At 41.7% G+C, this 116,721-nt stretch overlaps 5 protein-coding genes across 11 annotated transcripts; 3 read left to right on the top strand and 2 right to left on the bottom strand.

The window, feature by feature from the left end:
- Positions 1 to 7,652: 7,652 nt before the first annotated feature.
- LOC131997733 (cyclin-H-like) lies at positions 7,653 to 9,693 on the bottom strand. Its single transcript, XM_059369173.1, has 6 exons — positions 9,007 to 9,693; positions 8,691 to 8,887; positions 8,404 to 8,605; positions 8,107 to 8,335; positions 7,935 to 8,046; positions 7,653 to 7,857 (listed from the first exon to the last, which is right to left on the bottom strand). Exons 1-6 carry the CDS (start codon positions 9,121 to 9,123, stop codon positions 7,740 to 7,742), a joined length of 975 nt encoding a protein of 324 aa, XP_059225156.1. The 5' UTR covers positions 9,124 to 9,693; the 3' UTR covers positions 7,653 to 7,739.
- A 10,390-nt stretch (positions 9,694 to 20,083) lies between these two features.
- On the top strand, positions 20,084 to 23,279 carry LOC131997730 (uncharacterized). 7 transcript variants are annotated; one of them, XM_059369168.1, is made up of 2 exons: positions 20,084 to 20,098; positions 20,974 to 23,279. In XM_059369168.1, exon 2 carries the CDS (start codon positions 21,574 to 21,576, stop codon positions 22,813 to 22,815), a length of 1,242 nt encoding a protein of 413 aa, XP_059225151.1. In that variant the 5' UTR covers positions 20,084 to 20,098; positions 20,974 to 21,573; the 3' UTR covers positions 22,816 to 23,279. The 7 variants fall into 7 exon arrangements, with proteins under 7 accessions (XP_059225151.1, XP_059225150.1, XP_059225148.1 ...); XM_059369167.1 differs by having other exon boundaries at positions 20,084 to 20,102; XM_059369165.1 differs by lacking the exon at positions 20,084 to 20,098 and adding an exon at positions 20,319 to 20,409.
- A 3,646-nt stretch (positions 23,280 to 26,925) lies between these two features.
- Positions 26,926 to 30,340, top strand: LOC131997732 (uncharacterized). The gene is made up of 2 exons (XM_059369172.1): positions 26,926 to 27,037; positions 27,123 to 30,340. Exon 2 carries the CDS (start codon positions 27,810 to 27,812, stop codon positions 28,983 to 28,985), a length of 1,176 nt encoding a protein of 391 aa, XP_059225155.1. The 5' UTR covers positions 26,926 to 27,037; positions 27,123 to 27,809; the 3' UTR covers positions 28,986 to 30,340.
- A 1,154-nt stretch (positions 30,341 to 31,494) lies between these two features.
- On the top strand, positions 31,495 to 103,038 carry LOC131997987 (uncharacterized). The gene is made up of 5 exons (XM_059369937.1): positions 31,495 to 32,943; positions 33,029 to 33,190; positions 96,628 to 96,774; positions 100,166 to 100,533; positions 102,871 to 103,038. Exons 1-5 carry the CDS (start codon positions 32,736 to 32,738, stop codon positions 103,036 to 103,038), a joined length of 1,053 nt encoding a protein of 350 aa, XP_059225920.1. The 5' UTR covers positions 31,495 to 32,735.
- Positions 44,404 to 46,012, bottom strand: LOC131997734 (cyclin-H-like). The gene is made up of 6 exons (XM_059369174.1): positions 45,777 to 46,012; positions 45,461 to 45,657; positions 45,174 to 45,375; positions 44,874 to 45,102; positions 44,702 to 44,813; positions 44,404 to 44,608 (listed from the first exon to the last, which is right to left on the bottom strand). Exons 1-6 carry the CDS (start codon positions 45,891 to 45,893, stop codon positions 44,491 to 44,493), a joined length of 975 nt encoding a protein of 324 aa, XP_059225157.1. The 5' UTR covers positions 45,894 to 46,012; the 3' UTR covers positions 44,404 to 44,490.
- Positions 103,039 to 116,721: the final 13,683 nt, after the last annotated feature.

Below are 116,721 nucleotides of genomic sequence, written 5' to 3'. Positions count from 1 at the left end.
TTGGTTTTTCTATTCGCTTGCTTGGGAAAAAAATAAACGCGTTTAGCGTGCTAAGTTCGGCCGGGCTGAATCGTTGAAACCCACCACCATGGATTCTGCAAAAATGTATGCTTGGCACAGTTGTTGGAAGTCGCCAGCGAACACCGCATGCCAAATCGGACAAAAATTGCAGCTAGTAAGGCCTCAAGAAGTAAAACCAGGAGATTGGTTTATATGGGAGCTATATTAGGTTATCGACCGATTTGAATCGTACTTGACACCGTTGTTGGAAACCATGACAGAACACTGCGTGAAAATTTTCAGTATAATCGGACAAAATTGCGGCTTGTAAGGACTCAAGAAATAAAATAGGGTGATCGGTTTATATGGGAGTTATATCAACCGTATTTGACACAGTTGTTGGAAGTCACAAGAAAACACCAGCTGATTTGAAACGTACTTCGCACATTTGTTGAAAGTCATAACAGAACACCATCCTCAAAATTTCAGCCAAATCGGACAAAAATTGTGGCTTTCAGAGGCTCAAGATGTCAAATCGGGAGATCGGTTTATATGGGAGCTATATCTAAATCTGAACCGATATGGGGATACTTTATGGTTCTTAGATAAATATTTCTAGGTGTTACAAACGGAAAGACTAGATGAGGAGGAGTATGCTTATCTAGTCATTCCGTGGTGGTGGGTATAAAATAGAGATATTGAGCTGAAACTTCGCATAGGCTGGTTAGGATCGAAGATGGCTACGTCGCATTATATCTTGATATAGCCCCCATATAGACCGATCTACCGATTTTAGGTCGAACGCCCATAAAAGCCACATTTATTATCCAATTCGGCCCAAATCGGTCCAGATTTGGATATAGCGGCCATATAAACCAGTCTCCCCATTTAAGGTATCGGGCCCATAAAAAGCGTATTTATGGTCCGATTTCGTCGAAATTTGTTGTAGATTTGTGAATAATGCCGTTGATCTATACAAAATGGTTCTTTATTTAATTTGCAAGAAACCTAAATTTATTATTAACAATTTTAAACTACCTAAAAGGTTTGCATGTGATACATATCACCACTGATGTTAAAAAGTCAACAGCATTGCATATTCGAAAAAACTTCCTTAAGTTCGAATTTTTGAATTGAAACTAATGGACGGCAATTCATATTCGAAAAAATTTCCTTAGGTTCGAATATTTGAAATGAAGTCAATGGGAACACTTTTTTAATTTGTTCCCCTTTGCTTTATTTTTGATAACTGCGTTGCAATGTACCATGTACCAACCTTTCTGGTTTTCTTTTCTAATTTTTGCTTGTAAATTATTTCAAAAAATTAAAATTATCAAAGTTTTTCAACATATTAACCTTCGAAAGCAAAGAAATTTATGTACGTCGCACAGTGGGAGAAAATAAAAAAAAAATTAAAAAATATGTCGTGTGAGTAATGATGGAGATATCTCTTTATATTTGGAATGGTTAGAGCTGAGGTGCTACCAAGATCGTGTGCAATTTCAAGACTCTAGGTTGTTCGGGCTCCTTTCGGCAGACCTCTAAATTTGGTCATTTCGGTATTTCGAACATTTGTTGGGTCTGCCAAATCTCCGTTTGTAGTCCGATTTCCATTTTTTTTGCTATATAGTGCTGAAAAATCCCTACAAAAAAGACCACTTGAGGTCGGGGATATACGACCTTTTTTTTATACGTATCGCCCAAGGAAGGGGGTATATTAATTTTGTCTTTCCTTTTGCAACACATCGAAATACCCATTTCTGACTCTATAAAGCATATATATTCTTGATCGTCATGAAAATCTAAGACGATCTAGCCATGTCCGATCGTCTGTCCGTCTATCTGTTCCTCTGCCTGCGATTTCAACAGCCAGACAGAAAGGCGGACGGACGGCTAGTTTTTAACAAGTAAAAGCGTTTTAAAAATTCGGCCGGGCCGAATCTTGGAAACCTACCACCATGGATTCTGCAAAAAATTTATACAAAAATTAGAGCTTGTAAGGGCTTAAGAAGTCAAATCGGGAGATCGGTTAATATGGGGGCTATATCAGGTTATAGACCTATTTTAACCGTACTTAACACAGTTGTTGGAAGTCGTAACAGAACACCTCATCCAAAATTTCATCCAAATCGGACAAAAATTGCGGCTTCCAGAGGCTCAAGATGTCAAATCGGGAGATCGGTTTATATGGAAGCTATATCAGGTTATAGACCGATTCGGAACGTACTGGGCACAGTTATTTTAAGTTATAACAGAACACCGCATGCAAAATTTCATCCAAATAGGACAAAAATTGCGACTTGTAAGGGCTAAAAGAAGTCAAATCGGGAGATCGGTTTATATGGGGGCTTTATCAGGTTATAGGCCGATTTGAACCGTACTAGGCACAGTTGTTGGAAGTCATAGCAAAGTACCGCATGTTAAATTTCAGCCAAGTCGGACAAAAATTGCGACTTATAAGAGCTAAAGAAGTAAAATCCGGAGATCGGTTTATATGGGGGCTTTATCAGGTTATAGACCGATTTGAACCGTACTAGAAGAATACCTCAAGGGAGTGTACTGTCTTCTCTACTTTGAAATATAGCCATTCACAATATATTATTGTCTCTGGAAGAAGGTGTAAAAATGTTGTTTTTGGCAAGTTTCTCATCGCTCTTGGGGATATACATCAGGGAAACCCACGAACGACAGCGAAGTGGGGTACCAAAAGTGGTGAAGGTGTTAATCCGTCTATAACGGGAATGAAATTAGGAATTGGAAGGGGGAAAAAGGATGTAGTGCTTATTGACATTTGTCTTAAATTTTTTAATGTCAAAGTGGGTGGGAAAAACATTAGCCGGAAGTCAATTCCACATGCGAACGGTTCGGGCGAAATAGGAATTCTCTCTATAATGCATTACGCGGCCCGCTGGCCAATCAATTACAAACGGGTATGAGTTTCTGGAATGTCTAGTCATTCCAGTAGGAATGCCTGAAATACATCCTTACATCAGGAATAAGAAGACGAATATCAGATGAACACACAACCCACATTGCGACGATGATGAAGGGAGGCAACAGAGTTGGATACCCTACTGTCCCCAATCAACGCCATCGCTCTCCCCTGTACACGGTCCAGTAGCTCCAGGGATGATTTTGAAGCTTCAGTCCATACATGGGAGTTGTACTCCATTTTCGGCCTTATGAAAGTGGTGTAGATGTTAGGAAGATCAGACGGAGTGAAGTCTTTAACGTTAAGAAAGCCTAAACACTTGAATGCTTCTTTCAGCACTCCAAATACATGTTTAGCCCAAAGGACATCACTTTGTATTTTCATGCCCAGAACATCAAGAGCTTCTGATTGCTCAACATCTACGCTGTTGATAGACAAAGATGATCGTAATGATGATCAGCGAATCGTTTGTGTGACAACAAGCAACACTGAGTCTTCCGTGCATTAAAAACTACTTGATTCATTCGACCCCACTCAGAAATGGCCGGCAAAACCTGGCAGAGTGTATCGTCTATAACCGGCCTCTTGTCCTAGTGCACTTTGCCAGACCCTATCAAAGATATCCAAAGCCACAACCTTACTCTCACCAAACTGGTGGATTGAGCGACTCGAACGTTCCGACAGAAGTGCCATGAGGTCGCCCGTAGAGCGATATCTGCGGAACCCATACCGTTGGTCGCTTAGAAGGCCACTAGACTCTAAATACCTCACAAGATGGTGATTAACTAAATCCTCACGGTGGCCATATATGGTAAATTTGCCATGCTATATGACGGTCCCCGTGGCACTGGACTTATCGAAGGCACTCGACACTGGGTCGGTCATGCCAAACCATTTGAAGACATCGCCAACACATCCCTCCAGCCATGCCTGAAACGCAGGGTCGCGAATTATCTGTGTGGTCGCTAGTCATTTTGGAGTTTAGGGATAGGAAATCGAGGCACCGTAGAGTGAAACAGGAATTTCCCCAAGGCGGGGTGATATCTCCGGTACTGTTTAACCTCTACCTATCCTCTATTCTGCTACCGTGTCTGCATGAATTCTTTCTAGTTGAAAGCCTATCCAGATGGTGATGAAGATAGTCTCTGGGATAGCAGCCTAGTAGATATTGGTAAGACAGCATATAGTTGTGCCTTCGGATGGGAAGGAACTTTTTATCCATGTGGGCCACCTATGGTCCACAGGAGGATAGAGGATACAGCCCGTCTCAGTACTGCTGATGATTGCTGTCTGTACTGCCTTGTTCCCCCTGGGTGGCCCACCTGGGACTTGACCCCAAATTTTTATATAATTTTCGTATTCTACTGCCAATTACCTTTCATTTGATACCCATATTGCCCCAATCGGTAAACATGTCATTTTTGGACAGTTTTTAGGGGTGGACAGGCCCCTGATGCTTGCGCCAAATTGTTATATCAAATTCGTACTCTACTCTTAAATACGTTTCATACCCATTTGAGTGGGTTTTGGGGTAGGGTGTCCTCCACGGACCCCAAAGTTTTATACCAATTTCCTAATTTTGCTTAAATCGGTGCGGTGTTTCATGAAAATCGGTTCAGTCGTTTTTGGGGTAAGGGCCTCCACCGCACCCTCGCCGACATCATAAATTGGATTAGCACCCTATGTTCAACAGGAGTCATCCTCTAGCATCTGTGAACATTTCATGAAAATCGGTTCAGCCGTATTTGAGTCTACACGGAACAGACAAACAAGCAAAGCGCAACAATTTCATTTTTATATAGTAGATGCATTATGAATAAAACTGCCTATATACGGCGCACCACCGATTTCGCTGAAATTTGATTTTTTGAAATTTGGAATTTTTTTTTTCAAAAAAATGGTTTATTCTCCTTTTTGAATGTGTTGACCCTTATTCGATCTTTGATGCTATTGGTGCTAATGCTAAATGCTCCTTGATTTCTTCGCTATTTGATAGATTATTTACGTTTGTTCCAATAGTCAGGAAGAGGAATTACGGATTACGTTGTCGAGGTCTTTAATGAGTTTTTATCCCATAGGTCGGAGGAGAGTTGGAAGACTTATTGCCAATATCGTAATAAAGCTAAATCAGTAATACGGAGAGTTAGGAGAAATCATTATTCCAAATTGTTTTGGAGACTGAGTTCGGCGGGCATGTGGAGGGTGCTTAAGAAAACTGGTTATGTCGGGGATGATTTGGTTTGATTTTGGATTCCAACCAAATTAACCAGTTTTTTGTTGACATTGACAGTTCAGGCAGTGATGACTTTGATTTTTCAAGTGCAAATGACTCTATATCTTCTTTTTCATTCCGTTGTGTTAACAAAGTAGAAGTTATTGAGGTGAGCTAAATAAGGTCAAATGCGTATCTATTGGCATAGATGGAATTCAGGTCGTTTTATTAAAACTGTCTTCCCATATATGGCTGCTGTTATTATTGTTTATATTTTGATGTCTTCATCATTTCCTCTCGTCTGGAAAAAAGCTCGGGTCATACCAATTCCAACATCTATTGTTGTCGAAGATAGTAGAACATATAATGAATGATCAGATTTTGCAATGTCCGCTGCTTCATGTAGATGATATGCAATATGCATTTCATCAAGGACTTAATACCACACATTTAGTATTGAAACTAACAGGCTGCATACGGGAGAACGTTGATAATGGACGACTTAGCGTAATGGTCTCGCTTGATTTATCTCAATCATTCAATTCTATAAACTTTGTTCGTTTACTTACTTAAGTTACAGGTGTATGTTTGTTGTTTCAAATGGCGTTGAATCGAATGTGCTCCCACTACTTTGAGGACCACTCTTTTTATTCTACATGTTAATGATAGTAGGAGTTGTAGGATAGTAGGAGACATTCATGTTTGACTGACGACATCTTTCTACTTTTTAATGGCAGTTCCACTACACCTTTAATACTAGAGAGTAATATTAATGTGGTGCTAGATAGAGTACTAAACTGGGCTTCAGCCAATTAATTGAAAATAATTCCAACTAAGTCTAAGGCTCTGTTTTTTGGCAGGAATGTGGCACCCTTAGACATATTCGTTGGTAACTCTATGATTGAGTTTGTTGATTGGCATAGGTGTTTGGAGACTCCGAGTTATCCTTTAAATCTCATATTGACGCCTTGTCTGGAAGGGTTTGAGGCTGTCTCCGTAAGATGTATGTTTCATTTTTCTACCTTTCCGAGTAAGACGAACTCTTGCCCATTCTTTATTAATGTCTCAAGGGCTTTGTGGTTTGGAGGTTTTCTCAGGAACATTGTGAGATTTGTCTATAAGTTTCGACGAAGGGATCGCTTCACATAATCCATCGCTTTCGATGGATTATGTGAACTACAGGAATTTTATACTATTTTACAACGCTTTTTCCAATATTACGCAGTTGCCAATAGAAAGTATGTTTACTTTTTCTCGGTCCACTAGAAATCCACAGTTGTTTATTCCAATAGCAATATAAGCAATATAATGACAAGATCGTACTTGCTGAGAATAGCACGACTTTGGAATAGGCTTCCTCATGAATTACGCATTATTTCTCATTCTAACAACATTTTTCGTCTAAAATTGCTTAAGTTGGTTTGCGTCCGATGGCTAAATTAAATATTTGGTTCCTCTTGCATTGCTTTTCCACCGTGACTATGTCTATATCTAAAGATACGGAGGCCACCGTAGCGCAGAGGTTAGCATGTCCGCCTATGACGCTGAACGCCTGAGTTCGAATCCTGGCTAATGCTGGCAACATTTGTGAGGTACTATGCCATGTAAAATTTCTCTCCAAAGAGGTGTCGCACTGCGGCACGCCGTTCGGACCCGGCTATAAAAAGGAGGCCCCTTATCATTGCTCTTAAACTTGAACCGGACTTTACTCATTGATATGTGGGAAGTTTGCCCCTGTTCCTTAGTGGAATGTTCGTGGGCAAAATTTGTATTTGTATATCTATATCTTGACCTTTTGTGCACTGGGACCAATATTGTAACTCTCAATTTTTCGGCGTATTTAACTTGTTGTCTTTCTCTTGAAATTTTATGGCTGGTGAGCCAAAGGCTATAGGCAACTTTATTATATATTTTTTTTTTATTTTAGATTTAATTGGAACCTAAGAATTACTCAGGTTGTGTTATCAATGTAATATTTTTAAAGACCTTATAGGACTCTTATTACAAAGAAGGGTTAATAAATGAACTGAAAAAAAATCATAAGATCTCTAAAGAAAAATATTTCGCCTGACGCGATATGTAGCCAAAAATTAAAGAAATCGGGGTTGCAGCCTATAAAGTGAATTTTTCCGCATTGTATTACTGCTAAATAGGCCAGATGGCTTTACATTTCATGTGTTGAAATAAATGAAATGAAAATAGAAAACGTTTCGATCTGTTTCAAACTTGCGTTTCATTAGGATAACTCTATGGGTGAAGATATGCCAAAGCTACTTCACTGGGATTCAATTATTTCTAAATAAATTCACTACAGTACTAATTGTTTGCCAATTGCAAACTTTTTTTCTCACCTTGCTTGTTTACTGTAAATTTGAAAGCACTGTCGGTTTTGAGTTGAGTCTCTTCTCTGAAGGAATATCTGTTATGGCTTGCATATTGAAGTAGTCGGCATTTCCTTATTCTTCAAATAATTCAGTGCTTAAGAGAAGCAAAGTTTTCGAAAATCCATACATTTTTGTTTGTCAACATATTTATTGCCTTCATAAAAATTGGATGTAAAAAAAAAACAAAACTAGGCAAACACATTCTCCACAACTATTGGCTCATATTCAAAGCAGACATGTCCGCACTGGAATCTGCTAAATAATAGGATGTGTCTTCAGCTACTTCCAGTTCATCATCGCAATACATTTTACGCATTCGCTCTTTGTAACTGTGAAAAACAGAAATAAACCCATTAGATGGTTTTCAAGACCATCAAAAAGATGTTTTTTATAAAAAAAAACTAACATTTCACTATCTGGATTGTTTTCTTGATTTCGGCATTTTTCCAATTTCTTTTCGATTAATTTAACTCTATCCCTAAGAGGTAGCTCATACTGCTTGACCATTATACGGATTTCTAAAAATAAAATTTATTAATGCAAACAACTATGTATACAAATTTAGGAGACCAACTCACTTCTTATAGCTTCTATCAGAGCCGGTAACTTTTCTCTGGCACCATTCAGTAAATTGTCTGTAACATAACTATCAAGATTTTCTTGTTCTCTACCGGCAGCGTGTAATACGGCCGCCAATGCTATCTGCGAGGGTGCATACAAAAGGCAGGCATCTGTGAAGAACGTCTTCTCGATGAAGCTGTCTATGTGAGGACGTAGACGTTCAGGATTTATCATAGAACTGCGAGTCTGTCAAAAAAAAATAGTTTACTACTCAAGAGGATATGAGATATGACAAAAATGCAATATTTACCTACCTTTATATCTATTAAAAATCCTTCTACAGGTCTATATGGATTGTGAATGGTTAAATAATAGTTCAGATGTTGCATTAGCAGCAACTCATTTGATAAAATAATGTCCATAGCTTTGTTGCGATCTCCTTTGATATTGCCCACAAATTGACCAATAGACACATTGAATTCCTCAACTTTACAAGCCAAATAAACACAAGTGGCCCTAAAAAGCAAAGTAAAAGAACGCAGATAGATAGTATTATATATGGCCACAGGTAGTATATAACAAGGACTATGACAGAACATACAATATTTCCTTGGGATGGTAATCCATGGCAGAATTGTGTAAAAAGAATCTTTTGAAGTAATGAATGGCAGTCCCCACCACACATTTAGGCATGGCCGGCTCAAACCTTCGGCAAAAATCATTTAAATAAATTTCATATTGTTTAAGCAGTAAATGTTCCTCTGTTGCATCGAGAAATAGTTCCTGGCGCTGTTGCTCCTGAAATCACAAAGTAGTTTATTTAGTAGCTGCACTATTTCAATTTTCCACCAATAGTAGTACAAAAATGCTATCCGTAAAATGCGAATGGTAAGTTTCTCTACCAGTTGCTTACTTACATTCAATTGTGCTCCATGAGTTTCAATGAATTTTTGGTTCCGTTTCAATCGCAAGTCATTTAACTGATCCAGATTAGAGAATGTCCAATACTTTTTCTGAGAACTTAAAGGATACATCTTTCTGTCGGCTGGAACATTAAACTTTGCAAAAGTCGTTGGGTGGCAGGGGAAATTGTTTTGTTTATTTTTTTGTCCAGTTACTTCAGCTCCCCTACGCTATGGACTACGCTGGGTTAAAGCGGTCGCCGGTATCCGAAAAACGGTTATTCGATTTGATATGCATAAATTGCATGGGACTTTGGCACTCAAAGATTAGCTGTACTATTCCTATTAGAACGCAGGGTTCATTGAATAAGGTTAAAGGCCTGGTTATGCTCTCGTCAGGATTCACTGAATAAGGTTAAGCCAAGCGATCAGCCGACATACAATTTTTTAATTTTTGGCAGTACTTGGCATTAAGGATGTCTTTTTTCACGTTTTCTTCTATTTGATGACACTTTCAATCGGCAGATTTGACTTCCTTAATGATGATCATGGGGCCTATCCACTTAATGTTTTCGCAAGTGACCTAAACATCTATTAGTCAATCCTGTGCTCTCGTCAATGTACTGTAAATTTAGCTGTATTCGAGCTGTCTTTCCAACCGAAACGGGAGAGAATGATATATCGGTTGTTGTTGTTGTTGTTGTTGTAGCAGTTTATTGTGTACTATCTTTCGTCTGCTTGATTCTGTTGAGTGTCAAGACCCAGGAACTCCGCGACTAAGATGGGGTGCGTCCACAGGGATCTGGGTCTGAGTCGAGTGGGTCTGGCCGGGCAGTTAAACAGGTGACGTGTATCGTGCGGTCCCTGGTTACAATCGGGACATACATCTTGCACGTCGGCATCAATCCTAGCTCTGTGGGAATTGAGGCGGCTGCATCTGCCGGAACGTAATTGAGCCAGAACCACTCTGGTTTGCCGGGGGAGGTCGATTTCTTCGGGTGCAATGGGTGGCGGTCGTTCTCCAAGGACTACATTCACCCGGTAGCCAATTAACGCGTCTGCTACCGTGTCTGCATGAATGTTGTTCAGACCCGCTTGATATGCCGCTTGATCTAGAGGTTCTCTCTTGTAGCGCTGGACCTCACGCTCTAGATCGTGTAGATCAACCTTAAGGCTTTTGGGCGGTGGGTATCTATCCACAAGATGATGATTTGGATGATTTCTGCGATAACAGCCCAGAAGGTATTGCTTAGACTGCATGTAGTTATGTCTTCGCACTGGTAGGATCTTTGTCTCCTGATGGAGGTGGTCCACATGAGAACTAAGGAGACAGCCCGTCGCAGTTCGGAGGGCGGCATTCTGACAGATCTGAATATTATTCCACTGCGTGTCACAAAGTTGACGTGACCACACTGGCGCTGCATAACTTACCACAGACCGGCCAATTGCTTTGTACGTGGTCAACAAGGTTTCTTTGTCTGCACCCCAAGTGCTGCCAGCGAGTGACTTGAGGACCTTGTTTCTACTTTTGACTTTATTGCAGATTGCTGTGGCATGTGGGGAGAAAGTGTAGGAGCTGTCAAATGTGACGCCAAGTATTTTGGGACACTTGATGGTCGGAATCATTTCTCCATCGACCATCACAGTCAGCTCAGAATTCACCTCACGCGTATTTGTAGTGAACAGTGTGGCTGAAGATTTGGTGGCGGATATCTTCAGATTTCTTGCAGCGAAATATGAGGCAAGCTCGTTGAGGTAGACGTTCAACCTATCGCAGATGTCATCAATGGGTGGGGGGCCTGATGCCATGATCGTAGAGTCGTCCGCATATGATACGATCTCTATGCCGTCTGGAGGAGGTGGGATGGAGGATAGGTAGAGGTTAAACAGAGCCGGAGATATCACCCCACCTTGGGGAGCTCCCTGTTTCACTCTACGGTGTTTTGACTTCTTATCCCTAAATTCCACAAATGACTGGCGGCCACACAGATAATTCGCGACCCAACGTTTCAGGCCTGGCTGGAGGGACGTGTTGGCGATGTCCTCAAATAATTTGGCATGGCTGACCGTGTCGAATGCCTTCCATAGGTCCAGTGCCACGAGGACCGTCCTATCACATGGCCTGGGTTGATTGAAGCCACCGCAAATGTGTGTGGTGATGGCATGCAAAGCTGTTGTTGTGCTGTGCAGTCTCCGAAATCCGTGTTGATGCTCGGCGAATGGAAATTCTCCTACGAGGCTCGGGAGGAATGCCTCAAGCGTCTTAGCCACTGGTGAGAGAAGGGAGATCGGTCTGTACGACTCCCCCAAACTCGGGTCCTTACCAGGCTTCAGTAGCGGGATCACTCTGCCCATTTTCCAGACATCGGGAACTATAAGAGTGTTCAATGACAGGTTAAGGACTGTGGTAAGGTACTCAACTCCAGGTAAATCCAGATTCTTCAGCATCAATGTAGAGATTCCGTCGGGGCCCAACGCCTTGGAAGGTTTGGCGCCACGGATGACATTCGTAACTTCGCCCACGGTAAATTGTGATGGCTGTTCATCGGCTCGGAGACCACGAATACGGCGAATGGCTCTCCTCCTTGCCCTGTCTCTCTCGGGATGCACAATAAATTGACGGTTGAACAACCTGGCGCATCTCTTCGGATCAGTCACGGTTAACTCGCCAAAAGTGACTGAGGTCCTGTCGTCCCGTCTACCGGGGTTCGAGAGAGATTTAACAGTGGCCCACAATTTGCCTGCACCGGTGCCTAAGTTACATTGCTCCAAGTGTTCCAGCCACAAATTCCGCTTATGTTCGTTGACTACCCTGTTTATTTCCAGATTCAGCTCGCTGATTCTGGGGTTAGCGGGGTCCATAGCACGAATCCCATCACGCTAGTCTGCGAGTACCACTGCTTGCGCCGGGAAATTGGGTCGCACTTGCGGTATTCGACCGGCTGGTATAAAGCGAGCGGCTGCTGCGTTGATGATGTCTCGGAATTTCCTCTCGGCCACAAGCACATCAGAGGGGGGTGGCAGTTCATTGAAGCGGCGATTGGTATACTCTCTGAAGCTAGTCCACTTGGCCTTCTTGTAATTGATGAACGTCCGGCGCTCAGAGGTTATGAAGTCGGGTGGTCGGTCGATGGTGAGGATTATGGGGAGGTGGTCTGACCTCAAAGAGATGACGGCTTGCCAGGATACGTCACTCAGGAGATCAGGGGATGCGATTGAGATGTCTGGCGAGCTGCTGCACCTCCTCATAATCCTAGTGGGGGCATCCTCATTCACCGTGCAAAACGTGGAGCTATCTATCTGCTCTGCCAAAGCTATGCCACGCTGGTCGTTACCTAGGGGAGAATGCCATGACGAGTGATGTGCATTAAAATCCCCCAGAACCAGACGACAATGGCCAGATAGCAACCCACTAATGTCGGGGCTGTAGGCCTGGCCATTAATCGGCACACAGCTACCAACCGGCGGTATATACACGTTGTATACCTCTATCTCGGCAGTACCAGACCTGACTGCTACCCCCATACATTCCATGTCACTAGCGTCAAGCGCAGGCGAGATAGGTCTATACTGCACGGAATGGTGTATAACGAAGGCCAATCCCCCACCTCCATTCCTTGAGCGATCCTTACGTAGAACATTGTAGCCGTGACAACTGTGCAAGCTGCAGGTGTTAGTCAGCTTTGTCTCCTGGATCGCTGCGACCGATATGCTCTTCCGACTCATGAAATCTACAATCTCATCAATTTTGCCTCGCAGTCCATTGCAGTTTAACTGCAAGAACGATACATTTCCTGACACTGGCCTGGCAATAGTAGGGCTAGGGTGCTGTCGTTGCATAAATTGCCGTACGGGAGAGGTCGGGGGGGTCACATAGTCCGACGACGAGGACGCCGAAGGCGACGACGGCGACGCTTGTGACCCACTGGTGGCTATGTTCGCACAGCACCTAGCGACATAGCCAGTATGACTATACTCCCGTAGCGAGGTTAGGCCAGAGCAAGAACGGAAATGTACCCACTCCAAGCACCGGTTACACCTCACCGACACTGACCGATGATGAAGGCGGTTCTGGCAAACGGAACAGAACCAGGGTCCGGGGTTCTTTTCAATCCCGGCACGGACCAGAAGCATACGGAGAAGGCACTCCGGGATGTGCCTCTCCCATGACGAAAAAAGACGAACACGTACACTGAGGCGGCAGCCCTTGCCGATGAAGATTCCATCGGGTCAATCCGATGCGTACAACCGGCTGCCATGGGATTGTATATATCGGTCCTTTTAGTTAGCTCCAAGATGGGGATATGGACTGTATTTGGATCTATGCGTATGTTCTTTCAGGCAGAGCTCTGTGTCATAACGATAGCCGCAAAAGAAATTCTGGGAAGGGATTTAGAGTGTTCGAAATCAGGATATATGCCGGCCCTGTAGGCCGCGGGTTCTAGAAACGTGAGATCAAAGTTTGTGGAATCCCTCAATAGACTGTGGTTTCACGACATACATATATAATCATAATATGGTTTATCAGATACGATGGCGCCGTATTTACCCTCGACCCCAACACTCAATTTGTAATTTCTCCTACTATCGACAGTAAATTTTAATAAATTGCACTGAGAAACGATAATTTTAGGCAGTACTTGGCATTTAGGATGTGAACTTGTTCTCTTTTTACATTCATTCTTTGTTTACATGTTCTCCTATTTGATTGGAACGCAAGGCGGATTTAAAAAGGAGGTCCCACGCGAACTGCTGTTAACATTCGGCCAGGTTTGACGGTATTAAGATGTCAGATTTTCTCTTGTTGTCATCTTCTTTCTCGCAAATTCTCTGCTCATGTACGCACACGTAAACACACACGCACACAAATTTTTACTTTGTGTGTTGGCAAAACGTCTATCAGCTTGATGGTGGATTGCACCATATGATTTGTGGTTGTTGTACAAATGAGACCACCTTTAATTATTTCACCACACAAACAGAAGGTGTTTTATAGTCTTCTTTTCTTCGATGTCCTCACAGCTTCTGCAAAAGACGTTACTGGCAATCTTCAGTCTGTCAGCATGTTTTCCGATTAGACCTGTGACCTGTCATAACGGACACAATGACTGAGATGTCTACTGTAGCCAATGACAGCAGAGCAGTCGATCTCTTCAAGCCTAGATTAGGCCACATAGTTTTGGAATGCTCACAGCCTCCTCTTTGTGACCATCTATCAAACGTTGCCCTTCGGACAGATAGTACACTTCACGAGAAAACATTTTACTCTGCTGTTTACGGTACACTACCTGGTAATTATGTCATGGTTATACCAATGTACAGTTCAGCAGAGAAAGATCAGCTTTACAAAAAAAAATTAGTTGTTCACAAAACGAGGCTCTAACAGCGAAAATGTATTATATTGCCACTTGACGCATAATCGAGTTGCTGCTTATTTTTTTTTTTTTTTTTTTGGCAGTACTTGGCATTAAGGATGTCTTTTTTCACGTTTTCTTCTATTTGATGACACTTTCAATCGGCAGATTTGACATTCTTAATGATGATCATGGGGCCTATCCACTTAATGTTTTCGCAAGTGACCTAAACATCTATTAGTCAATCCTGTGCTCTCGTCAATGTACTGTAAATTTAGCTGTATTCGAGCTGTCTTTCCAACCGAAACGGGAGAGAATGATATATCGGTTGTTGTTGTTGTTGTTGTTGTAGCAGTTTATTGTGTACTATCTTTCGTCTGCTTGATTCTGTTGAGTGTCAAGATCCAGGAACTCCGCGACTAAGATGGGGTGCGTCCACAGGGATCTGGGTCTGAGTCGAGTGGGTCTGGCCGGGCAGTTAAACAGGTGACGTGTATCGTGCGGTCCCTGGTTACAATCGGGACATACATCTTGCACGTCGGCATCAATCCTAGCTCTGTGGGAATTGAGGCGGCTGCATCTGCCGGAACGTAATTGAGCCAGAACCACTCTGGTTTGCCGGGGGAGGTCGATTTCTTCGGGTGCAATGGGTGGCGGTCGTTCTCCAAGGACTACATTCACCCGGTAGCCAATTAACGCGTCTGCTACCGTGTCTGCATGAATGTTGGTCAGACCCGCTTGATATGCCGCTTGATCTAGAGGTTCTCTCTTGTAGCGCTGGACCTCACGCTCTAAATCGTGTAGATCAACCTTAAGGCTTCTGGGCGGTGGGTATCTATCCACAAGATGATGATTTGGATGATTTCTGCGATAACAGCCCAGAAGGTATTGCTTAGACAGCATGTAGTTATGTCTTCGCACTGGTAGGATCTTTGTCTCCTGATGGAGGTGGTCCACATGAGAACTAAGGAGACAGCCCGTCGCAGTTCGGAGGGCGGCATTCTGACAGATCTGAATATTATTCCACTGCGTGTCACAAAGTTGACGTGACCACACTGGCGCTGCATAACTTACCACAGACCGGCCAATTGCTTTGTACGTGGTCAACAAGGTTTCTTTGTCTGCACCCCAAGTGCTGCCAGCGAGTGACTTGAGGACCTTGTTTCTACTTTTGACTTTATTGCAGATTGCTGTGGCATGTGGGGAGAAAGTGTAGGAGCTGTCAAATGTGACGCCAAGTATTTTGGGACACTTGATGGTCGGAATCATTTCTCCATCGACCATCACAGTCAGCTCAGAATTCACCTCACGCGTATTTGTAGTGAATAGTGTGGCTGAAGATTTGGTGGCTGATATCTTCAGATTTCTTGCAGCGAAATATGAGGCAAGCTCGTTGAGGTAGACGTTCAACCTATCGCAGATGTCATCAATGGGTGGGGGGCCTGATGCCATGATCGTACAGTCGTCCGCATATGATACGATCTCTATGCCGTCTGGAGGAGGTGGGATGGAGGATAGGTAGAGGTTAAACAGAGCCGGAGATATCACCCCACCTTGGGGAGCTCCCTGTTTCACTCTACGGTGTTTTGACTTCTTATCCCTAAATTCCACAAATGACTGGCGGCCACACAGATAATTCGCGACCCAACGTTTCAGGCCTGGCTGTAGGAACGTGTTGGCGATGTCCTCAAATAATTTGGCATGTCCTATCACCGTCCTATCACATGGCCTGGGTTGATTGAAGCCACGGCAAATGTGTGTGGTGATGGCATGCAAAGCTGTTGTTGTGCTGTGCAGTCTCCGAAATCCGTGTTGATGCTCGGCGAATGGAAATTCTCCTACGAGGCTCGGGAGGAGTAATGCCTCAAGCGTCTTAGCCACTGGTGAGAGAAGGGAGATCGGTCTGTACGACTCCCCCAAACTCGGGTCCTTACCAGGCTTCAGTAGCGGGATCACTCTGCCCATTTTCCAGACATCGGGAACTATAAGAGTGTTCAATGACAGGTTAAGGACTGTGGTAAGGTACTCAACTCCAGGTAAATCCAGATTCTTCAGCATCAATGTAGAGATTCCGTCGGGGCCCAACGCCTTGGAAGGTTTGGCGCCACGGATGACATTCGTAACTTCGCCCACGGTAAATTGTGATGGTTGTTCATCGGCTCGGAGACCACGAATACGGCGAATGGCTCTCCTCCTTGCCCTGTCTCTCTCGGGATGCACAATAAATTGACGGTTGAACAACCTGGCGCATCTCTTCGGATCAGTCACGGTTAACTCGCCAAAATCGACTGAGGTCCTGTCGTCCCGTCTACCGGGGTTCGAGAGAGATTTAACAGTGGCCCACAATTTGCCTGCACCGGTGCCTAAGTTACATTGCTCCAAGTGTTCCAGCCACAAATTCCGCTTATGTTCGTTGACTACCCTGTTTATTTCCCGATTCAGCTCGCTGATTCTGGGGTTAGCGGGGTCCATAGCACGAATCCCATCACGCTAGTCTGCGAGTACCACTGCTTGCGCCGGGAAATTGGGTCGCACTTGCGGTATTCGACCGGCTGGTATAAAGCGAGCGGCTGCTGCGTTGATGATGTCTCGGAATTTCCTCTCGGCCACAAGCACATCAGAGGGGGGTGGCAGTTCATTGAAGCGGCGATTGGTATACTCTCTGAAGCCAGTCCAATTGGCCTTCTTGTAATTGATGAACGTCCGGCGCTCAGAGGTTATGAAGTCGGGTGGTCGGTCGATGGTGAGGATTATGGGGAGGTGGTCTGACCCCAAAGAGATGACGGCTTGCCAGGATACGTCACTCAGGAGATCAGGGGATGCGATTGAGATGTCTGGCGAGCTGCTGCACCTCCTCGTAATCCTAGTGGGGGCATCCTCATTCACCGTGCAAAACGTGGAGCTATCTATCTGCTCTGCCAAAGCTATGCCACGCTGGTCGTTACCTAGGGGAGAATGCCACGACGAGTGATGTGCATTAAAATCCACCAGAACCAGACGACTATGGCCAGATAGCAACCCACTAATGTCGGGGCTGTAGGCCTGGCCATTAATCGGGACACAGCTACCAACCGGCGGTATATACACGTTGTATATCTCTATCTCGGCAGTACCAGACCTGACTGCTACCCCCATACATTCCATGTGTGGGTCACTAGCGTCAAGCGCAGGCGAGATAGGTCTATACTGCACGGAATGGTGTATAACGAAGGCCAATCCCCCACCTCCATTCCTTGAGCGATCCTTACGTAGCACATTGTAGCCGTGACAACTGTGCAAGCTGCAGGTGTTAGTCAGCTTTGTCTCCTGGATCGCTGCGACCGATATGCTCTTCCGACTCATGAAATCTACAATCTCATCAATCTTGCCTCGCAGTCTATTGCAGTTTAACTGCAAGAACGATACATTTCCTGACACTGGCCTGGCAATAGTAGGGCTAGGGTGCTGTCGTTGCATAAATTGCCGTACGGGAGAGGTCGGGGGGGTCACATAGTCCGACGACGAGGACGCCGAAGGCGACGCTTGTGACCCACTGCTGGCTATGTTCGCACAACACCTAGCGACATAGCCAGTATGACTATACTCCCGTAGCGAGGTTAGGCCAGAGCAAGAACGGAAATGTACCCACTCCAAGCACCGGTTACACCTCACCGACACTGACCGATGATGAAGGCGGTTCTGGCAAACGGAACAGAACCAGGGTCCGGGGTTCTTTTCAATCCCGGCACGGACCAGAAGCATACGGAGAAGGCACTCCGGGATGTGCCTCTCCCATGACGAAAAAAGACGAACACGTACACTGAGGCGGCAGCCCTTGCCCATGAAGATTCCATCGGGTCAATCCGGTGCGTACAACCGGCTGCCATGGGATTGTATATATCGGTCCTTTTAGTTAGCTCCAAGATGGGGATATGGACTGTATTTGGATCTATGCGTATGTTCTTTCAGGCAGAGCTCTGTGTCATAACGATAGCCGCAAAAGAAATTCTGGGAAGGGATTTAGAGTGTTCGAAATCAGGATATATGCCGGCCCTGTAGGCCGCGGGTTCTAGAAACGTGAGATCAAAGTTTGTGGAATCCCTCAATAGACTGTGGTTTCACGACATACATATATAATCATAATATGGTTTATCAGATACGATGGCGCCGTATTTACCCTCGACCCCAACACTCAATTTGTAATTTCTCCTACTATCGACAGTAAATTTTAATAAATTGCACTGAGAAACGATAATTTTAGGCAGTACTTGGCATTTAGGATGTGAACTTGTTCTCTTTTTACATTCATTCTTTGTTTACATGTTCTCCTATTTGATTGGAACGCAAGGCGGATTTAAAAAGGAGGTCCCACGCGAACTGCTGTTAACATTCGGCCAGGTTTGACGGTATTAAGATGTCAGATTTTCTCTTGTTGTCATCTTCTTTCTCGCAAATTCTCTGCTCATGTACGCACACGTAAACACACACGCACACAAATTTTTACTTTGTGTGTTGGCAAAACGTCTATCAGCTTGATGGTGGATTGCACCATATGATTTGTGGTTGTTGTACAAATGAGACCACCTTTAATTCACCACACAAACAGAAGGTGTTTTATAGTCTTCTTTTCTTCGATGTCCTCACAGCTTCTGCAAAAGACGTTACTGGCAATCTTCAGTCTGTCAGCATGTTTTCCGATTAGACCTGTGACCTGTCATAACGGACACAATGACTGAGATGTCTATTGTAGCCAATGACAGCAGAGCAGTAGATCTCTTCAAGCCTAGATTAGGCCACATAGTTTTGGAATGCTCACAGCCTCCACTTTGTGACCATCTATCAATCGTTGCCCTTCGGACAGATAGTACACTTCACGAGAAAACATTTTACTCTGCTGTTTACGGTACACTATCTGGTAATTATGTCATGGTTATACCAATGTACAGTTCAGCAGAGAAAGATCAGCTTTACAAAAAAAAATTAGTTGTTCACACAACGAGGCTCTAACAGCGAAAATGTATTATATTGCCACTTGACGCATAATCGAGTTGCTGCTTAAATTTAGGACGGTCTATTTTATGAGCCGTGACTACACTGCAGAAAGAGGAGAACAGACCATGATCCCAATTAGCTGTAGGCAACAATAACACCAACTCTTTGTTTATGAAATGAAATTTCTTTATAATTTTCGATATTATTTGAATTTTTGCAATTTTCGATATTTTAAATGGTTTTGTATGGTTATTCAGAACATTTCCCTAGCTGCGGGTGAAAAATCATAGCATTTTTTCACTAGTATGGGGTGTCATAACAATTTCTAATCATTTATGGTGTTTTGCTTGACTCCGAAAAATATTTTTGTCATTCCGATTCGTTGGTACGATTCACGTCACATTACAAAACGTGTCCCTAAAACTCGTGTTGTTGCACAATAAAATAACGAAAATCAAGGCAAAAATTGCAAAAAAAATCTTAAGGAATTTACACGGTGGATAATCATGAAGCATTTGTAGTAAATTTCGTCGTTTTGTCGAATGAAATAGTAGTGATTTAAAAAGGCAAAAATGTGAAATTTTTCTCCATGAGGAACAATTGATTTTTTTGGGGTGCAAGAAAAATTTTCCTTCTCCCTTGCTCATTCGAAGTGGAATTAAGCGAAAGGGAGACAAGTGTATGTGATGAAAATAAAAATGCGCGCGCAAATGTGTGTGTAAGCGAGAAAATTCGGAGTTATTTGTTTGCTTGGTCACGGGCATATCTAGCACGCTTTTCTTGTTGGTATGACAGCGGAATGCTCCGCAAGGGGAGTTTGTAGTAGGTTCGAGAGAGACAGACGGTAGTGTTTCGGAGTGATTCGGATAAAAATGGCATCAACCATGCGGTTGATCTACTTTAATGTATGTGCCCTTTGCCTTTGTTTTCCCAGTCTAAGCGAGACGGTCATTGTCGAGTTGCGTGTATCTTCTGTCTTTGTTGTTTTTTCGTTGTCCCTCGAAGTGAGCTATGCTATATTGCTATAAACCAAACCACGCTACTATCTCGACCAAAAATTTTGGTTTAATTAATTTATTTTTGACGTGAATCGGTAAATAATAGTGAAAATCGATGGAAATTTTTATTCGCCCATCAATGTGTGTGATTTGTCTTTAAAATGCAGGTCGAGAAGAGCCATAACGAGCTTTGAAAATTTCGTTTTTGCATTGTGTTTTTCCATTTTGTCCTCCATGCAAAAAAAAAACGACCCGAGAAAAAATCGTGTGAATACGCCGTAGAGAATGTTTGTGTATGAAGTGTAATTCGCCGCATCGCTTTCAACTTGGGAAAACGAATAATACATATTTTGTTTACTTGAGCGCGAACGGGCATTTCTGGCGTTTTTCAGTGAAACATGTAGGGAAATTAAAATAAATCTTTAATGAAATTAAAAAGTTTCAATATTATATTTTTATTCAAAAATAAATAAACCGCGCCATTTCTTGGGTTTCTTTTGTGTTTTGCAGTCCTCTCTGTCTCTCCTCACTCTCCCTTAATGTTGTGTTTTGTTTTAGTGGTCAATTCGGTCTCCCCCTTAAAAGTGCATTTTCGCAGTGCTAAGCCTGGTCGTTTTGTTGTAATTGTACTGTGCATTTTTTTTCTTCACTTTTGACAGATAAAGTAGCGTGGCTGTCATCAAACGAACAACAACAACAACAATCCTTCAAAAGAAAAAAACAAATGAATTCGCCCTAAAAAAATTAATAAAAAAGAAAGGCAAACAACACAACACCAAGAAAAAAATTAAGAAATTATACACCGTCATTACTACATTGCTGAGGCAACAATAGCAGCAACAAAAATAATTGAAAACAAAAGAATTTTGGTGTAAAGCAAACAAAAATAAAAAGAAACAGTGAGGCAAAGACCATCAATTTCCTGGAAGCAGCAGTAAGCAAGTAAACGACGTACGACGATCAAACTGTGACCAGAAAACAACAAAAACATACAACCATACACATCCATCCAAGGGACAACAGCAGTAATAACAACAACAAACATTGTCGGTATCATGTTTTGCATAAAAAATGCAGTTTAATATTTGTACGGTCGATGTCGCTGTCGCCTTGGCTGCTGTTGCTGCATCGACTTTGCTGCTGCTACTAAATGTTGCTGGTGTTTTTGTAAATGGAATATGAAATGTATACAAATGTTAACGTTTATTATTGTTGTAATTATGCAAATTTATTTAAGTTTTTCGATTTCAATTTGAAAAATGTCGTCGACTCATAGCCCACACGATTTGTTATTGTTGCTTCCATTGCAAAAAAGTCTAAGTTGTCAAATCAATCAAACAAACAGCAACAAACTGCAGCCGCAGCACGCAGAAACAACGCAGCATCATCGTCACTTGTCAAAATCGTGCAGCGTCAATAGCAATCTTCCCAAAAATAACAACAAGCTACAACAACAACTAATACAAGAACATCATTATCAACAACAACAACAACAGCAAATATTACTGTTGTCGTTCTTTGTGGTACCATTGCTGATCACCTCTGCCATAGCAGCAACGATAGTGGTGGCGCAAGCAGAAGAAACCCAAAACCTCACAAATACAGCAAGTCAGAAGAAGAAAAAATCCAATAAATCAACCGCAACATCATCGCCACCCCTGCTATCCGCAAGTAATACAGCTGTTGTCGAAGGGGAAACAGCACAAGAAGACCCGGTATTTGGAGTGCTGCACAAAATAACGACAGCAAAAACTACAATAACAAAGAAAGAGGCAAAGACGACGAAACCACAAGAACAAAACGTCCACATACATCCCAGCATACCAAGCAGCAACAGCATCTCCTTGTTAACACAAACAGCAGAAGGAGATCTCAAAAGACCGTACCTATTTTTCGAGAAAAAGGGAGCAGCAGCGGCAGCATATCCCTTCCCCTCGCAAAGAGTTGGTCAAAAACTACGTTCATATATTTTTGTATATATATTATACCTCTACATAAGGGTTTCACTTTATAGAAGTGGAACACCCAAATCATCGCCACTGCTGGATCGATCATATTATTACTTTTCTTCATTACCACTCTACATAATTATTTCACTTTATAGAAGTGTAACACCAAAATCCTCGTCACTGCTGGATCGATCTTATTTCTCTTCTTCTTCACCATCGTCGTCAATATTGCATACAGCAGCAAGTCCTTGTAATAATTTTGAGCTTAAGCCCTCAATAAGCAGCAGTGCTGCTTCTATAACGCCAAGCTCCACGGAGAAAGCTTTAAAATATATTATTAGCTTAGCTTATCCGCATCATCCTATAGCAGCACCGGCATCAGCGGGGACGAAAACGACAAAAACCTTATTTTGTAATTCTTTGCATTGCGCCAAAGCACTTCATTTTTGTGGTAGTGGTGGTGATTATTGTAAGGGCAATTACAATAATCACCACCACTACCAGCACCTTCATTATTACCAAGGCTCCTTACGTTTAATACACCGGGAATAAAGAGTAAATTGTTTTAGTTCCCTCCCTAAACTGCTACTACAACTACACTACTCATCATCTCATTAGTTACCTACCCCTGTCTCGTGGCGTAATATATATATATACATATATAGAATATACTACCTACAGCAGCGCTATAGAAAACGAAATAGTTTCTTCTGATCTGATTTTTATAAAATTCACAACTTTATCAAGAGCCAAATTTATTTTGTTGCCAGCAAAAGAAGGGGGAAACAAGGAAAGAAGAACAAGAAACGAAGCAAAACGTTAATTCCGACACTAACATCCATTTATCCAGCTTCATCATCATCATGTCGAAATTATCATTTAGGGCTCGTGCCCTTGACCCATCCAAGCAGATGCTCATTTATTTGGCTGAGGAGCTACCAGATTTGCCGGAATATTCAGCGATCAATCGTGCGGTACCACAAATGCCCAGCGGCATGGAAAAAGAGGAAGAGTCGGTGAGTTTTTGTATTTTCGCTTTAAGATTGAAAATAAAGGTCTATGTGGATGAATTCATTTATTTGGGTATTAATTAGACCAGGTATATCAAAAGGGAAATGGCCACTTGTTAAGCTGACGTTTGCTTATTTTAACTTCACAAAATTCTCAATTCTTAACGGTGGTATTCGTTGTTGAATATCGAGTGTCCTAAAAGTCCATAAACACTTTTTAGAAACCTCAATGCGTGTATAAGAAGGGAAAATTAAAGACTAAGCAAAGTTGACATCCCGTGATGTCCTTAAGTTAGGTTGGAAGGCAAGCGACTAGCAACCTCGGTAAGTGGTCACTTCACTCGGAGAACTTGGGGCCATTGTGTTCGCCCTAGAAGAAGGTAAAAGGGCCCTTGGGTCCATTATGTTCGCCCTAGAAGAATGTAGAGGAGAAAAAGAACAGTGCAAGACACCAAAATGGAAAAAAAACAAACACAAGACTGGAAGAAGTAAAAGTTGTCACCGGCGAGAATATAAATGGGCGCAGGGATGGTGTGCAAATATTTCGTGGTGGTTGCTGATGCTTTGCGAATGAAAATTCTTCAACGGGACTAGAACGGCTTTGATTTTTACGACAATGAAGGGCGAATTTATAAAAAATTGATTATAAAATTAAACTCAGGATAAATTCTTTGTTTAATTAGTAGTTATATTAACGTTGTTGGTTTTTGAATAACAATTAAATTGAAATGATAATATTGTACTCTAGTTCGTTAAGTATAAGACTCTACTCTGTTAAGTATAAAATTAAATAATAATTTAATACTTTCGTTGGTCGCTCCTTGCGTAGTTACAATCTTCTTTTAATAGTGCTTTCATCTATTCGTCTGTGGAAGGCGGAATAGAGGATAGGTTGGGTTTGAACTATGCTAGAGATATAACCTTGCCTTGGAAAACTTCCTTGTATCTCTTTACGGACTTTCGAATTATTCTCTCTATAGTTCACACATGAGTGGCGACCACAAAAATAATTCGTGATCCAACGTTTTAGGCCCGGATGGAGGGATAGAGGTCTTCGTTTGGTCCAGAGCCATGGCCTGATATGATTGAGACAATGCCTAATAGGCGCAGGTTTGACGTGCAAAGATGTCGTGGTGGCTGATGCTCTACGATTGGAAATTGATCAACTCGGGAGGAGTAGTCCTTCAAGTGTCTAGGCTACTGCTGAGCGTATGATCGGTCTGAGTCTTCGAGTCTTTCGGGCTTCAGTAGCATTATTACTCTGCCCATTTTCCAGCCATCGGGAACTCTAAAAGTCAAAGACGAGCTGAGGACCTTTGTCCGATACTCGACACCCGGTTCATTCAGATTCTTCAGCATCAGTGTAGAGGAGAGGATTCGGCCGTGGCCCAGAGCCTAGAATAACTTGGATCTGCAGATGACATTTGCAACTTCGACTACCGTTACGAAGAATGGATCTCCCCTTGTCATGCCACTCACGAGATGCTTATTCAATTTAAGATTCAACAGTCGCCAACTTTCTTTTGTTATTTACTGTGCTCTGTCTCAGATTCAAGTTCACTAAAAAGACCATTACCCCCTGCTCAGGCTATACCTCGGCTAAGTATTTCTAATTATTCATTTCTCTTACCAAGCTTCCTAACTTGATTCTGGCTGGGGCTAAGATTTCTAAAATCGGCCTCTTAACTTCCGAGTGATATGAAGAAACATTTCTATTACCCCTACCCATACCTCAATTCCTCGCAAGTTTGTAATCCTATTGCCAAAAGTCCCAAAAGTCAAAATTGCAAAAACTTTCTACATTAGATCCTTCCTATAGTTTTTCTACGCACAATTCAGAAGTTGTCTTCATCATCACTTTCTTCAATATCGCCATCATAATCACATTCAAGACGGCTATCATTGTTGGAATCTGATTCCGATTCCATTCCGATTTGAAAGCGTTGTTCGTTTGTGAGACGATTCATGGTTAAGTTATAGACCAAACTGAAGATGTTTGACAGTGAAATTTGTCACACAAAACGTGCGCGAACTTTTTAAACCAGTGTTGCCAAAAGATAATAGCTAAAAATTCACCCTTTAGAAAATGATTTGCTTTTGTGTTGATAGCAAATATTAGTTGCTGTTGTAGCTACATTTTCATGTGGAGATGGGGATTCTCGCCAAGCATCCGATCGCAATGTTCCAGGCTGTGTTGTGCCTACAGCTATTCCGTGCCGGGAAAATAATGTCAGACCCAAAGATTAGTTGTTGTTTTTGTAGCAGTTTGTTGTGTTCTATCGCTCGACTATTTGATTCTGTTGAGTGCCCATATCCAGGAACTCTGCGAATCACATGGGGTGCGTCCAGAGGGATCTGGGCTAGAGTCGAGTGGGTATGACTGGGCAGTTAAACAGGTGACGTGTGTCGCGTGGTCCCTGGTCACAATAGGGACATACCGGCAATTGGCCGGTCTGTGGTAAGTTATGCAGCGCCAGTGTGGTTTCAACAGCTCTGTGACACGCAGTGGAATAATTTTCAGATTTATCAGAACACCACCCTTCGAACTGTGACGGGCTGTCTCCTCAGTTCTCATGTGGACCAACTCCATCAAGAGACAAAGATCTGACCAGTATGAAGACTTAACTACATGCTGTCTAAGCAATACCTTTTGGGCTGTTATCGCAGACCATCTAAATCATCTAATCTCATCATCCCCCGCACAGAAGCCTTAAGGTAGATCTACATGATCTATAGCGCCACGTTCACCGCTACAAGAGGGAACCTTTAGATCAAGCCACATTCATGCAGACACGGTAACAGATGAGGAAAATAGCTACCGGCTGAACGTATAAATTGAATAAATTGACCTCCCCCGGCAAGCCAGAGTAGGTCTGGCTCAATTACGATCCCGCAGATGCACCCGCCTCAACTCCTACAGAGCAAGGATTCATAGCGATTGTGACAAGGAACACAAGACACACGTCACCTTTTTAACTGCCCAGCCAGTCCCACACGACTCAGACCCTGATCCCTCTGAAGGCACCCCATCTTAGTCGCAGAGGTCCTCGATCTGGATACTCAACATAATCAAGTAAACGAAAGATAGAACACAACAAACTGCTACAACAACAACAAGCACTTGGTAGAAAGGTTCTAACATGGCAGGATACCTCGCAAGCAGCATTAGTAAGAGGATAACCACCGCTAAAAATTTTTCTAATGTTCAAGCCGGGGTTTGGGCCTAGGCATTCGGCATATAGGCGGAAATGATAACCTCTGCGTCACGGTAGCCACCGAAGAAAAAATAACAGTTATCAATTATTTCAAGATCGGAATTACTGAATATGGAAAGGACGCAATGCATCGCCGAGTATAAATATCTTTTTGCAATATGCTTGACAAAATGGTAGCAGAGATAGAAAAGAACGTATTCCTTTTGCAAACCACTCGTAATTAAAGAAGTTCGATCTTCCAAAACAAAGATGTTTAATGTTATGCATTTTTTTTCAATGTATTTTGTGTTGACAAGAGCTATGAATGAAGTTCGTATTTTAAAGATTCTACCTACCTACCTATGTTTTATAGTTCAGTTGTCAAACTTTTGAATTCAAGAAAGAACACAAAATTTTTTTCAAAAAAGGAAAGAACAAAAGAATTAAATCAAAAACTGAAAAGAAACTCAACAAACAAACAATCAAATATGGATACATTCAACCAATTCGTGGAGTCCGAATTTGGAGCAACCGAGGAACATGGAATTCGTGCAAATAACAACATTGACGGTAAGTTTTGCAAAAATGAATTTCATCACAAAAAAAATGTTTATATTAAAACATTATTTTGCTTTTTATTACAAAAACATTTCAGATTCTTGTTCTGCGAATGAGGCCCATCAAGAACGGCACGGAAGAGAGTCGTCAAAACGTTTTCCTGACCATCCCGCGGCAAGAAACGAAAATGAAGTCTTTGATTGTGATTGCGGGGCGAATGGGGACAATGGTGGATTGGGAGGAACTAGTTGCGTTGAGGGTAAGTATTGCAAAATGTGTTCATTTCAATTGTGTTTAAATATGTATCTCGTTTGTAAAAAAAAATAAGGAACATTTTGTTAATTTAAAATAAAATGTCATTCTAGAATATTTGGGAAACGAGGCTTCTGAGGTTCAGGAACATAATGCAGTTGGGGGTCAGTTTTGTAATATAGCAGGGAAATTTGGCAATCCGAAAAGGGATTTCAGAGATTGGCAGCAGAGTTTGAACAATTTTCAATTAGAAGGCTATAGAACTGCCGATGCCTTAGTGGACGGCTCTAATAACATTGACTTGGAATTTAGCTCCGGATTCGATACGGATGAAGAACCAGGGGTTATTAGTTTTAGACAATCTCAATATTGGAAGCACATAGTAAGTTCGCGAAGAAGGTTGTATAACCACTATAAAGAGATAAAAAGAATCCGCATCGCATATGAGGCATACGAGGATAATGATTTCAAGGGACTGAAACTAGAAAATGTTGATCAGCAAAGCAACAATGTTGAGCGTGATGGTTCCTTCATGAATTCCGAACACGATTCCGAGTCTGAATATGAATCGGCTATTGATATCTCTGAAGACAATGCTAACGATTCTTGCTCCCAATTCGAGACATTTCGAACATGTGAACGAACCACCAGCAATGCAGATGATGATTGCTTGGAATTGGTGTACAATTCGCATTTTCCTAATGATCTGCTGGAATTAGAGAGCCGAACATACAACCAACACTTGGAAGTCCAAAGCAACAGTGTTGGACATGATAATTCCTCCATGGAATTATCAGAGTCGGAATACGAATCGGCAATCGACGTTCCGGAAGATTATGTCAATAATTGTTGCTGCCAATCCGAGACCTATAGGATAGGTGACCAAACCACCAAAACGTATAATGATGAGTTGCAATTGGATAACAATGGAGATGTCCCAATGAAATCAATATATCAAATTACTTCATATGAGGATTTAGACAATTGTTCTATCTTTGAATATAAAAATTATGCGCTGGAAGATTTTTACAGTGATCTTTTGGAATTAGAGAGTTTTAGACAAAGATGGTACCATCACATCAATGAACAAAGCAATAGCATTGGATATGATGATTCTTCCGTGGAATACGAATCCGAAACCGAACTAGCAAACGACATAAATACAAATGGTGCTAATAATTGTTGTTCCCAGTTCGAGACATATCGCAAATGTGATATGTCTCGAACATTAGCTTATGATGAAGATGTTCCAATGTTACCGGAATCGGAATTCGGAAATATTTCATGTGAGAATATGGAAAATCTGTCCCTCTTTCAAATCGAAAATTATTCGCCAGAAGATTTTCGCACTGATCTTTTAGAATTCGAAAACTCTGGGCGGCAAAGATTGTACCGATACTTTGAAGACAAAACAAGTTTCTCTGGACAAGATGATTCAGAACCAGAGAAAGATTTTCCAGAAAATTTAGCTAGCTGCTCTCAATTTGAAACATTTCGAAAATATGACCAAACCAGTACTAGTTATGATGCCATCGTATCAGCATCTATGAATGCTTCCAATATTGACCACAAAATGCATTATTATAGCGATGTCACAGACAATGGTGATGATACCATGCAATCGGAATCAGATTCCAACAATGATAGCCGTCTTGAATGTGATTATGATGGCGATATTGAAGAAAGTGATGATGAAGACAACTTCTGAATTGTGCGTAGAAAAACTATAGGAAGGATCTAATGTAGAAAGTTTTTGCAATTTTGACATTTTGGGACTTTTGGCAATAGGATTACAAACTTGCGAGGAATTGAGGTATGGGTAGGGGTAATAGAAATGTTTCTTCATATCACTCGGAAGTTAAGAGGCCGATTTTAGAAATCTTGGCCCCAGCCAGAATCAAGTTAGGAAGCTTGGTAAGAGAAATGAATAATTAGAAATACTTAGCCGAGGTATAGCCTGAGCAGGGGGAGTAATGGTCTTTTTAGTGAACTTGAATCTGAGACAGAGCACAGTAAATAACAAAAGAAAGTTGGCGACTGTTGAATCTTAAATTTAATAAGCATACCGTGAGTGACATGACAAGGGGAGATCCATTCTTTGTATTGTATTTTTTTGCTTTTAAACATAAAACTATTTTTACAAAACACGTTTTATTTTGTTGTTACCTTCTTTTTGTTAATTTAATTGTGTGTTTTATTTGTATTTATGTTCACTCATTTCCATTTTTTTTTTCTCTCTTAAATTGACTCTTACGACCGCACCTACAAATGAAAATACTCTTAAGATATAAGATAAGATGTACCTTTTTGACAAATACTACCGACGAGTTTGGGTGGTTCCAAATGAAATCGCGATCTGGGAAACCAGTCAAATGCTTTACAAAGCAAAAAAGCCCGGTAGGCGTTAGCTGTGAGCACCACACAGGCTGGAACATTGAGCTCCCATCTGTTTGGTGTTCATTGCTGTCACGAGAAGCTAAGCTGCGCGTCCACAGGTTGTGGATAGTGGAATGCTCCACGGCAGTCACGGAAACTCAGCGGTATAGAGCGGAGAGTCTCAGTGAGAGACCGGGCGGCACCGGCTCTTGTACAAATATTGAGTGTCTATGATCCTCGATATGACAAGGCGGGTTATTGGCGCCTTTATATAACCAACCAATCAATAAAAAGTATCTATAGGAAATTTAATGCGGATAGCCTCACTCGTTTAAACGCTATCGTCATTTCGTCTGCCTGCTGAATGGACCGAATAATATATACACTTTGTGGGTTCAAAGATAAATTTTTCGAGGTGTTACAAACGAAATGGCGAGCTTTGCAACTTCTGAATTGTGCGTAGAAAAACTATAGGAAGGATCTGATGTAGAAAGTTTTTGCAATTTTGACTTTTGGGAAGTTCAGCAATAGGATTACAAACTTGCGAGGAATTGAGGTATGAGTAGGGGTAATAGAAATGTTCCTTCACATCACTCGGAATTTAAGAGGCCGATTTTAGAAATCTTGGCCCCAGTCAGAATCAAGTTAGGAAGCTTGGTAAAAGAAATGAATATTTAGAAATATTTAGCCGAGCTATAGCCTGAGCAGGGGGGTAATGGTCTTTTTAGTGAACTTGAATCTGAGACAGAGCACAGTAAATAACAAAAGAAATTTGGCGACTGTTGAATCTTATATTTAATAAGCATCCCGTGAGTGGCATGACAAGGGGAGATCCATTCTTTGTATCCTATTCCGCCCCTACAGACGAATGGATGAAAACACTGTAGAAAGAAGATTGTAGCTACGCAAGGAGAGACCAACGAAAAGATCAAATTATTAATACATTTTATATATAACAAACTAGAGTACAACATTATTATTTCAATTTAATTATGTTATCCACACACCAACAACACAAATAAACCCATTAATTAAGCAATGAAATTATCCTGAGTTTAATTTTGTAATCATATTTATGTAAATTTACCCCTCAATTCATATAGCCGTGCTAGCCTCGTACGTCCGTCTGCTTATGGTAATCAAGCTACGTGCTCTGATAACAAAGCTTTTGAATTGAAGCTTGTTACAGATTAGTATTCAACAGGTTAAGTTCGAAGATGGCCCAATGGTCCATATTGGACTATAAATTAATTTATCATATATATCGAAATTCAATCATTACCTTTATTTTTTTATATCCACCCAAGTAATACCCAAAATATGGAATAATGGTCGTTTGGTTCTCATTTTTAAGCCACATCTTCTGATGACAGGCAAATTTAACGTTGTTCTTATTCAGGAAACTCTCTGTGCGGAGGAATTGTTAGTGGACTAAGAATTCCTATTCAAGGTTACGGGGAATGGGAGACACAGATCCTGTATTCTTGCAAAGATCAGTCTAAACCTTTTTCTTCTTCCGTCGCTAGCCAGCCTTGAAATGAGTAATTCTCATTACTGGCTGGCTTCGCTAGATATGGGACACGATTCAGAACTGCCGCCTTCAAGAGCCTCAGTGCACATCACCAGATATGGGGAAGTTCGAATATCAACGAAAGTGGTGAACTGCTTATCGAATAAAGGTATTATAAGTTGCAATCTGGCGATTTGTAATGAAGGAAATAAACCAACCTTTATTACCAGAAACAGGTACTACAAATTACCTTTGAATCAGAGAATATTAGCGGAAAAATATGTTACTTGGATGACCACAGCTTCTCTGATCATGGTTGAGTGCCCATATCCAGGAACTCTGCGAATCACATGGGGTGCGTCCAGAGGGATCTGGGCTAGAGTCGAGTGGGTATGACTGGGCAGTTAAACAGGTGACGTGTGTCGCGTGGTCCCTGGTCACAATAGGGACATACCGGCAATTGGCCGGTCTGTGGTAAGTTATGCAGCGCCAGTGTGGTTTCAACAGCTCTGTGACACGCGGTGGAATAATTTTCAGATTTATCAGAACACCACCCTTCGAACTGTGACGGGCTGTCTCCTCAGTTCTCATGTGGACCAACTCCATCAAGAGACAAAGATCTGACCAGTATGAAGACTTAACTACATGCTGTCTAAGCAATACCTTTTGGGCTGTTATCGCAGACCATCTAAATCATCTAATCTCATCATCCCCCGCACAGAAGCCTTAAGGTAGATCTACATGATCTAGAGCGCCACGTTCACCGCTACAAGAGGGAACCTTTAGATCAAGCCACATTCATGCAGACACGGTAACAGATGAGGAAAATAGCTACCGGCTGAACGTATAAATTGAATAAATTGACCTCCCCCGGCAAGCCAGAGTAGGTCTGGCTCAATTACGATCCCGCAGATGCACCCGCCTCAACTCCTACAGAGCAAGGATTCATAGCGATTGTGACAAGGAACACAAGACACACGTCACCTTTTTAACTGCCCAGCCAGTCCCACACGACTCAGACCCTGATCCCTCTGAAGGCACCCCATCTTAGTCGCAGAGGTCCTCGATCTGGATACTCAACATAATCAAGTAAACGAAAGATAGAACACAACAAACTGCTACAACAACAACAAGCACTTGGTAGAAAGGTTCTAACATGGCAGGATACCTCGCAAGCAGCATTAGTAAGAGGATAACCACCGCTAAAAATTTTTCTAATGTTCAAGCCGGGGTTTGGGCCTAGGCATTCGGCATATAGGCGGAAATGATAACCTCTGCGTCACGGTAGCCACCGAAGAAAAAATAACAGTTATCAATTATTTCAAGATCGGAATTACTGAATATGGAAAGGACGCAATGCATCGCCGAGTATAAATATCTTTTTGCAATATGCTTGACAAAATGGTAGCAGAGATAGAAAAGAACGTATTCCTTTTGCAAACCACTCGTAATTAAAGAAGTTCGATCTTCCAAAACAAAGATGTTTAATGTTATGCATTTTTTTTCAATGTATTTTGTGTTGACAAGAGCTATGAATGAAGTTCGTATTTTAAAGATTCTACCTACCTACCTATGTTTTATAGTTCAGTTGTCAAACTTTTGAATTCAAGAAAGAACACAAAATTTTTTTCAAAAAAGGAAAGAACAAAAGAATTAAATCAAAAACTGAAAAGAAACTCAACAAACAAACAATCAAATATGGATACATTCAACCAATTCGTGGAGTCCGAATTTGGAGCAACCGAGGAACATGGAATTCGTGCAAATAACAACATTGACGGTAAGTTTTGCAAAAATGAATTTCATCACAAAAAAAATGTTTATATTAAAACATTATTTTGCTTTTTATTACAAAAACATTTCAGATTCTTGTTCTGCGAATGAGGCCCATCAAGAACGGCACGGAAGAGAGTCGTCAAAACGTTTTCCTGACCATCCCGCGGCAAGAAACGAAAATGAAGTCTTTGATTGTGATTGCGGGGCGAATGGGGACAATGGTGGATTGGGAGGAACTAGTTGCGTTGAGGGTAAGTATTGCAAAATGTGTTCATTTCAATTGTGTTTAAATATGTATCTCGTTTGTAAAAAAAAATAAGGAACATTTTGTTAATTTAAAATAAAATGTCATTCTAGAATATTTGGGAAACGAGGCTTCTGAGGTTCAGGAACATAATGCAGTTGGGGGTCAGTTTTGTAATATAGCAGGGAAATTTGGCAATCCGAAAAGGGATTTCAGAGATTGGCAGCAGAGTTTGAACAATTTTCAATTAGAAGGCTATAGAACTGCCGATGCCTTAGTGGACGGCTCTAATAACATTGACTTGGAATTTAGCTCCGGATTCGATACGGATGAAGAACCAGGGGTTATTAGTTTTAGACAATCTCAATATTGGAAGCACATAGTAAGTTCGCGAAGAAGGTTGTATAACCACTATAAAGAGATAAAAAGAATCCGCATCGCATATGAGGCATACGAGGATAATGATTTCAAGGGACTGAAACTAGAAAATGTTGATCAGCAAAGCAACAATGTTGAGCGTGATGGTTCCTTCATGAATTCCGAACACGATTCCGAGTCTGAATATGAATCGGCTATTGATATCTCTGAAGACAATGCTAACGATTCTTGCTCCCAATTCGAGACATTTCGAACATGTGAACGAACCACCAGCAATGCAGATGATGATTGCTTGGAATTGGTGTACAATTCGCATTTTCCTAATGATCTGCTGGAATTAGAGAGCCGAACATACAACCAACACTTGGAAGTCCAAAGCAACAGTGTTGGACATGATAATTCCTCCATGGAATTATCAGAGTCGGAATACGAATCGGCAATCGACGTTCCGGAAGATTATGTCAATAATTGTTGCTGCCAATCCGAGACCTATAGGATAGGTGACCAAACCACCAAAACGTATAATGATGAGTTGCAATTGGATAACAATGGAGATGTCCCAATGAAATCAATATATCAAATTACTTCATATGAGGATTTAGACAATTGTTCTATCTTTGAATATAAAAATTATGCGCTGGAAGATTTTTACAGTGATCTTTTGGAATTAGAGAGTTTTAGACAAAGATGGTACCATCACATCAATGAACAAAGCAATAGCATTGGATATGATGATTCTTCCGTGGAATACGAATCCGAAACCGAACTAGCAAACGACATAAATACAAATGGTGCTAATAATTGTTGTTCCCAGTTCGAGACATATCGCAAATGTGATATGTCTCGAACATTAGCTTATGATGAAGATGTTCCAATGTTACCGGAATCGGAATTCGGAAATATTTCATGTGAGAATATGGAAAATCTGTCCCTCTTTCAAATCGAAAATTATTCGCCAGAAGATTTTCGCACTGATCTTTTAGAATTCGAAAACTCTGGGCGGCAAAGATTGTACCGATACTTTGAAGACAAAACAAGTTTCTCTGGACAAGATGATTCAGAACCAGAGAAAGATTTTCCAGAAAATTTAGCTAGCTGCTCTCAATTTGAAACATTTCGAAAATATGACCAAACCAGTACTAGTTATGATGCCATCGTATCAGCATCTATGAATGCTTCCAATATTGACCACAAAATGCATTATTATAGCGATGTCACAGACAATGGTGATGATACCATGCAATCGGAATCAGATTCCAACAATGATAGCCGTCTTGAATGTGATTATGATGGCGATATTGAAGAAAGTGATGATGAAGACAACTTCTGAATTGTGCGTAGAAAAACTATAGGAAGGATCTAATGTAGAAAGTTTTTGCAATTTTGACATTTTGGGACTTTTGGCAATAGGATTACAAACTTGCGAGGAATTGAGGTATGGGTAGGGGTAATAGAAATGTTTCTTCATATCACTCGGAAGTTAAGAGGCCGATTTTAGAAATCTTGGCCCCAGCCAGAATCAAGTTAGGAAGCTTGGTAAGAGAAATGAATAATTAGAAATACTTAGCCGAGGTATAGCCTGAGCAGGGGGAGTAATGGTCTTTTTAGTGAACTTGAATCTGAGACAGAGCACAGTAAATAACAAAAGAAAGTTGGCGACTGTTGAATCTTAAATTTAATAAGCATACCGTGAGTGGCATGACAAGGGGAGATCCATTCTTTGTATTGTATTTTTTTGCTTTTAAACATAAAACTATTTTTACAAAACACGTTTTATTTTGTTGTTACCTTCTTTTTGTTAATTTAATTGTGTGTTTTATTTGTATTTATGTTCACTCATTTCCATTTTTTTTTCTCTCTTAAATTGACTCTTACGACCGCACCTACAAATGAAAATACTCTTAAGATATAAGATAAGATGTACCTTTTTGACAAATACTACCGACGAGTTTGGGTGGTTCCAAATGAAATCGCGATCTGGGAAACCAGTCAAATGTTTTACAAAGCAAAAAAGCCCGGTAGGCGTTAGCTGTGAGCACCACACAGGCTGGAACATTGAGCTCCCATCTGTTTGGTGTTCATTGCTGTCACGAGAAGCTAAGCTGCGCGTCCACAGGTTGTGGATAGTGGAATGCTCCACGGCAGTCACGGAAACTCAGCGGTATAGAGCGGAGAGTCTCAGTGAGAGACCGGGCGGCACCGGCTCTTGTACAAATATTGAGTGTCTATGATCCTCGATATGACAAGGCGGGTTATTGGCGCCTTTATATAACCAACCAATCAATAAAAAGTATCTATAGGAAATTTAATGCGGATAGCCTCACTCGTTTAAACGCTATCGTCATTTCGTCTGCCTGCTGAATGGACCGAATAATATATACACTTTGTGGGTTCAAAGATAAATTTTTCGAGGTGTTACAAACGAAATGGCGAGCTTTGCAACTTCTGAATTGTGCGTAGAAAAACTATAGGAAGGATCTGATGTAGAAAGTTTTTGCAATTTTGACTTTTGGGAAGTTCAGCAATAGGATTACAAACTTGCGAGGAATTGAGGTATGAGTAGGGGTAATAGAAATGTTCCTTCACATCACTCGGAATTTAAGAGGCCGATTTTAGAAATCTTGGCCCCAGTCAGAATCAAGTTAGGAAGCTTGGTAAAAGAAATGAATATTTAGAAATATTTAGCCGAGGTATAGCCTGAGCAGGGGGGTAATGGTCTTTTTAGTGAACTTGAATCTGAGACAGAGCACAGTAAATAACAAAAGAAATTTGGCGACTGTTGAATCTTATATTTAATAAGCATCCCGTGAGTGGCATGACAAGGGGAGATCCATTCTTTGTATCCTATTCCGCCCCTACAGACGAATGGATGAAAACACTGTAGAAAGAAGATTGTAGCTACGCAAGGAGAGACCAACGAAAAGATCAAATTATTAATACATTTTATATATAACAAACTAGAGTACAACATTATTATTTCAATTTAATTATGTTATCCACACACCAACAACACAAATAAACCCATTAATTAAGCAATGAAATTATCCTGAGTTTAATTTTGTAATCATATTTATGTAAATTTACCCCTCAATTCATATAGCCGTGCTAGCCTCGTACGTCCGTCTGCTTATGGTAATCAAGCTACGTGCTCTGATAACAAAGCTTTTGAATTGAAGCTTGTTACAGATTAGTATTCAACAGGTTAAGTTCGAAGATGGCCCAATGGTCCATATTGGACTATAAATTAATTTATCATATATATCGAAATTCAATCATTACCTTTATTTTTTTATATCCACCCAAGTAATACCCAAAATATGGAATAATGGTCGTTTGGTTCTCATTTTTAAGCCACATCTTCTGATGACAGGCAAATTTAACGTTGTTCTTATTCAGGAAACTCTCTGTGCGGAGGAATTGTTAGTGGACTAAGAATTCCTATTCAAGGTTACGGGGAATGGGAGACACAGATCCTGTATTCTTGCAAAGATCAGTCTAAACCTTTTTCTTCTTCCGTCGCTAGCCAGCCTTGAAATGAGTAATTCTCATTACTGGCTGGCTTCGCTAGATATGGGACACGATTCAGAACTGCCGCCTTCAAGAGCCTCAGTGCACATCACCAGATATGGGGAAGTTCGAATATCAACGAAAGTGGTGAACTGCTTATCGAATAAAGGTATTATAAGTTGCAATCTGGCGATTTGTAATGAAGGAAATAAACCAACCTTTATTACCAGAAACAGGTACTACAAATTACCTTTGAATCAGAGAATATTAGCGGAAAAATATGTTACTTGGATGACCACAGCTTCTCTGATCATGGTCACATTAGTTTCAGTCCAGAAGAAAATACTGCAGATGTGGTCACTGGGCTAAACAGGAGAAAAGCGGATTGGAATAAAATTCACACAAATTCTCGATAAACTCTGCTTCTTGGGGTTGGAACTCTCAGTCCCAATTTGAGTGGTGTCCATCGTCACTACGAGAAGCTCAGCTGATAGGTTGTTGGTAGTGGGATGCTCCATATACGGACTAACTGCAGTTGCAGTTGCGGACAATCAGCGGTATCGAGTGAAAAGTCTCAATGAGAGTCCGGCCGGCACTGGCTCTTACTCGAATACTGAGTGCTAATGATACTCGAGTTATTGGCGCCTTTAAATAACCCATGGCCAATGGATCCCGTGGCATTAGACTGGAACGAGTTTGTCCGCATATGGAGCTTGACGAAGATCGCCATCTCCACATACAACACCAACAACAACTCTGCTTGTATCAGCATTTCATTTATACCTGTGAGATGCAGAGACAAAAGGCCATTTTCATCCCAAAAGCAGGCAATTCTTACCATACGAAGGCGAAAGATTTTCGTCCTATTTGTCTTTCTGTCATCCTTTATGCTAAAGACTTCAGAGAGGTTAATAGAAACATATCATATGGTAAAGATCATTGGAGATAGCTTGCCTAGACAATACCATGCATGGGGTAAGAGTAAGTTCACTGAAACAACCCTTTAGGTCCTAGTCACCTACATAGAGGGTTAACAAGCTGTCAAGTAATAAACAATGGTAGCATTTCAGAATATTGGGTGTGCTTTTTTATAATGTAACGCTGACGTCAATGAGGGAAATGACGTTTCTAGGCATCAATATTAACGTAAGAAAAATTTATCTATTGGGTTGCCCTAAAAGTAATGGCTCAAACTTGAATTTTTCTAAGACACCTCTGGTTTTTGGGTATTTTTCTACCCTTTCTGCGTTAATGGGTTAAGTATGGTGTCGTTTTTAAAAATTTACCTGTAAAATGTTAAGCTGCAAATTTGTTGATTGATGATTAAAAGACAGATAAATACATATATATATATATTTATTTTATTGCCTTTTTTTTCTCTAAACTTTTCTGCCAATGCATGAGTACGATTATTTTTGTTCTTGGACGAGAGCTTGACTGGGCAAAGCCTTATACAACAACACATTTTATCAAATCTGAGAATATGTCATTTTCACCTGCTCTCTCACTCTTTTTGTAAAAAATCAAAACAACATCGCTAATTGATACACACACACACAGCATGGCTAATGGATACACACACGACGCAACATAAACGCGTAAACCGCAGCCCAACTTTAATTGTTTTGACTTTATTTTGCATATTACGATGTGTTTTGAAACAATTTTCATATAAATCGAGTTAAATAAATATTAGTTGCACTTTACTTTTCTTACTATTATTTGCACTTTTGGATAGGTTTTTCATATTTAGATCACTTTTCAACTAAAACTTTTATGAGGGCTTAATTTTAGCGTGCGACCGATTAAAGAATTGCGACGAAACTGAGAAAACTAAGCAACAAGTGTTGGATAAATGGAGTCGGGCTCCTTTCGGCAGACCTCTAAATTTGGTCACCTCGGTATTTCGAACATTTGTTGGGTCCGTTTGTAGTCCGATTTCCATTTTTTTTTGCTGTATAGTGCTGAAAAATCCCTACAAAAAAGACCACTTGAGGTCGGGGATATACGACCTTTTTTATACGTATCGCCCAAGGAAGGGGGTATATTAATTTTGTCTTTCCTTTTGCAAAACATCGAATTACCCATTTCTGACCCTATAAAGCATATATATTCTTGATCGTCATGAAAATCTAAGACGATCTAGCCATGTCCGATCGTCTGTCCGTCTATCTGTTCCTCTGCCTGCGATTTCAACAGACAGACAGAAAGACGGACGGACGGCTAGTTTTTAACAGGTAAAAGCATTTTAAAAATTCGGCCGGGCCGAATCTTGGAAACCTACCACCATGGATTCTGCAAAAAAATTATACAAAAATTAGAGCTTGTAAGGGCTTAAGAAGTCAAATCGGGCGATCGGTTTATATGGGGGCTATATCAGGTTATAGACCTATTTTAACCGTACTTAACACAGTTGTTGGAAGTCGTAACAGAACACCTCATCCAAAATTTCATCCAAATCGGACAAAAATTGCGGCTTCCAGAGGCTCAAGATGTCAAATCGGGAGATCGGTTGGTATGGAAGCTATATCAGGTTATAGACCGATTCGGAACGTACTTGGCACAGTTATTTTAAGTTATAGCAGAACACCGCATGCAAAATTTCATCCAAATCGGACAAAAATTGCGACTTGTAAGAGCTAAAAGAAGTCAAATCGGGAGATCGGTTTATATGGGGGCTTTATCAGGTTATAGACCGATTTGAACCGTACTAGGCACAGTTGTTGGAAGTCATAGCAAAGTACCGCATGTTAAATTTCAGCCAAGTCGGACAAAAATTGCGACTTATAAGAGCTAAAGAAGTAAAATCAGGAGATCGGTTTATATGGGGGCTTTATCAGGTTATAGACCGATTTGAACCGTACTAGAAGAATACCTCAAGGGAGTGTACTGTCTTCTCTACTTTGAAATATAGCGATTCACCGTTAAGAAAGCCTAAACACTTGAATGCTTCTTTCAGCACTCCAAATACATGTTTAGCCCAACGGACATCACTTTGCATTTTCATGCCCAGAACATCAAGAGCTTCTGATTGCTCAACATCTACACTGTTGATAGACAAAGATGATCGTAATGATGATCAGCGAATCGTTTGTGTGACAACAAGCAACAGTCTTCCGTGCATTAAAATCTACTTGATTCATTCGACCCCACTCAGAAATGGCCGGCAAATCCTGGCAGAGTGTATCGTCTATAACCGGCCTCTTGTCCTAGTGCACTTTGCCAGACCCTATCAAAGATATCCAAAGCCACAACCTTACTCTCACCAAACTGGTGGGTTGAGCGACTCGAACGTTCCGACAGAAGTGCCATGAGGTCGCCCGTAGAGCGATATCTGCGGAACCCATACCGTTGGTCGCTTAGAAGGCCACTAGACTCTAAATACCTCACAAGATGGTGATTAACTAAATCCTCACGGTGGCCATATATGGTAAATTTGCCATGCTATATGACGGTCCCCGTGGCACTGGACTTATCGAAGGCACTCGACACTGGGTCGGTCATGCCAAACCATTTGAAGACATCGCCAACACATCCCTCCAGCCATGCCTGAAACGCTGGGTCGCGAATTATCTGTGTGGTCGCTAGTCATTTTGGAGTTTAGGGATAGGAAATCGAGGCACCGTAGAGTGAAACAGGAATTTCCCCAAGGCGGGGTGATATCTCCGGTACTGTTTAACCTCTACCTATCCTCCATTCTGCTACCGTGTCTGCATGAATTCTTTCTAGTTGAAAGCCTATCCAGATGGTGATGAAGATAGTCTCTGGGATAGCAGCCCAGTAGATATTGCTAAGACAGCATATAGTTGTGCCTTCGGATGGGAAGGAACTTTTTATCCATGTGGGCCACCTATGGTCCACAGGAGGATAGAGGATACAGCCCGTCTCCGTACTGCTGATGATTGCTGTCTGTACTGCCTTGTTCCCCCTGGGTGGCCCACCTGGGACTTGACCCCAAATTTTTATATAAGTTTCGTATTCTACTGCCAATTACCTTTCATTTGATACCCATATTGCCCCAATCGGTAAACATGTCATTTTTGGACAGTTTTTAGGGGTGGACAGGCCCCTGATGCTTGCGCCAAATTGTTATATCAAATTCGTACTCTACTCTTAAATACGTTTCATACCCATTTGAGTGGGTTTTGGGGTAGGGTGTCCTCCACGGACCCCAAAGTTTTATACCAATTTCCTAATTTTGCTTAAATCGGTGCGGTGTTTCATGAAAATCGGTTCAGTCGTTTTTGGGGTAAGGGCCTCCACCGCACCCTCGCCGACATCATAAATTGGATTAGCACCCTATGTTCAACAGGAGTCATCCTCTAGCATCTGTGAACATTTCATGAAAATCGGTTCAGCCGTATTTGAGTCTACACGGAACAGACAAACAAGCAAAGCGCAACAATTTCATTTTTATATAGTAGATGCATTATGAATAAAACTGCCTATATACGGCGCACCACCGATTTCGCTGAAATTTGATTTTTTGAAATTTGGAATTTTTTTTTTCAAAAAAATGGTTTATTCTCCTTTTTGAATGTGTTGACCCTTATTCGATCTTTGATGCTATTGGTGCTAATGCTAAATGCTCCTTGATTTCTTCGCTATTTGATAGATTATTTACGTTTGTTCCAATAGTCAGGAAGAGGAATTACGGATTACGTTGTCGAGGTCTTTAATGAGTTTTTATCCCATAGGTCGGAGGAGAGTTGGAAGATTTATTGCCAATATCGTAATAAAGCTAAATCAGTAATACGGAGAGTAAGGAGAAATCATTATTCCAAATTGTTTTGGAGACTGAGTTCGGCGGGCATGTGGAGGGTGCTTAAGAAAACTGGTTATGTCGGGGATGATTTGGTTTGATTTTGGATTCCAACCAAATTAACCAGTTTTTTGTTGACATTGACAGTTCAGGCAGTGATGACTTTGATTTTTCAAGTGCAAATGACTCTATATCTTCTTTTTCATTCCGTTGTGTTAACAAAGTAGAAGTTATTGAGGTGAGCTAAATAAGGTCAAATGCGTATCTATTGGCATAGATGGAATTCAGGTCGTTTTATTAAAACTGTCTTCCCATATATGGCTGCTGTTATTATTGTTTATATTTTGATGTCTTCATCATTTCCTCTCGTCTGGAAAAAAGCTCGGGTCATACCAATTCCAACATCTATTGTTGTCGAAGATAGTAGAACATATAATGAATGATCAGATTTTGCAATGTCCGCTGCTTCATGTAGATGATATGCAATATGCATTTCATCAAGGACTTAATACCACACATTTAGTATTGAAACTAACAGGCTGCATACGGGAGAACGTTGATAATGGACGACTTAGCGTAATGGTCTCGCTTGATTTATCTCAATCATTCAATTCTATAAACTTTGTTCGTTTACTTACTTAAGTTACAGGTGTATGTTTGTTGTTTCAAATGGCGTTGAATCGAATGTGCTCCCACTACTTTGAGGACCACTCTTTTTATTCTACATGTTAATGATAGTAGGAGTTGTAGGATAGTAGGAGACATTCATGTTTGACTGACGACATCTTTCTACTTTTTAATGGCAGTTCCACTACACCTTTAATACTAGAGAGTAATATTAATGTGGTGCTAGATAGAGTACTAAACTGGGCTTCAGCCAATTAATTGAAAATAATTCCAACTAAGTCTAAGGCTCTGTTTTTTGGCAGGAATGTGACACCCTTAGACATATTCGTTGGTAACTCTATGATTGAGTTTGTTGATTGGCATAGGTGTTTGGAGACTCCGAGTTATCCTTTAAATCTCATTGACGCCTTGTCTGGAAGGGTTTGAGGCTGTCTCCGTAAGATGTATGTTTCATTTTTCTACCTTTCCGAGTAAGACGAACTCTTGCCCATTCTTTATTAATGTCTCAAGGGCTTTGTGGTTTGGAGGTTTTCTCAGGAACATTGTGAGATTTGTCTATAAGTTTCGACGAAGGGATCGCTTCACATAATCCATCGCTTTCGATGGATTATGTGAACTACAGGAATTTTATACTATTTTACAACGCTTTTTCCAATATTACGCAGTTGCCAATAGAAAGTATGTTTACTTTTTCTCGGTCCACTAGAAATCCACAGTTGTTTATTCCAATAGCAATATAAGCAATATAATGACAAGATCGTACTTGCTGAGAATAGCACGACTTTGGAATAGGCTTCCTCATGAATTACGCATTATTTCTCATTCTAACAACATTTTTCGTCTAAAATTGCTTAAGTTGGTTTGCGTCCGATGGCTAATTAAATATTTGGTTCCTCTTGCATTGCTTTTCCACCGTGACTATGTCTATATCTAAAGATACGGAGGCCACCGTAGCGCAGAGGTTAGCATGTCCGCCTATGACGCTGAACGCCTGAGTTCGAATCCTGGCTAATGCTGGCAACATTTGTGAGGTACTATGCCATGTAAAATTTCTCTCCAAAGAGGTGTCGCACTGCGCACGCCGTTCGGACCCGGCTATAAAAAGGAGGCCCCTTATCATTGCTCTTAAACTTGAACCGGACTTTACTCATTGATATGTGGGAAGTTTGCCCCTGTTCCTTAGTGGAATGTTCGTGGGCAAAATTTGTATTTGTATATCTATATCTTGACCTTTTGTGCACTGGGACCAATATTGTAACTCTCAATTTTTCGGCGTATTTAACTTGTTGTCTTTCTCTTGAAATTTTATGGCTGGTGAGCCAAAGGCTATAGGCAACTTTATTATATATTTTTTTTTATTTTAGATTTAATTGGAACCTAAGAATTACTCAGGTTGTGTTATCAATGTAATATTTTTAAAGACCTTATAGGACTCTTATTACAAAGAAGGGTTAATAAATGAACTGAAAAAAAAATCATAAGATCTCTAAAGAAAAATATTTCGCCTGACGCGATATGTAGCCAAAAATTGAAGAAATCGGGGTTGCAGCCTATAAAGTGCATTTTTCCGCATTGTATTACTGCTAAATAGGCCAGATGGCTTTACATTTCATGTGTTGAAATAAATGAAATGAAAATAGAAAACGTTTCGATCTGTTTCAAACTTGCGTTTCATTAGGATAACTCTATGGGTGAAGATATGCCAAAGCTACTTCACTGGGATTCAATTATTTCTAAATAAATTCACTACAGTACTAATTGTTTGCCAATTGCAAACTTTTTTTCTCACCTTGCTTGTTTACTGTAAATTTGAAAGCACTGTCGGTTTTGAGTTGAGTCTCTTCTCTGAAGGAATATCTGTTATGGCTTGCATATTGAAGTAGTCGGCATTTCCTTATTCTTCAAATAATTCAGTGCTTAAGAGAAGCAAAGTTTTCGAAAATCCATACATTTTTGTTTGTCAACATATTTATTGCCTTCATAAAAATTGGATGTAAAAAAAAAACAAAACTAGGCAAACACATTCTCCACAACTATTGGCTCATATTCAAAGCAGACATGTCCGCACTGGAATCTGCTAAATAATAGGATGTGTCTTCAGCTACTTCCAGTTCATCATCGCAATACATTTTACGCATTCGCTCTTTGTAACTGTGAAAAACAGAAATAAACCCATTAGATGGTTTTCAAGACAAGCACATTTCCTAAAAATCAAAAAGATGTTTTTTATAAAAAAAAACTAACATTTCACTATCTGGATTGTTTTCTTGATTTCGGCATTTTTCCAATTTCTTTTCGATTAATTTAACTCTATCCCTAAGAGGTAGCTCATACTGCTTGACCATTATACGGATTTCTAAAAATAAAATTTATTAATGCAAACAACTATGTATACAAATTTAGGAGACCAACTCACTTCTTATAGCTTCTATCAGAGCCGGTAACTTTTCTCTGGCACCATTCAGTAAATTGTCTGTAACATAACTATCAAGATTTTCTTGTTCTCTACCGGCAGCGTGTAATATGGCCGCCAATGCTATCTGCGAGGGTGCATACAAAAGGCAGGCATCTGTGAAGAACGTCTTCTCGATGAAGCTGTCTATGTGAGGACGTAGACGTTCAGGATTTATCATAGAACTGCGAGTCTGTCAAAAAAAAAAAATAGTTTACTACTCAAGAGGATATGAGATATGACAAAAATGCAATATTTACCTACCTTTATATCTATTAAAAATCCTTCTACAGGTCTATATGGATTGTGAATGGTTAAATAATAGTTCAGATGTTGCATTAGCAGCAACTCATTTGATAAAATAATGTCCATAGCTTTGTTGCGATCTCCTTTGATATTGCCCACAAATTGACCAATAGACACATTGAATTCCTCAACTTTACAAGCCAAATAAACACAAGTGGCCCTAAAAAGCAAAGTAAAAGAACGCAGATAGATAGTATTATATATGGTCACAGGTAGTATATAACAAGGACTATGACAGAACATACAATAATTCCTTGGGATGGTAATCCATGGCAGAATTGTGTAAAAAGAATCTTTTGAAGTAATGAATGACAGTTCCCACCACACATTTAGGCATGGCCGGCTCAAACCTTCGGCAAAAATCATTTAAATAAATTTCATATTGTTTAAGCAGTAAATGTTCCTCTGTTGCATCGAGAAATAATTCCTGGCGCTGTTGCTCCTGAAATCACAAAGTAGTTTATTTAGTAGCTGCAATATTTCAATTTTCCACCAATAGTAGTACAAAAATGCTATCCGTAAAATGCGAATGGTAAGTTTCTCTACCAGTTGCTTACTTACATTCAATTGTGCTCCATGAGTTTCAATGAATTTTTGGTTCCGTTTCAATCGCAAGTCATTTAACTGATCCAGATTAGAGAATGTCCAATACTTTTTCTGAGAACTTAAAGGATACATCTTTCTGTCGGCTGGAACGTTAAACTTTGCAAAAGTCGTTGGGTGGCAGGGGAAATTGTTTTGTTTATTTTTTTGTCCAGTTACTTCAGCTCCCCTACGCTATGGACTACGCTGGGTTAAAGCGGTCGCCGGTATCCGAAAAAACGGTTATTCGATTTGATATGCATAAATTGCATGGGACTTTGGCACTCAAAGATTAGCTGTACTATTCCTATTAGAACGCAGGGTTCATTGAATAAGGTTAAAGGCCTAGTTATGCTCTCGTCAGGATTCACTGAATAAGGTTAAGCCAAGCGATCAGCCGACATACAATTTTTTAATTTTTGGCAGTACTTGGCATTAAGGATGTCTTTTTTCACGTTTTCTTCTATTTGATGACACTTTCAATCGGCAGATTTGACATCCTTAATGATGATCATGGGGCCTATCCACTTAATGTTTTCGCAAGTGACCTAAACATCTATTAGTCAATCCTGTGCTCTCGTCAATGTACTGTAAATTTAGCTGTATTCGAGCTGTCTTTCCAACCGAAACGGGAGAGAATGATATATCGGTTGTTGTTGTTGTTGTTGTAGCAGTTTATTGTGTACTATCTTTCGTCTGCTTGATTCTGTTGAGTGTCAAGACCCAGGAACTCCGCGACTAAGATGGGGTGCGTCCACAGGGATCTGGGTCTGAGTCGAGTGGGTCTGGCCGGGCAGTTGTTGTTGTTGTAGCAGTTTATTGTGTACTATCTTTCGTCTGCTTGATTCTGTTGAGTGTCAAGACCCAGGAACTCCGCGACTAAGATGGGGTGCGTCCACAGGGATCTGGGTCTGAGTCGAGTGGGTCTGGCCGGGCAGTTAAACAGGTGACGTGTATCGTGCGGTTCCTGGTTACAGTCGGGACATACATCTTGCACGTCGGCATCAATCCTAGCTCTGTGGGAATTGAGGCGGCTGCATCTGCCGGAACGTAATTGAGCCAGAATCACTCTGGTTTGCCGGGGGAGGTCGATTTCTTCGGGTGCAATGGGTGGCGGTCGTTCTCCGAGGACTACATTCACCCGGTAGCCAGTTAACGCGTCTGCTACCGTGTGTGCATGAATGTTGTTCAGACCCGCTTGATATGCCGCTTGATCTAGAGGTTCTCTCTTGTAGCGCTGGACCTCACGCTCTAGATCATGTAGATCTACCTTAAGGCTTCTGGGCGGTGGGTATCTATCCACAAGATGATGATTTGGATGATTTCTGCGATAACAGCCCAAAAGGTATTGCTTAGACAGCATGTAGTTATGTCTTCGCACTGGTAGGATCTTTGTCTCCTGATGGAGGTGGTCCACATGAGAACTAAGGAGGCAGCCCGTCGCAGTTCGGAGGGCGGCATTCTGACAGATCTGAATATTATTCCACTGCGTGTCACAAAGCTGACGCGACCACACTGGCGCTGCATAACTTACCACAGACCGGCCAATTGCTTTGTACGTGGTCAACAAGGTTTCTTTGTCTGCACCCCAAGTGCTGCCAGCGAGTGACTTGAGGACCTTGTTTCTACTTTTGACTTTATTGCAGATTGCTGTGGCATGTGGGGAGAAAGTGTAGGAGCTGTCAAATGTGACGCCAAGTATTTTGGGACACTTGATGGTCGGAATCATTTCTCCATCGACCATCACAGTCAGCTCAGAATTCACCTCACGCGTATTTGTAGTGAACAGTGTGGCTGAAGATTTGGTGGCGGATATCTTCAGATTTCTTGCAGCGAAATATGAGGCAAGCTCGTTGAGGTAGACGTTCAACCTATCGCAGATGTCATCAATGGGTGGGGGGCCTGATGCCATGATCGTACAGTCGTCCGCATATGATACGATCTCTATGCCGTCTGGAGGAGGTGGGATGGAGGATAGGTAGAGGTTAAACAGAGCCGGAGATATCACCCCACCTTGGGGAGCTCCCTGTTTCACTCTACGGTGTTTTGACTTCTTATCCCTAAATTCCACAAATGACTGGCGGCCACACAGATAATTCGCGACCCAACGGTTCAGGCCTGGCTGGAGGGACGTGTTGGCGATGTCCTCAAATAATTTGGCATGTCCTATCACCGTCCTATCACATGGCCTGGGTTGATTGAAGCCACGGCAAATGTGTGTGGTGATGGCATGCAAAGCTGTTGTTGTGCTGTGCAGTCTCCGAAATCCGTGTTGATGCCCGGCGAATGGAAATTCTCCTACGAGGCTCGGGAGGAGTAATGCCTCAAGCGTCTTAGCCACTGGTGAGAGAAGGGAGATCGGTCTGTACGACTCCCCCAAACTCGGGTCCTTACCAGGCTTCAGTAGCGGGATCACTCTGCCCATTTTTCAGACATCGGGAACTATAAGAGTGTTCAATGACAGGTTAAGGACTGTGGTAAGGTACTCAACTCCAGGTAAATCCAGATTCTTCAGCATCAATGTAGAGATTCCGTCGGGGCCCAACGCCTTGGAAGGTTTGGCGCCACGGATGACATTCGTAACTTCGCCCACGGTAAATTGTGATGGCTGTTCATCGGCTCGGAGACCACGAATACGGCGAATAATAAATTGACGGTTGAACAACCTGGCGCATCTCTTCGGATCAGTCACGGTTAACTCGCCAAAAGTGACTGAGGTCCTGTCGTCCCGTCTACCGGGGTTCGAGAGAGATTTAACAGTGGCCCACAATTTGCCTGCACCGGTGCCTAAGTTACATTGCTCCAAGTGTTCCAGCCACAAATTCCGCTTATGTTCGTTGACTACCCTGTTTATTTCCAGATTCAGCTCGCTGATTCTGGGGTTAGCGGGGTCCATAGCACGAATCCCATCACGCTAGTCTGCGAGTACCACTGCTTGCGCCGGGAAATTGGGTCGCACTTGCGGTATTCGACCGGCTGGTATAAAGCGAGCGGCTGCTGCGTTGATGATATCTCGGAATTTCCTCTCGGCCACAAGCACATCAGAGGGGGGTGGTAGTTTATTGAAGCGGCGATTGGTATACTCTCTGAAGCCAGTCCAATTGGCCTTCTTGTAATTGATGAACGTCCGGCGCTCAGAAGTTATGAAGTCGGGTGGTCGGTCGATGGTGAGGATTATGGGGAGGTGGTCTGACCCCAAAGAGATGACGGCTTGCCAGGATACGTCACTCAGGAGATCAGGGGATGCGAGCTGCTGCACCTCCTCGCAATCCTAGTGGGGGCATCCTCATTCACCGTGCAAAACGTGGAGCTATCTATCTGCTGTGCAAAAGCTATGCCACGCTGGTCGTTACCTAGGGGAGAATGCCATGACGTGTGATGTGCATTAAAATCCACCAGAACCAGACGACTATGGCCAGATAGCAACCCACTAATGTCGGGCTGTAGGCCTGGCCATTAATCGGGACACAGCTACCAACCGGCGGTATATACACGTTGTATATCTCTATCTCGGCAGTACCAGACCTGACTGCTACCCCCATACATTCCATGTATGGGTCACTAGCGTCAAGCGCAGGCGAGATAGGTCTATACTGCACGGAATGGTGTATAACGAAGGCCAATCCCCCACCTCCATTCCTTGAGCGATCCTTACGTAGCACATTTTAGCCGTGACAACTGTGCAAGCTGCAGGTGTTAGTCAGCTTTGTCTCCTGGATCGCTGCGACCGATATGCTCTTCCGACTCATGAAATCTACAATCTCATCAATCTTGCCTCGCAGTCCATTGCAGTTTAACGATACATTTCCTGACACTGGCCTGGCAATAGTAGGGCTAGGGTGCTGTCGTTGCATAAATTGCCGTACGGGAGAGGTCGGGGGGGTCACATAGTCCGACGACGAGGACGCCGAAGGCGACGCTTGTGACCCACTGCTGGCTATGTTCGCACAACACCTAGCGACATAGCCAGTATGACTATACTCCCGTAGCGAGGTTAGGCCAGAGCAAGAACAGAAATGTACCCACTCCAAGCACCGGTTACACCTCACCGACACTGACCGATGATGAAGGCGGTTCTGGCAAACGGAACAGAACCAGGGTCCGGGGTTCTTTTCAATCCCGGCACGGACCAGAAGCATACGGAGAAGGCACTCCGGGATGTGCCTCTCCCATGACGAAAAAAGACGAACACGTACACTGAGGCGGCAGCCCTTGCCGATGAAGATTCCATCGGGTCAATCCGGTGCGTACAACCGCCTGCCATGGGATTGTATATATCGGTCCTTTTAGTTAGCTCCAAGATGGGGATATGGACTGTATTTGGATCTATGCGTATGTTCTTTCAGGCAGAGCTCTGTGTCATAACGATAGCCGCAAAAGAAATTCTGGGAAGGGATTTAGAGTGTTCGAAATCAGGATATATGCCGGCCCTGTAGGCCGCGGGTTCTAGAAACGTGAGATCAAAATTTGTGGAATCCCTCAATAGACTGTGGTTTTACGACATACATATATAATCATAATATGGTTTATCAGATACGATGGCGCCGTATTTACCCTCGACCCCAACACTCAAATTTGTAATTTCTCCTACTATCGACAGTAAATTTTAATAAATTGCACTGAGAAACGATAATTTTAGGCAGTACTTGGCATTTAGGATGTGAACTTGTTCTCTTTTTACATTCATTCTTTGTTTACATGTTCTCCTATTTGATTGGAACGCAAGGCGGATTTAAAAAGGAGGTCCCACGCGAACTGCTGTTAACATTCGGCCAGGTTTGACGGTATTAAGATGTCAGATTTTCTCTTGTTGTCATCTTCTTTCTCGCAAATTCTCTGCTCATGTACGCACACGTAAACACACACGCACACAAATTTTTACTTTGTGTGTTGGCAAAACGTCTATCAGCTTGATGGTGGATTGCACCATATGATTTGTGGTTGTTGTACAAATGAGACCACCTTTAATTATTTCACCACACAAACAGAAGGTGTTTTATAGTCTTCTTTTCTTCGATGTCCTCACAGCTTCTGCAAAAGACGTTACTGGCAATCTTCAGTCTGTCAGCATGTTTTCCGATTAGACCTGTGACCTGTCATAACGGACACAATGACTGAGATGTCTATTGTAGCCAATGACAGCAGAGCAGTAGATCTCTTCAAGCCTAGATTAGGCCACATAGTTTTGGAATGCTCACAGCCTCCTCTTTGTGACCATCTATCAATCGTTGCCCTTCGGACAGATAGTACACTTCACGAGAAAACATTTTACTCTGCTGTTTACGGTACACTACCTGGTAATTATGTCATGGTTATACCAATGTACAGTTCAGCAGAGAAAGATCAGCTTTACAAAAAAAAATTAGTTGTTCACACAACGAGGCTCTAACAGCGAAAATGTATTATATTGCCACTTGGCATTAAGGATGTATTTTTTCACGTTTTCTTCTATTTGATGACACTTTCAATCGGCAGATTTGACATCCTTAATGATGATCATGGGGCCTATCCACTTAATGTTTTCGCAAGTGACCTAAACATCTATTAGTCAATCCTGTGCTCTCGCCAATGTACTGTAAATTTAGCTGTATTCGAGCTGTCTTTCCAACCGAAACGGGAGATAATGATATATCGGTTGTTGTTGTTGTTGTAGCAGTTTATTGTGTACTATCTTTCGTCTGCTTGATTCTGTTGAGTGTCAAGACCCAGGAACTCCGCGATAACAGCCTAGAAGGTATTGCTTAGACAGCATGTAGTTATGTCTTCGCACTGGTAGGATCTTTGTCTCCTGATGGAGGTGGTCCACATGAGAACTAAGGAGACAGCCCGTCGCAGTTCGGAGGGCGGCATTCTGACAGATCTGAATATTATTCCACTGCGTGTCACAAAGTTGACGTGACCACACTGGCGCTGCATAACTTACCACAGACCGGCCAATTGCTTTGTACGTAGTCAACAAGGTTTCTTTGTCTGCAACCCAAGTGCTGCCAGCGAGTGACTTGAGGACCTTGTTTCTACTTTTGACTTTATTGCAGATTGCTGTGGCATGTGGGGAGAAAGTGTAGGAGCTGTCAAATGTGACGCCAAGTATTTTGGGACACTTGATGGTCGGAATCATTTCTCCATCGACCATCACAGTCAGCTCAGAATTCACCTCACGCGTATTTGTAGTGAACAGTGTGGCTGAAGATTTGGTGGCGGATATCTTCAGATTTCTTGCAGCGAAATATGAGGCAAGCTCGTTGAGGTAGACGTTCAACCTATCGCAGATGTCATCAATGGGTGGGGGTCTGATGCCATGATCGTACAGTCGTCCGCATATGATACGATCTCTATGCCGTCTGGAGGAGGTGGGATGGAGGATAGGTAGAGGTTAAACAGAGCCGGAGATATCACCCCACCTTGGGGAGCTCCCTGTTTCACTCTACGGTGTTTTGACTTCTTATCCCTAAATTCCACAAATGACTGGCGGCCACACAGATAATTCGCGACCCAACGTTTCAGGCCTGGCTGGAGGGACGTTTTGGCGATGTCCTCAAATAATTTGGCATGTCCTATCACCGTCCTATCACATGGCCTGGGTTGATTGAAGCCACGGCAAATGTGTGTGGTGATGGCATGCAAAGCTGTTGTTGTGCTGTGCAGTCTCCGAAATCCGTGTTGATGCTCGGCGAATGGAAATTCTCCTACGAGGCTCGGGAGGAGTAATGCCTCAAGCGTCTTAGCCACTGGTGAGAGAAGGGAAATCGGTCTGTACGACTCCCCCAAACTCGGGTCCTTACCAGGCTTCAGTAGCGGGATCACTCTGCCCATTTTCCAGACATCGGGAACTATAAGAGTGTTCAATGACAGGTTAAGGACTGTGGTAAGGTACTCAGGTAAATCCAGATTCTTCAGCATCAATGTAGAGATTCCGTCGGGGCCCAACGCCTTGGAAGGTTTGGCGCCACGGATGACATTCGTAACTTCGCCCACGGTAAATTGTGATGGCTGTTCATCGGCTCGGAGACCACGAATACGGCGAATGGCTCTCCTCCTTGCCCTGTCTCTCTCGGGATGCACAATAAATTGACGGTTGAACAACCTGGCGCATCTCTTCGGATCAGTCACGGTTAACTCGCCAAAAGTGACTGAGGTCCTGTCGTCCCGTCTACCGGGGTTCGAGAGAGATTTAACAGTGGCCCACAATTTGCCTGCACCGGTGCCTAAGTTACATTGCTCCAAGTGTTCCAGCCACAAATTCCGCTTATGTTCGTTGACTACCCTGTTTATTTCCAGATTCAGCTCGCTGATTCTGGGGTTAGCGGGGTCCATAGCACGAATCCCATCACGCTAGTCTGCGAGTACCACTGCTTGCGCCGGGAAATTGGGTCGCACTTGCGGTATTCGACCGGCTGGTATAAAGCGAGCGGCTGCTGCGTTGATGATGTCTCGGAATTTCCTCTCGGCCACAAGCACATCAGAGGGGGGTGGCAGTTCATTGAAGCGGCGATTGGTATACTCTCTGAAGCTAGTCCACTTGGCCTTCTTGTAATTGATGAACGTCCGGCGCTCAGAGGTTATGAAGTCGGGTGGTCGGTCGATGGTGAGGATTATGGGGAGGTGGTCTGACCCCAAAGAGATGACGGCTTGCCAGGATACGTCACTCAGGAGATCAGGGGATGCGATTGAGATGTCTGGCGAGCTGCTGCACCTCCTCGTAATCCTAGTGGGGGCATCCTCATTCACCGTGCAAAACGTGGAGCTATCTATCTGCTCTGCCAAAGCTATGCCACGCTGGTCGTTACCTAGGGGAGAATGCCATGACGAGTGATGTGCATTAAAATCCCCCAGAACCAGACGACTATGGCCAGATAGCAACCCACTAATGTCGGGGCTGTAGGCCTGGCCATTAATCGGGACACAGCTGCCAACCGGCGGTATATACACGTTGTATATCTCTATCTCGGCAGTACCAGACCTGACTGCTACCCCCATACATTCCATGTATGGGTCACTAGCGTCAAGCGCAGGCGAGATAGGTCTATACTACACGGAATGGTGTATAACGAAGGCCAATCCCCCACCTCCATTCCTTGAGCGATCCTTACGTAGCACATTGTAGCCGTGACAACTGTGCAAGCTGCAGGTGTTAGTCAGCTTTGTCTCCTGGATCGCTGCGACCGATATGCTCTTCCGACTCATGAAATCTACAATCTCATCAATCTTGCCTCGCAGTCCATTGCAGTTTAACTGCAAGAACGATACATTTCCTGACACTGGCCTGGCAATAGTAGGGCTAGGGTGCTGTCGTTGCATAAATTGCCGTACGGGAGAGGTCGAGGGGGTCACATAGTCCGACGACGAGGACGCCGAAGGCGACGACGGCGACGCTTGTGACCCACTGGTGGCTATGTTCGCACAGCACCTAGCGACATAGCCAGTATGACTATACTCCCGTAGCGAGGTTAGGCCAGAGCAAGAACGGAAATGTACCCACTCCAAGCACCGGTTACACCTCACCGACACTGACCGATGATGAAGGCGGTTCTGGCAAACGGATCAGAACCAGGGTCCAGGGTTCTTTTCAATCCCGGCACGGACCAGAAGCATACGGAGAAGGCACTCCGGAATGTGCCTCTCCCATGACGAAAAAAGACGAACACGTACACTGAGGCGGCAGCCCTTGCCGATGAAGATTCCATCGGGTCAATCCGGTGCGTACAACCGGCTGCCATGGGATTGTATATATCGGTCCTTTTAGTTAGCTCCAAGATGGGGATATGGACTGTATTTGGATCTATGCGTATGTTCTTTCAGGCAGAGCTCTGTGTCATAACGATAGCCGCAAAAGAAATTCTGGGAAGGGATTTAGAGTGTTCGAAATCAGGATATATGCCGGCCCTGTAGGCCGCGGGTTCTGGAAACGTGAGATCAAAGTTTGTGGAATCCCTCAATAGACTGTGGTTTCACGACATACATATATAATCATAATATGGTTTATCAGATACGATGGCGCCGTATTTACCCTCGACCCCAACACTCAATTTGTAATTTCTCCTACTATCGACAGTAAATTTTAATAAATTGCACTGAGAAACGGTAATTTTAGGCAGTACTTGGCATTTAGGATGTGAACTTGTTCTCTTTTTACATTCATTCTTTGTTTACATTTCTCCTATTTGATTGGAACGCAAGGCGGATTTAAAAAGGAGGTCCCACGCGAACTGCTGTTAACATTCGGCCAGGTTTGACGGTATTAAGATGTCAGATTTTCTCTTGTTGTCATCTTCTTTCTCGCAAATTCTCTGCTCATGTACGCACACGTAAACACACACGCACACAAATTTTTACTTTGTGTGTTGGCAAAACGTCTATCAGCTTGATGGTGGATTGCACCATATGATTTGTGGTTGTTGTACAAATGAGACCACCTTTAATTATTTCACCACACAAACAGAAGGTGTTTTATAGTCTTCTTTTCTTCGATGTCCTCACAGCTTCTGCAAAAGACGTTACTGGCAATCTTCAGTCTGTCAGCATGTTTTCCGATTAGACCTGTGACCTGTCATAACGGACACAATGACTGAGATGTCTATTGTAGCCAATGACAGCAGAGCAGTAGATCTCTTCAAGCCTAGATTAGGCCACATAGTTTTGGAATGCTCACAGCCTCCTCTTTGTGACCATCTATCAAACGTTGCCCTTCGGACAGATAGTACACTTCACGAGAAAACATTTTACTCTGCTGTTTACGGTACACTACCTGGTAATTATGTCATGGTTATACCAATGTACAGTTCAGCAGAGAAAGATCAGCTTTACAAAAAAAAATTAGTTGTTCACACAACGAGGTTCTAACAGCGAAAATGTATTATATTGCCACTTGACGCATAATCGAGTTGCTGCTTATTTTTTTTTTTGGCAGTACTTGGCATTAAGGATGTCTTTTTTCACGTTTTCTTCTATTTGATGACACTTTCAATCGGCAGATTTGACATCCTTAATGATGATCATGGGGCCTATCCACTTAATGTTTTCGCAAGTGACCTAAACATCTATTAGTCAATCCTGTGCTCTCGTCAATGTACTGTAAATTTAGCTGTATTCGAGCTGTCTTTCCAACCGAAACGGGAGAGAGTGATATATCGGTTGTTGTTGTTGTTGTTGTAGCAGTTTATTGTGTACTATCTTTCGTCTGCTTGATTCTGTTGAGTGTCAAGACCCAGGAACTCCGCGACTAAGATGGGGTGCGTCCACAGGGATCTGGGTCTGAGTCGAGTGGGTCTGGCCGGGCAGTTAAACAGGTGACGTGTATCGTGCGGTCCCTGGTTACAATCGGGACATACATCTTGCACGTCGGCATCAATCCTAGCTCTGTGGGAATTGAGGCGGCTGCATCTGCCGGAACGTAATTGAGCCAGAACCACTCTGGTTTGCCGGGGGAGGTCGATTTCTTCGGGTGCAATGGGTGGCGGTCGTTCTCCAAGGACTACATTCACCCGGTAGCCAATTAACGCGTCTGCTACCGTGTCTGCATGAATGTTGGTCAGACCCGCTTGATATGCCGCTTGATCTAGAGGTTCTCTCTTGTAGCGCTGGACCTCACGCTCTAGATCGTGTAGATCAACCTTAAGGCTTCTGGGCGGTGGGTATCTATCCACAAGATGATGATTTGGATGATTTCTGCGATAACAGCCCAGAAGGTATTGTTTAGACAGCATGTAGTTATGTCTTCGCACTGGTAGGATATTTGTCTCCTGATGGAGGTGGTCCACATGAGAACCAAGGAGACAGCCCGTCGCAGTTCGGAGGGCGGCATTCTGACAGATCTGAATATTATTCCACTGCGTGTCACAAAGTTGACGTGACCACACTGGCGCTGCATAACTTACCACAGACCGGCCAATTGCTTTGTACGTGGTCAACAAGGTTTCTTTGTCTGCACCCCAAGTGCTGCCAGCGAGTGACTTGAGGACCTTGTTTCTACTTTTGACTTTATTGCAGATTGCTGTGGCATGTGGGGAGAAAGTGTAGGAGCTGTCAAATGTGACGCCAAGTATTTTGGGACACTTGATGGTCGGAATCATTTCTCCATCGACCATCACAGTCAGCTCAGAATTCACCTCACGCGTATTTGTAGTGAACAGTGTGGCTGAAGATTTGGTGGCTGATATCTTCAGATTTCTTGCAGCGAAATATGAGGCAAGCTCGTTGAGGTAGACGTTCAACCTATCGCAGATGTCATCAATGGGTGGGGGGCCTGATGCCATGATCGTACAGTCGTCCGCATATGATACGATCTCTATGCCGTCTGGAGGAGGTGGGATGGAGGATAGGTAGAGGTTAAACAGAGCCGGAGATATCACCCCACCTTGGGGAGCTCCCTGTTTCACTCTACGGTGTTTTGACTTCTTATCCCTAAATTCCCCAAATGACTGGCGGCCACACAGATAATTCGCGGCCCAACGTTTCAGGCCTGGCTGGAGGGACGTGTTGGCGATGTCCTCAAATAATTTGGCATGTCCTATCACCGTCCTATCACATGGCCTGGGTTGATTGAAGCCACGGCAAATGTGTGTGGTGATGGCATGCAAAGCTGTTGTTGTGCTGTGCAGTCTCCGAAATCCGTGTTGATGCTCGGCGAATGGAAATTCTCCTACGAGGCTCGGGAGGAGTAATGCCTCAAGCGTCTTAGTCACTGGTGAGAGAAGGGAGATCGGGAGGGAGATCCTTACCAGGCTTCAGTAGCGGGATCACTCTGCCCATTTTCCAGACATCGGGAACTATAAGAGTGTTCAATGACAGGTTAAGGACTGTGGTAAGGTACTCAACTCCAGGTAAATCCAGATTCTTCAGCATCAATGTAGAGATTCCGTCGGGGCCCAACGCCTTGGAAGGTTTGGCGCCACGGATGACATTCGTAACTCCGCCCACGGCAAATTGTGATGGCTATTCATCGGCTCGGAGACCACGAATACGGCGAATGGCTCTCCTCCTTGCCCTTTCTCTCTCGGGATGCACAATAAATTGACGGTTGAACAACCTGGCGCATCTCTTCGGATCAGTCACGGTTAACTCGCCAAAAGTGACTGAGGTCCTGTCGTACCGTCTACCGGGGTTCGAGAGAGATTTAACAGTGGCCCACAATTTGCCTGCACCGGTGCCTAAGTTACATTGCTCCAAGTGTTCCAGCCACAAATTCCGCTTATGTTCGTTGACTACCCTGTTTATTTCCAGATTCAGCTCGCTGATTCTGGGGTTAGCGGGGTCCATAGCACGAATCCCATCACGCTAGTCTGCGAGTACCACTGCTTGCGCCGGGAAATTGGGTCGCACTTGCGGTATTCGACCGGCTGGTATAAAGCGAGCGGCTGCTGCGTTGATGATGTCTCGGAATTTCCTCTCGGCCACAAGCACATCAGAGCGGGGTGGCAGTTCATTGAAGCGGCGATTGGTATACTCTCTGAAGCCAGTCCAATTGGCCTTCTTGTAATTGATGAACGTCCGGCGCTCAGAGGTTATGAAGTCGGGTGGTCGGTCGATGGTGAGGATTATGGGGAGGTGGTCTGACCCCAAAGAGATGACGGCTTGCCAGGATACGTCACTCAGGAGATCAGGGGATGCGATTGAGATGTCTGGCGAGCTGCTGCACCTCCTCGCAATCCTAGTGGGGGCATCCTCATTCACCGTGCAAAACGTGGAGCTATCTATCTGCTCTGCAAAAGCTATGCCACGCTGGTCGTTACCTAGGGGAGAATGCCATGACGAGTGATGTGCATTAAAATCCCCCAGAACCAGACGACTATGGCCAGATAGCAACCCACTAATGTCGGGGCTGTAGGCCTGGCCATTAATCGGGACACAGCTACCAACCGGCGGTATATACACGTTGTATATCTCTATCTCGGCAGTACCAGACCTGACTGCTACCCCATACATTCCATGTATGGGTCACTAGCGTCAAGCGCAGGCGAGATAGGTCTATACTGCACGGAATGGTGTATAACGAAGGCCAACCCCCCACCTCCATTCCTTGAGCGATCCTTACGTAGCACATTGTAGCCGTGACAACTGTGCAAGCTGCAGGTGTTAGTCAGCTTTGTCTCCTGGATCGCTGCGACCGATATGCTCTTCCGACTCATGAAATCTACAATCTCATCAATCTTGCCTCGCAGTCCATTGCAGTTTAACTGCAAGAACGATACATTTCCTGACACTGGCCTGGCAATAGTAGGGCTAGGGTGCTGTCGTTGCATAAATTGCCGTACGGGATAGGTCGGGGGGGTCACATAGTCCGACGACGAGGACGCCGAAGGCGACGCTTGTGAACCACTGCTGGCTATGTTCGCACAACACCTAGCGACATAGCCAGTATGACTATACTCCCGTAGCGAGGTTAGGCCAGAGCAAGAACGGAAATGTACCCACTCCAAGCACCGGTTACACCTCACCGACACTGACCGATGGTGAAGGCGGTTCTGGCAAACGGAACAGAACCAGGGTCCGGGGTTCTTTTCAATCCCGGCACGGACCAGAAGCATACGGAGAAGGCACTCCGGGATGTGCCTCTCCCATGACGAAAAAAGACGAACACGTACACTGAGGCGGCAGCCCTTGCCGATGAAGATTCCATCGGGTCAATCCGGTGCGTACAACCGGCTGCCATGGGATTGTATATATCGGTCCTTTTAGTTAGCTCCAAGATGGGGATATGGACTGTATTTGGATCTATGCGTATGTTCTTTCAAGCAGAGCTCTGTGTCATAACGATAGCCGCAAAAGAAATTCTGGGAAGGGATTTAGAGTGTTCGAAATCAGGATATATGCCGGCCCTGTAGGCCGCGGGTTCTAGAAACGTGAGATCAAAATTTGTGGAATCCCTCAATAGACTGTGGTTTCACGACATACATATATAATCATAATATGGCTTATCAGATACGATGGCGCCGTATTTACCCTCGACCCCAACACTCAATTTGTAATTTCTCCTACTATCGACAGTAAATTTTAATAAATTGCACTGAGAAACGATAATTTTAGGCAGTACTTGGCATTTAGGATGTGAACTTGTTCTCTTTTTACATTCATTCTTTGTTTACATGTTCTCCTATTTGATTGGAACGCAAGGCGGATTTAAAAAGGAGGTCCCACGCGAACTGCTGTTAACATTCGGCCAGGTTTGACGGTATTAAGATGTCAGATTTTCTCTTGTTGTCATCTTCTTTCTCGCAAATTCTCTGCTCATGTACGCACACGTAAACACACACGCACACAAATTTTTACTTTGTGTGTTGGCAAAACGTCTATCAGCTTGATGGTGGATTGCACCATATGATTTGTGGTTGTTGTACAAATGAGACCACCTTTAATTATTTCACCACACAAACAGAAGGTGTTTTATAGTCTTCTTTTCTTCGATGTCCTCACAGCTTCTGCAAAAGACGTTACTGGCAATCTTCAGTCTGTCAGCATGTTTTCCGATTAGACCTGTGACCTGTCATAACGGACACAATGACTGAGATGTCTATTGTAGCCAATGACAGCAGAGCAGTAGATCTCTTCAAGCCTAGATTAGGCCACATAGTTTTGGAATGCTCACAGCCTCCTCTTTGTGACCATCTATCAATCGTTGCCCTTCGGACAGATAGTACACTTCACGAGAAAACATTTTACTCTGCTGTTTACGGTACACTACCAGGTAATTATGTCTTGGTTATACCAATGTACAGTTCAGCAGAGAAAGATCAGCTTTACAAAAAAAAATTAGTTGTTCACACAACGAGGCTCTAACAGCGAAAATGTATTATATTGCCACTTGACGCATAATCGAGTTGCTGCTTATTTTTTTTTTTGGCAGTACTTGGCATTAAGGATGTCTTTTTTCACGTTTTCTTCTATTTGATGACACTTTCAATCGGCAGATTTGACATCCTTAATGATGATCATGGGGCCTATCCACTTAATGTTTTCGCAAGTGACCTAAACATCTATTAGTCAATCCTGTGCTCTCGTCAATGTACTGTAAATTTAGCAGTATTCGAGCTGTATTTCCAACCGAAACGGGAGAGAATGATATATCGGTTGTTGTTGTTGTTGTTGTAGCAGTTTATTGTGTACTATCTTTCGTCTGCTTGATTCTGTTGAGTGTCAAGACCCAGGAACTCCGCGACTAAGATGGGGTGCGTCCACAGGGATCTGGGTCTGAGTCGAGTGGGTCTGGCCGGGTAGTTAAACAGGTGACGTGTATCGTGCGGTCCCTGGTTACAATCGGGACATACATCTTGCACGTCGGCATCACCGTCGGTCTGCTACCGTGTCTGCATGAATGTTGTTCAGACCCGCTTGATATGCCGCTTGATCTAGAGGTTCTCTCTTGTAGCGCTGGACCTCACGCTCTAGATCGTGTAGATCATCCTTAAGGCTTCTGGGCGGTGGGTATCTATCCACAAGATGATGATTTGGATGATTTCTGCGATAACAGCCCAGAAGGTATTGCTTAGACAGCATGTAGTTATGTCTTCGCACTGGTAGGATCTTTGTCTCCTGATGGAGGTGGTCCACATGAGAACTAAGGAGACAGCCCGTCGCAGTTCGGAGGGCGGCATTCTGACAGATCTGAATATTATTCCACTGCGTGTCACAAAGTTGACGTGACCACACTGGCGCTGCATAACTTACCACAGACCGGCCAATTGCTTTGTACGTGGTCATCAAGGTTTCTTTGTCTGCACCCCAAGTGCTGCCAGCGAGTGACTTGAGGACCTTGTTTCTACTTTTGACTTTATTGCAGATTGCTGTGGCATGTGGGGAGAAAGTGTAGGAGCTGTCAAATGTGACGCCAAGTATTTTGGGACACTTGATGTTCGGAATCATTTCTCCATCGACCATCACAGTCAGCTCAGAATTCACCTCACGCGTATTTGTAGTGAACAGTGTGGCTGAAGATTTGGTGGCGGATATCTTCAGATTTCTTGCAGCGAAATATGAGGCAAGCTCGTTGAGGTAGACGTTCAACCTATCGCAGATGTCATCAATGGGTGGGGGCCTGATGCCATGATCGTACAGTCGTCCGCATATGATACGATCTCTATGCCGTCTGGAGGAGGTGGGATGGAGGATAGGTAGAGGTTAAACAGAGCCGGAGATATCACCCCACCTTGGGGAGCTCCCTGTTTCACTCTACGGTGTTTTGACTTCTTATCCCTAAATTCCACAAATGACTGGCGGCCACACAGATAATTCGCGACCCAACGTTTCAGGCCTGGCTGGAGGGACGTGTTGGCGATGTCCTCAAATAATTTGGCATGGCTGACCGTGTCGAATGCCTTCCATAGGTCCAGTGCCACGAGGACCGTCCTATCACATGGCCTGGGTTGATTGAAGCCACGGCAAATGTGTGTGGTGATGGCATGCAAAGCTGTTGTTGTGCTGTGCAGTCTCCGAAATCCGTGTTGATGCTCGGCGAATGGAAATTCTCCTACGAGGCTCGGGAGGAGTAATGCCTCAAGCGTCTTAGCCACTGGTGAGAGAAGGGAAATCGGTCTGTACGACTCCCCCAAACTCGGGTCCTTACCAGGCTTCAGTAGCGGGATCACTCTGCCCATTTTCCAGACATCGGGAACTATAAGAGTGTTCAATGACAGGTTAAGGACTGTGGTAAGGTACTCAACTCCAGGTAAATCCAGATTCTTCAGCATCAATGTAGAGATTCCGTCGGGGCCCAACGCCTTGGAAGGTTTGGCGCCACGGATGACATTCGTAACTTCGCCCACGGTAAATTGTGATGGCTGTTCATCGGCTCGGAGACCACGAATACGGCGAATGGCTCTCCTCCTTGCCCTGTCTCTCTCGGGATGCACAATAAATTGACGGTTGAACAACCTGGCGCATCTCTTCGGATCAGTCACGGTTAACTCGCCAAAAGTGACTGAGGTCCTGTCGTCCCGTCTACCGGGGTTCGAGAGAGATTTAACAGTGGCCCACAATTTGCCTGCACCGGTGCCTAAGTTACATTGCTCCAAGTGTTCCAGCCACAAATTCCACTTATGTTCGTTGACTACCCTGTTTATTTCCAGATTCAGCTCGCTGATTCTGGGGTTAGCGGGGTCCATAGCACGAATCCCATCACGCTAGTCTGCGAGTACCACTGCTTGCGCCGGGAAATTGGGTCGCACTTACGGTATTCGACCGGCTGGTATAAGGCGAGCGGCTGCTGCGTTGATGATGTCTCGGAATTTCCTCTCGGCCACAAGCACATCAGAGCGGGGTGGCAGTTCATTGAAGCGGCGATTGGTATACTCTCTGAAGCTAGTCCACTTGGCCTTCTTGTAATTGATGAACGTCCGGCGCTCAGAGGTTATGAAGTCGGGTGGTCGGTCGATGGTGAGGATTATGGGGAGGTGGTCTGACCCCAAAGAGATGACGGCTTGCCAGGATACGTCACTCAGGAGATCAGGGGATGCGATTGAGATGTCTGGCGAGCTGCTGCACCTCCTCGCAATCCTAGTGGGGGCATCCTCATTCACCGTGCAAAACGTGGAGCTATCTATCTGCTCTGCAAAAGCTATGCCACGCTGGTCGTTACCTAGGGGAGAATGCCATGACGAGTGATGTGCATTAAAATCCCTCAGAACCAGACGACTATGGCCAGATAGCAACCCACTAATGTCGGGGCTGTAGGCCTGGGCATTAATCGGGACACAGCTACCAACCGGCGGTATATACACGTTGTATATCTCTATCTCGGCAGTACCAGACCTGACTGCTACCCCCATACATTCCATGTATGGGTCACTAGCGTCAAGCGCAGGCGAGATAGGTCTATACTGCACGGAATGGTGTATAACGAAGGCCAATCCCCCACCTCCATTCCTTGAGCGATCCTTACGTAGCACATTGTAGCCGTGACAACTGTGCAAGCTGCAGGTGTTAGTCAGCTTTGTCTCCTGGATCGCTGCGACCGATATGCTCTTCCGACTCATGAAATCTACAATCTCATCAATCTTGCCTCGCAGTCCATTGCAGTTTAACTGCAAGAACGATACATTTCCTGACACTGGCCTGGCAATAGTAGGGCTAGGGTGCTGTCGTTGCATAAATTGCCGTACGGGAGAGGTCGAGGGGGTCACATAGTCCGACGACGAGGACGCCGAAGGCGACGACGGCGACGCTTGTGACCCACTGGTGGCTATGTTCGCACAGCACCTAGCGACATAGCCAGTATGACTATACTCCCGTAGCGAGGTTAGGCCAGAGCAAGAACGGAAATGTACCCACTCCAAGCACCGGTTACACCTCACCGACACTGACCGATGATGAAGGCGGTTCTGGCAAACGGAACAGAACCAGGGTCCAGGGTTCTTTTCAATCCCGGCACGGACCAGAAGCATACGGAGAAGGCACTCCGGAATGTGCCTCTCCCATGACGAAAAAAGACGAACACGTACACTGAGGCGGCAGCCCTTGCCGATGAAGATTCCATCGGGTCAATCCGGTGCGTACAACCGGCTGCCATGGGATTGTATATATCGGTCCTTTTAGTTAGCTCCAAGATGGGGATATGGACTGTATTTGGATCTATGCGTATGTTCTTTCAGGCAGAGCTCTGTGTCATAACGATAGCCGCAAAAGAAATTCTGGGAAGGGATTTAGAGTGTTCGAAATCAGGATATATGCCGGCCCTGTAGGCCGCGGGTTCTAGAAACGTGAGATCAAAGTTTGTGGAATCCCTCAATAGACTGTGGTTTCACGACATACATATATAATCATAATATGGTTTATCAGATACGATGGCGCCGTATTTACCCTCGACCCCAACACTCAATTTGTAATTTCTCCTACTATCGACAGTAAATTTTAATAAATTGCACTGAGAAACGGTAATTTTAGGCAGTACTTGGCATTTAGGATGTGAACTTGTTCTCTTTTTACATTCATTCTTTGTTTACATTTCTCCTATTTGATTGGAACGCAAGGCGGATTTAAAAAGGAGGTCCCACGCGAACTGCTGTTAACATTCGGCCAGGTTTGACGGTATTAAGATGTCAGATTTTCTCTTGTTGTCATCTTCTTTCTCGCAAATTCTCTGCTCATGTACGCACACGTAAACACACACGCACACAAATTTTTACTTTGTGTGTTGGCAAAACGTCTATCAGCTTGATGGTGGATTGCACCATATGATTTGTGGTTGTTGTACAAATGAGACCACCTTTAATTATTTCACCACACAAACAGAAGGTGTTTTATAGTCTTCTTTTCTTCGATGTCCTCACAGCTTCTGCAAAAGACGTTACTGGCAATCTTCAGTCTGTCAGCATGTTTTCCGATTAGACCTGTGACCTGTCATAACGGACACAATGACTGAGATGTCTATTGTAGCCAATGACAGCAGAGCAGTAGATCTCTTCAAGCCTAGATTAGGCCACATAGTTTTGGAATGCTCACAGCCTCCTCTTTGTGACCATCTATCAATCGTTGCCCTTCGGACAGATAGTACACTTCACGAGAAAACATTTTACTCTGCTGTTTACGGTACACTACCTGGTAATTATGTCATGGTTATACCAATGTACAGTTCAGCAGAGAAAGATCAGCTTTACAAAAAAAAATTAGTTATTCACACAACGAGGCTCTAACAGCGAAAATGTATTATATTGCCACTTGACGCATAATCGAGTTGCTGCTTATTTTTTTTTTTGGCAGTACTTGGCATTAAGGATGTCTTTTTTCACGTTTTCTTCTATTTGATGACACTTTCAATCGGCAGATTTGACATCCTTAATGATGATCATGGGGCCTATCCACTTAATGTTTTCGCAAGTGACCTAAACATCTATTAGTCAATCCTGTGCTCTCGTCAATGTACTGTAAATTTAGCTGTAGCTGTAGCTGAATGATATATCGGTTGTTGTTGTTGTATCAGTTTATTGTGTACTATCTTTCGTCTGCTTGATTCTGTTGAGTGTCAAGACCCAGGAACTCCGCGACTAAGATGGGGTGCGTCCACAGGGATCTGGGTCTGAGTCGAGTGGGTCTGGCCGGGTAGTTAAACAGGTGACGTGTATCGTGCGGTCCCTGGTTACAATCGGGACATACATCTTGCACGTCGGCATCAATCCTAGCTCTGTGGGAATTGAGGCGGCTGCATCTGCCGGAACGTAATTGAGCCAGAACCACTCTGGTTTGCCGGGGGAGGTCGATTTCTTCGGGTGCAATGGGTGGCGGTCGTTCTCCAAGGACTACATTCACCCGGTAGCCAATTAACGCGTCTGCTACCGTGTCTGCATGAATGTTGGTCAGACCCGCTTGATATGCCGCTTGATCTAGAGGTTCTCTCTTGTAGCGCTGGACCTCACGCTCTAGATCGTGTAGATCAACCTTAAGGCTTCTGGGCGGTGGGTATCTATCCACAAGATGATGATTTGGATGATTTCTGCGATAACAGCCCAGAAGGTATTGTTTAGACAGCATGTAGTTATGTCTTCGCACTGGTAGGATATTTGTCTCCTGATGGAGGTGGTCCACATGAGAACCAAGGAGACAGCCCGTCGCAGTTCGGAGGGCGGCATTCTGACAGATCTGAATATTATTCCACTGCGTGTCACAAAGTTGACGTGACCACACTGGCGCTGCATAACTTACCACAGACCGGCCAATTGCTTTGTACGTGGTCAACAAGGTTTCTTTGTCTGCACCCCAAGTGCTGCCAGCGAGTGACTTGAGGACCTTGTTTCTACTTTTGACTTTATTGCAGATTGCTGTGGCATGTGGGGAGAAAGTGTAGGAGCTGTCAAATGTGACGCCAAGTATTTTGGGACACTTGATGGTCGGAATCATTTCTCCATCGACCATCACAGTCAGCTCAGAATTCACCTCACGCGTATTTGTAGTGAACAGTGTGGCTGAAGATTTGGTGGCTGATATCTTCAGATTTCTTGCAGCGAAATATGAGGCAAGCTCGTTGAGGTAGACGTTCAACCTATCGCAGATGTCATCAATGGGTGGGGGGCCTGATGCCATGATCGTACAGTCGTCCGCATATGATACGATCTCTATGCCGTCTGGAGGAGGTGGGATGGAGGATAGGTAGAGGTTAAACAGAGCCGGAGATATCACCCCACCTTGGGGAGCTCCCTGTTTCACTCTACGGTGTTTTGACTTCTTATCCCTAAATTCCCCAAATGACTGGCGGCCACACAGATAATTCGCGGCCCAACGTTTCAGGCCTGGCTGGAGGGACGTGTTGGCGATGTCCTCAAATAATTTGGCATGTCCTATCACCGTCCTATCACATGGCCTGGGTTGATTGAAGCCACGGCAAATGTGTGTGGTGATGGCATGCAAAGCTGTTGTTGTGCTGTGCAGTCTCCGAAATCCGTGTTGATGCTCGGCGAATGGAAATTCTCCTACGAGGCTCGGGAGGAGTAATGCCTCAAGCGTCTTAGTCACTGGTGAGAGAAGGGAGATCGGGAGGGAGATCCTTACCAGGCTTCAGTAGCGGGATCACTCTGCCCATTTTCCAGACATCGGGAACTATAAGAGTGTTCAATGACAGGTTAAGGACTGTGGTAAGGTACTCAACTCCAGGTAAATCCAGATTCTTCAGCATCAATGTAGAGATTCCGTCGGGGCCCAACGCCTTGGAAGGTTTGGCGCCACGGATGACATTCGTAACTCCGCCCACGGCAAATTGTGATGGCTATTCATCGGCTCGGAGACCACGAATACGGCGAATGGCTCTCCTCCTTGCCCTTTCTCTCTCGGGATGCACAATAAATTGACGGTTGAACAACCTGGCGCATCTCTTCGGATCAGTCACGGTTAACTCGCCAAAAGTGACTGAGGTCCTGTCGTACCGTCTACCGGGGTTCGAGAGAGATTTAACAGTGGCCCACAATTTGCCTGCACCGGTGCCTAAGTTACATTGCTCCAAGTGTTCCAGCCACAAATTCCGCTTATGTTCGTTGACTACCCTGTTTATTTCCAGATTCAGCTCGCTGATTCTGGGGTTAGCGGGGTCCATAGCACGAATCCCATCACGCTAGTCTGCGAGTACCACTGCTTGCGCCGGGAAATTGGGTCGCACTTGCGGTATTCGACCGGCTGGTATAAAGCGAGCGGCTGCTGCGTTGATGATGTCTCGGAATTTCCTCTCGGCCACAAGCACATCAGAGCGGGGTGGCAGTTCATTGAAGCGGCGATTGGTATACTCTCTGAAGCCAGTCCAATTGGCCTTCTTGTAATTGATGAACGTCCGGCGCTCAGAGGTTATGAAGTCGGGTGGTCGGTCGATGGTGAGGATTATGGGGAGGTGGTCTGACCCCAAAGAGATGACGGCTTGCCAGGATACGTCACTCAGGAGATCAGGGGATGCGATTGAGATGTCTGGCGAGCTGCTGCACCTCCTCGCAATCCTAGTGGGGGCATCCTCATTCACCGTGCAAAACGTGGAGCTATCTATCTGCTCTGCAAAAGCTATGCCACGCTGGTCGTTACCTAGGGGAGAATGCCATGACGAGTGATGTGCATTAAAATCCCCCAGAACCAGACGACTATGGCCAGATAGCAACCCACTAATGTCGGGGCTGTAGGCCTGGCCATTAATCGGGACACAGCTACCAACCGGCGGTATATACACGTTGTATATCTCTATCTCGGCAGTACCAGACCTGACTGCTACCCCATACATTCCATGTATGGGTCACTAGCGTCAAGCGCAGGCGAGATAGGTCTATACTGCACGGAATGGTGTATAACGAAGGCCAACCCCCCACCTCCATTCCTTGAGCGATCCTTACGTAGCACATTGTAGCCGTGACAACTGTGCAAGCTGCAGGTGTTAGTCAGCTTTGTCTCCTGGATCGCTGCGACCGATATGCTCTTCCGACTCATGAAATCTACAATCTCATCAATCTTGCCTCGCAGTCCATTGCAGTTTAACTGCAAGAACGATACATTTCCTGACACTGGCCTGGCAATAGTAGGGCTAGGGTGCTGTCGTTGCATAAATTGCCGTACGGGATAGGTCGGGGGGGTCACATAGTCCGACGACGAGGACGCCGAAGGCGACGCTTGTGAACCACTGCTGGCTATGTTCGCACAACACCTAGCGACATAGCCAGTATGACTATACTCCCGTAGCGAGGTTAGGCCAGAGCAAGAACGGAAATGTACCCACTCCAAGCACCGGTTACACCTCACCGACACTGACCGATGGTGAAGGCGGTTCTGGCAAACGGAACAGAACCAGGGTCCGGGGTTCTTTTCAATCCCGGCACGGACCAGAAGCATACGGAGAAGGCACTCCGGGATGTGCCTCTCCCATGACGAAAAAAGACGAACACGTACACTGAGGCGGCAGCCCTTGCCGATGAAGATTCCATCGGGTCAATCCGGTGCGTACAACCGGCTGCCATGGGATTGTATATATCGGTCCTTTTAGTTAGCTCCAAGATGGGGATATGGACTGTATTTGGATCTATGCGTATGTTCTTTCAAGCAGAGCTCTGTGTCATAACGATAGCCGCAAAAGAAATTCTGGGAAGGGATTTAGAGTGTTCGAAATCAGGATATATGCCGGCCCTGTAGGCCGCGGGTTCTAGAAACGTGAGATCAAAATTTGTGGAATCCCTCAATAGACTGTGGTTTCACGACATACATATATAATCATAATATGGCTTATCAGATACGATGGCGCCGTATTTACCCTCGACCCCAACACTCAATTTGTAATTTCTCCTACTATCGACAGTAAATTTTAATAAATTGCACTGAGAAACGATAATTTTAGGCAGTACTTGGCATTTAGGATGTGAACTTGTTCTCTTTTTACATTCATTCTTTGTTTACATGTTCTCCTATTTGATTGGAACGCAAGGCGGATTTAAAAAGGAGGTCCCACGCGAACTGCTGTTAACATTCGGCCAGGTTTGACGGTATTAAGATGTCAGATTTTCTCTTGTTGTCATCTTCTTTCTCGCAAATTCTCTGCTCATGTACGCACACGTAAACACACACGCACACAAATTTTTACTTTGTGTGTTGGCAAAACGTCTATCAGCTTGATGGTGGATTGCACCATATGATTTGTGGTTGTTGTACAAATGAGACCACCTTTAATTATTTCACCACACAAACAGAAGGTGTTTTATAGTCTTCTTTTCTTCGATGTCCTCACAGCTTCTGCAAAAGACGTTACTGGCAATCTTCAGTCTGTCAGCATGTTTTCCGATTAGACCTGTGACCTGTCATAACGGACACAATGACTGAGATGTCTATTGTAGCCAATGACAGCAGAGCAGTAGATCTCTTCAAGCCTAGATTAGGCCACATAGTTTTGGAATGCTCACAGCCTCCTCTTTGTGACCATCTATCAATCGTTGCCCTTCGGACAGATAGTACACTTCACGAGAAAACATTTTACTCTGCTGTTTACGGTACACTACCAGGTAATTATGTCTTGGTTATACCAATGTACAGTTCAGCAGAGAAAGATCAGCTTTACAAAAAAAAATTAGTTGTTCACACAACGAGGCTCTAACAGCGAAAATGTATTATATTGCCACTTGACGCATAATCGAGTTGCTGCTTATTTTTTTTTTTGGCAGTACTTGGCATTAAGGATGTCTTTTTTCACGTTTTCTTCTATTTGATGACACTTTCAATCGGCAGATTTGACATCCTTAATGATGATCATGGGGCCTATCCACTTAATGTTTTCGCAAGTGACCTAAACATCTATTAGTCAATCCTGTGCTCTCGTCAATGTACTGTAAATTTAGCAGTATTCGAGCTGTATTTCCAACCGAAACGGGAGAGAATGATATATCGGTTGTTGTTGTTGTTGTTGTAGCAGTTTATTGTGTACTATCTTTCGTCTGCTTGATTCTGTTGAGTGTCAAGACCCAGGAACTCCGCGACTAAGATGGGGTGCGTCCACAGGGATCTGGGTCTGAGTCGAGTGGGTCTGGCCGGGTAGTTAAACAGGTGACGTGTATCGTGCGGTCCCTGGTTACAATCGGGACATACATCTTGCACGTCGGCATCACCGTCGGTCTGCTACCGTGTCTGCATGAATGTTGTTCAGACCCGCTTGATATGCCGCTTGATCTAGAGGTTCTCTCTTGTAGCGCTGGACCTCACGCTCTAGATCGTGTAGATCATCCTTAAGGCTTCTGGGCGGTGGGTATCTATCCACAAGATGATGATTTGGATGATTTCTGCGATAACAGCCCAGAAGGTATTGCTTAGACAGCATGTAGTTATGTCTTCGCACTGGTAGGATCTTTGTCTCCTGATGGAGGTGGTCCACATGAGAACTAAGGAGACAGCCCGTCGCAGTTCGGAGGGCGGCATTCTGACAGATCTGAATATTATTCCACTGCGTGTCACAAAGTTGACGTGACCACACTGGCGCTGCATAACTTACCACAGACCGGCCAATTGCTTTGTACGTGGTCATCAAGGTTTCTTTGTCTGCACCCCAAGTGCTGCCAGCGAGTGACTTGAGGACCTTGTTTCTACTTTTGACTTTATTGCAGATTGCTGTGGCATGTGGGGAGAAAGTGTAGGAGCTGTCAAATGTGACGCCAAGTATTTTGGGACACTTGATGGTCGGAATCATTTCTCCATCGACCATCACAGTCAGCTCAGAATTCACCTCACGCGTATTTGTAGTGAACAGTGTGGCTGAAGATTTGGTGGCGGATATCTTCAGATTTCTTGCAGCGAAATATGAGGCAAGCTCGTTGAGGTAGACGTTCAACCTATCGCAGATGTCATCAATGGGTGGGGGCCTGATGCCATGATCGTACAGTCGTCCGCATATGATACGATCTCTATGCCGTCTGGAGGAGGTGGGATGGAGGATAGGTAGAGGTTAAACAGAGCCGGAGATATCACCCCACCTTGGGGAGCTCCCTGTTTCACTCTACGGTGTTTTGACTTCTTATCCCTAAATTCCACAAATGACTGGCGGCCACACAGATAATTCGCGACCCAACGTTTCAGGCCTGGCTGGAGGGACGTGTTGGCGATGTCCTCAAATAATTTGGCATGGCTGACCGTGTCGAATGCCTTCCATAGGTCCAGTGCCACGAGGACCGTCCTATCACATGGCCTGGGTTGATTGAAGCCACGGCAAATGTGTGTGGTGATGGCATGCAAAGCTGTTGTTGTGCTGTGCAGTCTCCGAAATCCGTGTTGATGCTCGGCGAATGGAAATTCTCCTACGAGGCTCGGGAGGAGTAATGCCTCAAGCGTCTTAGCCACTGGTGAGAGAAGGGAAATCGGTCTGTACGACTCCCCCAAACTCGGGTCCTTACCAGGCTTCAGTAGCGGGATCACTCTGCCCATTTTCCAGACATCGGGAACTATAAGAGTGTTCAATGACAGGTTAAGGACTGTGGTAAGGTACTCAACTCCAGGTAAATCCAGATTCTTCAGCATCAATGTAGAGATTCCGTCGGGGCCCAACGCCTTGGAAGGTTTGGCGCCACGGATGACATTCGTAACTTCGCCCACGGTAAATTGTGATGGCTGTTCATCGGCTCGGAGACCACGAATACGGCGAATGGCTCTCCTCCTTGCCCTGTCTCTCTCGGGATGCACAATAAATTGACGGTTGAACAACCTGGCGCATCTCTTCGGATCAGTCACGGTTAACTCGCCAAAAGTGACTGAGGTCCTGTCGTCCCGTCTACCGGGGTTCGAGAGAGATTTAACAGTGGCCCACAATTTGCCTGCACCGGTGCCTAAGTTACATTGCTCCAAGTGTTCCAGCCACAAATTCCACTTATGTTCGTTGACTACCCTGTTTATTTCCAGATTCAGCTCGCTGATTCTGGGGTTAGCGGGGTCCATAGCACGAATCCCATCACGCTAGTCTGCGAGTACCACTGCTTGCGCCGGGAAATTGGGTCGCACTTACGGTATTCGACCGGCTGGTATAAAGCGAGCGGCTGCTGCGTTGATGATGTCTCGGAATTTCCTCTCGGCCACAAGCACATCAGAGCGGGGTGGCAGTTCATTGAAGCGGCGATTGGTATACTCTCTGAAGCTAGTCCACTTGGCCTTCTTGTAATTGATGAACGTCCGGCGCTCAGAGGTTATGAAGTCGGGTGGTCGGTCGATGGTGAGGATTATGGGGAGGTGGTCTGACCCCAAAGAGATGACGGCTTGCCAGGATACGTCACTCAGGAGATCAGGGGATGCGATTGAGATGTCTGGCGAGCTGCTGCACCTCCTCGCAATCCTAGTGGGGGCATCCTCATTCACCGTGCAAAACGTGGAGCTATCTATCTGCTCTGCAAAAGCTATGCCACGCTGGTCGTTACCTAGGGGAGAATGCCATGACGAGTGATGTGCATTAAAATCCCTCAGAACCAGACGACTATGGCCAGATAGCAACCCACTAATGTCGGGGCTGTAGGCCTGGGCATTAATCGGGACACAGCTACCAACCGGCGGTATATACACGTTGTATATCTCTATCTCGGCAGTACCAGACCTGACTGCTACCCCCATACATTCCATGTATGGGTCACTAGCGTCAAGCGCAGGCGAGATAGGTCTATACTGCACGGAATGGTGTATAACGAAGGCCAATCCCCCACCTCCATTCCTTGAGCGATCCTTACGTAGCACATTGTAGCCGTGACAACTGTGCAAGCTGCAGGTGTTAGTCAGCTTTGTCTCCTGGATCGCTGCGACCGATATGCTCTTCCGACTCATGAAATCTACAATCTCATCAATCTTGCCTCGCAGTCCATTGCAGTTTAACTGCAAGAACGATACATTTCCTGACACTGGCCTGGCAATAGTAGGGCTAGGGTGCTGTCGTTGCATAAATTGCCGTACGGGAGAGGTCGAGGGGGTCACATAGTCCGACGACGAGGACGCCGAAGGCGACGACGGCGACGCTTGTGACCCACTGGTGGCTATGTTCGCACAGCACCTAGCGACATAGCCAGTATGACTATACTCCCGTAGCGAGGTTAGGCCAGAGCAAGAACGGAAATGTACCCACTCCAAGCACCGGTTACACCTCACCGACACTGACCGATGATGAAGGCGGTTCTGGCAAACGGAACAGAACCAGGGTCCAGGGTTCTTTTCAATCCCGGCACGGACCAGAAGCATACGGAGAAGGCACTCCGGAATGTGCCTCTCCCATGACGAAAAAAGACGAACACGTACACTGAGGCGGCAGCCCTTGCCGATGAAGATTCCATCGGGTCAATCCGGTGCGTACAACCGGCTGCCATGGGATTGTATATATCGGTCCTTTTAGTTAGCTCCAAGATGGGGATATGGACTGTATTTGGATCTATGCGTATGTTCTTTCAGGCAGAGCTCTGTGTCATAACGATAGCCGCAAAAGAAATTCTGGGAAGGGATTTAGAGTGTTCGAAATCAGGATATATGCCGGCCCTGTAGGCCGCGGGTTCTAGAAACGTGAGATCAAAGTTTGTGGAATCCCTCAATAGACTGTGGTTTCACGACATACATATATAATCATAATATGGTTTATCAGATACGATGGCGCCGTATTTACCCTCGACCCCAACACTCAATTTGTAATTTCTCCTACTATCGACAGTAAATTTTAATAAATTGCACTGAGAAACGGTAATTTTAGGCAGTACTTGGCATTTAGGATGTGAACTTGTTCTCTTTTTACATTCATTCTTTGTTTACATTTCTCCTATTTGATTGGAACGCAAGGCGGATTTAAAAAGGAGGTCCCACGCGAACTGCTGTTAACATTCGGCCAGGTTTGACGGTATTAAGATGTCAGATTTTCTCTTGTTGTCATCTTCTTTCTCGCAAATTCTCTGCTCATGTACGCACACGTAAACACACACGCACACAAATTTTTACTTTGTGTGTTGGCAAAACGTCTATCAGCTTGATGGTGGATTGCACCATATGATTTGTGGTTGTTGTACAAATGAGACCACCTTTAATTATTTCACCACACAAACAGAAGGTGTTTTATAGTCTTCTTTTCTTCGATGTCCTCACAGCTTCTGCAAAAGACGTTACTGGCAATCTTCAGTCTGTCAGCATGTTTTCCGATTAGACCTGTGACCTGTCATAACGGACACAATGACTGAGATGTCTATTGTAGCCAATGACAGCAGAGCAGTAGATCTCTTCAAGCCTAGATTAGGCCACATAGTTTTGGAATGCTCACAGCCTCCTCTTTGTGACCATCTATCAATCGTTGCCCTTCGGACAGATAGTACACTTCACGAGAAAACATTTTACTCTGCTGTTTACGGTACACTACCTGGTAATTATGTCATGGTTATACCAATGTACAGTTCAGCAGAGAAAGATCAGCTTTACAAAAAAAAATTAGTTATTCACACAACGAGGCTCTAACAGCGAAAATGTATTATATTGCCACTTGACGCATAATCGAGTTGCTGCTTATTTTTTTTTTTGGCAGTACTTGGCATTAAGGATGTCTTTTTTCACGTTTTCTTCTATTTGATGACACTTTCAATCGGCAGATTTGACATCCTTAATGATGATCATGGGGCCTATCCACTTAATGTTTTCGCAAGTGACCTAAACATCTATTAGTCAATCCTGTGCTCTCGTCAATGTACTGTAAATTTAGCTGTAGCTGTAGCTGAATGATATATCGGTTGTTGTTGTTGTATCAGTTTATTGTGTACTATCTTTCGTCTGCTTGATTCTGTTGAGTGTCAAGACCCAGGAACTCCGCGACTAAGATGGGGTGCGTACACAGGGATCTGGGTCTGAGTCGAGTGGGTCTGGCCGGGCAGTTAAACAGGTGACGTGTATCGTGCGGTCCCTGGTTACAATCGGGACATACATCTTGCACGTCGGCATCAATCCTAGCTCTGTGGGAATTGAGGCGGCTGCATCTGCCGGAACGTAATTGAGCCAGAACCACTCTGGTTTGCCGGGGGAGGTCGATTTCTTCGGGTGCAATGGGTGGCGATCGTTCTCCAAGGACTACATTCACCCGGTAGCCAATTAACGCGTCTGCTACCGTGTCTGCATGAATGTTGTTCAGACCCGCTTGATATGCCGCTTGATCTAGAGGTTCTCTCTTGTAGCGCTGGACCTCACGCTCTTGATCGTGTAGATCAACCTTAAGGCTTCTGGGCGGTGGGTATCTATCCACAAGATGATGATTTGGATGATTTCTGCGATAACAGCCCAGAAGGTATTGCTTAGACAGCATGTAGTTATGTCTTCGCACTGGTAGGATATTTGTCTCCTGATGGAGGTGGTCCACATGAGAACTAAGGAGACAGCCCGTCGCAGTTCGGAGGGCGGCATTCTGACAGATCTGAATATTATTCCACTGCGTGTCACAAAGTTGACGTGACCACACTGGCGCTGCATAACTTACCACAGACCGGCCAATTGCTTTGTACGTGGTCAACAAGGTTTCTTTGTCTGCACCCCAAGTGCTGCCAGCGAGTGACTTGAGGACCTTGTTTCTACTTTTGACTTTATTGCAGATTGCTGTGGCATGTGGGGAGAAAGTGTAGGAGCTGTCAAATGTGACGCCAAGTATTTTGGGACACTTGATGGTCGGAATCATTTCTCCATCGACCATCACAGTCAGCTCAGAATTCACCTCACGCGTATTTGTAGTGAACAGTGTGGCTGAAGATTTGGTGGCGGATATCTTCAGATTTCTTGCAGCGAAATATGAGGCAAGCTCGTTGAGGTAGACGTTCAACCTATCGCAGATGTCATCAATGGGTGGGGGGCCTGATGCCATGATCGTACAGTCGTCCGCATATGATACGATCTCTATGCCGTCTGGAGGAGGTGGGATGGAGGATAGGTAGAGGTTAAACAGAGCCGGAGATATCACCCCACCTTGGGGAGCTCCCTGTTTCACTCTATGGTGTTTTGACTTCTTATCCCTAAATTCCACAAATGACTGGCGGCCACACAGATAATTCGCGACCCAACGTTTCAGGCCTGGCTGGAGGGACGTGTTGGCGATGTCCTCAAATAATTTGGCATGTCCTATCACCGTCCTATCACATGGCCTGGGTTGATTGAAGCCACGGCAAATGTGTGTGGTGATGGCATGCAAAGCTGTTGTTGTGCTGTGCAGTCTCCGAAATCCGTGTTGATGCTCGGCGAATGGAAATTCTCCTACGAGGCTCGGGAGGAGTAATGCCTCAAGCGTCTTAGCCACTGGTGAGAGAAGGGAGATCGGTCTGTACGACTCCCCCAAACTCGGGTCCTTACCAGGCTTCAGTAGCGGGATCACTCTGCCCATTTTCCAGACATCGGGAACTATAAGAGTGTTCAATGACAGGTTAAGGACTGTGGTAAGGTACTCAACTCCAGGTAAATCCAGATTCTTCAGCATCAATGTAGAGATTCCGTCGGGGCCCAACGCCTTGGAAGGTTTGGCGCCACGGATGACATTCGTAACTTCGCCCACGGTAAATTGTGATGGCTGTTCATCGGCTCGGAGACCACGAATACGGCGAATAATAAATTGACGGTTGAACAACCTGGCGCATCTCTTCGGATCAGTCACGGTTAACTCGCCAAAAGTGACTGAGGTCCTGTCGTCCCGTCTACCGGGGTTCGAGAGAGATTTAACAGTGGCCCACAATTTGCCTGCACCGGTGCCTAAGTTACATTGCTCCAAGTGTTCCAGCCACAAATTCCGCTTATGTTCGTTGACTACCCTGTTTATTTCCAGATTCAGCTCGCTGATTCTGGGGTTAGCGGGGTCCATAGCACGAATCCCATCACGCTAGTCTGCGAGTACCACTGCTTGCGCCGGGAAATTGGGTCGCACTTGCGGTATTCGACCGGCTGGTATAAAGCGAGCGGCTGCTGCGTTGATGATATCTCGGAATTTCCTCTCGGCCACAAGCACATCAGAGGGGGGTGGTAGTTCATTGAAGCGGCGATTGGTATACTCTCTGAAGCCAGTCCAATTGGCCTTCTTGTAATTGATGAACGTCCGGCGCTCAGAGGTTATGAAGTCGGGTGGTCGGTCGATGGTGAGGATTATGGGGAGGTGGTCTGACCCCAAAGAGATGACGGCTTGCCAGGATACGTCACTCAGGAGATCAGGGGATTCGATTGAGATGTCTGGCGAGCTGCTGCACCTCCTCGCAATCCTAGTGGGGGCATCCTCATTCACCGTGCAAAACGTGGAGCTATCTATCTGCTCTGCAAAAGCTATGCCACGCTGGTCGTTACCTAGGGGAGAATGCCATGACGTGTGATGTGCATTAAAATCCACCAGAACCAGACGACTATGGCCAGATAGCAACCCACTAATGTCGGGGCTGTAGGCCTGGCCATTAATCGGGACACAGCTACCAACCGGCGGTATATACACGTTGTATATCTCTATCTCGGCAGTACCAGACCTGACTGCTACCCCCATACATTCCATGTATGGGTCACTAGCGTCAAGCGCAGGCGAGATAGGTCTATACTGCACGGAATGGTGTATAACGAAGGCCAATCCCCCACCTCCATTCCTTGAGCGATCCTTACGTAGCACATTATAGCCGTGACAACTGTGCAAGCTGCAGGTGTTAGTCAGCTTTGTCTCCTGGATCGCTGCGACCGATATGCTCTTCCGACTCATGAAATCTACAATCTCATCAATCTTGCCTCGCAGTCCATTGCAGTTTAACTGCAAGAACGATACATTTCCTGACACTGGCCTGGCAATAGTAGGGCTAGGGTGCTGTCGTTGCATAAATTGCCGTACGGGAGAGGTCGGGGGGGTCACATAGTCCGACGACGAGGACGCCGAAGGCGACGCTTGTGACCCACTGCTGGCTATGTTCGCACAACACCTAGCGACATAGCCAGTATGACTATACTCCCGTAGCGAGGTTAGGCCAGAGCAAGAACAGAAATGTACCCACTCCAAGCACCGGTTACACCTCACCGACACTGACCGATGATGAAGGCGGTTCTGGCAAACGGAACAGAACCAGGGTCCGGGGTTCTTTTCAATCCCGGCACGGACCAGAAGCATACGGAGAAGGCACTCCGGGATGTGCCTCTCCCATGACGAAAAAAGACGAACACGTACACTGAGGCGGCAGCCCTTGCCGATGAAGATTCCATCGGGTCAATCCGGTGCGTACAACCGGCTGCCATGGGATTGTATATATCGGTCCTTTTAGTTAGCTCCAAGATGGGGATATGGACTGTATTTGGATCTATGCGTATGTTCTTTCAGGCAGAGCTCTGTGTCATAACGATAGCCGCAAAAGAAATTCTGGGAAGGGATTTAGAGTGTTCGAAATCAGGATATATGCCGGCCCTGTAGGCCGCGGGTTCTAGAAACGTGAGATCAAAGTTTGTGGAATCCCTCAATAGACTGTGGTTTTACGACATACATATATAATCATAATGTGGTTTATCAGATACGATGGCGCCGTATTTACCCTCGACCCCAACACTCAAATTTGTAATTTCTCCTACTATCGACAGTAAATTTTAATAAATTGCACTGAGAAACGATAATTTTAGGCAGTACTTGGCATTTAGGATGTGAACTTGTTCTCTTTTTACATTCATTCTTTGTTTACATGTTCTCCTATTTGATTGGAACGCAAGGCGGATTTAAAAAGGAGGTCCCACGCGAACTGCTGTTAACATTCGGCCAGGTTTGACGGTATTAAGATGTCAGATTTTCTCTTGTTGTCATCTTCTTTCTCGCAAATTCTCTGCTCATGTACGCACACGTAAACACACACGCACACAAATTTTTACTTTGTGTGTTGGCAAAACGTCTATCAGCTTGATGGTGGATTGCACCATATGATTTGTGGTTGTTGTACAAATGAGACCACCTTTAATTATTTCACCACACAAACAGAAGGTGTTTTATAGTCTTCTTTTCTTCGATGTCCTCACAGCTTCTGCAAAAGACGTTACTGGCAATCTTCAGTCTGTCAGCATGTTTTCCGATTAGACCTGTGACCTGTCAAAACGGACACAATGACTGAGATGTCTATTGTAGCCAATGACAGCAGAGCAGTAGATCTCTTCAAGCCTAGATTAGGCCACATAGTTTTGGAATGCTCACAGCCTCCTCTTTGTGACCATCTATCAATCGTTGCCCTTCGGACAGATAGTACACTTCACGAGAAAACATTTTACTCTGCTGTTTACGGTACACTACCTGGTAATTATGTCATGGTTATACCAATGTACAGTTCAGCAGAGAAAGATCAGCTTTACAAAAAAAAAATTAGTTGTTCACACAACGAGGCTCTAACAGCGAAAATGTATTATATTGCCACTTGACGCATAATCGAGTTGCTGCTTATTTTTTTTTTTTTTTTTTGGCAGTACTTGGCATTAAGGATGTATTTTTTCACGTTTTCTTCTATTTGATGACACTTTCAATCGGCAGATTTGACATCCTTAATGATGATCATGGGGCCTATCCACTTAATGTTTTCGCAAGTGACCTAAACATCTATTAGTCAATCCTGTGCTCTCGCCAATGTACTGTAAATTTAGCTGTATTCGAGCTGTCTTTCCAACCGAAACGGGAGATAATGATATATCGGTTGTTGTTGTTGTTGTAGCAGTTTATTGTGTACTATCTTTCGTCTGCTTGATTCTGTTGAGTGTCAAGACCCAGGAACTCCGCGACTAAGATGGGGTGCGTCCACAGGGATCTGGGTCTGCGTCGAGTGGGTCTGGCCGGGCAGTTAAACAGGTGACGTGTATCGTGCGGTCCCTGGTTACAATCGGGACATACATCTTCCACGTCGGCATCAATCCTAGCTCTGTGGGAATTGAGGCGGCTGCATCTGCCGGAACGTAATTGAGCCAGAACCACTCTGGTTTGCCGGGGGAGGTCGATTTCTTCGGGTGCAATGGGTGGCGGTCGTTCTCCAAGGACTACATTCACCCGGTAGCGCTGGACCTCACGCTCTAGATCGTGTAGATCAACCTTAAGGCTTCTGGGCGGTGGGTATCTATCCACAAGATGATGATTTGGATGATTTCTGCGATAACAGCCCAGAAGGTATTGCTTAGACAGCATGTAGTTATGTCTTCGCACTGGTAGGATCTTTGTCTCCTGATGGAGGTGGTCCACATGAGAACTAAGGAGACAGCCCGTCGCAGTTCGGAGGGCGGCATTCTGACAGATCTGAATATTATTCCACTGCGTGTCACAAAGTTGACGTGACCACACTGGCGCTGCATAACTTACCACAGACCGGCCAATTGCTTTGTACGTGGTCAACAAGGTTTCTTTGTCTGCACCCCAAGTGCTGCCAGCGAGTGACTTGAGGACCTTGTTTCTACTTTTGACTTTATTGCAGATTGCTGTGGCATGTGGGGAGAAAGTGTAGGAGCTGTCAAATGTGACGCCAAGTATTTTGGGACACTTGATGGTCGGAATCATTTCTCCATCGACCATCACAGTCAGCTCAGAATTCACCTCACGCGTATTTGTAGTGAACAGTGTGGCTGAAGATATATGAGGCGAAATATGAGGTAAGCTCGTTGAGGTAGACGTTCAACCTATCGCAGATGTCATCAATGGGTGGGGGGCCTGATGCCATGATCGTACAGTCGTCCGCATATGATACGATCTCTATGCCGTCTGGAGGAGGTGGGATGGAGGATAGGTAGAGGTTAAACAGAGCCGGAGATATCACCCCACCTTGGGGAGCTCCCTGTTTCACTCTACGGTGTTTTGACTTCTTATCCCTAAATTCCACAAATGACTGGCGGCCACACAGATAATTCGCGACCCAACGTTTCAGGCCTGGCTGGAGGGACGTGTTGGCGATGTCCTCAAATAATTTGGCATGGCTGACCGTGTCGAATGCCTTCCATAGGTCCAGTGCCACGAGGACCGTCCTATCACATGGCCTGGGTTGATTGAAGCCACGGCAAATGTGTGTGGTGATGGCATGCAAAGCTGTTGTTGTGCTGTGCAGTCTCCGAAATCCGTGTTGATGCTCGGCGAATGGAAATTCTCCTACGAGGCTCGGGAGGAGTAATGCCTCAAGCGTCTTAGCCACTGGTGAGAGAAGGGAGATCGGTCTGTACGACTCCCCCAAACTCGGGTCCTTACCAGGCTTCAGTAGCGGGATCACTCTGCCCATTTTCCAGACATCGGGAACTATAAGAGTGTTCAATGACAGGTTAAGGACTGTGGTAAGGTACTCAACTCCAGGTAAATCCAGATTCTTCAGCATCAATGTAGAGATTCCGTCGGGGCCCAACGCCTTGGAAGGTTTAGCCCCACGGATGACATTCGTAACTTCGCCCACGGTAAATTGTGATGGCTGTTCATCGGCTCGGAGACCACGAATACGGCGAATGGCTCTCCTCCTTGCCCTGTCTCTCTCGGGATGCACAATAAATTGACGGTTGAACAACCTGGCGCATCTCTTCGGATCAGTCACGGTTAACTCGCCAAAAGTGACTGAGGTCCTGTCGTCCCGTCTACCGGGGTTCGAGAGAGATTTAACAGTGGCCCACAATTTGCCTGCACCGGTGCCTAAGTTACATTGCTCCAAGTGTTCCAGCCACAAATTCCGCTTATGTTCGTTGACTACCCTGTTTATTTCCAGATTCAGCTCGCTGATTCTGGGGTTAGCGGGGTCCATAGCACGAATCCCATCACGCTAGTCTGCGAGTACCACTGCTTGCGCCGGGAAATTGGGTCGCACTTGCGGTATTCGACCGGCTGGTATAAAGCGAGCGGCTGCTGCGTTGATGATGTCTCGGAATTTCCTCTCGGCCACAAGCACATCAGAGCGGGGTGGCAGTTCATTGAAGCGGCGATTGGTATACTCTCTGAAGCTAGTCCACTTGGCCTTCTTGTAATTGATGAACGTCTGGCGCTCAGAGGTTATGAAGTCGGGTGGTCGGTCGATGGTGAGGATTATGGGGAGGTGGTCTGACCCCAAAGAGATGACGGCTTGCCAGGATACGTCACTCAGGAGATCAGGGGATGCGATTGAGATGTCTGGCGAGCTGCTGCACCTCCTCGCAATCCTAGTGGGGGCATCCTCATTCACCGTGCAAAACGTGGAGCTATCTATCTGCTCTGCAAAAGCTATGCCACGCTGGTCGTTACCTAGGGGAGAATGCCATGACGAGTGATGTGCATTAAAATCCCTCAGAACCAGACGACTATGGCCAGATAGCAACCCACTAATGTCGGGGCTGTAGGCCTGGCCATTAATCGGGACACAGCTACCAACCGGCGGTATATACACGTTGTATATCTCTATCTCGGCAGTACCAGACCTGACTGCTTCCCCCATACATTCCATGTATGGGTCACTAGCGTCAAGCGCAGGCGAGATAGGTCTATACTGCACGGAATGGTGTATAACGAAGGCCAATCCCCCACCTCCATTCCTTGAGCGATCCTTACGTAGAACATTGTAGCCGTGACAACTGTGCAAGCTGCAGGTGTTAGTCAGCTTTGTCTCCTGGATCGCTGCGACCGATATGCTCTTCCGACTCATGAAATCTACAATCTCATCAATCTTGCCTCGCAGTCCATTGCAGTTTAACTGCAAGAACGATACATTTCCTGACACTGGCCTGGCAATAGTAGGGCTAGGGTGCTGTCGTTGCATAAATTGCCGTACGGGAGAGGTCGGGGGGGTCACATAGTCCGACGACGGCGACGCTTGTGACCCACTGCTGGCTTTGTTCGCACAGCACCTAGCGACATAGCCAGTATGACTATACTCCCGTAGCGAGGTTAGGCCAGAGCAAGAACGGAAATGTACCCACTCCAAGCACCGGTTACACCTCACCGACACTGACCGATGATGAAGGCGGTTCTGGCAAACGGAACAGAACCAGGGTCCGGGGTTCTTTTCAATCCCGGCACGGACCAGAAGCATACGGAGAAGGCACTCCGGGATGTGCCTCTCCCATGACGAAAAAAGACGAACACGTACACTGAGGCGGCAGCCCTTGCCGATGGAGATTCCATCGGGTCAATCCGGTGCGTACAACCGCCTGCCATGGGATTGTATATATCGGTCCTTTTAGTTAGCTCCAAGATGGGGATATGGACTGTATTTGGATCTATGCGTATGTTCTTTCAGGCAGAGCTCTGTGTCATAACGATAGCCGCAAAAGAAATTCTGGGAAGGGATTTAGAGTGTTCGAAATCAGGATATATGCCGGCCCTGTAGGCCGCGGGTTCTAGAAACGTGAGATCAAAGTTTGTGGAATCCCTCAATAGACTGTGGTTTCACGACATACATATATAATCATAATATGGTTTATCAGATACGATGGCGCCGTATTTACCCTCGACCCCAACACTCAATTTGTAATTTCTCCTACTATCGACAGTAAATTTTAATAAATTGCACTGAGAAACGATAATTTTAGGCAGTACTTGGCATTTAGGATGTGAACTTGTTCTCTTTTTACATTCATTCTTTGTTTACATGTTCTCCTATTTGATTGGAACCCAAGGCGGATTTAAAAAGGAGGTCCCACGCGAACTGCTGTTAACATTCGGCCAGGTTTGACGGTGTTAAGATGTCAGATTTTCTCTTGTTGTCATCTTCTTTCTCGCAAATTCTTTGCTCATGTACGCACACGTAAACACACACGCACACAAATTTTTACTTTGTGTGTTGGCAAAACGTCTATCAGCTTGATGGTGGATTGCACCATATGATTTGTGGTTGTTGTACAAATGAGACCACCTTTAATTATTTCACCACACAAACAGAAGGTGTTTTATAGTCTTCTTTTCTTCGATGTCCTCACAGCTTCTGCAAAAGACGTTACTGGCAATCTTCAGTCTGTCAGCATGTTTTCCGATTAGACCTGTGACCTGTCATAACGGACACAATGACTGAGATGTCTATTGTAGCCAATGACAGCAGAGCAGTAGATCTCTTCAAGCCTAGATTAGGCCACATAGTTTTGGAATGCTCACAGCCTCCTCTTTGTGACCATCTATCAATCGTTGCCCTTCGGACAGATAGTACACTTCACGAGAAAACATTTTACTCTGCTGTTTACGGTACACTACCAGGTAATTATGTCATGGTTATACCAATGTACAGTTCAGCAGAGAAAGATCAGCTTTACAAAAAAAAAAAATTAGTTGTTCACACAACGAGGCTCTAACAGCGAAAATGTATTATATTGCCACTTGACGCATAATCGAGTTGCTGCTTATTTTTTTTTTTTTTTTGGCAGTACTTGGCATTAAGGATGTCTTTTTTCACGTTTTCTTCTATTTGATGACACTTTCAATCGGCAGATTTGACATCCTTAATGATGATCATGGGGCCTATCCACTTAATGTTTTCGCAAGTGACCTAAACATCTATTAGTCAATCCTGTGCTCTCGTCAATGTACTGTAAATTTAGCTGTATTCGAGCTGTCTTTCCAACCGAAACGGGAGAGAATGATATATCGGTTGTTGTTGTTGTTGTTGTAGCAGGTTATTGTGTACTATCTTTCGTCTGCTTGATTCTGTTGAGTGTCAAGACCCAGGAACTCCGCGACTAAGATGGGGTGCGTCCACAGGGATCTGGGTCTGAGTCGAGTGGGTCTGGCCGGGCAGTTAAACAGGTGACGTGTATCGTGCGGTCCCTGGTTACAATCGGGACATACATCTTGCACGTCGGCATCAATCCTAGCTCTGTGGGAATTGAGGCGGCTGCATCTGCCGGAACGTAATTGAGCCAGAACCACTCTGGTTTGCCGGGGGAGGTCGATTTCTTCGGGTGCAATGGGTGGCGGTCGTTCTCCAAGGACTACATTCACCCGGTAGCCAATTAACGCGTCTGCTACCGTGTCTGCATGAATGTTGTTCAGACCCGCTTGATATGCCGCTTGATCTAGAGGTTCTCTCTTGTAGCGCTGGACCTCACGCTCTAGATCGTGTAGATCAACCTTAAGGCTTCTGGGCGGTGGGTATCTATCCACAAGATGATGATTTGGATGATTTCTGCGATAACAGCCCAGAAGGTATTGCTTAGACAGCATGTAGTTATGTCTTCGCACTGGTAGGATCTTTGTCTCCTGATGGAGGTGGTCCACATGAGAACTAAGGAGACAGCCCGTCGCAGTTCGGAGGGCGGCATTCTGACAGATCTGAATATTATTCCACTGCGTGTCACAAAGTTGACGTGACCACACTGGCGCTGCATAACTTACCACAGACCGGCCAATTGCTTTGTACGTGGTCAACAAGGTTTCTTTGTCTGCACCCCAAGTGCTGCCAGCGAGTGACTTGAGGACCTTGTTTCTACTTTTGACTTTATTGCAGATTGCTGTGGCATGTGGGGAGAAAGTGTAGGAGCTGTCAAATGTGACGCCAAGTATTTTGGGACACTTGATGGTCGGAATCATTTCTCCATCGACCATCACAGTCAGCTCAGAATTCACCTCACGCGTATTTGTAGTGAACAGTGTGGCTGAAGATTTGGTGGCGGATATCTTCAGATTTCTTGCAGCGAAATATGAGGCAAGCTCGTTGAGGTAGACGTTCAACCTATCGCAGATGTCATCAATGGGTGGGGGGCCTGATGCCATGATCGTACAGTCGTCCGCATATGATACGATCTCTATGCCGTCTGGAGGAGGTGGGATGGAGGATAGGTAGAGGTTAAACAGAGCCGGAGATATCACCCCACCTTGGGGAGCTCCCTGTTTCACTCTACGGTGTTTTGACTTCTTATCCCTAAATTCCACAAATGACTGGCGGCCACACAGATAATTCGCGACCCAACGTTTCAGGCCTGGCTGGAGGGACGTGTTGGCGATGTCCTCAAATAATTTGGCATGTCCTATCACCGTCCTATCACATGGCCTGGGTTGATTGAAGCCACGGCAAATGTGTGTGGTGATGGCATGCAAAGCTGTTGTTGTGCTGTGCAGTCTCCGAAATCCGTGTTGATGCTCGGCGAATGGAAATTCTCCTACGAGGCTCGGGAGGAGTAATGCCTCAAGCGTCTTAGCCACTGGTGAGAGAAGGGAGATCGGTCTGTACGACTCCCCCAAACTCGGGTCCTTACCAGGCTTCAGTAGCGGGATCACTCTGCCCATTTTCCAGACATCGGGAACTATAAGAGTGTTCAATGACAGGTTAAGGACTGTGGTAAGGTACTCAACTCCAGGTAAATCCAGATTCTTCAGCATCAATGTAGAGATTCCGTCGGGGCCCAACGCCTTGGAAGGTTTGGCGCCACGGATGACATTCGTAACTTCGCCCACGGTAAATTGTGATGGCTGTTCATCGGCTCGGAGACCACGAATACGGCGAATGGCTCTCCTCCTTGCCCTGTCTCTCTCGGGATGCACAATAAATTGACGGTTGAACAACCTGGCGCATCTCTTCGGATCAGTCACGGTTAACTCGCCAAAAGTGACTGAGGTCCTGTCGTCCCGTCTACCGGGGTTCGAGAGAGATTTAACAGTGGCCCACAATTTGCCTGCACCGGTGCCTAAGTTACATTGCTCCAAGTGTTCCAGCCACAAATTCCGCTTATGTTCGTTGACTACCCTGTTTATTTCCAGATTCAGCTCGCTGATTCTGGGGTTAGCGGGGTCCATAGCACGAATCCCATCACGCTAGTCTGCGAGTACCACTGCTTGCGCCGGGAAATTGGGTCGCACTTGCGGTATTCGACCGGCTGGTATAAAGCGAGCGGCTGCTGCGTTGATGATGTCTCGGAATTTCCTCTCGGCCACAAGCACATCAGAGCGGGGTGGTAGTTCATTGAAGCGGCGATTGGTATACTCTCTGAAGCTAGTCCACTTGGCCTTCTTGTAATTGATGAACGTCCGGCGCTCAGAGGTTATGAAGTCGGGTGGTCGGTCGATGGTGAGGATTATGGGGAGGTGGTCTGACCCCAAAGAGATGACGGCTTGCCAGGATACGTCACTCAGGAGATCAGGGGATACGATTGAGATGTCTGGCGAGCTGCTGCACCTCCTCGTAATCCTAGTGGGGGCATCCTCATTCACCGTGCAAAACGTGGAGCTATCTATCTGCTCTGCCAAAGCTATGCCACGCTGGTCGTTACCTAGGGGAGAATGCCATGACGAGTGATGTGCATTAAAATCCCCCAGAACCAGACGACTATGGCCAGATAGCAACCCACTAACGTCGGGGCTGTAGGCCTGGCCATTAATCGGGACACAGCTACCAACCGGCGGTATATACACGTTGTATATCTCTATCTCGGCAGTACCAGACCTGACTGCTACCCCCATACATTCCATGTATGGGTCACTAGCGTCAAGCGCAGGCGAGATAGGTCTATACTGCACGGAATGGTGTATAACGAAGGCCAATCCCCCACCTCCATTCCTTGAGCGATCCTTACGTAGAACATTGTAGCCGTGACAACTGTGCAAGCTGCAGGTGTTAGTCAGCTTTGTCTCCTGGATCGCTGCGACCGATATGCTCTTCCGACTCATGAAATCTACAATCTCATCAATCTTGCCTCGCAGTCCATTGCAGTTTAACTGCAAGAACGATACATTTCCTGACACTGGCCTGGCAATAGTAGGGCTAGGGTGCTGTCGTTGCATAAATTGCCGTACGGGAGAGGTCGGGGGGGTCACATAGTCCGACGACGAGGACGCCGAAGGCGACGACGGCGACGCTTGTGACCCACTGCTGGCTTTGTTCGCACAGCACCTAGCGACATAGCCAGTATGACTATACTCCCGTAGCGAGGTTAGGCCAGAGCAAGAACGGAAATGTACCCACTCCAAGCACCGGTTACACCTCACCGATACTGACCGATGATGAAGGCGGTTCTGGCAAACGGAACAGAACCAGGGTCCGGGGTTCTTTTCAATCCCGGCACGGACCAGAAGCATACGGAGAAGGCACTCCGGGATGTGCCTCTCCCATGACGAAAAAAGACGAACACGTACACTGAGGCGGCAGCCCTTGCCGATGGAGATTCCATCGGGTCAATCCGGTGCGTACAACCGGCTGCCATGGGATTGTATATATCGGTCCTTTTAGTTAGCTCCAAGATGGGGATATGGACTGTATTTGGATCTATGCGTATGTTCTTTCAGGCAGAGCTCTGTGTCATAACGATAGCCGCAAAAGAAATTCTGGGAAGGGATTTAGAGTGTTCGAAATCAGGATATATGCCGGCCCTGTAGGCCGCGGGTTCTAGAAACGTGAGATCAAAGTTTGTGGAATCCCTCAATAGACTGTGGTTTCACGACATACATATATAATCATAATATGGTTTATCAGATACGATGGCGCCGTATTTACCCTCGACCCCAACACTCAATTTGTAATTTTTCCTACTATCGACAGTAAATTTTAATAAATTGCACTGAGAAACGATAATTTTAGGCAGTACTTGGCATTTAGGATGTGAACTTGTTCTCTTTTTACATTCTTTCTTTGTTTACATGTTCTCCTATTTGATTGGAACCCAAGGCGGATTTAAAAAGGAGGTCCCACGCGAACTGCTGTTAACATTCGGCCAGGTTTGACGGTGTTAAGATGTCAGATTTTCTCTTGTTGTCATCTTCTTTCTCGCAAATTCTTTGCTCATGTACGCACACGTAAACACACACGCACACAAATTTTTACTTTGTGTGTTGGCAAAACGTCTATCAGCTTGATGGTGGATTCCACCATATGATTTGTGGTTGTTGTACAAATGAGACCACCTTTAATTATTTCACCACACAAACAGAAGGTGTTTTATAGTCTTCTTTTCTTCGATGTCCTCACAGCTTCTGCAAAAGACGTTACTGGCAATCTTCAGTCTGTCAGCATGTTTTCCGATTAGACCTGTGACCTGTCATAACGGACACAATGACTGAGATGTCTATTGTAGCCAATGACAGCAGAGCAGTAGATCTCTTCAAGCCTAGATTAGGCCACATAGTTTTGGAATGCTCACAGCCTCCTCTTTGTGACCATCTATCAATCGTTGCCCTTCGGACAGATAGTACACTTCACGAGAAAACATTTTACTCTGCTGTTTACGGTACACTACCAGGTAATTATGTCATGGTTATACCAATGTACAGTTCAACAGAGAAAGATCAGCTTTACAAAAAAAAAAATTAGTTGTTCACACAACGAGGCTCTAACAGCGAAAATGTATTATATTGCCACTTGACGCATAATCGAGTTGCTGCTTATTTTTTTTTTTTTTTTTGGCAGTACTTGGCATTAAGGATGTCTTTTTTCACGTTTTCTTCTATTTGATGACACTTTCAATCGGCAGATTTGACATCCTTAATGATGATCATGGGGCCTATCCACTTAATGTTTTCGCAAGTGACCTAAACATCTATTAGTCAATCCTGTGCTCTCGTCAATGTACTGTAAATTTAGCTGTATTCGAGCTGTCTTTCCAACCGAAACGGGAGAGAATGATATATCGGTTGTTGTTGTTGTTGTTGTAGCAGTTTATTGTGTACTATCTTTCGTCTGCTTGATTCTGTTGAGTGTCAAGACCCAGGAACTCCGCGACTAAGATGGGGTGCGTCCACAGGGATCTGGGTCTGAGTCGAGTGGGTCTGGCCGGGCAGTTAAACAGGTGACGTGTATCGTGCGGTCCCTGGTTACAATCGGGACATACATCTTGCACGTCGGCATCAATCCTAGCTCTGTGGGAATTGAGGCGGCTGCATCTGCCGGAACGTAATTGAGCCAGAACCACTCTGGTTTGCCGGGGGAAGTCGATTTCTTCGGGTGCAATGGGTGGCGATCGTTCTCCAAGGACTACATTCACCCGGTAGCCAATTAACGCGTCTGCTACCGTGTCTGCATGAATGTTGTTCAGACCCGCTTGATATGCCGCTTGATCTAGAGGTTCTCTCTTGTAGCGCTGGACCTCACGCTCTTGATCGTGTAGATCAACCTTAAGGCTTCTGGGCGGTGGGTATCTATCCACAAGATGATGATTTGGATGATTTCTGCGATAACAGCCCAGAAGGTATTGCTTAGACAGCATGTAGTTATGTCTTCGCACTGGTAGGATATTTGTCTCCTGATGGAGGTGGTCCACATGAGAACTAAGGAGACAGCCTGTCGCAGTTCGGAGGGCGGCATTCTGACAGATCTGAATATTATTCCACTGCGTGTCACAAAGTTGACGTGACCACACTGGCGCTGCATAACTTACCACAGACCGGCCAATTGCTTTGTACGTGGTCAACAAGGTTTCTTTGTCTGCACCCCAAGTGCTGCCAGCGAGTGACTTGAGGACCTTGTTTCTACTTTTGACTTTATTGCAGATTGCTGTGGCATGTGGGGAGAAAGTGTAGGAGCTGTCAAATGTGACGCCAAGTATTTTGGGACACTTGATGGTCGGAATCATTTCTCCATCGACCATCACAGTCAGCTCAGAATTCACCTCACGCGTATTTGTAGTGAACAGTGTGGCTGAAGATTTGGTGGCGGATATCTTCAGATTTCTTGCAGCGAAATATGAGGCAAGCTCGTTGAGGTAGACGTTCAACCTATCGCAGATGTCATCAATGGGTGGGGGTCTGATGCCATGATCGTACAGTCGTCCGCATATGATACGATCTCTATGCCGTCTGGAGGAGGTGGGATGGAGGATAGGTAGAGGTTAAACAGAGCCGGAGATATCACCCCACCTTGGGGAGCTCCCTGTTTCACTCTACGGTGTTTTGACTTCTTATCCCTAAATTCCACAAATGACTGGCGGCCACACAGATAATTCGCGACCCAACGTTTCAGGCCTGGCTGGAGGGACGTTTTGGCGATGTCCTCAAATAATTTGGCATGTCCTATCACCGTCCTATCACATGGCCTGGGTTGATTGAAGCCACGGCAAATGTGTGTGGTGATGGCATGCAAAGCTGTTGTTGTGCTGTGCAGTCTCCGAAATCCGTGTTGATGCTCGGCGAATGGAAATTCTCCTACGAGGCTCGGGAGGAGTAATGCCTCAAGCGTCTTAGCCACTGGTGAGAGAAGGGAGATCGGTCTGTACGACTCCCCCAAACTCGGGTCCTTACCAGGCTTCAGTAGCGGGATCACTCTGCCCATTTTCCAGACATCGGGAACTATAAGAGTGTTCAATGACAGGTTAAGGACTGTGGTAAGGTACTCAACTCCAGGTAAATCCAGATTCTTCAGCATCAATGTAGAGATTCCGTCGGGGCCCAACGCCTTGGAAGGTTTGGCGCCACGGATGACATTCGTAACTTCGCCCACGGTAAATTGTGATGGCTGTTCATCGGCTCGGAGACCACGAATACGGCGAATGGCTCTCCTCCTTGCCCTGTCTCTCTCGGGATGCACAATAAATTGACGGTTGAACAACCTGGCGCATCTCTTCGGATCAGTCACGGTTAACTCGCCAAAAGTGACTGAGGTCCTGTCGTCCCGCCTACCGGGGTTCGAGAGAGATTTAACAGTGGCCCACAATTTGCCTGCACCGGTGCCTAAGTTACATTACTCCAAGTGTTCCAGCCACAAATTCCGCTTATGTTCGTTGACTACCCTGTTTATTTCCAGATTCAGCTCGCTGATTCTGGGGTTAGCGGGGTCCATAGCACGAATCCCATCACGCTAGTCTGCGAGTACCAATGCTTGCGCCGGGAAATTGGGTCGCACTTGCGGTATTCGACCGGCTGGTATAAAGCGAGCGGCTGCTGCGTTGATGATGTCTCGGAATTTCCTCTCGGCCACAAGCACATCAGAGCGGGGTGGCAGTTCATTGAAGCGGCGATTGGTATACTCTCTGAAGCCAGTCCAATTGGCCTTCTTGTAATTGATGAACGTCCGGCGCTCAGAGGTTATGAAGTCGGGTGGTCGGTCGATGGTGAGGATTATGGGGAGGTGGTCTGACCCCAAAGAGATGACGGCTTGCCAGGATACGTCACTCAGGAGATCAGGGGATGCGATTGAGATGTCTGGCGAGCTGCTGCACCTCCTCGCAATCCTAGTGGAGGCATCCTCATTCACCGTGCAAAACGTGGAGCTATCTATCTGCTCTTCCAAAGCTATGCCACGCTGGTCGTTACCTAGGGGAGAATGCCATGACGAGTGATGTGCATTAAAATCCCCCAGAACCAGACGACTATGGCCAGATAGCAACCCACTAATGTCGGGGCTGTAGGCCTGGCCATTAATCGGGACACAGCTACCAAGCGGCGGTATATACACGTTGTATATCTCTATCTCGGCAGTACCAGACCTGACTGCTACCTCCATACATTCCATGTATGGGTCACTAGCGTCAAGCGCAGGCGAGATAGGTCTATACTGCACGGAATGGTGTATAACGAAGGCCAATCCCCCACCTCCATTCCTTGAGCGATCCTTACGTAGCACATTGTAGCCGTGACAACTGTGCAAGCTGCAGGTGTTAGTCAGCTTTGTCTCCTGGATCGCTGCGACCGATATGCTCTTCCGACTCATGAAATCTACAATCTCATCAATCTTGCCTCGCAGTCCATTGCAGTTTAACTGCAAGAACGATACATTTCCTGACACTGGCCTGGCAATAGTAGGGCTAGGGTGGTGTCGTTGCATAAATTGCCGTACGGGAGAGGTCGGGGGGGTCACATAGTCCGATGACGAGGACGCCGAAGGCGACGCTTGTGACCCACTGCTGGCTATGTTCGCACAGCACCTAGCGACATAGCCAGTATGACTATACTCCCGTAGCGAGGTTAGGCCAGAGCAAGAACGGAAATGTACCCACTCCAAGCACCGGTTACACCTCACCGACACTGACCGATGATGAAGGCGGTTCTGGCAAACGGAACAGAACCAGGGTCCAGGGTTCTTTTCAATCCCGGCACGGACCAGAAGCATACGGAGAAGGCACTCCGGGATGTGCCTCTCCCATGACGAAAAAAGACGAACACGTACACTGAGGCGGCAGCCCTTGCCGATGAAGATTCCATCGGGTCAATCCGGTGCGTACAACCGGCTGCCATGGGATTGTATATATCGGTCCTTTTAGTTAGCTCCAAGATAAGGATATGGACTGTATTTGGATCTATGCGTATGTTCTTTCAGGCAGAGCTCTGTGTCATAACGATAGCCGCAAAAGAAATTCTGGGAAGGGATTTAGAGTGTTCGAAATCAGGATATATATCGGTCTATATGGCAGCTATATCCAAATCTGGACCGATCTGAACCAAAATTAAGAAGAATGTCGAAGGGCCTAGCACAACTCACTGTCCCAAATTTATGCGACATCGGACCATAAATGCGCATAAATTGGTCTTCCCGGTTTCCGTGTACCATCATGTTTGCCTTCAAAAGACTTTTTTGCTGGAGCTTCTGCATTTATTCTGACAACAAGACCTAGCCAACGCAGCTGTTGTATTTTGATACGTTTAACAAGGCTATCGTAGTCATACAGCTTCATAAGACGCTTATATTCTCCATTAAAGCAAACTGGTCCATATATTTTACGAAGAATCTTTCTCTCAAACACTCCAAGCACTACCTCGTCTGTTTTCACAAGTACCCATGCCTCAGAACAATATAACAACACGGGTAGTATCAGTGTCTTGTATAGTGTAATCTTCGTTTGTCGAAAGGTGACCTTGTTTTTAACCTGCTTACTTATTCCAAAATAGCATCTGTTTGCCAGTATTATTTTTCGCTTTATCTCAAAGCTGGTGTCATTCGTTTCGGTTATGGCGGTGCCGAGGTAGATAAAGTTGCTGACTATCTCAAAGTTGTAGTTTCCAACTTTCTCCATCTTCCTTATCTGCTCGGTTGTACAAGGCGTTTTGGGAGTTGAAACCATCCATTTCGTCTACTTCTCCATTTACTGCCAGATCCATTTTCACTGACTATATTTTGGTTCTTTCAAAGGCTGCAGGTACTACTTGCGGTGATCGACCTATGATATCGATGTCGTCGGCATAAGCGAGTAGCATGTGTTCTCTTGTGATTAGTGAGCCATATCTATTCACATCTACATCTCGTATAATCTTCTTAAGCTGAATATTAAAGAGATCACACGATAAGCTGTCTCCTTGTCTGAAACCTCGTTTGGTATTAAATGGTTCGGAGAGATTCTTTCCCATTCTTACTGAGGAACGTGTTTCAGCAAGAGTCATTCTGCAGTGTCTTATAATTTTGCCGGGATACCAAGACTCAGATGTAGCTGGAAATACCTTTGAACGCATAGGGGTATCGAAGTGGGGGTATTGTAGTCAACAAAGAGATGGTAGATGTTGCTTTTTCCTCCTCGGGTCTTTTCCAGGATTTGGCGCAGTGTAAATATCTGGTCTATGATGGATTTACCAGGTCTCAAATCGCATTGATTGCGCTCAATTATCCCATTGACTTTAGGTTTTAATCTTTCACATAGTACGCTCGAGAGTATTTTGTATGCGATGGGGAGGAGACGTATTCCAGTTGGGTAAAATTTTCTTTCCATATCCTCAGCATGCGTCAGTTACCAGATTTCCATCTTTGTCTCTGCAGGAGGATGTTTCTTCACCAAACCCATCGGTTTGATGTGTAATTCTTTGGTATAATTTCCGGACTTCATTCGGACTCCTGTACATCTCAATTCGCTCACACTCACGTCGGTTAATTTTTTTTTTGCGGAATAGGCTGCCGTCAATAAACTTTTTTAGTCCGAGGCCTTACGGGGTGACGTAGACCGAGTTAAGGACATGGTCGACGAAAGTGCGAGTAACACTGTAGAACAGTGAAACGATCGGTACGACGACCTATACAGAGATCCGGATCGTGAGAAGACGAGACTATTACTGAATGAAAGTATGAAGGAGTACTGATCTCCTCCTTTGGCATCATAACAAGACACATCGTGCTACGAGCGCAAACAAGTGCGGCAAGTAGTAGCATGTGTAGGTCATTTGGGAAAGATAATGAAACGTTGAAGCATTTTCTATGTCATGGTCCGTCTTTCCCAGCTCACATATACATGAACGACTAAAATCCTATACAGAGATCCGGATCATGAGAAGACAAGACTATTACTGAAAGAAAGTAAGAAGGAATACTGATCTCCTCCTTTGGCATCATAACAAGACACATCGTGCTACGAGCGCAAACAAGTGCGGCAAGTAGTAGCATGTGTAGGTCATTTGTGGAAGATGATGAAACGTTGAGGCATTTTGTATGTCATGGTCCGTCTTTTCCGGCTCACATATGCATGCACTTATCTGGGGAAATAGTACCCGACTAGAACCAACTTAGGGGTAGGGAATAGAAAAATTAGGGATTTTGCTTAGGTCAGATTTGAATGTTCTTTCTAACATTCTTAATAAGTCTCTTCGTGTACTTGTTAGTTTGATAGGTGGCATTTCTTCAACATTGTATGCAATTTAATTTTACCAATCAGATTATATTTATGACTAAGACATCTCATTAAGGAGCATACTCCGTTTTTTTTTTAATTTTGTGTAAATATGTAATTTAATTTCCAAAATGTAAATTCTAAAATAGTAGCACAACTAGTTTAAAGAAATTCACAAATGTTAGTAGACTTGTTTTAGATGTTTGAAATAAATTTTGTCTAGTAGATGTTGTTGTCATGATTGAATGAACGAATAAATGCACGTTTTCTAACCAAATACATAATATAATGCTTTTTAAACATTTTTTTTTCATTTGCGCCACATAAAAGTTTGTGGCACAAATACGTAATATTTTTTTTTTTTTTTTCTTGTAGTTCTTTTGGAGTAGATTATTTTTTTTTAGTTTATTTTAAAGTTGCTATTTATTTAATAAAGTATTATTAAATCTCAAATAATAAATATAGTGTTTTGTGGAAAAAACAAAAACTAATGTTCATTTTATTTCTTCTAAACCCATAAAACATTCAATGACGACAACAACAACAACAATAGCACGTTCCATATACTGCTACGAATGTGATTCGTGGACAGATGCGAGATGTAAGGATCCATTCAATTATACAGCATTGCCTAGAGACCAGCCACCGTTGATGACTTGTAACGGCTGTTGTGTTAAAATGGTGCGACACTCAAAATCACGTAAGTTCAGCAAATACATTTGTATTTATATTTGCTTTCATTATTACTATTATTAGCGTTAATAATATTAAATTTTTTAATTTTGATGCAATTTTTTAATTTTGATGCAATTTTAAATTATTTTTTGTAATTTTTGTCATGCTAATACCATCTATGATATTTCTGTAAAATTTCGATGAATTTCAATTTTAATCTTCTATGAAAATATTCGAATATTTTTAAAAATTTTCCAAATTCGATGAATTTTTTATAAAATATTAAAATTTTGATGCGACGATTCAAGAAGTTTGAATTTTTTTTATATGTCTTATGCCGAGTTTACATGGCACATGTGATGTGTGGTCATTGTAATAGTATTGGTGAAAACAAAGGTGTACTCGTCACATGCTTTAATCAACTCGTACACATGATGAGGACGGTCATGATGTGCCATGTAAACTCTGCTTTATGAAATCCAAATTTCGATGAAAAAAAATCGATAAAATCTTCATCTTAAAAACTTCGATTGAACATTTTCAATGAATATTTTAAATTTCGATAATATTTTTCCAATTTCGACTCAACTTTTCAATTTCAAAAAAAAATCGAATTCGATGAAATTTATTCTTCTACAAAATTTTTTTTTTTATGAAAGTTTTCCAATTTGATAAATTTCTGACAAAATTTTGATTTCTGTAAAATTGTCCAATTTCTAGAAAACTTTCAAATTTCTATAAATTTTTTAAATTTCCATGCAATTTTTAAATTTTTGTAAATTTGATAAAATTCAAAAATTTCCATAAAATTTAAAAATTTCAATATAATTTTCAAAATTCTATGAAAATTTCGAGTTTCTATAAAATTTTCAAATTTCTATAAAATATTATTCTATTTAGTCAGTTATATATGTAAAAAATTTATGTTGTTGTTTCTTTTTTTAGTTGATTTGCTATTTATTTTTGTCAATATTTCGAAATATCTTTGATTCTCATCATCCGGGCATATACTTAACAAAAATAGAAGGAAAAAACATAAAAAACTCACTTTAATTATACATACGTAACTATTTTCGAAAAACAAATTTCTAAAAAATTTTCGAATTTCGATGAAACTTTCAAATTTCGATGAAATTTTCAAATTTCGATGAAATTTTCAAATTTTGATAAAATTTTCAAATTTTGATGAAATTTTCAAATTTTAATGAAATTTTCAAATTTCGATAAAATTTTCAATTTTTGATGAAATTTTCAAATTTCGATAAAATTTTCAAATTTCGATAAAATGTTCAAATTTCAATACAATTTTCAAATTTCGATAAAATTTTCTAATTTTGATAAAATTTTCAAATTTTGAAATTTTTATAAAACTTTTCCGTAAAATTTTCAAATAGCGAGACGGGAAACCAGTCAAATGCTTCTAGCAACAACACACTTTTGCTGACTTTTAAAAGTTGTTTGCTATACTATTCTTTCAATAGAAACCATTAAATAATGGTCTAAAGCCGGACAATATCCTGCAACGGAGTCTCAATAAGATTTTAAGACCAAAAAAAGAAAGCACAAGCAGACAAAATTCTAAAATTTCGATAGAATTTTAAAAATTCGGTAAAATTTTAAAATTTCGGTACATTTTTAAAATTTTGTTAAAATTTTATTATTTTGATAAATATTTTTTAAACTTAAAAATTTCATTCATTTTTTTTTTTATTTTATTTGAATAAGACCGAAATAAAACAAAATCGAAATTTAAAATTTTAAGTGGAATCAAAAATTCAAATTTGAAATTTATCCAAATTTGAAAATGTTAAGTATTCCTTAATAGATTGTTGTGGGCAATTTTACATTTGCATTAGCATCGATATTTGAAAATTTCATCGTTGCAATTTTTTTATATAAACTCGAAAAATATGAAAAATGCAATATTTGAAAATTTTAGCAAAATTTTAAAATTTCAGCGAAATTGGAAAATTTTTATCGAAGTTTTAAAATTTTATCAAATTTTATTAAAATTTTAGAACTTGAAATTTTATCAAATTTTGATAAAATTTGATAAATTTTAATTTTCGATAAAAATTTTAAATATCGATAGTTTTCAATTTCTACCAAATTTTTGAACCTCTATAAAATTTCCAAGTTTGATAAAATTTCGATGAAATTTTCAAATTTTGGTAAAATTTCATTACATTTTTATTGTTTCGATAAAATTTTATTGTATCTATAAAATTATATTATTTCGATAAAATTTTCCTAATTCGATAAAATTTTAAAATTACGAAACAGTTTTCAAATTTTGATAAAATTTTCAAATGTTGATAAAATTTTCAAATTTTGATATATTATTCAAATGTTGATAAAATTTTCAAATTTTTGATATAATTTTCAAATTTCGATAAAATTTTTAAATTTCGATAACATTTCAAACTTCGATAAAATTTAAAATCGAAAACTGAAAATTTCGCCGAAATTTGAGATTTAACCGTAATTCGATTATTTTATATAAATTTGAAAAATATTAAAATAACGAATTTTTTTATCGAAAATTTAGATTTCATCAAAACTTTAACATTTTTAAACTTGGAAATTTTATTGATGAAATGATCGAAATTCCGATGAAATTTTAAAATTTCGGTAACATATTTCAATTTTATCAAAATTTTAAAATTTTATCAAAATTTTAAAATTTTATTGAAATTTTAAAATTTTATTGAAATTTTAAAATTTTATTGAAATTTTAAAATTTTATCGAAATTTTAAAATTTTATCGAAATTTTAAAATTTTATCGAAATTTTAAAATTTTATCGAAATTTTAAAATTTTATCGAAATTTTAAAATTTTATCGATATTTTAAAATTTTATCGAAATTTTAAAATTTTATCGAAATTTAAAAGTTTTATTGAAATTTTGAAACTTAATAATTTTATTACAATTTCGATGCATTTCCAATGAAATTTTCTAATTTTGGGAAAATATTCAAATTGCGAGAAAATTTACAAGTTTCGAGAAAATTTTAAAATTTCGATAAAAATCGAAATATATAATATCGAAATTTCAAAATTTAAATATCGATATTTTTAAATTTCGGAACAATTTTCAAATGTTTGAACCGTTTTCAAATTTCGGTATAGTTTTCAAATTTCGATAAAAGTTTAAAATTTCGATAAATTTTAAATTGTCGATTGTAATTTGTGCCCGCTATTTATGTAGTATCCTATTTAACATAAAACGTTTACATCTATTTTAATTTTAAAATTTTTTTTGTATAGTTGCTGCTAGACCACACTTAAGAAATGTTAAATTTTTTTAATGTTTACATATTTTCAATTATTTAATAATAAAGAAAAAATTTTTTTGATGTTATTGAATTACCCATCTTTTTACTAATCAAAATCTTTTGCATTTCCTTTCTTTGCAGCCTATGAAGTTGTTAGACGTATGTGTACGTCACAACTACAAATAAATTTATTTATGGTCGATCATGTGTGCATGATGGAAAGTTCAGGCAATGGACATATGTGCTTTTGTGAGGAAGATATGTGCAATTCTAGTCAAAATTTATACAAATCATCCAACATACCCTACATACTCGCCACATTAATGACATTCTTAGTACTGCTAAATACACATTTAGTGCATTCACTAACCCTATCACCAACTTCTACTATTTTACAAACATTTTGGTCATCATGGTTATCGTTGTTAGCATCATCATCGATTTCTACTACTACTACAACAACAACAACTTCAACTTCTTCCTTTAATACTTATACTCCTCTTCCCCCCGTAAATCACAGATAAATACATAGTTAGTTGAATTATTTAGTACAGTACAACCTATCACTTTAATACTCTAACTAATACTACTGCTACTACTACTACTACCCCCCTCCAAAACTATTACTAATACAGCAATAACAACTATAAGACATACATACAAATAATATACTTTGTATCATATAGTTGAGTTTGAGTTTAGTTCCACACAATAATACAAACAAACACTTAAGATAGTTACACACACACACATACACACATAGAGATCACACACTCACACCTAGTCATAAATACATACATATGTAGAGCTACATACTAACAAATTAACAATAATCAATTCTTATTCATACTAAGAATTTTCCTATTTAATTAATTATATTACTACCATTATTATTATTATTCTTAATATAATTATTATGATTATTATTATTATTTGATTTGTAGACTTTGTAATGCTAAAGACAAAAAAACAGAGTAATGAGTTTTATTTTCTTCCCGCTAAAAATCTCTATTTATGTAAAAATTATCCTCTACTATCTATTTTATCCTAATAATACATTTCTAAATATTAATTTTTCGATTTTTCATACTCTTTCTGTCTCCCCAGTCTTAATTTTGTCTTGTAAATTTGTTTGTTTGTTTTTGTTTTACCCCACAGCCTAAACAAGAAAAGTGTCTTAGTTCGCTTTCCTGAGAATATTTGTTTGCTCTTTCGTACCTTTTTTTCAATTTTGTCATGAAGCTACATTTTGGGTTTGTTTTTCTGTTTATCAAAATTGATTTTCTAATATAATATTTTTGTTTTTAACTTTTCCACATTTGTTTTTGTTTTGTTAGCAAATCTTATAGTAGTTATCATAGATATAACTTAACGCCTTTGAAGTTACTATGGTTTTTTAGCATATTTTAAGGCGCCCCTTTTATTCTTAAAAAGGTACAGAGAATTACATAGCAATTGAAAGGAGAAAGACATAAGATTCCCTAATATAAAGGCATGTTCGAATATAGTTAATGCTTCTAGGATTATTTAATCCCCATATCTATGGCTCTTGGGACAAATCTATAAATACTTTAACGGCCTTATTCACAAAACTTTATGTAAATTTGAAATAGGTTTATTTGACAGTTCTATAACTGTCATATAAACCTATGTTAAGGCATCATAAAGTTTTGTAAATTAATGTTTGTAGATAATTATTATTAAAATTAAATTAAAAATAAAATTAATAAAACTCAATAACACATTGTCCCAAAATTGGCATAATCTAAAAGAAAAAGGCAAATAAAAAAAAACTAATTTTTAAATTAAAAAAATACAAATAACCGGTCCATATTTTAGGTGTTAGGCAATTAAAAATCTCATTCATTATCCTGTTTTGCTGAAAATTGCTATATATTAAGTTATATGGGACCCCATACCCCAAGTTGGGTTTTGACTGTTGTGTAAAACACATAAAATTTTTTTTCTATGAACGAACTAGTTCGATTTATTCGGTCTTTTTCTTTTAATAGCTCAATTCAACTCATATGTCGTTCACTTCGTTTGCCACTCTTTTTTGTATCCATCAGCTGTCCGCCTGGTTGTCATATTAAACTGTGGCAATAAAACCGTTATGACAGGCTGGCAACAATACGGTAACGACACGTTTACCACGCGAATATCGTGCTTTAAAAGAAAAAAGAGAAACAGTATCTGCAAACCGAAAAAAAAATGTTGGAACCTACGTTCGATCGTTCGTTTAAATCACTGGATGCATACATGACATCAATTATACACAAGATGATCGCTTTGGTTTATCATTCTTCGATATGGGGATATCCGCGTGTCTTTATAGATATTGAATTGACTACAGACTTGTATAGTTCACGAGCAAACTAGTTCAATTAAACATCACTGAACGAACTACACCAGTTCGCATTAATCTGTCCTTTTCGTTTGCCAGCTCAATTTTATTATCAATCAGCTATGAGCAAAATTGTCTCATTCAGAGGTAGTGTTGCAAATCGCATAATTTTGAACCACACATTCAAATTCAAATAGAATTGACAAAAAAATATACAAAATTGAAATATTTCAAGCCGTAGTTGCAAAAGAAGTGAAATAAGAAAATAAAAAATGCACGGATGTCAACTATGGTGCATTTAGTAAGAGAAAAAATTTACGCACTTTGTTAACATTCACAATAGGCAGATTTTGACAATCCTAATAAAGTTCATTGGGCCTGTCCACTATATGACCATTTTAAGTGGTCACTTTGGCAAGCACTATGTAGAAATGTGATTATACTTTATTCTATAACATATATTTATATTAAAGACCTGCAAATGTCGCATTTTTCTCTATAGATGCCATCTGTCGAAAGCTACTGCATTTCTATGATATGTGATCATCAACGCAACGACAGGCAGCGACAACAAAAGCACAAGGACTGTCAGAGATTGTTATGCGGAGGCAAGCACTATGCCAAAAGACTGTTAAGGCAGCAACACGACATACCTGCAATACATCACTGAACAGTGTCATTTTTTTGCCTATTATATGATAGCGCCAAGCGAAGCGAAGGCATCATAAAACCTTTATCCCTATTTTGTAATTAAGGTTTTTATGGTACTGCAAATAGCTGTTAAAAACAACAACACTGAAAAGGTTTATAGAATTTAATTTATGAAAATTTTCAAAGCCACTTTTGTTGACTCGTCAATTTTTTCCCAAAACGTGACATTATATAGTCCAGATACCTATAGGCCGCCCCGACCCCAAAGCCCCCTCAAATAGGCAAATTGGGACTCAAATAAAAGGTATTAGGGAGTAGATTGCGAATGTGGTCTGCAAGGAGCAATAGGCTATATAATTTGTTAATATCTGAAGGGGAAGGACCCTCCTTCTTACACCAAAAGCACCACACAAAAATAAAAGTGGACCGATAATATGGAACTCAAATGAAATTTATTAGGGAGTCGATTACGATATGGTCTGGAAGGAGCAGTAGGTTATAGAATTTCTTGATATCGTAAGGGGGTGGACTCTTCCCCTTACCCCAAAAGCACCACCCAGAAATAAAAGTGGATCGATTGGGACAATATGAAACTCAAATGAAAAGCATTCGGGATTGGAGTACTAATTTGATAAAAAAAAAGTTATGTTCAGATACCTTGAAGACGCAGCGGAGCGGGCCGGGTTCATAATTTTATAATATTATAAAAAAATTTAAATATAAAAATTAAAGATAAAAATCATAATAAATTATACACAAATATACTGGGGATTGAATAACACGTAATCAAAATCTTTAACTGTGACATCAAAGACCTTCAGTAGCTTCAATAAGTGAATAGAAAATGTTACTTTATTTGCGTGATTTTTTATATTTTAATGATATTTTATATATTAGGCTCAATTTATTTACCAGGTTCTTATATAAATACATATAGGAAAAAAGCTTCTTTTCTTAATAATAATAATAACAATCCGTCCATAGACTTTATAGCTTAATGTGTGGAGACAATAACTGATTGTCTATATTAGCCTTGGTTTTTACTCAAAAAAGTCTTAGAAGGGCAAACAAATATCTCCCGAATAAGCCGCTAATGATTTTTATTGAAAAAAAATACAATTTTTGTTTGTTGCTTTCCTACATATTTATATTTCTACTTTGCTAAAAACCTTAATTATTCTCCATTAATTTAATTGTAAAAGTAAAGAAAGTTAAGGAAAATAACCAAGACAACAGGAAGGAAAATATTAAAAATTATTTAAATAAAAACAACAACAAAATATGATAACTGATAAACAGAGGATTTAAAAGTTATGTGCATGTACTTGTAGTTTTACCAAATTCCTATATAGATATTTATTATTTTTTTAAATTACTTTAAATTATAAGGCATGTAAAAAAACTAAGTTAATAAAAAGAAGAACGCTAAAAACTATATAAGAATCATTTTAAAACTTAATTTGCTTGTATAAATTCAAATAAATCCCAGGAATATAGATTTTTTATTTTTACATATATCACTTTAGTAAATAAAAACAAACAACAAACAAAGAAAAGCATAATATTTTTATGTGCGGAGTTCTACTTTGCAAGAATTATGACCTGTTAATCGATCTCAAGAGTTGCCGTATTTCGAAAGTAAATAACAAACATACTGCCAATACCACTTACCTTTCATCACTCGATTTGTTCGCCTGTTCATTGAAATCAGCTGATCTTATAAAGGAAACACAGCTGATTTTGAGGAAATTCCTAATGAATCGAGTAACAAGAAGTTAGAGGTTTTGACAGATAATCTACATAGAATGCAAATAAGAGAGACCGTCTTTCATTCGCCTGGATTCTTTTACGACATTGTCCAACAGGTCAGACTATTAGAAGATTGTGTAAAACACTGCATGCAGTGCTATACCATTTGGCTTGCATTACGGAAAAAGTTTCATGAAGCTTTTAAAAAATTCTGTTTTTAAAAGACTTTTGTCTAAATTTAGTTTACCTCAATTTTTTTCAAAATCTTCCCTATAAAAAATTTATTTAATTTTTTCTTTTTATAGAGTTTTTTTTAATTTTATGATTTTTTTTCTATAGGAATTTAGTAAAAAACAAGTAAAAGTGTGCTAAGTTCGGCCAGGCCGAATCTTATATACCCTCCACCATGGATCGCATTTGTAAAGTTCTTTGAATGGCTTTTTCAAATGAATATGCGATTTATCAAGTTATTGACCGATATGTACCGTACAAGTCGTATTAAAATATCACCTCCAAAATTTCAGGTAAATCGAGTAATAATTGCGCCTTTAAGAGGATTCCACTAAGGAACAGGGGCAAACTCCTCACATATCAATGAGTGCAGTCCGATTCTAGTTTAATCTCAATGATGAGGGGCCTCCTTTTTATAGCCGAGTCCGAACGGCGTGCCGCAGTGCGACACCGCTTTAGAGAGAAGTTTTACATGGCATAGTACCTCACAAATGTTGCCAGCATTAGGAGGGGAAAACCACAGCGGAAAATTTTTTCTGATGGTCTCACCAGGATTCGAACCCAGGCGTTCAGCGTCATCGGTGGACATGCTAACCTCTGCACTACGGTGCCCTCCAGCTATGACAGCTATGTAAAATACAAAATATGCAAAAATTCAGCCAAACTTGATAAGAATTGCGCCCTCTAGAGGCTCAAGAAGTCTAATCGGGAGATGGGTTTATATGGCAGCCATATAGACCATACTTGACACAGTTGTTGAAAGTCATGCCAAAACGATATGTGCAAAATTCCAGCCAAATTAGATAACAACCGTGCCCTCTAGAAGCTCAAGAAGTCAAGACCCAAGATCGGTTTATATGGCAGCTATATTAGGTTCTAGACTGATTCAGACGATACTTAGCACAGCCGCTGAAAGTTATTCTAAAAGGACATGTGCAAAATTTCAGCCGAATCGGATAAGAATTGCGCCCTCTAGAAGCTCAAAATCAGGGATCCTGATTTCTTGAGCCACTAGAGGGAACAATTCTTATTCGATTTGGTTGAATTTTTAATGATGTAAACCGATCTCCCTATTTTACTTCTTGAGTCCCTAAAGGGCGCAATTCTTATTCGAATTGGCTGAAATTTTACACAATGACTTCTACTATGGTCTCCAACAACATTCAATTCAATTATGGTTTCAATCGGACCAAAACTTGATATAGCATAGCAATTCTTTTTTTTTCCTTAGTTTGCCTAAAAAGAGATGCCGGAAAAAAACTCGATAAATGAGAACAATGGTGGAGGATATTCAAGATTCGGCTCGGCCAAACTTAGCACGCTTTTACTTTTTTTTTTAATTTTGATAAAAATTTTATTTCAACAGAAAAACTTGTTCAGATTTACGTGGTCAGACTTTAATTTCTGTGTAAAATTTGGCAAAATTTTATTTTTATCTAAAATTTTATCAAAATTTTATTTTTATCTAAAATTTTGTCAAAATTTTATTTTTATCTAAAATTTGGTCAAAATTTAATTTTTATGAAAAATTTTTCAAAATTTAATTTGTTTAAAAATTGTTATTAAAACCTTATTTCTATGAAAATTTTGTGATTACTTCATTTCTAACGAGAACTTTTATAAAACAAAAATTGACTAAATTAATTTTTTTTTTAAATTTTATTTTTTTTTTAATTTATGATTTACATGGTCAAACCTTAATTTGTGCAGAAAATTTCGCATATTTTTTTCTTTTCTAAAGAAAATTTTCTTTAATAATTTTTTTTTTCAAAAAATTTGTTTTACTTAAATTTTTTGTTTTAATTATTTTTTTCTATAGAAATCTCTTACAAAACTTCGATTTATTTTGAAAAAATACTAATATATAAACAGTTTTATTAAAAAAAATGTCAAACAGATTTTTAAAAGCTTCTTATCCTTTCTTTAGCTCCTAAAACAATTTAAACTAAAATCTTCACATATGAATTCTTCACTCCATGAAACGCTTTACACCATTTTGATTGAATCATTGCTGTTGGGTTTGAGAAATTTACCTAATTTAATTTATAGAATTTATAAATCACCATCACCTCATTGTTATATGACTGCATAGCATAGAAAAAGAAGAAAAAAATGACATTAGAAAAGGCAACTTTTTTCATAAGCATATTTTTTTATTACGAAAAAAAGCAACAAAAAACGATTACAAATATTTTTTAAGTTTTTATAAATTATGCATTCTTATAAAATGAATTTTTAAATTGTTTTTATATTTCATAAGTAGTAAAACAAAACGATTATCTACTAATAATATTGGCCACTAAAAATAAAAATTGAAATTGAAAGTGTAATTATTATGATTTTGTTTAGTTCACATTTTAAGAAAAAATAAATACAATAAAAATTTAAAGCAATTGGCAAAATTTAAACTTTTTGTTTTGTGTTTTCTTTTCGTTACATTTCTGTTTTTTATTCTTAAAAAAATTAAGCGTTATTACCAATTCCCTGCGTACATTAAAAAAACACATACGACGAATTTGTCTGAATGTTTAATTTTTTCCTTGAAATTTTTTAGGTGACATCTTTTCTTTGAGGCTGCTGTAAAAATATGTTTTCTCATATTCGTTCTTTTTAATTTCTGTATTTTTTTACCACTTGCCGTTTTCTGTTATTTGAAGCAGGTGGTCTTAGCCTTTCTTGGAGGTTCTCTTGTATTTAGGCTGGCGTTGCAATTTTTTTTTTTTTTTGTATGATTTAGTAGTCTGCGTTCGATTGGAAGCAACTAAACCCCCCTCCCCATACAATTAGCATTGAAATGTACAAATTACCAAATTTTTCTATTGCACCCCCCCTTCCCCCCTTAATCGGAGTTTTAAGAAATCACCATTTTTGCACAATCTCTGCACTGTGAAACAAAACGTTGGGTTCTGTGTAAAATTTTTCCCATGGCATGTAAAAACAAATACAAAAAAAAAATTCACACTTATTACTAGTTTAGATGAAACAAACGATTAGAAAAATATATCACATTGGAAAAATAACAGAGACAAACAACACCGAATGGCATGTTAGTCAAAGAATTTTTTAAACATTCATCAGAAAAACAAAATCTTGAAATATGGCTGGAAAAAAATCATTTTTAATCAAAATTTTGTCTATATTTTATTTTTATAGATTTTTTTTTCAAATTTATTTAAAGAACAAATGTTTTAAAATTATAATTTATGAAAGTAAAAAATTGTTAAGAATTAAAAAAAATGTATGTCTATGGAAAATTTTAAGGTTTATTTTTTTTTTGTTTTTTTATGAATTTTTTTTTTTTACTTTTTGTTAAAGACAAACATTTTTTTTAAAATTTTTTTTTTTAAACAAACTAACATTTTTTTTTAAGTTGTATTTAAACTTTATTTATGAAGAAAATTTTATACATTTTTTGAAAATTGTGTGCCTTTTTATTTTTAAATATTACTTAAAATGTTGTTTCCATAACAATTTCGTCTAAATTTTATTTTTAAAAAAATTTGTTTTTCCATAGTAATATTTCCAAAAAAATTTTTTACTTAAAATTTACTTTCTAAAACAATTTTGTGTAAATTTTATTTGTAAGAAAATTTTGCAAATTTGTTTTTCCATAGAATTTCTTTCAAAGTTCTATTTTTAAGGATTTTTTTATTTTTTTATTTCTATAGAAAATTTTATTCAAATTTTATTTCTATAGAAAAAATTTTGTAAAAATTTTATTTCTATGAAAAATTTCGTCAACATTTTTTTCGTAAGGAATATTGTTAAAACCCTTTTTTATGCCCACCACCAGTCATTCCATTTGTAACAACTCGAAATATTCGTCTAAGACCCCATAAATATATATTCTTGATCATCTCGACGTTCTGAATCGATCGTGTCATGTCTGTCCGTCCGTCTGTCGAAATCACGATAGTGGTCGAACGCGTAAAGCTAGCCGCTTAAAATTTTCCACAGATACTTAATATTGACGTAAAATTAAATTGTAAAAATTTTTTTCTATGAAAAATTTCGTCAACATTTTTTTCGATAAGGAATATTGTCAAAACCCTTTTTTATCCCCACCACTAGTCATTCCATTTGTAACAACTCGAAATATTCGTCTTAGACCCCATAAATATATATTCTTGATCATCTCGACGTTCTGAGTCGATCATGTCATGTCTGTCCGTCCGTCTGTCAAGATCACGATAGCGGTCGAACGCATAAAGCTAGCCGCTTGAATTTGTGCACGGATACTTACTATTGATGTAGGTCTTTGGGGATTGCAAATGGGCCATATCGGTTCAGATTATGATACATCTCCCATATAAACCGATCTCCCAATTTGACCTCTTGAGCCCCTGGAAACCTCAATTTTTGTCCGATTTGGCTGAAATTTTGCAAGCGGTGTTCCGTTATGACTTCCAATAAATGTGCGAAGTACGGTTCAAATCGGTCTATAACCTGATATAGCTCCCATATGAACCGATCTCCCGATTTGACTTCTTGAGTCCTGGAAGCCGAAATTTTTGTCCGCTTTGGCTGAAGTTTTGCATGTAGTGTTGTGTTACGACTTCCAATAACTGTGCCAAGTACGGTCAATAACCTGATATAGCTCCCATATAAAACGATCTCCCGATTTTATTTCTTTAGCCCTTACAAGCCGTAATTTGTATCCGATTTGGCTGAAATTTTGCATGCAGTGTTGTGTTACGACTTTCTAGTTCGGCCCAAATCGGTGTATAACCTGATATAGCTCCCATATAATCCGATCTCCCGATTAGACATCTTGAATCTTTACAAGCCTCATTTTTTATCCGATTTGGCTGAAATTATGCATGCAATACGGTTCAAATCAGACTATAAGCCGATATAGCCCCCATATAAATCAATTTTTATCCGATTTTGCTGAAATTTGCTACAAGAACTTCTGTTCCGAATCCCAAGATGCTTGTCGAGTTTGACCCGAATCGCTCAATAAACTCATATGACCAACATATTAACCGATCCCCAGTTTTGACTTCTTGATCCAGTAGAGGCCTCAATGTTCATCCAATGTGGCTGAAATTTGGTGCAAGAACTTCTGTCCCGAATTTCAACATCCTTGGCTTATAAACTGATATGGCCTCCATATAAACCTATCCCCAGTTTTGACTTCTTGGGCCCCTAAAAGCCTCAATTTTGATCCGATTTAGCTGAAGTTGGGCACAAAGACTTCTAATCTGACTTTCAAAATCCTTAGCGAGTATGATTCAAATCGGTTTAACTACTTTTATAGCCCCCATATAAACCTCCCCCATTTTTTAACTTCTTAAGCCCCTAGAGGCCTTAAGTTTCATCCGATTTAGCTGAAACTTGCTACAAGAACTACTGTTTCGACTTCCAACATCCTTGCCGAATATGATCTAAATCGATCTATAATCCGATATAGCCCTCATACAAGTCTATCCCCAGTTTTGAATTCGTGCGCCCCTAGAGGACTCAACTTCCATCCGATTTAACTGAAATTTGGCCCAAGAACTCCTGTTTTGACTTCCAACGTCCTTGGCGAGTGTGATACAAATCGGTTGGTAAACTGATAAAGCCACAAATCTATCCAGTTTTGACTACTTGAGGCCCCAGAGGATTCAATTTTCATCCGATTCTGCTGAAATCTGGCACTAGGACTTTTGTCTTGATATCCATCATTCGTGCCGAGTACGATCCGAATCTGTCTATAAACTGATATAGCCGCCATATAAATCGATATCCCGATATAAATTCTTCAAACCCTCGAAGCCGCAACCAATTCTCGTTTTGATTGTTACAAAATTTTCCAAATAAAAACTGAGTTTATAAAGGTAAATTTTTAGCGGAACCCAGAGTAGTAGGTTCCCACGATTCGAGAAATCCAAGTACTGCCACATCTGCTTACGCCAGAATCCATGCATTGGAGCAATACAACAGCACGGGATGAAGCAGTGTCTTTTACAGTGTGATTTTCTTCTATCTATAGCAAAGTATCATATGGTAGCCAATATTATCCTTCGTTTTATTTCAAAACTGCTGATATTTGTTTCGTTCACGGTGGTACCGAGGTAGATAAAGCTTTTGACCATCTCAAAGTTGTGGTTTCCAATTTTCTCTTTTTTCTATATCTGCTCAAGACGCTTCTGGCAGTTGATACCATCAACTTTGTCTTATCTCCAGAGGGAAAATAAAACGCCCAAAATCATTATCTTTTCATCTGTACTCTCTTTTTACCAACAAACTTAAACAAGTGGGGGAAAAAAGATAAAAAGAGCGAAAAGAGAAGATATTTCATACACAACAGCAGGCTTGAGATTGTTGTAATTCACAAAAGTGTGTAGGGAGGCATGTCCGCCTATGACGCTGAACGCCTGGGTTCGAATCCTGGCAAGAACTTCAGAAAATTTTTCAGCGATGGTTATCCCCTCCTAATGCTTTGCCATGTAAAAACTTCTCCCCAAAGAGGTGTCGCTCTACGGCACGCCGTTCGGACTCGGCTATAAAAAGAAGGTCCCTTATCATTGAGCTTAAAATGGAATTAAACAGCACTCATTGATTTGTGAGAAGTTTGCCCCAGTTTCTTAATGGAATGTTGATGGATAAATTTGCATTTGTGTAGTTATTCACAAGATGACAGTGCTGAATGTTCACAAAGAGCACAAAAAATCTATTTGAGAAATTAGTTCGTATAAAAGCTAAATCAGAACAGGATTCAATTGGACCCAATTACAAACGCCCTACATCGTTAGAGAGCAATTGTGCAAAACTTTAAACAAATTGCTTTGTTTTCTCTGGCAATATCCGGCTTTGGACTGGCAATAAAAAAAAATTACAAACTTTGCGGAAATGAGGAAGTTGGCCAACCCCTTGATATGGGATGCTTAAGATAAAATGTAGTATACAGAAGTGACGGGAAAGCCAAAGTTGTTTATAATATAGACAAAAATCAAACATGGCCTGGATAGGTGACAGCGGCAGTCTGAAATCATGCTGAGACAATTCTAGAAACAGTATTGGCATATTAAAGCCTCTATTGGATAGATAATCCAAGCTCACTACCAAATCAGCTAATTAAAATTAAATCTTTGAACAAAAATAGTTTCTTATATATTATTATATTACTTTTAAATAATAATTAAATTTTTTATTATTTTTAAGCTCTAGACTTTATTCATTTGCACCAGCCATATTTCAAAATATTGCACCTGAATTGTTTAAAATATTACACCACTCATTATTGCCCAAGAAAAACCAAATTTCCAAACACTATTTTAATTGCATAAACAACTAGTCGAAACATAAATAGTATTTAGAAATCGTATCTACAACATTTTCAAAACCCCTCTCTAGTCAAATTTCCTCTAAAAATCATCATACCATACGAAAACCAGTTTATCATGGTAGAAACTATCAATTTGCCATTGTAACAGAACAGAACAGAACAACAGAGTAGAAAAGTCAAGATTAGCCAAAAACAAAACTATTTTTTACCAGAAACAAAAACTTTTAAAAAAAGCCGCGTGTGTAGAAAAGTTTCCTTAGAACTGTTTAAATTTATGTGTGAACAAAGGAAAATATTACCAAAAAAACTTAGAATATTTTTGTCAGACTCCTTCCAAAAACTTTTGCAAGGTTTCGAAAAAAAAAAAATATAAATAAATGTCGTTCCATCCATCCATAGATTCCTCACAATATAAAAAGCACTGTAAACCTCTAAAGAAGCTTAACAAGAAAAGTGTAAGCTAAATGTTTTATATAATCATAAATGTAAAACGCTAAAGAACTATGTGTATTTTTTTAAATATTTTCGTTTTATCATATTTCGTTGTTTGAGTTCAATTGATTTTATTTTGTTTTCTTTTGTTCTATTTTCTATTATTTCGATGTTTTGTTTTATCAAAAACAATAAAACATTTCGAAAATAACCTATCCGCCACCCCATTCACCAAGTGTCCCCATCCAAAGCTTTTCAGATTTAATGACCTGCCACAACCTCCACTAGACCCTTAATGTTCACAAAACAAAATGAATAAAAATAACTTAAACGCATTATGACAACACTTTCCCCTCTCTCTTTTTACTTCCAATCTAAACACACCGGAAAAGGATACATTACCACAACCAACCACCCATATTTAAACATACTTACACACATGCCGACATAATCCTACTTGCTACATACCCATTCACATACATACAAAAGCATGTTCAAGCGCTTAAACATTCTTAGTCCAGTTTTTGTAATTAGCCATCACATTGCACACTCTCTTTCTCTATCTCTCTCTCTCTCTCTCTTCGCTGATTTTCTCTATTTAGTATGGTCACTAATCGAAATATAAACCCAAATTAGTCGCCGACGTAAAGTGGTTCATGGGATACTATTTTGACAAAAATTCAAAATATATTCTTGAAACAGAGGAACTTAAGATAGAAATTAAGAAAAAGAAAGTAATCTTCTATTTTATATATGAAGAAATAACATACAAAGGGAAAATATGTGTTGTACATTTTGCATAATTGCATAAATTTTTGAAAATTTCAGGAATTTTTGAAAGCTTTTTAAATTTTAAAAAATTTCTCATATATTAAAAAAAAATCTAAAATTGATATTAAAATAATGTTCTCAAATTTTAAAAAATTTCTTAAATTGTAAAAAATTTCTTAAATTGTAAAAAATTTCTTAAAATTGTAAAAAATTTATTAAATTTTAAAATATTTTTTCAAACTTAGACAACTTTTTAAAAATTTAAAATTATAATTAAAGTTTATGCATAAATGTTCGAAAATTCCTTAAATTTTTAAAATTTTGAAAATTTCTTAAATTTTGAAAATTTCTTAAATTTTGAAAATTTTTAAAAATTTGCTAAATTTTAAAATAATTCCTAAACTTTAAGAAATATTATAAAAAATTTCTTATATATAAAAAAAATTTCTGAAATTTTAGAATATTTCTTAATAAAAAAATCCTTATTTCTTCAATTTTAAATAAATTCTTAAATTTCTTAAATTTTAAAAAATTTCCTAATTTATAAAAAAAATTTCTTAAACTTTAAAAAATTTCTTAAATTTTGAATAATTTCATAAATTTAAAAAAAAAATCTTATATATTTAAAAAAGCTAAAATTTGTTTCTTAATTTTTAAAAAATTTCTTAAATATAGCAAAATTTCTTAAATTTTAAAAAATTTTTTAAATACAAAACAAAATTCTTAATTTAAAAAAAAACTTTTTATAAAATAATATATATAAAAAAAATATTAAATTTTAAAAAAAATTTTCAGTTTTAAAACATTCTTTAAATTTTAAGATACTTCCTAAATTTTAAAATTGATCGTTATTTTTAAAAAATTTTCAAGTTTTAAAAAACTTCTTAAATTTGAAAAAAATCTTAAATATTAAAAAATTCTTAAATTTTAGGAAATTTCGTAAATTTTAAAAAGTTTCTTGTATAACAAAAAATTTCTTAAACTCTAAAAAATATTTCATAACATTTAAAAAAAATTTTATTTCTAAAAAATTTTATATTAAAAAAAATTTAATTTAAAACAAAAATTTTAAATTTTAAAAACTTCTTTAATTTAAAAAAAAAATTAAATTTAAGAAATTTGTTTAAGGTGTCTTCTAAAATTTTAAAATATACTTAAATTTTAAAAATTTTAATATTTAAAACAATTTTTTAAAAATTAAAACAATTTCTTAAATTTTCAAAAATTCCTTAAATTAAAAAAAAAACTTCTTAAATTTAAAAAAAAATTTCATTAATTTAAAAAATTTCTTTAATTTAAAAAAATATTAAATTTAAATAAAATTCCTAAATTTAAAAAAAAATTCTTTAATTTTAAAAAACATATCTTAAATTTTAAAAAATTCTTAAATTTTAAAAAATTTCTCAAATTAAAAAAAAAAAAATCTCAAATTTTAATAAATTTCTTAGATATTAAAAATTTTAAAACAGTTTCTTAATCTTTAAAAGAAATTCTTAAATCTTAAAAAATTTCTTAAATTTTATAAAAATTCTTAAATTTTAAGATGTTTCCAAAATTTTAAAATGTACCAAAAATTTTTAAATATTAAAATATTTTTTAAATTTTAAAAAACTCTTAATTTAAAAACAAAATCTTGAATTAAAAAAAATTTCTTAAGTTTTAAGAATTTTTTTTTAATTTTGACTAATTGCTTAATTAAAAAATTTTAGATTTTAAAACTTTTTTATATATTGTAAAATATTTCATAAATTAAAAGAAAAATCATAAGCTTTAAAAAATGTTTATAAATTTTAAAATATTCATAAACTTCATAAAAGTTCTAAAAAATTACACATTTGTTAAGAAACATTTTAAAAAATGTCTTACTTTTTTTAAATTTAAAAAATTTCTCAATTTTTTAAGTTTTAAAAAATATATTAAATTCTAAAAAATTTATGAAATAAAAAAAACAAAAATTTAAAAGTAACTTAAATTTTAGAAGAAATTTCATAAATTTTAAATAAAATTAGAATATATTAGAAAATATATTCTAATTTCTTATATCTTTCTTAAATTTTTAAAATATCATTACAACTTATTTTTCCCTGCCTACAATGTCATAAGTGAACCACTTTTTGTCAACGACTGATTACGGGTTGCCTCTAGTTATAAAATTATTTCTTTTTTATTTCTTTGATTTACTCTCCTTTAGTTTCTTTAATAATTCCCCCTAAAAAAGAACAAAAAAAAGTACGCAAAGCTTAAGAGAATTCGTCGTAAACACCATCACAAGTGGGACCGTGCTTTGATAGTTTATAAAGATACAAAAATTATGAATGCTTAACTTAATCAGAGACAAGTCATTTAAACACCCTACTTTGGGGCCAATGAAATGAATGAGAGGAACTACAAACTACAGTACCACTTGACGATGTGTTGTCAGGATTTCTTCCTATTGTCTTTTTTATTCACCACCATAAAAATTCAATGAAAGAAATCGTCTAAAATAGTGCTTTTTCACATACGATACCAGTGGTCTGATACAAATTTTTTCATCATGTACCACCAAATCGCACCAAATGAAACCAAACCAACTCCAAAAAACAAAAACAAAAGAGCAATGAAAGCGCCCTCCCCCCAACAATAAGAAAAAAAGCTAAAACCAAAAAAAAGCAACCAGCCTATATGAAAAGCTTTACGTCCCAATTGTTGAAAGCTTCCACTAACCGTTTCGAAAAAGCTCAAGAGATTTAAAAATGAATTTGGCAAATAATATGTTTTTTATGGATTTCAAGCAATTAACAATCCAAGACATAAACAACATAGTTTGTTAAAATCATTATTAAATACGCTATAAAAACAAATAAGAAAACCAGCTCTGAAAAAAAGCTCACAAAAAAACACAAAAGTCTACAAATCATAAGCGGGGGAAATGAATGAAAGCAAGTGTCGCTTACAAGCTTTACTGCAAAGAACCAAACATAATGGATTTTGAATGAGCCCCAGCCAACCAACCTCTCATCCCAGTAAAAAAAAGCTTTTTGTTTTACTTTTTAAAAAACTCAAGAAAAAAATAATTTTAACTAAATTACCAACCAACAAGAACAACAACTACAACTATAACAACATCAACAGAACAGCCACAATACACTGCAGCATTTTTTCCCCTAACAATCTTTGTATGTAGAATGAAAAATTTCGAGAAAACCAAAAACAGATAATAGAAAATTCTCAAACATATATATTCTAAGAAATCACCTTAACCCA

Source organism: Stomoxys calcitrans, chromosome 5, assembly GCF_963082655.1.
Source record: "Stomoxys calcitrans chromosome 5, idStoCalc2.1, whole genome shotgun sequence".
Taxonomy (NCBI): Eukaryota; Metazoa; Arthropoda; class Insecta; order Diptera; family Muscidae; genus Stomoxys; species Stomoxys calcitrans.
Note: the sequence above shows the minus strand (reverse complement) of the source record. Positions and strands in the feature narration are given on the sequence as shown.

What these genes read in the sequence shown, in the direction of transcription:
- LOC131997733 (XM_059369173.1), bottom strand. Translation starts at nt 9,123, where the DNA reads ATGTATCCTTTAAGTTCTCAGAAAAAGTATTGGACATTCTCTAATCTG. An exon ending in CTCATGGAGCACAATTGAAT is followed by an intron (nt 8,888 to 9,006) that starts GTAAGTAAGCAA and finishes TTGTGATTTCAG; the next exon opens with GAGCAACAGCGCCAGGAACT. An exon ending in TACCATCCCAAGGAAATATT is followed by an intron (nt 8,606 to 8,690) that starts GTATGTTCTGTC and finishes TTTGCTTTTTAG; the next exon opens with GGCCACTTGTGTTTATTTGG.
- LOC131997730 (XM_059369168.1), top strand. Translation starts at nt 21,574, where the DNA reads ATGTCGTCGACTCATAGCCCACACGATTTGTTATTGTTGCTTCCATTG.
- LOC131997732 (XM_059369172.1), top strand. Translation starts at nt 27,810, where the DNA reads ATGAATTCCGAACACGATTCCGAGTCTGAATATGAATCGGCTATTGAT.
- LOC131997987 (XM_059369937.1), top strand. Translation starts at nt 32,736, where the DNA reads ATGTTTTATAGTTCAGTTGTCAAACTTTTGAATTCAAGAAAGAACACA. An exon ending in AGGAACTAGTTGCGTTGAGG is followed by an intron (nt 33,191 to 96,627) that starts GTAAGTATTGCA and finishes CAACAACAATAG; the next exon opens with CACGTTCCATATACTGCTAC. An exon ending in GGTGCGACACTCAAAATCAC is followed by an intron (nt 96,775 to 100,165) that starts GTAAGTTCAGCA and finishes CTTTCTTTGCAG; the next exon opens with CCTATGAAGTTGTTAGACGT.
- LOC131997734 (XM_059369174.1), bottom strand. Translation starts at nt 45,893, where the DNA reads ATGTATCCTTTAAGTTCTCAGAAAAAGTATTGGACATTCTCTAATCTG. An exon ending in CTCATGGAGCACAATTGAAT is followed by an intron (nt 45,658 to 45,776) that starts GTAAGTAAGCAA and finishes TTGTGATTTCAG; the next exon opens with GAGCAACAGCGCCAGGAATT. An exon ending in TCTGATAGAAGCTATAAGAA is followed by an intron (nt 44,814 to 44,873) that starts GTGAGTTGGTCT and finishes TTTTATTTTTAG; the next exon opens with AAATCCGTATAATGGTCAAG.